The 144,179-nt window shown below is 44.8% G+C and overlaps 4 protein-coding genes across 10 annotated transcripts in view; 1 reads left to right on the plus strand and 3 right to left on the minus strand.

Annotated features, from left to right (window-relative positions):
- The window catches only part of TPH1 (tryptophan hydroxylase 1), a 16,994-nt gene extending 8,719 nt beyond the window's left edge, over positions 1-8,275 (minus strand). The window contains exons 1-5 of the mRNA XM_073658198.1: positions 8,076-8,275; positions 3,401-3,538; positions 2,924-3,107; positions 750-850; positions 299-366 (exon numbers count right to left, since the gene is read on the minus strand). Of these exons, the coding sequence (XP_073514299.1) occupies positions 299-366; positions 750-850; positions 2,924-3,107; positions 3,401-3,538; positions 8,076-8,165 (581 nt within the window). The 5' untranslated portion in view covers positions 8,166-8,275. The remainder of the gene's footprint in view (positions 1-298; positions 367-749; positions 851-2,923; positions 3,108-3,400; positions 3,539-8,075) is intronic.
- A 27,863-nt stretch (positions 8,276-36,138) lies between these two features.
- Positions 36,139-103,966, minus strand: SAAL1 (serum amyloid A like 1). 5 transcript variants are annotated; one of them, XM_073658200.1, is made up of 13 exons: positions 103,945-103,966; positions 56,286-56,443; positions 56,018-56,134; positions 54,367-54,450; positions 54,212-54,291; positions 54,039-54,098; positions 52,899-53,014; positions 44,980-45,160; positions 44,575-44,657; positions 44,125-44,313; positions 43,796-43,986; positions 42,919-43,011; positions 36,139-42,804 (listed from the first exon to the last, which is right to left on the minus strand). In XM_073658200.1, the coding sequence occupies exons 2-13, from the start codon at positions 56,403-56,405 to the stop codon at positions 42,721-42,723; spliced, it is 1,398 nt and encodes a 465-aa protein (XP_073514301.1). In that variant the 5' UTR covers positions 56,406-56,443; positions 103,945-103,966; the 3' UTR covers positions 36,139-42,720. The 5 variants fall into 5 exon arrangements, with proteins under 5 accessions (XP_073514301.1, XP_073514304.1, XP_073514300.1 ...); XM_073658203.1 differs by lacking the exon at positions 103,945-103,966 and adding an exon at positions 96,131-96,228; XM_073658199.1 differs by lacking the exon at positions 103,945-103,966 and adding an exon at positions 62,105-62,417.
- LOC141174523 (serum amyloid A-5 protein-like) lies at positions 87,366-90,092 on the plus strand. The gene is made up of 4 exons (XM_073659457.1): positions 87,366-87,524; positions 88,252-88,416; positions 89,305-89,443; positions 89,860-90,092. The coding sequence occupies exons 2-4, from the start codon at positions 88,278-88,280 to the stop codon at positions 89,996-89,998; spliced, it is 417 nt and encodes a 138-aa protein (XP_073515558.1). The 5' UTR covers positions 87,366-87,524; positions 88,252-88,277; the 3' UTR covers positions 89,999-90,092.
- A 37,337-nt stretch (positions 103,967-141,303) lies between the features above and the next one.
- The window catches only part of HPS5 (HPS5 biogenesis of lysosomal organelles complex 2 subunit 2), a 21,299-nt gene continuing 18,423 nt past the window's right edge, over positions 141,304-144,179 (minus strand). For all 3 annotated transcript variants that reach the window (XM_073658205.1, XM_073658207.1, XM_073658206.1), the window contains exon 23: positions 141,304-141,972. In XM_073658205.1, coding sequence (XP_073514306.1) covers positions 141,912-141,972 — 61 coding nt within the window. In that variant the 3' untranslated portion in view covers positions 141,304-141,911. The remainder of the gene's footprint in view (positions 141,973-144,179) is intronic.

Below are 144,179 nucleotides of genomic sequence, written 5' to 3' on the forward strand. Positions count from 1 at the left end.
GCCGTTTAACTACCCTACCTTCTAATGATAATGAGAAGAATCTGCTTATTCTGTCACAGTCTGTACAGCAAAGCTGTCAAGAGAAATGCAAAAAAACAGGAGATGTGAGTCTATAGCGCGTGCTCTAGTGGTCAATGCGGAAGCTGGATTATTTTAGGACTTTTTTTCTTTTCTTAAATGTTTAGTTATGTAATAAATAAACCCGTAGAGCAACATTCATTCATTTTTATGAGGAGGTAAATATGAATTTGTTTGAATAAAGTGGATATCCCCATCAATTACAAGACAGTACACTTACTATCTGTAGTTCATTGCCACATCAGCAAAGTACTTCCTTCTCTTGCGATACACGTTGTCCTTGAAACCCTATGGGGAAAAAATGTAAAAGATCAATGGTAGAAATAATAAAATCTAAGAATAACCTAAAACTGATGAGGGACCCTAGCAATGACCCTCGGATGAGGAGCTCTGGTCTGTACTTGGACCGAGAAACATGGATATGTTAATCCAGGGGTAAGAAGCAATGGCTGTAAGCTCTAAAAATATTTATTATACATTATATTTTGAGAACTCTACTGCATTATAATAATCTGCTGACTTTAGGGTTAGTGGCCCTATAGGAGTATACACAGGGCCAGAGTTGGGGGTGCAGACTGGGCACTTGCCCAGGGTCCCCTAGCCAGAGAGGGGCCCTCTGGTGTGAGCATGGCTGGCCACTGTATACACATTGGTGCAGCGCTTTTACTTACAGGGTGATCTGCGTCCAGGTCAGATCCGTACATCAGCACCCTGTTCGCACATTTATCCAGGTCAGAGATTTTTGTAGGAAACCAAGGAACACTTTCCATATCTGTAAAAAAAAAAAAAATGACACCAAAATTATATTTTCACATGATCTGCTGGCCTCTGGTTTTTATTAGTGTTTGTCTGATGTTTAGATCACATACATAAATATAATTGCAATCATATTATGAGTACCAATAGGTTATATTGACAGTTAGAATGAGTTAATGCAGCAAGTCAATATTTGCAGTGTTGCCCCTTCTTCTTCAAGACCTCTGTAATTCTCCCTGGCATGCTCTCAATCAACTTTTGGACCAAATCCTGACTGATAGCAGTCCATTCTTGCATAATCAATGCTTGCATTTTGCCAGAATTTGTTGGTTTTTGTTTGTCCACCCGTCTCTTGATGATTGACCACAAGTTCTCAATGGGATTAAGATCTGGGGAGTTTCCAGGCCATGGACCCAAAATCTCTATGTTTTGTTCCATGAGCCATTTAGTTATCACCTTTGCTTTATGGCAAGGTGCTCCATCATGCTGGAAAAGGCATTGTTGGGCGCCAAACTGCTCTTGGACGGTTGGGAGAAGTTGCTCTTGGAGGACATTCTGGTACCATTCTTTATTCATGGCTGTGTTTTTAGGCAAGACTGTGAGTGAGCCGATTCCCTTGGCTGAGAAGCAACCCCACACATGAATGGTTTCAGGATGCTTTACAGTTGGCATGAGACAAGACTGATGGTAGTGCTCACCTCTTCTTCTCCGAATAAGCTGTTTTCCAGATGTCCCAAACAATCAAAAAGGGGATTCATCAGAGAAAATGACTTTGCCCCAGTCCTCAGCAGTCCACTCCCTGTACCTTTTGCAGAATATCAGTCGGTCCCTGATGTTTTTTCTGGATAGAAGTGGCTTCTTTGCTGCCCTCCTTGAAACCAGCCCTTGCTCAAAGAGTCTCCGCCTCACAGTGCGTGCAGAAGCACTCACACCAGCCTGCTGCCATTCCTGAGCAAGCTCGGCACTGCTGGTAGTCCGATCCCGCAGCTGAAACAGTTTTAAGATACGGTCATGGCGCTTGCTGGTCTTTCTTGGGCGCCCTGGAGCCTTTTTGACAACAATGGAAGCTCTCTCCTTGAAGTTCTTGATGATGCGATAGATTGTTGACTGAGGTGCAATCTTTGTAGCTGCGATACTCTTCCCTGTTAGGCCATTTTTGTGCAGTGCAATGATGGCTGCACGTGTTTCTTTAGAGATAACCATGGTTAACTGAAGAGAAACAATGATACCAAGAACCAGCCTCCTTTTAAAGTGTCCAGTGATGTCATTCTTACTTAATCATGACTGATTGATCGCCAGCCCTGTCCTCATCAACACCCACACCTGTGTTAATGGATCAATCACTAAAACGATGTTAGCTGCTCCTTTTAAGGCAGGACTGCAATGATGTTGAAATGTGTTTTGGGGGTTAAAGTTCATTTTCTGGGCAAATATTGACTTTGCAAGTACAGTAATTGCTGTTAAGCTGATCACTCTTTGACATTCAGGAGTATATGCAAATTGCCATTACAAAAAATGAAGCAGTAAACTTTGGAAAAATTACTATTTGTCTCATTCTCAATACTTTTGGCCATGACTGTATGTGTGTGTGTGTGTGTGTGTGTATATATAATATATATATATATATATATATATATATTTGTATTGCATTAATCTTTTTTTTGTTAAATGAAAACATTCCGTTTCACCCAGGAAAGCTATAAAGAATATAAAACTTCCCATTTTGAATGCCATCTCCATGTCCCCGCTTATATCTATGGAGAAGTGCCATGGCTGAAGAATTTAAAGGGCATCACCAGTTAATCATGATATCATATGCTAGGGCTAGACATGAAGGGGAGGAGCATGACATTGATGCTCCTCCCATTTATTTCTAGCTCTAGCATATGCTATCATGATTAACTGGTGATGCCCTTTAAATCCTACAGGACTTTTACAGTTTTCCCTGGAGTGTTCCTTTAAAAAAAGAAATGAGGGATCATGGTATATGGAGGACATACACATTTCGGAAAGTTGTAAATCAAAGAGATTTAAACCCAGCTCTTTGTTTCAGAGTTAAGATTCCCATGTCTGACAACCTCGCTCTTACCGTCCTCCTCAACGCTGAAGCTTTCTGGGGGATTCATGGTGATCAGATTGACATGTGGCCTGAGAAGCTGGAAGATCTCATTCAGCTGCTCTCGGTTACTGTCACAGTCCAGGAAGATCTCAAACTCCGAATTTCTTCTTTTTGATTTTCGAGATTCAATGTGAATGAGATTAACATGTTTTTCCTAAAGAGACCAGAGATGGTTTACAATACAGATTACATCAAATAGGTGATCGTTTACCTGTCATCATTTTTTTTCTTCTTCTATGAAATCTATACAGTAATGGAAAGTCCTTTCTCTAAATACTTCTATAATGGAAATTAGAGCACTTAAAACTTTCCAGTGCAAATTACCTTTACATCAATCTTCCTGTTTCTATAATCTTATTATTTTCTGGAGTTTGTCAAGATTTATAAATAATAACAGAACAAAAAAATAAAACATAAAGGAGAGGTCAGAAACCAGTGCCGATCTACCTGAAAAAGTCTGAGCGCTTTCACGAGTCCTCCAACTTCATTTTTCAGGGAAAATATGACAGATGCTCGGCTCCTTTCAGCCACGCTCTCATTATTTTCTTTATTGTCTTCACTTTTCATATAATTTGATTTATTTAACTGGAAGATACATAAAAGATACGACATGGATATACAGTATATGTGCATACAGACAAATCAGTTTGCAGCAGCACACTATGTGCCAAGGTAGATGCAAACATTAAATATATGACATTTGGATGGCATTACTGCTATACAGAATATATGTATCAAATAAAGGTATTTTGCACACAATTTGGCCAATTCATGTAAGCCCACCAGCCACGACAATGAGACCCCTCTCCAATAGGACCTCATCCATTCCTATCAGACACACCTCTTCCAGGTCAAAAGCCTACAGATTTAAAGGTCGGGTAAGATCCAACGTACATACATACACATATATATATCTGTGCCTACATAGATACTTTAATGCAAAATCTGTGTTAGGACAGTTTCCTGAGGTCACGTGTTCACTGCTACATACAAATATAATGTGAATTATTATCCATTTTTATGAGATGGTAAGAAGCAGGATGCTGCACCTCTATCTGCCATGTTCCTGATAGTCATACCTCTGTGCTCTCCATTTCTGTTCCTACATAATATGGGGGCACTTGGACCCAGATACACCCTTGGCACCCCTTATAGTAGTGTTACAAAACTTATTGACTGATTAGGAACAAGTTTGTGCACGGAGTTGTTTGCTTTTTAGTAAGCAAGCAATAAAGATTAATTTTCACAATGCGGTCATTGTAAGATTTATGTAAAAATCATATATATTTAGCAAATTTGCAAAAATCCTTGCAATGACAACAGTCTGTCTTCAAACTGTGAATAATCCCTCAGAACTTCCTTGGATATTATAGAAAATAAGCTTATATCCTGGGATTAGTGCTGCCCTCCTTGTTTATAACTGCTGTACTGTCTGTTTCCTTTTTATTTTGTAACCCAGGGCAGAACTCTTCGGTGGTCATTTTGCACACGTGTGACTAGACTTGGAGCTTTACACCCCAGACACACATTCTCCTCCGGTGCCCTTCTTAAGAAGTCTGCAGATGAGATTTCACTTAATCCCTAGCTTTCTAAACCATCCACATTCACATAATGGAAAGGTTCAGACACTGCTTTATCCAATGTGGACAGTTTCTCCTTCAGCCATGGAGGCAGCGCTCCATTTACCACTACGCACTGGAGGACCAGTGCCTACGGTGGCACCTTGTTGGGGGCGGCAACTTGCTATTAAGAAAATCTGCAAATATATTTATTTTTCATCCATCTTACCTATTTTCCACCAGACTTGGTATTAAGACCGGACTCCATTTTGTATTTATTCATGTTTACTTTCAGATGTAGCAAACTTACACTACAATAATGTATGTGTGTGTGTGTGTGTGTGTGTGTGTGTGTGTGTGTGTGTGTGTGTGTGTGTGTGTGTGTGTGTGTGTGTGTGTGTGTGTGTGTGTGTATATATATATATATATATATATATATATATATATATATATATATATATTATATTATATTATATTTCAGCCGTTTTTAACTTTTCAGAACATAGTTACTACATTTGTAATATACTTTATAGGTTCCCTGTACACACTCAGTCCTGCTCCTTTATTAGCTATAATATTGTATCCAGTCTAGGCAATGATCTATGAGCTAAACAGCCTGGACTCCTGACTGATACATTGCAGTAAACCTATATACAGGGTGGTCCAAAAGTAGGTGGACAGAAAGTGTAATAAGGTTATGCTTAACGAAATTGAAGAAAATCCAGTCATTTTAGATAACGTTATGTGGAGTGATGAAGCTTCTTTCAAATTATCCGGCCATATTAACAGACATAATTGTATTTACTGGTATAATGAGAACATGCATTTAACATTACAGCAACAACTAAATGAGCCTGGTGTCAATGTTTGGGGTGGTGTTTCACGTTTTGGTGTTTTAGGACCAATATTTTTTGATGGAACAGTCACAGGAGATAAGTATCGCTAAATTCTAATGAATCAAGTTGTTCCCCAGTTACAGTAACAGCCTAATTCACATGACCTTTATTTCCAACAAGATGGGGCCCCTCCACATTATTCAGGAGTAGTCCGCGAGTATCTTGATGAAACATTTCCTAATAAATGGATTGGCCGAAGAGGCCCACTTGATTGGCCGACACGTTCACCAGACTTGACCCCAGTGGATTTTTTCTTTTGGGAAGTACTCAAGGACAAAGTTTATAGTCGAAAACCAAAAAGTGTCAGTGAATTGAAAAATTACATAAGAGATGCATTTCAAGAAATTAATACCCAAAGAGACTTGTGCATAAAAGTTTGTCGAAGCGTAAGACACAGACTTCAAAGCTGTGCAAATTGTAATGTAAAACAGTTTGAGCACCTGCGCTGATAAAATTTTAAGGGCTTTTGTATTATTGTTCAGAATAAAATGTAATTGTCAATGTTATGCTTGTTTTAGTAAATATAATTTGATATATAAATCAAAATAAATGTTATTATTTATTGGCCACCTACTTTTGAACCACCCTGTATATACAGTATATAGAATTGTATCTAGCCTAGACAATGCTCACTGAGCTAAGCACATCTGTTAGTTTGCTGCAATGTATCAGTCAGGAGTCCAGGCTGTTTAGCTCATCGATCATTGCCTAGTCTGGATACAATGTTGTAGCTAATAAAGGAGCAGGACCGAGTGTGTACAGGGAACTTATAACGTATATTACAAATGTAGTAACTATGTACTGAAAAGTTACAAAGTGCTGAAACTTATTTAGGAAAACCAAATCATTTCCTATATACCTCACAGTTACATTTCAGAAAATATATAAGAAAAACAATAATCTGTGCCCGTTTATGAAATGATTGATTACACAAATGTTGCAATATTTGTACAGTGTCTGACTTGTCTACATTTACAATGTAATTAGCTTCCTCGGATAACTGCTCGCAGTTTGCTTTGTCGCTGCTGATAATTTTTTCTACATTATTTAATGAGTTTCTGAGAAATAGAACAAAAAATCTATGAAGACAATAACAAATGAAGTCTACCAATCAGAATACCCAGTGCTATGACCGATCTGCTGGAAAATAATCCATTGTGCCAAGTGCCTGGACCTGAACATATATGTTAGAAATTTGTGCAAATGTAGCAGAGCAGAATGTGTCCCTTTAATCTTTGGGATGACCTGTTGATACTTTCTGAGAACTCTATAAATTAAAATGGGTTTAGTTGCAGTCCTATGCCAAGCTACAGATTATATGACTTGTGGCTCTCCGCTACATCTGACATATGGGATATGTAGAAAAAAGGATGATTGTGTTCATGGTGAGCAAATTTCCCAAATCTTTGTTTTACAAAGTTAAGAACTTTGCTACATATAACGGTGGCACAAAATGCAATCGTTTTGGATTTATTAAAGGGGTATCCCCAAAGATAGTAAGTTATTTATGATCCATATTCCCCCAGTGACCCTGAGAAAGGGGTAGTGAAACCTGAAAAAGGGGGTCCAATTTTTAATGGAGAAGAGGTGCGAATGTTTGGGCACTATTTCATTCATTGTTTATGGTACTGCTGAGTACAGCTCTACATTATATGCAGCAGTCCCATAGTCCTGGAGCAGAGGTCGACCATCCGCACCCCTGCTCCTGTTCACCCCTCTGCTTCCTCATTCAAGACTGAGCACCACAGAAAACTGTCTCCAGGCCTCAATCTTGCCATTGTGGGGGTCTGACCTGGAGCGATCAATAGTTATCCCTTATCCAATGAATAGGAGATAACTTACTATCTTGGAAATAACCCTTTAAAACATTTTGCCTTGTTCTTACCAAATTGCAATCTCAGCCCTGCTATTTTTTTTATATGATATTGAAAAGATCATTGTAAGAAATGAATAAAAAAAAAGTGAACGATCAAAAAATAACCCAAAATCCATGAATGAGCAGAATGGGGTCCCCACTGTTACAAACAATAAGGGGCCCCAAGACTGCACTACTCTCTATAGAAATTAATGATCGCATGAGAAACCTCTGGAAGTTGTCATTAGTTTCTCATAGGAATGGCTGTGCACTTGGGGGCGCCTTTTTTGTTAGCGTCGGAAATTTGGGGCCACTAAAGTCAAATGAGCATTATACCACTATGACCTATTATAAGGAAAAAGGAAGGGGTTCTCCCCTCGCCCCCTCCAATATATTTAGGTTACACAATCTGGCGTAAAATTGCAGATTTGCAAGTTTTCTATCCCATCCATACTGGGTTTACTGAGTTGTTATCCCATAATTCATCTTCTGCTATGCCTGAAATTGTATGTAAAATGTACAATAGCATTCTGATATCACCATGACAAACTCAGCTCTGCTACATCTGAGAAGCAAATTATTATTTTTCAATTTTACAGTCCTAATCAAAGTGTTTTTCACTTAATTTTAAAAAAAGCATTACTAATAAAAGAACGATATTTCTATAAGTTATTGTAAATTACATTAAATATATTTGCCAACAAGATGAAATATGAATTTATTTATTGTATAATGAGAATAAATTAGTTAGAATTTGAAGAAAAAAATAGAAATAAAATTTACAAGACATTTAGCTGCTATTCTGTTCTTACCTCATTATTTATCTGGTTATCATCAAAACTTATGTTCATGGAGTCAAAGGACTTTACTCTGCGGGGTCTGTCGGCTCGGCGGGTGTACATGCCTCTGTGGATGCAGCAGAGGGCACAGTGCTCTGGCTTGGTGCTGTGTAGTGCACGGTCTGGGTGACACTAGATCTTCTCATCACCCTGAGCCCGACACAAGCATTTATACTGAGGAGGGGGGCGATTGTCATAATCCCTGCCAGAAGCACATAGAAAAAAAAAATGGGAGAGATCAACGTCAAAGGTGACATAACCAGCAGCTCGTTAGTATTCAATAATGAAGGCAAATAAGATGACGTGTCCTGGTCCCAAAAGTAAGGAGGGACACGCATGATCTGAAACAAATGAGATCAGGAAGGACATGGGAAATGTCATATATAAAACTGGTGACACAATACGCCAACAATAAATGTGGACAAATGTAAGGTTCTATTTTCACACAATTTAAAGTATTTTTGTTGATCGAGAAACAGAAGTGAGATCGATTTCAGATAGAAGAAAGATATTGATAGAAATAATATATGAGATGATAAATAGAAATCGGATAGAGCGAGATCTATAAGATAGAGGTGATAGAAGAAATAATAGGATTTTGAAATTATAGATGGATATCCACACAAGGATTAAAGGGGATAGCCAGTATTTTTAGATTGATGGTCTATCCTTAGGATAGGTCATCGGTGTTAGATCAGTGGAGGTGCAACACAAGGCACTGCTGCCGATCAGCTGCTCCCAGTACTGTTGGGCCCGGATGTGCATAGCTGCAGAGCGGAACAGTCCTGCTCCGTCAACTGCATAGTGGCTGCAGCGGGGGGCACTGCAGATGTACCCCATTTCATTTGAATAGCAGCAGATGTGCAGTAACCAGTCGCCAACACTAGTTGACGGCGATGTGCTATGTAGTTTTGCAATTGATCACCTCTGGTCAGCAACAGGAACAGCTGATCGGTGAGGGTGCTGAGTGTCTAAGGATAAGCCATCAATATTAGGGCCATATTATTGCTCCGAGCGCCACAAAATAGGATCACACTCGGACCATTAATATGCTATGGGGGCAGTGCACATGTCCGAAAAATCGCCACATGGCCAAGTTTGATTCAATTTGCAGATCGCATTTGACCATGCAAGTCAGTGAGTCCATGGAAACCATCGGACTGCACTCGGATGACATCTGAGTGCAGTCCGATTTCCACAGACTGATACAATGAAGAATCTGTTGAAGTTTTTTTTTTCTCTCCACCTTCTCCTCATGTGAGAGAATCAGATCACACTCTGATGTGATTAGCATGATTGATCCGATTTTCTCGGATGACAAAAAAAAAAAATGCTTGTCTGCACCTAGTCTAAGTACTGGACAAGCCCTTTTAAAGCAGCACTGGCATAAAGCAATGTGGGTACAAGACAATTACGCAGTAGTCCAGATATTATATAACACTATGGGTGGCTAAACACAAGTCCAATTTTTTTTTTATTGAACATGGAATTCTGCTTTTTTTTTTCCCCTTGGAATAGACGTGAGATAGATGGATATAAAAGAGATAAGGAAGGATATGACCTAAATATAACAGCTTAGATACATATTAGACAGCCTGGGATGGATAGACTGACAGATATTAGTGCTTAGATTGCTGAGAGAGGTCGATTAATATGACCTGGATAGGATACACTCCTGATAATGTACAGGCACCATTAGTCCTACTGTCAGTGGAGAAGTGGATACAGTAGTATCCAATCTAGACAGGTCAGATATGACCTAAATACATATGAGAGCACTGATACTAGAGGAAAATAGAGCTACGTGAGGTGTAAGCAAAAGAGATAAAAGAGAAGTGGAATATTGCCAAAGTCCTGGCCATAAAATGTCTATTTTGCTTTAGATTTTTCTGGATCTCTGATCAAAAGTCATTTGCTTTTGTAGGTTTTGTAGATTTTAGATCATCAGGCTTCAGCCTTTTTAACGGGAACCTGTTGGTATAATTTTGCATATGGAATTAGTGGTAGGATATTCTTCCCCAATTGAAATGCTACTTGTTTTAAAAGGTCCAACGTGTCAGTCATGAGAAATCTCCTGTAGAGGTCATATGCAAATCAGGCAGGAAGTGCACTGGGGGCGTGTCAATGCATTTGGAAGAAGCTGTCACAGTGTACTGACACGCCTCCAGTGCACTTCCTGCCTAATTTACATATTTCTATGCTGGATTTCTCATGTCATGCACAATAAAAGGTAGAATTTTTTTAAAGGGGGCAATCCTGCACTGCCATACCATTTCTTCTATATATGAAAATGTACTGGAGGGTTCCTTTTTAAAAAGAATTAAAAAAATTATAAAAAAAGAAAAGGGCAAAACATTCCCAAATAGATATATCATACAGTTGTGCTCAAAAGTTTACATACCCTGACAGAATTTTTCCTTTCTTTTCCTTGTTTCAGAGAATATGAATGATAACAATAAAACTCTTTCTCCACTCATGGTTATTGGTTGGGTGAAGCCATTTATTGTCAAACTACTGTGTTTTCTCTTGAATCTTAATGACAACCAAAAACATCCAAATAACCCTGATCAAAAGTTCACATATCCCAGTTCTTAATACCGTGTATTGCCCCCTCTAACATCAATGACAGCTTGAAGTCTTTTGTGGTAGTTGTGGATGAGGATCTTTATTTTCTCAGATGGTAAAGCTGCCCAATCTTCTTGGCAAAAAGCCTCCAGCTCCTGTAAATTCCTGGGCTGTCTAGCATGAACTGCGCGCTTGAGATCTCCCCAGAGTGGCTCAATGATATTGAGATCAGGAGACTGAGATGGCCACTCAAGAACCTTCACTTTGTTCTGCTGTAGCCAATGACCGGTCGACTTTGCCTTGTGTTTTGGATCGTTGTCATGTTGGAACGTCCAAGTACGTCCCATGTTCAGCTTCCAGGCTGATGAGTGCAAATTTGCCTCCAGTATTTGCTGATAACATGCTGCATTCATCTTTCCTTCAACTTTTACCAAGTTTCCTGTGCCTTTGTAGCTCACGTATCCCCTAAATATCAGCGATCCACCTCCGTGCTTTACTGTAGGAATGGTGTTCCTTTCATCATAGGCCTTCTTGACCTCTCTCCAAATCCAACGTTTATGGTTGTGACCACAAAGTTCACTTTTGGTCTCATCACTCCAAATTACCTTGTTCCAGAAGTTTTGAGGCTTGTCTCTGTGCTGTTTGGCATATTGTAGGCGAGATAATTTGTGGCATTTGCGCAGTAATGGCTTTCTTCTGGCGAATCGACCATGCAGCCCATTTTTCTTAAAGTGCCTCCTTATTGTGCATCTTGAAACAGCCACACCGATAGTTTTCAGAGAGTCCTGAATTTCAGCTGATGTTTGTGGGTTTTTCTTTGCATCCCGAACAATTTTCCTGGCAGTTGTAGCCGAAATCTTTGTTGGTCTACCTGACCGTGGTTTGTTTTTAAAGAACCCCTGATTTTCCATTTGTTAATCACAGTTTAAACGCTGCTGGCTGGCAATATCAATTCCTTTGATTTTTTTTGTATTCCTTTCCTGTGTGATACAGTTCAACTGCCTTTTCCCGCTGACAATTTTTTTGCTTTCCCCATGACTCACAATCCAGAAACGTCAGTGGCTGGATGAAAGATGCAAGAGTCGGTCTGGATCCCAGAAACTTTACTCAACTTTTATGCACACACACTGATTACAAGCAAACAGGTCACAGGTGAGGATGTAATCTTTAGTAGCAGTTCAAACCCATTTGTGTCATTCTATGCATGTTGTCAGCTCAAAATCACCAGGGTATGTGAACTTTTGATCAGGGTCATTTGGATGTTTTTGGTTGTCATTAAGATTTAAAAAGAGAAAACACAGTAGTTTGACAATAAATGGCTTCACCCAACCAATAACCATGAGTGGAGAAAAAGGTTTTTTTTGTTATCATTCATATTCTCTGAAACAAGGCCAAGAAATGAAACATTCTGCCGGGGTATGTAAACTTTTGAGCACAACTGTATATATCATTATACTTAGGGTGCAGTATTTTGGGCATTTCTCAACAAGGAATGACTCTTAGAACATAACAGAAAGAAAAACATCTTTTTGAGATAAAGGGATTAATAATGTTTGCTGAGACCTGGTAATCAGTTGTGATTATTTTATTTCAGACTGAACCATTTCCTCACTTTCTACCCTTGAGCTATTAATCTTATGACAACATGTTGTAGAGAATCTGACTAGTCATTAATACTCTGTTTCCGTTCCTCTGCCTTTATACATTTCCACTACAGGGTGATCAGGAGTGTGTCCTCTCAGCACCTTGTCATTCAGCTTTTGTCAGCCATAGATGTGTGTTTCTGGAGTCTGCTGTAAGGACCTGAATGGCAGCAGCTGCCCAGATGATAGATACTAAGAATGCAGGGAGCTGTCCAGCCAGGGAGGTGCTGAAACTTCTCTAACCACCCACAGGACCGAGTCCGGGGAACACGATAGAATCTGGAAAATTCTTCCAAAAATATCTTGTATGTATCCAGAGGATAAACACTGAATATCTTTCACATAACAGGTTGATCAGATTTTTTTTAAAGGCCGTTTTGCACATGCAAACCGTGGGTGCACGAATCTTATGATATTGGACAATTCGGTGGCTCACTGTTCTCCGGTTTCCTCCCACACTCCAAAGACATACTGATAGGGAATCTAGATTGTGACCCCCAATGGGGACAGTGATGATAATGTCTGTAAAGCGCTGTGGATTATGTTGGTGCTATGTAAAAAAAAAAAAAAAAAAATAGTGCAGCCACCACTAGAGGGAGCTGAAGAGCTTACTGCATACCGTGTTATTATGCAGGTTTGGAGCTCTGTATCAGAAAACTAGAAGCCCTTTAAATTTAGGTCACTTATTTTCTGCTGTTTTAGTGTGATCATACAGGAGACATTCTTGTTAAGATGGAGCATTAAGTGTCTAATCATTACATCATGTCGTGTTGTATCAATGTACTGCACTTTGTGACTAGATCTGGTCAACCAGACGTCAGCGCTCATTGTCCCAACAAGGAAATGTTTTGGAGCAGGAAGAGGAAGTGTTTACACACTGAGATGAATGAACTGTCGCTTTCTAATGAGATGATGGCAGTGTACACACAGCTCATTTATAAAGGATGTTTTCTATAGTGAAGTTTATGTGATAGTGGAACAATCAGGATAGGAGGTGGCTGGTAATAGTGACGATAGTAATGATGGCATAAATAGGGGCTCACCTAGGAGGGGTATATATTATTGTGGATTTATTCTCATCAGCCTCAGTTCCTTAATGTGCATTTATAATGACTGAAAATTACATCAATGAAACATTTTTATTTAATCAGTTTGTTTCAATTCCTCTTCATTGTGAAGACCTTAGTTTACTGTCGGTGAACGGAAACACTCTTGTTACATTGAGGCCACAAATCTGTATATCCTTTATCCTAACTTAATTTAAGAAGTTGATACAATTGTATCTAGTGTGCACAATGTTCTATTATTTACATATATCCTCTTCATCTGTACAAAAACCTCTAATACTTGGCTACAATTTGTCAGTCTGGAGTCTGGGATGTTAAAGAAGCCCTCCCATGAATATATTTTTTTCTCTAAAGCGCCACTCCAGTGTTGTCTTTTTTAACTCTGTACTAGAGTGGTGCCACTAATGATGCCAGTATTATCCATAAAAATAGGATGGAATATGGATGATCCGTGCGGGATCTGATTTTCATCGCACAAAGGGCCTGATTCATCAAAGCTTTCACACCAGTAAAAAGTCTTGAAAAGCCGCACAACCTGAGGTTGTGTTAAATGGTGCGACTTTTGGCATTATCATGCTATTTTCGCCCTTTTTTTTGCAGCATTCACAAGAAAAATGCAGACACTCTGAACATATGGACAATGTGAACAGCCTTAATCAATAACATTGGTCTGCGTGCTATCCGATGTTAACACTGACTGCATTCGTACATATAATGTGCTCGTCTGAATGAACCCTTTAATTAGCCTCTTTGTATCCTTCCATCACATTTGACATTCCCACCCTCCATTCTGCCACAAATCTTCAGCTCTTCTTTCTAGGGAGAAGGGACCTTAAATAAGATTATAGACAGTAAGGATAATGAGAAACGCTCGTCTTATCCTCTGAAGGTTGTGAGCGGACTGAAGTGCAGCAGACGCTCTTAAAGAGCCTTTATTCTGTAATGTGAGAACTTTCCAGCCGCTTGTAGTGAATTTACAGTAAAATATGTGGGAGATTAAATCCTTCTACAGAAGGGATTAGTTGGGTCTAATACCAGATCTGCTGAGTACTTATTCGCACCCTGTCTCTCCTCACTCTCATGCTGGGATTCTCATGTATCTCTTAATCTTCTTTTGGACACAAGGGCAGTAGTGCAAAGAGTCGGTCACTGGCGTTCACCTGCGGTGATGATAAATCTGGGGGGTAAGGCTGGTAGATTGAAATTCTTGAAGACCATTATCCCAAGAAATATAATAATTCTCATATTGAGTAAGGGTTGTCCAAAAATGTTGTTAAGAAGGAGGCAATTGATTTATATGGAGAGCAGATATATGTTGGACTCCCTACATGGCACATACCGGCTACCTACTACCGTGGTGGCTCGGTGGCACTGCCAAGCGTGTAACTATAGTAGGTGCAGAGATTGCAGTCAAATGGGGCCCAAAAGGTTACATTGACACACAGACCAGTACTAATAAAAACCTGTGATATAATTGGGGGGCCCAGTTGGAGAGTTTGCATTGGGGCTGTGAGCTGCAAGTTACGCCAATGGGCACATCCTACCTCTCCGTCCATACTTTGGTCTCAATGGCACTGGTCAATAAAACATCATGTCTTCCCATCTTTCGACCACCTGAACTTATACAGTCATGTTGGCACCCTTGAAATTGTTGCAGAAATGAAATATTTCTCCCAGAAAATTATTGCAAATACACATGTTTTGTTATACACGTTTATTTCCTTTGTGTGTATTGGAACAACACAAAAAAAAAAACAGAGAAAAAAAGGCAAACTGGACATAATTTCACACAAAACCACAAAAATAGGCTGGATAAAATTGTTGGCATTCTCCACTTAATATTTGGTTGCACACCCTTTGGAATAAATAATTGTAATTAATCACTTAACCATCCACAAGCTTCTTACACCTCTCAGCTGGTATTTTGGACCACTCTTCTTTTGCAAACTGCTCCACGTCTCTCACATTTGAAAGCGCCTTCTCCCAACAGCAATTTTAAGGTCTCCCCACAGGTGCTCAATGGGATTTAGATCTGCCACTTCAGAACTCTCCAGAGCTTTGTTTCCATTCATTTCTGGGGGCTTCTTGAAGTATGTTTGGGGTCATTGTCCTGCTGGTAGACCCATGACCTAGGACGTAAACCCAGCTTTCTGACTCTGGGCACTACATTGCGACCCAAAATCTGTTATAATTGTAATAATAATAATTTTCTGGCAGAAATTCTTCATTTTCTGGAACAATTTCAAGGGTGTCAACACTGGGCACTACATTACCACCCCAAATCCTTTGGTAATCTTCAGATTTCATGATGCCTTGCATACAGTCAAGGCACCCAGTGCCAAAGGCAGCAAAACAACCCCAAAACAGCTTTGAACCTCCACCATATTTGACTGTAGGTACTGTGTTCTTTTCTTTGTAAGCCTCATTCCGTTTTTGGCAAACAGTAGAATGATGTGCTTTACCAAAAAGCTCTATCTTGGTCTCATCCATCCACAAAATGCTTTCCCAGAAGGATTTTCACTTATTCATGTAAATTTTATCAAACTGCAGTCTAGCTTTTATGTGTCTGTGTCAGGAGTGGGGTCCTCCTGGGTCTGCTGCCATAGCGATTTATTTAATTCCGATATGGGCGGAGAGTTCATGCTGACACTGATGCACCCTGAGCCTGCAGGACAGCTTGAATTTCTTAGGAATTTGATTGGGGCTGCTTAACCAACATCCAGACTATCCTGCGTTGCAATCCTTCATCAATTTTTCTCTGCCGTCCACGTCCAAATAGATTAGCTGCAGTGCCATGGGTTGTAAACTTCTTGATTATGTTGCGCACCGTGGACAAAGGAACATCAAGATCTCTGGAGATGGACTTGACCTTAAGATTTGTTGACATTTTTCAACAATTTTGGTTCTCAAGTCCTCACACAGTTCTCTTCTCCTCTTTCTGTTCTCCATGCTTAGTGTGGCACACACCAACACACAATGCGAAGATTGAGTCAACTTCTGCCCTTTTCATCTGGTTTCAGGTGTGATTTTCATATTGCCCACACCTGTTACTTGCCACAGGTGAGTTTAAACAAGCCTCACATGCTTGAAACAAAGTTGTTTACCCACAATTTTGGAAATGTGCCAACAATTTTGGAAATGTGCGAACAATTTTGTCTGTCCCATTTTGGTGTTTTGTGTGAAATGATATCCAATTTTCCTTTTATTTATTTTTTTTTTTTTGTGTTGTTCCCATAGACACAAAGGAAATAAATATGTGTATAACAAAACGTGTTATTACAATAATTTTCTGGGACAAATGCTTCATTTTTTTGGAACAAATTCAAGGGTGCCAACACTTTTGGCCATGACTGTATATGTAGCTGTGCTGAACTGGTCATACTGTACTTTCTGATATGCAGTAATGCAGTAGGAAGACACTCAGGATTAGCAGTGTCAGCTCTGCTACATCTGACCTACTAAACTCTGTTCAATAGGAAAGCATTGTATTCTCCCAACATTCACACCTTTTCTAGATCTATTCGTGTTTTGCTCCAACGGAAATGTTAGACTAAAGGAGGTCTGATTGTTAAGACCCCACTGGTTACTAGAATGGGGGCTTTTGCTCTTCCACCCCACGGCACAACTTCTGCAAGGAGCAGTGGTCAAACATGCACACTTGCCTCTTCATTCAGACTCTACAGGAGTGACGAAAATACCCCTTTAAGTAATTCAATATATCTTATGTTTTATTATCTTATCCCTTTAATTTTACATAATCAAACATTATAAGGAACCTATTACTTCCATTGTATTAGGGTCTTTGCCGCAATATTCAGGACTGTGTGGCTGCAGAGCAGAATATGCTGACCCATTGTGGAGACTGTAAAACATCCATCAAAGAGCGGGAGAGTGAGCGGGAGGGCTGCGCTGTGGTTTCCTAATTAACTGTGATACACAGCAGTTATTTATTCAAGACTCGTCACAAAAGATCATCAAAGACCGCAGCGCTCATTACTCTTTAATAAGTCACTAAGGACGCTCGCCCACGTAACTAAAGGGGTACGTGTGCTCCCGGTCTCACCGCAGCCCCAACATCAAATAAGCTGCTCAGAATATTCCCTCATATCCCCTCACAGCCGCCCGTCTTTTATTTTTTATCTTGTATTAATCTTGTCCCTTTTCTGCTTAAACCAATCCGCCAATCACATTATTTATTATTTGTTTTACCTTAATTATACAGTGTATATTGGACCTCAAAAGATACTTCTATGAGAAAACCCACACCAAGATAAAAGCAAAAAAGGTAAAAAATTCCCCCAAAAAAGAAACAAAACTATACACTACAAGAAAAGTCCCCTTCACACTTTTTTTTTTTATATGTTTCCCCAACATATTTGGTAAAAACTTTAAATGCAGGGTCTGCACTTCTTTTTATATATTCATATTATATTACAGCTAAAATTCAGTACTGTGCAAAAGTTTTAGGCAGGTGTGGAACAACTGCTGTAAATTAAGAATACTTAAAAAAAAAAAATAGAAAAGTTAATTGATAAAAAATAAAGAAAATGTAAAGTGAATCAAAAGAGAAATCTAAATCACATCATTATTTGATGTGATCACTGTTTGCCTACTTTTGCACAGTAACTTTTGCACAGTAACTTTTGCACAGTAACTTTTGCACAGTATGTATATGGGAAAGAGGAAGAAGAGGGAGATGGTTAGAACATAGATTCATAAAATGTAGCTGGGTAGATAACAAATTGCTGCAGTTTTGTTGCGTAAAAAAAACCCAACATGTATGAACATAGCCTAAGTTGGATAAAAGGTTGATGGGTATGAAGTAGCTGGTGTAAGGCGGCGGTGTTCACACCGTGCAGTAACTGAGGCAGTGACCCAAGCAAGTCCAACATAAACAGCTTTTATTCAGCAACTCACGGGTAAACAAAGTCCTCCGGTTCGCAGCCGGGTTAACATGAGTCCATAAACAACGGTTGCCGGGGGCAACGGCCGCGCCGGGCCGCTCAGAGCCTGACAGGTGCAGAGCCTTCCCAGGAGTGGGTTCAGCCACCCTCAATCCTGCTGAGCTTTCCTGCTGTGCTCCTAGCAGGTTCCAACATAGAACAACACTAATCCTTAGTGCAGGGATTTTAAAGGACCTGTGGCAAGAGCCACTGGAAAACCCGGGTTGGAGGGAGGAGGCCGCCCCACTGCCTCCTGTGACCTCCCCCAAGAAATGAAGGCCCTGCCGGGTTTTACTAATCTGCCTTAGCCAGATAGCCTGACCAGGTCAATGCTCACCTTCATTCCTGCACTGCTGCCGCAGCTGTGTCTGTGACTGCAATGCAGTCCAATGGGTTTAATAGGTCTCTGTACACATTCTGGGGGATATATAATGTCCCTCGTATACGATCCCGGTCACTGCCTCACACTGGATAATAGTAAGATGGATGTGCGATAGATGGATAAGCTGTAGATGGGTAAGTGGACATGAGTTAGATGGGTGTGATGTAGAATATATATGAGATAGATGGATGAGGTAGGTGGTACATGGTTATGAGGTAGGTGGGTATGAAGAGTGTATATATAATATGAAGTAGGTGGACATGAGGGAATTGTGTTTATGGTAGTTGAGTATTCGGTAGATGGGTTGGAAGTACAGTACGTGGTTACAGTATATGGACATAAGATGTTTAAGAGGTAGATGGCAATACATTGGATAGTTGGTTAGATGGCTAGAAGTAGGTGATACATGGGTATAAGGTAAATGGGTAGATTTCAGATGGATAGTATTTGCATGAGGTGGCTGATTCTGAAGGTTTACGGGTCTGAGGCAGATGGGTATATAAATGATGGATATGAAGTAGGTGATATGAGGTAGATGGTTTGGTGGGTGAGGTAAGTGGGACGTGGGTATCAGTTAGATTGGAATTAGATGGGTAGGAGTAGATATGAGGAAAATTGTTGGGTATATATGAGATGGGTGGGTAGATGGATAAGAAATGGGTGGTACATGGGTATGAGGTAGATGGGGATGGATTAGAGTTGAATGTCTGAGGTATATGGCTATATATGCGATAGGTAGAGGGATAAGAAGTTGGTGGGATATAGGTAGGAGTCAGATTGGTAGATATGAGATAGATGGATGAGGTAGGTGGGCAGCTAGATATGAGGGATAGCTGGATTATAAGGTAAGTGGATTAGGAGTAGGTGGTAGTTGAGTATGAGGTGGATTTGTGGTAAATGGATATGAATGCAACTTTTAATCACTATGCTTAATTTATGACCAAATATAAAATCCAAAATGGTATTATTAAACAACAATGTAATATAATAAAGCACTTAAAGAATAAAGAAATCCTTTGTTAAATGCCCAAGTGCTAATATGGTGGCACCGTTGGATAGATATGAGATGGGTGGATATATTTCGGATCTCTGAAGATAAATTGCAGATGTATGCAGAGTGTGAACACACACCCTCTAATAAGAGATGCTTCAGCTAGAATAAAACACATAATACTTTTATTTTCCTGGCGCTCAGATGCTTCCTATTCAGGATAAACCTCCAGGATCGCACTCCGCACTGTAGGATAAGATTCATCCAATATTTGCATTTTATTTGTTTAATGAGATGCATAAATAATGTGGAGGAGAGGAGGACATGAATATATGTTTATTACATGATTCCTGGTACAATGGAGGACAAGCTGCAGGCTCTTTGTATGGCGTAATGATATGATTGAGTAATGCCGCCTAATAGTGCCATTGTTCTAGACCTCTTCACTCAGCCCCCAGCTCGGTTTGTCATATTCATTGGTCTTTCTTGTCAGATGGATATCAAAGTGGTGGCTGTACAGATGGCTGCTCTCCAAACAAACCAAATATCACATGAAGCCTTAAAGGCGGTGTCCTCACCTCCCAATGCAAAAAGCTAGAGGCGCAGAAGTGCTACTGAGCCACCATCTGTTTGGACACTAACTAGCACTTGTGCACACCCGGCACTTGTTTTATAAAAGTGGATCTGTCACTTGTTGGCACCACGCACTGCTCCGCTTCCTCCCGCTATCTGCTTGCTGCGCTCCTGATTAGCAGTTTGGATGGCGCAATGGTCACACCATTCCCCTGAACTGTGCACGTTAACATGGTGCAACCACAGACAACTCTGCAGCTCTTACAAGCTCTATAGTTATAAGTAATGGGCTCTTTGTCTAGAAGTCCGGTCGCTTCTGATAGACTGGCAAAGGTGCCCGGTAACCTAGGCAATAAGCTGTAAACTATTAACTTACAATAAAAAAGTTTTTATAGAGGTAAATTTCAAAGTTTTTACAAGAACTTTGCAATTGGGCGGCACGGTGGCTCAGTGGTTAGCACTGCAGTCTAGCAGCGCTGGGGTGCTGGGTTCAAATCCCACCAAGGACAACATCTGCAAGGAGTCTGTATGTTCTCCCCGTGTTTGCGTGGGTTTCCTCCAGGTTCTCCGGTTTCCTCTCACACTCCAAAGACATACTGATAGGGAATCTAGATTGTGAGCCCCAACGGGGACAGCGATGATTATGTATGTAAAGCGCTACAGAATATGTTAGCGCTATATAAAAATAAAGATTATTATTAATTATAGAAGATTAGGCAACCCCTTTAATATCAGGATTATACAGCCACTCTTACAGATTTTCAAACTAAATTCACTAGCCTCATCAGGTCCACAAGATCTATTTTACTAATGTCATGGCCAAAAGAATTGAGAATGAGACAAATAGTAATTTTTCCAAAGTTTACTGCTTCATTTTTTGTAATGGCAATTTGCATATACTCCTGAATGTCAAAGAGTGATCAGCTTAACAGCAATTACTGTACTTGCAAAGTCAATATTTGCCCAGAAAATGAACTTTAACCCCCAAAACACATTTCAACATCATTGCAGTCCTGCCTTAAAAGGAGCAGCTAACATCGTTTTAGTGATTGATCCATTAACACAGGTGTGGATGTTGATGAGGACAGGGCTGGCGATCAATCAGTCATGATTAAGTAAGAATGACATCACTGGACACTTTAAAATGAGGCTGGTTCTTGGTATCATTGTTTCTCTTCAGTTAACCATGGTTATCTCTAAAGAAACACGTGCAGCCATCATTGCACTGCACAAAAATGGCCTAACAGGGAAGAGTATCGCAGCTACAAAGATTGCACCTCAGTCAACAATCTATCGCATCATCAAGAACTTCAAGGAGAGAGCTTCCATTGTTGTCAAAAAGGCTCCAGGGCGCCCAAGAAAGACCAGCAAGCGCCATGACCGTATCTTAAAACTGTTTCAGCTGCGGGATCGGACTACCAGCAGTGCCGAGCTTGCTCAGGAATGGCAGCAGGCTGGTGTGAGTGCTTCTGCACGCACTGTGAGGCAGAGACTCTTTGAGCAAGGGCTGGTTTCAAGGAGGGCAGCAAAGAAGCCACTTCTCTCCAGAAAAAACATCAGGGACCGACTGATATTCTGCAAAAGGTACAGGGAGTGGACTGCTGAGGACTGGGGCAAAGTTATTTTCTCTGATGAATCCCCTTTTCGATTGTTTGGGACATCTGGAAAACAGCTTATTCGGAGAAGAATAGGTGAGCGCTACCACCAGTCTTGTCTCATGCCAACTGTAAAGCATCCTGAAACCATTCATGTGTGGGGTTGCTTCTCAGCCAAGGGAATCGGCCCACTCACAGTCTTGCCTAAAAACACAGCCATAAATAAAGAATGGTACCAGAATGTCCTCCAAGAGCAACTTCTCCCAACCATCCAAGAGCAGTTTGGCGCCCAACAATGCCTTTTCCAGCATGATGCAGCACCTTGCCATAAAGCAAAGGTGATAACTAAATGGCTCATGGAACAAAACATAGAGATTTTGGGTCCATGGCCTGGAAACTCCCCAGATCTTAATCCCATTGAGAACTTGTGGTCAATCATCAAGAGACGGGTGGACAAACAAAAACCAACAAATTCTGGCAAAATGCAAGCATTGATTATGCAAGAATGGACTGCTATCAGTCAGGATTTGGTCCAAAAGTTGATTGAGAGCATGCCAGGGAGAATTACAGAGGTCTTGAAGAAGAAGGGGCAACACTGCAGATATTGACTTGCTGCATTAACTCATTCTAACTGTCAATATAACCTATTGGTACTCATAATATGATTGCAATTATATTTCTGTATGCGATATAAACATCAGACAAACACTAATAAAAACCAGAGGCCAGCAGATCATGGGAAAATATAATTTTGGTGTCATTCTCAAAACTTTTGGCCATGACTGTATTCAGCTTATATTGTGTAATCTGGTGAACAATCCACTTTAACTACAATAGTATGTGGGCACAACACGATGTCGGCGGCCCCCTCGCCTCCTGATGTCAAAGTGAGTGGTGCTGGAAAACCCTTTTAAACTTGGATCAGAACAGAGTACAGCAAGCACATTAATAGTCTATGGTCACTGCCAGTAGGGGGCACCAGTGCAAACATTTTTTAAATGATTATGTTTTGTTTGATCTAACAAAGAAATATATTATTTAAAGGGGTATTCCGTTCTAAGCAAGTCATAGTGGATAACTGTTCGATCATGGAAGGTCCCACTCAGACCTCCACTGATTGCCAGAGCCGGGCACTTATATCCCCCATTTTCTTTTGGACGCAAGGTGACAGCTAGGAGATGAAAGGAGCGCAGGTTGTGCATAGGACATTGAGGATAGTTGAGTGCCATAGGCTTGAAAACGGCAGGCGGACACATGCACAACCTGACACTGAATTATCTCCTCCCGGGAGCATCCAGGAGATAGAGGGGGACACGTGGACCCCGCTCAGCAATCAGTGGAGGTCCCAGCAGGACTTGCACTAATCTAACAGTGGATAGTTGATAATTTACTTTGATCGTAATAAACCCTTTTAATTGTGAGACTTCCCCTTTAGTTTTAGTTGGATCACTCATCTACAATTTGTGTTTTTTGCGCTGTTGAAAATCTACAACTCCCAGTATCTCATGAAAGCCACATTGGGCCGGGAGTTGTAGTTTTGTAACAGATGGAGAACTATTGTATTACTTGATAATGTAAAGACCAGCGGCGGCGAGAGACACGTACAAAGCACCAGATTTCTCCTGATAAACCGAATCTTTATCTTAATATGGAAATGTCAGCAATTTAATCATTAGTTGTAATTTATGTCTTGTACCCGGCAGGCAAATTGTCAGTCCGCTGTGCAGTAACTCAGAGATGGCGCCGCGCCAGCCGGGGGATCATTGCACATGGCACGTAGGCAGCGGTAATTAGTCAGGGCGCAGGACTGACATCAGGACGCCTTATAAGATCTGTTTCACTGTGCGAAGCCCAAGGCCAAGTGTAATGTGGGAAGAAGGGGCTTAGTTGCCACTATCAATAATGACACCTCGCATCGCCCTCTACTGGGGGTTGTAGATTACAGCAGCCAGAGCCGATACTTTCTTTTTACTTTTTGTATCTTATGATGAACTTCCTCTACTTCAAGACAAAATCTGGTCAAAATATCTTCAGATGGGTACAGATGAGAAGATGTTTCTAAGCAAAGGCCATTGCAATTAATGGTCATATAATATAAATCTCTGAGCAGTCGTATTAATATATCGGCCAACTTTTATATGTCTATGGATTAAAGAGTCTGCCTAGGCTAAGAAAAACATGGCTGCCTTCTTCCAAAAACAGAACCACGTGTCCATGGATTGTTTCTGGTATTAGGTGGATAGAGCTGAGCCGCAGTACCACAACCTGTAAATAAGTGTACAAAGCCAACGCTATGGGGGACAACGTGGCAATAGCACCGGGCCCCCCTCGCTACAGGGGCCATGTTATTGCCAGCTCTCCACCATTGCTACATCAGCCCTTCAACAGCCGACTGCACATTTCTCCTTGATGTATGCAGCTTCATCATGAAACTCTTCCCCTCTGCTACAATCTGTAGTACCTCACTATTGCACTGTGCATTTATGCACCTCTAGGTTATGCAGGGGCCTGTAGTACCTCACTATTGCACTGTGCATTTATGCACCTCTAGGTTATGCAGGGGCCTGTAGTACCTCACTATTGCACTGTGCATTTATGCACCTCTAGGTTATGCAGGGGCCTGTAGTACCTCACTATTGCACTGTGCATTTATTCACCTCTAGGTTATACTGGGGCCTGTAGTACCTCACTATTGCACTGTGCATTTATGCACCTCTAGGTTATGCTGGGACCTGTAGTACCTCACTATTGCACTGTGCATTTATGCACCTCTAGATTATGCTGGGGCCTGTAGTACCTCACTATTGCACTGTGCATTTATGCACCTCTAGGATATGCTGGGGCCTGTAGTACCTCACTATTGCACTGTGCATTTATTCACCTCTAGGTTATGCAGGGGCCTGTAGTACCTCACTATTGCACTGTGCATTTATGCACCTCTAGGTTATGCAGGGGCCTGTAGTACCTCACTATTGCACTGTGCATTTATTCACCTCTAGGTTATGCAGGGGCCTGTAGTACCTCACTATTGCACTGTGCATTTATTCACCTCTAGGTTATGCTGGGGCCTGTAGTACCTCACTATTGCACTGTGCATTTATGCACCTCTAGGTTATGCTGGGGCCTGTAGTACCTCACTATTGCACTGGGCATTTATGCACCTCTAGGTTATGCAGGGGCCTGTAGTACCTCACTATTGCACTGTGCATTTATGCACCTCTAGGTTATGCTGGGGCCTGTAGTACCTCACTATTGCACTGTGCATTTATTTTATACTATGTTAGGATTTATAATACCTCATTTTCCTTACAGAACACTAGAACCATGCAGGTGGGCAGTTTTAATTTTTCCCAGCGCCACAGTGTATAACTGGCCTTGCAGGTTTGGACACCATCCATTTACTGGATGATTTGGCATCCTTGTTGCACCTGGTGCATTAGACAGCTCTCCAAGCCCCATCAGGACTGGGAAAATACCCGCGTCACTTTCCCAGGGGGACCTGCGGGGGCGCTATAGCTGAAAACATTGCAGGTCCATGGCGTCACCATCGCATTGTTAACATGTTTGTAGGAGGAGATGTGATGACAGCCGATGTTCTGTCCCAAAGGATCATGAAACAATCTCCATCAAAGCTTCCTTTTGTCCTGCACCTGGAGAGAGTAATTCTGTCCCCATCTCTCAGCGGCAGGATAACAAACTAATGTTCTCTATTTGTCATCCATGGGACATAAAAGAGAAAGGCCACATGGAGAGTCAGTGAGAGATCATCCGGCCCGTGCATCTATGGGTGCAGTCTGTAGATACCACTGATAGGATCCCTATAGCAGATCTCTGTGAAACTGATCAACCCCACCCTGAGCTGGGATCTGGCATGTCCAGGTGATCTAGCAAGGAAGCAGCAAGTGTGCGGTATGAGCACTCCGCCTGCAGGGCCTGTGATCCTGATGGCTTCAGAGCCCCTCACTGTCTTCTTCCATAACTCCCCATGTGTGAATATATATCACATTAGCATTTACATCTATCAAAAGTTGAAACATGTACCTCTAACTTTTGTGTTTTTATTAATAAATCCTGCATTTACTAATTCTATTATATATAATTTAGGGGGTCTCTGAGGATTTTGATCTCCGAGATGGAAAAATAGCTATGTCCTTTTCAGGGAGCCATAGAATGACATGATACAATTCACTCTGCCTGCAGCCACCACTAGGGGGAGCTTGCTGCTTACAGAAATATACAGTTCTCCTTATTAAATCTGTGTTGTGCTCCCCCTATTGGTGGCTTCTGGTAGTCACAGAGTTCTATCAAGTCACTGGTTTGGGAAGAAAAAATGATTTGTAGATATTTTTTTTTCACCATGAATTTTTTTTTTAGCATCCCCCCCCCCCCCAGCCTGAAAATTGCATTCCCTATACAATATCCATGGCTTTTCATGAGTACAGATCTACAAACAAGTCAGGAGTTGGGCAATGACTTACTTAGGATCCTACATATGTAAAGCACAGCGTAGAGGAGTCTGACACGTACACGCTATAGACACTACATCCTTACACTGTATACACCAGCATGTTACCCTCTCAGGACTAATCATAGATTTCCTCAGAACAGGATCCACAGAAACCTTCAACCTCTGCCAAATCCCGTGATGTCAAATTAAACAAGATCTTTATAATAAAGCGAAGCTTCTGCCGTCACGTCTCCACGCGTTTCATTAAGCCCCCGGGACACGGCGCCCAGGCCTCATTGTTGAGCTGGATAAGGCTGTGTGCCCTGGATCCTGGAGATTAATATCCGCCTATTGACAGTAGATAGCGGGATAGTGTCAGGAAATGATAGGGGAGGTTTTATTGCAGTAATTGACCCGTCGCTTCCTCTCGGGCAGATGGGTTCTTGCAGTTATGGCTTCCTATCTAAACACAAGTGTCGTCTACAATGCTCTGCGCGGCAACAGACATAATATTGATACAAGGCATTGGCTCCGGCCGCCATAGACTGCGCACACTGGACCGTTGTAACCCCGGGTGTTTAGACAAGCGGGTGAGGGGCCCATAAATCCTGGTACCATATGTGATCACCTTGTCCTACACATCGAACATACATGTGAAACACTCATTCTATTACAGTGTCCATCCAGCACTCTTAAAGGGGTTGTCCAGTACTAACCTACTGATGACGTATCCTATCAATACGAGATCTATGAGGGTCTGACATTCAGCACCCCCGACATATCTGATATCCGCTCCAGAAGTGTCTGTCATCTGAGCGACGTACGGAGCCAAGTACTGCAGTGTGTATATCCCAGATATTAGCTAATTCTTCTTCCTATATTCAAATGTATTCATGTCTTTCAGACACGAATACACTTGAACACTGCGGCATCGGGCCACTAGCAGAGCAGCGCATGTCAGTCCTGGCCCCGACGTGCAGCAGCATGATGAGGTGGTTCTGGAGCTGCATTCATGAACTAATGGTGGTTTTGGTGCTGCACTCATGTGCTGACAGTGGTTCTGACCTTGTACACGTGTAGCAATCCATAACATTCTTCATGGCTGTTAAAACTTAAAAATGTTCAAAATTTAGAGATTTGGGAAGTTTCTGCTCCAAAATCTAGTGTGTTCACACTCATTTGGTTTCTAGTAGAAACTCTCCAAATCCTTCTCAAATACTTAAAACTTGGTTCTGGGGATGAATTAATGTACTAACGGTGGTTCTGGTGATGTATTTATGTAATTACCCCTTTAAAAAAATTTTGTGGTGCATCCCTGGTCTAAGTCATCAATATTTTAGTCCTGGACAATTAAAGGGTTAATCCCATTTAACTACAGAAATTGATAGTACAGCAAAAAAAATTTATTAAAAAAAAAAACAGTAGCAGATCAGTTCCAGCAGAGGGGGAGTTTAGCCGTACTTCTCATGAAATCCCTGTAAGCGTCTTTCCGTGTAGAGTGGGGTCTCTAGTTTCTCTGTGACTTTAGTCGGCCGCTCACATGACTTTATCATGCGTATCAGACACCGCGCGTTCAATTGACACAAGGAGTTAAGACGTTCTTATCCAGACTGTGAATAGTACAGCAGATATAATCGTATTACGGGCTGGAGAGCTCCACGTGCCGTCTACCTGGCCGACTCTTCACTTCTCCGTATACTACAGTCACACTAATGATGACTGTACAGAGAGACTGGAGCAGAAAATAGAAACATTGAATCATAACATGGGGTGTCTAGGATAACAAAACATGGCCACTCTCCTTCATAATCTGTGCCACACCTGTCCATGGGTTGTGTCTGGTGTTGCAGTTCAGATGCCTTAAACTGAGTGGAGCTGTAATACCACAAACCACCTGTAAACATGAGTGGTGCTGTTCTTGGACATAAAGCAGCCATGTCTTCTAATTCTAGACAACTTCTTTAAGAACACATACATACAAGATGCGTCGGCACACGATGAATACATGATCTCCAATATTGCTGCAAATGGTAAAAACGTAAAGGTACTTGGCATTTTTTTCTTATCAAAGAGCACAAAAGCCATCCAACCAAGTCAAGGTGACCTTATTGGGGACGGTCCTAACCTTTAGTATTAAAACCTTACCATGTGTCAAATGACTTAAATGTTTTAATACTAGAGGTTAAGACTGTCCCAAATAGGGTCACCTTGTCGTGGTGGGATGGCTTTTACATTTAAAATGTTAATACCCTATGTTATTTTCATGCACTATTGCTATTTATTTATTGCAGGGTATTTGCTCACTTTGTTTTTACCTTAGGTTTTGCTACATTAGGTTTTAATTGTGAGCAATGATGGGTTTCCTTTTCACTCCCCATTCACATGAGGCTGTTTTGGCACAGAGAGGTAAGATATTTAGTGGCTAGGGACCACCCGTATTAAAAGGTCACGTTGACATGGTTGGATGGCTTTTGCATTCTCTGATCAAAAAAAACTATAACGAAAGTACCTTTTACGTTTACGCTTGCCACAATACTGGAGTTCATGTATTCAGTAGTCACAGTGTGCTGATGCAGCGAGTATGTACAGGGTAGTATATTGGCCATATAGCGTATTTGTGCACCTATTAAAGTTGTGCTGGCCCTATTGCTTCTTTTTTGTGTAACTTCTATAAGAACTGACCCAAGGGAGAAAATAAAGGTTGCAGCAGATTTTGCAAACCCTTATTATAGACCTCCACCTACAAATACAGTGACCACACAGAGTAGTTATTATGTGTCAGTCTGGAAGTGCAAGATTTAGGCCAGTAGGACACCGTTGGATTAGGGATCTACTTAACCGTGCCACTCAGCCATGGTGATGTATTATTTAGCTCAATGGGAATAAGCTGCAATACCAAACAACACATGGACCAGTGGGGTGCGGTGCTTTTTCTATAAAAACTGCAGACTTTTTTCTTTTTCCCTAATTTTGGACAAATTAATTTAAGGGGTTATGATGTGAATGTAGATTATCAGCAAACCACAGAATAGGCGATAACTTGCTGATCATTAGCGGTTCCACGGCAGAGATCCCTAACAATCCGGAAATGTGTACAGCTACATTTTAATGGAGTAATGGTTCTGCATGCCCACCACCCCTGCAATCTTCTCCTTAGGACTGCTGGACATAGCCAAGCACAACCCTAGACAACGAATGGAGCAGTAATGCACTTGCAGGATCATCGCTCCATTCAAACAGTGCACTCCAGAGCCCCTTTCTCTGGATCAGTCGGGACCCCAATAGTGGAATCGCTAGTAATCAGTAAGGTATTACCTATCCTAGTGGTGGTAATTTGCATTGTAGGTATAACCTCTTATTGCTCGCAACGTAGATTACTATTACAAACACAACAGTGCCAGCTTGTGGGGGGCTTCCCCATGGCTAAGACTGCCATCATGGGAGGACATTACAACTCAGCACTAGTGATGATCGATTATGTTTCATTAACTCTTTCCGGCGTGCTCGGGATTTTTTTTATTGTCGCCGCAGCTTCAAGTGTCATGGCTGTTAGACAGCTGTGACACATGCAGAGATTGACTGTCCGTCAGTCGATCTGCATGTGTCACAGCTGTCTAACAGCCATGACACTTGAAGCTGCAGCGACAATAAAAAAAAATCCCGAGCACGCCGAAATACTCGGCGAGCACCTGAGAATGCTCGGCGGAAAGGGCTAATGAAACATACTCAATCATCACTACCCCGCACCATTTCTATAATGCTTTAGTACCTATGGGGGTAACCAGGTAAAAAACAACGCCGCAGACCACCACGGCTCCCTACATGAGCGACCATAGTGGTCCTAATGGTTAGTCTGTGGCAATCAGCAAGTGAGGACATAAGTCATTGCTAAATAATATGGCTCTAATCGTCCCCTTGGGTTTGGTGGCACGGTCAGCCCCATCAGGAGACCTCAGCATTGTGTACAGGAATAGACTAGATATGTAGGACACAACGGTACAAGTCAGCATGGGGTACAAAGAGGATTTATCTACAATAATTAGAACTCGCCGAGCAAACAAACAACTTGTAAAAAAAAAAACCTTAATCCGACCTGAGACAGAACAGAGGAGGATTACTCTCCAAAAAGTACCAGATGAGACTAATTAAAAAGTCACCTGACACTGGGATTAGTCCAGTGGGCGTCCGGCCAAACACTGCAAAATCTGTCCCAGTTTCAGTAGAGGTCCTGTATAAGTAAGTGAACCCTTAAATAGTATAATCTACAGCTCTGCTTGAAGAAGCAATCACCTGCACCAAACATTGTCTGGAGCAGCACATAAGATTTGTGTATTGTCAAGCAGAAACTTTGGACCATTTCTCTCTGTTAGGGTTCGCTCACACTGGCGTGTAACATGGCCGAGTGCCCTCCAATGTTTTATAACATAGCACTCGGCCCAATCTTATATTATGGAGCAGTGCAGATGTGCAATTATTTTATCAGGCCGATTTAGCATGAGAAAACAATTGCAGCACTCAGATATTCAGATCACGCACACCCATACAAGTCTATGGGTGTGTTTGACATATCGGACTGCACTCGGATGTTATCTGAGTGCAGACAGATGTACGGTCACAGATACCATGGAGAAATTAAGTTTTCCATCTTATCCGCACCTGTGCACCTTCATTCTTTTGCCGAGTTAGTTCTGTACTTTGTGGGATGCAACAAGTCAGTGATCCAATGTGTGGCCAGCCTCAGGCCATGGAAATTACTCTTACATTCTCCAGTAAAAGGTTTCCATACACTTTTAATTGTCCCTTAAATGATTGCGAAATGTTGATGCCCAAAAGTAGCAGCAGAGCAGCGGCAAACCATGGTGCTTCCTCCACAGTGTCCACAGTGGGGATGAGGTTTTGTTGTGCAGTGTTTTTTTTTTTTTTTCTTCTTCCGAACATAACATTGCACATTTGTGCTAAAAAGTTCACTCTTCTTTTCTGTCCATAAAACATTTTCCCAGAAGCATTGTCATGAGAGAATCAGGCCGATTCTGGTCATGCTAGTGACTCTTGACTCAAATTGACAGTTTCGTCCGAGTGTCATCTGAGTTTGACCCAATTCTCTTGGAAGAGAGAACCGTATCACAGGTGTGAATAAAACGCTCCATTGACACTGTGCGAGTACATCGGACTGCACTCGGATGTCAGAGTGCAGTCTGATTTTTCATATGCACCCATAGACTTGTATGGGTGCATGTGAGCCTCGCCTCGAGGCATGCTGCAACTGGTTTCTCATGCCGAATCGGCATGACAAAATAATTGCAGATCAGCACTGCCCCATAGTATAACATAGGGCCTAGTGCTATGCGGTAAAACCTCACCTAGCACTTGTGAACGAGCCCTTAGAAAAACAATGAACACTGCTTGTTCATGGAAACGTTCTATATCAAAAGCTGCTACAATCAGTCGACACAGGAGCACAAGAAGTGTGGTTAATGTGACCCGTGCACGAGCCATCTTTATGAGAACAGATTTGTCGGTAACCTACAATCCTAACCCTGTCTCATCACTGTCTTCGCTTTTTTTTTTCTGAAGCAAAAATAGTTCTAATAATGACTTATTTTTTCACTTTATTCATTATTTAGTTTGCAACTTTTATTTAAAGGGAAAGTGTCACCACTTTGGAGTGATCAGACCCCTACTATCGGCATACAGGGTATAGAAAAGTAAATCTATACATACCTGTATGGCCCATAGTAGAGGTTTGACTGCAGAGAAAAGAGCTATAATCAATTTTATCTTGTACAGGCTCGGACACCAAGCAATCCTCGACTATGTGCTGCTTATTCCCCCCAAATCCCCGCCTATATGCTTAATTATCATATCCCCCCTCCCCTGCACATCACAGGGCCCTGTTATTTGCACTGTGCTCCCTGACTTCCCGGGCATGCGCAAAGTGCCGCTCACATACAGCGCGCTCTGCTTCATCCCGGCCCCGTCTACCTGTGCTCTGCGCTGCAGAGCTCTACTGCGCAGGAGCCGGGAAGTGACAATGACACCCCCCCCCCCCCCCACGCGCAATTGAAACCTACAGGGGAGGGGGGAATATGATAATTAACCCCTTTACAACCCAAGTGGTTTCCACGTTAATGACCAGGCCAATTCTTACAATTCTGACCACTGTCACTTTATGAGGTAATTACTCTGGAAAACTTCACAAGATCCCCCTGATTCTGAGACTGTTTTTTCGTGACATATTGTACGTCATGATTGTGGTAAAATTTCTTTGATATCATTTGCGTTTATTTGTGGAAAAAACAGAAATTTGGCAAAAATTTAGAAAATTTTTCAATTTTCAAAATTTTAATTTTTATGCCCTTAAATCAGAGAGATATGTCACACAAAATAGTTAATAAATAACATTTCCCACATGTCTACTTTAGATCAGCACAACTTTGGAACCAAATTTTTTTTTCATTAGGAAGCTATAAGGGTTAAAAGTTGACCAGCGATTTCTCATTTTTCCAACAAAATTTACAAAATCATTTTTTAGGGACCACATCACATTTGAAGCCACTTTGAGGGGCCTTTATGACAGAAAATACCCAAAAGTGACACCATTCTAAAAACTGCACCCCTTACGGTGCTCAAAACCACATTCAAGAACTTTATTAACCCTTCAGGTGCTTCACAGGAATTTTTGGAATGTGGAAGAAAAAAATGAACAATTAACTTTTTTCACAAAAATGTTATTTTAAACCCAATTTTTTTATTTTCGCAGGGGTAAAAGGAAAAAATGGACCCCAAAATTTGTTGGGCAATTTCCTCTGAGCACGCAGATACCCCATATGTGGGAAAAAAACACTGTTTGGGCGCACGGCAGGGTTCGGAAGGGAAGGAGCGCCATTTGACTTTTGATTGTAAAATTTGCTTGAATAATTAGCGGACCCCATGTTGCGTTTGGAGAGCCCCTCATGTGCCTAAACAGTAGAGACCCCCCACAAGTGACACCATTTTGGAAACTAGACCCCTCAGGGAACTTATCTAGATGTGTGGTGAGCACCCTGAACCCCCAAGTCCTTTACAGAAGTTTATAACATGGAGCCATGAAAATAAAAAAAAAAAATCAAACTATTTCCACAAAAATGATGTTTTAGCACCAATTTTTTTATTTTCACAAAGGTAAGAGGAGAAAATGGACCCCAAAAACTTCTGTGCAATGTCTCCTGAGTACGCCAATACCCCATATGTGGGGAAAATACAGTGTTTGGGCACACGGCAAGGTTCAGAAGCACTGTGCGACTTCTTGAGCGCAAAATTGGCTAGAATTGAGAGCGGACGCCATGTCGCGTTTGGAGAGCCCCTGTGTGCCTAAATATTGGAAACCCCCCACAAGTGACCCCATTTTGCAAACTACACCCCTCAAAGATTTTATCAAGGGGTATAGTGAACATTTTGAACCCAGAGGTACGACACAGAATTTGATAACATTAGGTCATCATATTGAATAAGTTGTCATTAGTCTTGAGCACAAGTGCTTGCTACTTGAGTTTGCATCGGTTACTCAGGTATGAACCATGTATCACGGGTGCTCGAGTCTCCGCTCGCATGTTTCATGGTTATTAGACACCCAAAAACAACATGTGGGGATCGCTCGTGCATGGCAGGCAATCCCCGCGAGGATTTTTTTGGCCGCGAAGCATATTGGGGGGGCGGGGGGGGGACTCAAGCACCCACGATACTCAGTGCATACCCGAGCACCCGATGCAAACTCAAGTAGCCAGCACTTGCGCTCAAGACTAATCGCCATATCGTCATCATATTTTTTTTTTTTTACTTTTGAAAAAAATCCCAACCCCAACCCTAACCCTAGCGCAACCCTAAACCGAGAGTTTATTTTTTACACCGTTCCTCGTGTGGTATAAGTGATTAGACGACTTTATTCTTCGGGTCGGTGTGATTACAGCGATATTAGAATCATATGGGGTTTTTATGACTGACAGCTGTCACACACTAAAAGACGCATTTTTTGTAAAATCTAGTTTTTGCATCGCCATATTTTGAGAGCTATAATTTTTCCATATTGTGGCAGACAGTCATGTGACTGCTTGTTTTTTGCGGGATGAGTTGACGTTTTTATTGGTGCCATTTTCAGGCATGTGACATTTTTTGATCGCTTTCTATTCCGATTTTTGGGAGGCAGAATAAACAAAACCAACAATTCAGGAATTGTTTTTTTTTTTTTTTTTTTATTCTGTTCCGCGTGTGGTAAAATTGATAAGGCAACTTTATTCTTCGGGTCAGTACGTTTACAGCGGTACCACATTTATATCTTTTTTTCTATGTTTTGGCTCTTTTACACAATAAAAGCTATTTTATAGAAAAAAAAATATTTTTTTGCATCGCTTTATTCTGAGAGCTGGAACGTTTTTATTTTTGGCTGATGGAGCTGTATGGCGGCTTGTTTTTTGCGGGACAACATGACGTTTTCAGCGGTACCATTTTTATTTATATTCGTCTTTTTGATCGAGTGTTATTCCACTTTTTGTTTGGCGGCATGGTGATAAAAAACGAAGCAAAAAACAATGCATTTTTTTTTTTTTTTTTACAGTGTTCACTGAAGGGGTTAACTAGTGGGACAGTTTTATAGGTCAGTTCGTTTCGGACGCGGCGATACCAAATATGTGTACTTTTATTGTTTTCTTTTGTTTTTTTTTCATAATATTTATTGATGGGTACATTATATATTTTTTTTTTGCTTTTTTTTTACTTTTATTCTTTGTCCCACTATGGGACTTTCACTTTTTTTATTCTGATCGCTTGCCTAGCACAGGAATGGAGCACCATCCCTGTGCTATGCAGGCAGTCAGCGCTGCACAGTGTTAAGATTGTTTGGTCATGCACTGCGCACGACCAAACTATCTTCCTGCTGTCTGGTGACCCGGATGTTGTCATGACTACATCGAGTCGTCATGGCAACATCCGGGAAGCCACGGTAGACAGCACTGGAGGCCGGAAGAGGAGGTGAGTGTTGTGATCACCTCCCCTTGCCACCGTAATGCTGCGATCGACTTCGATCGCAGCATTGCGGGGGTTAATGTGTCTGGAGCGGTGCGGGACTGTTTCCTGCACATAGTACCGGGTGTCAGCTGTGACAATCTGCTGCCACCTGGCGGCGATCGCGATGACGTGCTAATACGGGTCAGGCTCTTAAAGCCCAGGGCGCAGGTATGGAATAGTACGTCATGGGCTTTTAAAGGGGTTAAGCATATAGGCGAGGATTTGAGGGAATAATAAGCACATAGGCGGGGATTTCTTCCTGTCCCCTGGACGCCAAGTCTGTACAAAACAGAATTGATTAAAGCGCTTTTCTCTGCAATCAGACCTCTACTATTGGCCATACAGGTAAGTATAGATTCACTTTTCTATACCCTTTATGGCCATAGTAGGGGTCTGATAACTCACAGGGGGGTGACAGATTCCCTTTAAATCAAAGGGAAGGTGTCATCAGAAAATAGGTGTCCTATTGTTGAAATCAGACTTGTGTTACATATATCAGAAGAGGGCAATTTTGTTTTTCATATTAAATTTTTTATTAATAAATATCACAATGTTGTGATAATTTTTTGCAATGCATTTTTTAGGGAAAGTGAGAGGAATGCTTTAATGCAAAAAAGTTGAAACTCTATGAAAATAGTTTTTCATTTATCATATGTAAGGTTGAGCGAGTATGTTCTGTCCGAGTATGCTCGGGCCGAGCTCCGAGTATTTACAGCTGCTCGGTGACATGGTTGAATCGCTCCCGTGTGCATGATTTGCGACCGTTTGACAGTTTTATTACATGTGAGGAATGTGTAAGAAATAGACATTCCTCCCATGTAATAAAACTGTCAAACAGTCGCAAATCATGCACACGGAAGCGACGCGTCTTCTTGTGCAAAGTGGCTTCGGAGAGAAGTGGCAGTTATTTCAGAGGCAGTTAGTCAGGACAGGAGTCAGGTAACCCACACTTTGACCACTTAGTCTCTTTTAACTATGTTTCTGTTAGCTCTCACTTTTTCCTCTATAGTCCTCCACTTTCTAATAACCCCTCAAATCCCTACACCAAGTAAGAAACTCTTCATCTCTCCCTCTATTCTCCCCATTCATCTGACCTCCTCCTCCAAATTATTCCTCAGCATTCAATCCTGGATCTCCAAACACAGACAGCCACCTCATGCTCTCTCTTGCTCCCACCTGCTAACACTTTCTCTGCTCCTCCTCACTGCTGGAGATATCTCTCCAAATCCTGGTCCTCCTCGCCATATCCCCACAGTCACTTCTACCTCCTATCCACGACCTTCCTCAAACTGTCACAACCCTTCTAACCTCATACCCATCCAACTAATACCCACCTCCTCAGCTATACTAACAGGAGCTCTATGGAACGCTCGCTCTGTCTGCAACAAACTTTCCTTCATCCACGATCTTTTCATTACAAACAAACTCTCCTTCCTCGCCATCACTGAAACCTGGCTCACCCCCTCTGACACAGCCTCCCCAGCTGCCCTTTCATATGGCGGATTCCACCTTTCCCACACCCCCCGCCCCAATGGCAAACATGGTGGAGGCGTAGGTTTCCTCCTATCGGAACTCTGCGCTTTCACCAAAATCCCACTGCCACCCTCCGTTACACTCCCCTCTTTTGAGGTGCACTGTGTGCGCATCTATTCCCCCTCCAACCTCCAACTGGCCGTCGTTTACCGACCCCCAGGGCAAGCCACCACCTTCTTAGACCATTTCACTACCTGGCTGCTTCACTTCCTTTCCACTGACATCCCCACTATCATAATGGGTGACTTCAACATCCCCATTGACACTCCCCACTCGTCTGTCTCTAAGCTCCTATCCCTCACCTCCTCCTTTGGACTCACTCAATGGTCTTCCACACCCACCCACAAAGACGGCCACACTCTGGACCTCATCTTCACCCGCCTCTGTTCCCTATCTAACCTCTCTAACTCACCACTCCCTCTCTCTGACCATAACCTCCTCACATTCTCTACCCTCTCCTCTCCGGGTGCACAATCCCCACTCCACAAACTCACACACCCTCGCAGAAATCTCAAACACCTTGACCTACACTCTCTCTCTGAATCCCTCCTTCCTCTCACAGACATAAATTCCTTGCACGATGCAGACGTTGCTGCTGCTTCATATAACACCACAATAGCTGCAGCTCTAGACTCAATCGCCCCTCTCACACACACCACACCTCGCACATTCAACAGGCAACCCTGGCACACTAAACTTACCAAAGAACTGCGCCGGGCCTCCAGGGTTGCGGAGCGGAGATGGAAAAGGTCTCACTCCATCGAGCACTTCATCGCATTCAAGCAATCCCTCACTAATTTCAAGTCCGCACTCACTACAGCAAAACAAACCTACTTCTCATCTCTCATATCCTCCCTATCTCACAACCCTAAACAGCTATTTAACACTTTCAACTCTCTCCTTCGTCCCCCAGCACCTCCTCCCTCTTCTCTCATCTCAGCCGACGACTTTGCCTCATTCTTCAAACAGAAGATTGACACCATCAGACAAAACTTTGGCCTAAAGTCCACACAACCCCTCCTCATATCTACTCAACCATCCTCCTCCAAACCCCACTTCTCCACCATTACAGAAGGTCAAGTCTCCTCTTTACTCTCCAAATCACACCTCACCACCTGCGAACTTGACCCAATCCCATCCCACCTCATCACTAACCTCACCTCAGTCTTCATCCCAACCCTAACCCACCTCTTCAATCTATCACTAACAACCGGAGTCTTCCCCTCATGTTTCAAACACGCCGCAATCACACCCATCCTCAAAAAGCCCTCCCTTGACCCTTCCTCTCTGACCAGCTACCGCCCCATATCACTTCTCCCCTTTGCCTCAAAACTTCTAGAACAACATGTCCACCTTGAACTGTCCTCCCACCTCTCCTCCTGCTCCCTCTTCGACCGTCTACAATCTGGCTTCCGACCGCATCACTCGACTGAAACTGCCCTGACCAAAGTCACCAACGACCTACTAAATGCCAAATCCAAGCGACACTACTCCATCCTCCTCCTTCTGGACCTGTCATCTGCCTTTGACACAGTGGACCATTCCCTCTTACTCCAGATTCTCTCATCTCTTGGCATCACGGACTTGGCTCTATCTTGGATCTCCTCATACTTAACAGACAGGACATTCAGCGTCTCCCACTCACGCACCACCTCCTCATCTCGCCCCCTATCTGTCGGTGTCCCCCAAGGTTCAGTTCTAGGACCCCTGCTCTTCTCCATCTACACCTTCGGCCTGGGACAGCTCATAGAGTCTCACGGCTTTCAGTATCACCTCTATGCTGACGACACACAGATCTACCTCTCTGGACCCGATATCTCCTCCCTACTAACCAGAATCCCACAATGTCTGTCCGCCATCTCATCCTTCTTCTCCGACAGGTTTCTAAAACTCAACATGGATAAAACAGAGTTCATCATCTTTCCACCCTCTCATTCACATCCCCCATCCGACCTATCCATCAACGTCAATGGCTGTTCACTCTCTCCAGTCCCACAAGCTCGCTGCCTTGGGGTAACCCTGGACTCTGATCTCTCCTTCAAGCCACATATTCAAGCCCTTTCCACCTCCTGCCGACTCCAACTCAAAAACATCTCCCGGATCCGTGCATTCCTCAGCAAAGACTCTGCAAAAACACTAGTGCATGCCCTCATCATATCCCGCCTCGACTACTGCAACCTCCTGCTCCGTGGCATCCCTTCCAACACTCTTGCACCTCTCCAATCTATCCTAAACTCTGCTGCTCGACTAATCCACCTGTCCCCCCGCTATTCCCCGGCCTCTCCTCTCTGTCAATCCCTTCACTGGCTCCCTATTGCCCAGAGAATTCAGTTCAAAACTCTAACCATGGCATACAAAGCCATCCACAACCTGTCTCCCCCATACATCTGTGACCTAGTCTCCCGGTACTTACCTGCACGCAACCTCCGATCCTCACAAGATCTCCTGCTCTACTCCCCTCTTATCTCCTCCTCCCACACTCGTATACAAGATTTCTCCCGTGCTTCCCCCCTACTCTGGAACTCTCTACCCCAACATATTAGACTCTCGCCGACCGTGGAAACCTTCAAAAGGAACCTGAAGACCCACCTCTTCCGACAAGCCTACAACCTGCAGTAAACACCACTGCACGACCAGCTCTACCCTCACCTACTGTATCCTCACCCATCCCTCGTAGACTGTGAGCCCTCGCGGGCAGGGTCCTCGCTCCTCCTGTACCAGTCGCTGACTCGTTTTGTTAAGATTATGTAAATGCTTTTGTTATGTATATCCCTATCACATGTAAAGCGCCATGGAATAAATGGCGCTATAATAATAAATAATAATAATAATAATTCAAACGCATCACCGAGCAGCTGAAAATACTCGGAGCTCGGCCCGAGCATACTCGGACACAACATACTCGCTCAACACTAATCATATGGGTTATATTTTATATTTTGAGTGCAAACATGTTATCTAATACAAAATGTTAGTTATAAATATAGACATTAAAAAATAAATTAAATGCTGGGTGATTAATGTATTATTTTTAACCTTCCTGCCACCCCTTTTTTAATTTTCCATCCCCCCTCCCTTAGAAAACTTTGAAAGATTGTATTGCAGTAGACTGTGTGCAGAATTATTAGGCAAATGAGTATTTTGATCACATGATACTTTTTATCCATGTCGTCCTACTCCAAGCTGCATAGGCTTGAGAGCCAACTCCCAATTAAGTAAATCTGGTGATGTGCATCTCTGTAATGAGGAGGGGTGTTGACTAATGACATTAACACCCTATATAAGGTGCGCTTACGGTAATTATTAGGCAACTTCCTTTCCTTTGGCAAAATGGGTCAGAAGAGAGGTTTGACGGGCTCTGAAAAGTCCAAAATTGTGAGATATCTTGCAGAGGGATGCAGCAGTCTTGAAAATTCCAAACTTTGAAGAGTGATCACCGAACAATCAAGCGTTTCATGGCAAATAGCCAACAGGGTCGCAAGAAGAGTGTTGGCCAAAAAAGGCCCAAAATAACTGCCCATGAATTGAGGAAAATCAAGCGTGAAGCTGCCAAGATGCCATTCGCCACCAGTTTTGCCATATTTCAGAGCTGCAACGTTACTGGAGTATCAAAAAGCACAAGGTGTGTGATACTCAGGGACATGGCCAAGGTAAAGAAGGCTGAAAAACGACCACCTTTGAACAAGAAACATAAGATAAAACGTCAAGAATGGGCCAAGAAATATCGTAAGACTGATTTTTCAAAGGTTTTATGGACTGATGAAATGAGAGTGACTCTTGATGGGCGAGAGGCTGGATCAGTAAAAGGCAGAGAGCTCCACTCCGACTCAGACGCCAGCAATGTGGTGGTGGGGTACTGGTATGGGCTGGTATCATCAAAGATGAACTTGTGGGACCTTTTCGGGTTGAGGATGGAGTGAAGCTCAACTCCCAGACCTACTGCTAGTTTCTGGAAGACAACATCTTCAAGCAGTGGTACAGGAAGAAGTCGGTATCGTTCAAGAAAAACATGATTTTCATGCAGGACAATGCTCCATCACATGCATCCAACTACTCCACAGCGGGGCTGGCCAGTAAAGGTCTAAAAGAAGAAAAAATAATGACATGGCCCCCTTGTTCACCTGATCTGAACCCCGTAGAGAACCTGTGGTCCATCATAAAATGTGAGATCTACAGGGAGGGAAAACAGTACACCTCTGGGAACAGTGTCTGGGAGGCTGTGGTGAGATCTACAGGGAGGGAAAACAGTACACCTCTGGGAACAGTGTCTGGGAGGCTGTGGTGGCTGCTGCACGCAATGTTGATCGAAAACAGATCAAGCAACTGACAGAATCTATGGATGGAAGGCTGCTGAGTGTCATCATGAAGAAAGATGGCTATATTCATCACTAATTTTTTTGTTTTTGCATGTCAGAAATGTTTTTTTCTAAATTTTGTGCACGGATATTGGTTTACCTGGTGAAAATAAACCAGTGAGATGGGATTATATTTGTTTTTTATTAAGTTGCCTAATAATTCTGCACAGTAATAGTTACCTGCACAAACAGATATCCTCCTAAGATAGCCAAATCTAAAAAAACCCCACTCCAACTTCCAAAAATATTAAGCTTGGATATTTATGAGTCTTTTGGGTTGATTGAGAACATAGTTGTTGATCAATAATAAAAATAATCCTCTAAAATACAACTTGCCTAATAATTCTGCACACAGTGTATATAGATAAAATGATGGTCTCCCATGAAGGTGGCCCCGCACTTTGGGAAGGGGTTTAATCAGCAGTGCCGGAAAAGGCTTGCAAAGTTGTGGCGTAAACGTTTTGAAAAGTCACAAAATTTAGGCAACTCTTCAGACGCTCCTGATTCATGAAGAGGTGTGCACATTGAATCAGGAGCGTCTGACTCCAGCACGTCCGAACATCAAGACTAGTGTGAACAACGCCGGTCTTAATGAATTGGGTTCTTAGTGTAGCTGTAGCCTAATTTTGAGGAAGAGGAAAAGCAAGTTGTTCATCTAGAATAATGTGCATTTATGTCTAGGTCCTTTCCATGGAAACAGTTGTAGAAGATCCAGGTCGATTTTCATCATAAAAAAATAAAATTTAACAAAACACTGCAATCAAATTACAAAGAACACAATACCGGGGTTTTATTATGTTATTATATGATCCATTAAACTACTGGCCTCTACCAGGGAAATGAATTATAAGCATCTGTCTGATAAACTATGATCAGTTACTACCTGCACATTCTTAGAACCTGAAAATAATCCCCCGAGATTATAAATCGTGTTTGTGGCAGCCTGTGTTCTGTGAATGAGTTCCTCATAGGGGACATGTAGGATACCGACTGCCATAAATGGCCAATCTGAGATGTAAGCACAATTCGGCAGTGGAATATCGAATCTATAATTATCTTATAGCCGAGTATTGGGAGTTTCAGGTAGAATTAATGCCTGGGGCGCTAAGGAAAATAATGTAACACTCAGGTTTATAATCCATAGAAAAATATCTCTCAGTATCGAATTTTCCCACAATCTCTACAGAGAAAAGACATCAGTTCTCATCGTTAGCAGGAAACAGTCAGTATCACATCTTATAGTGAACAGAATCACTAGAACATCTTTGCAGTAACAGAGGAATATTGACAGTATCCGGTTGCTGATATTTTGTTTTCACAAAAGTTCTCCAGAATTTTTTTTTTTTTTAATGAAAAAGCAACAAGCTACAGCGCCACCTGCTGGCTCACATTTTATCAGTCCAAACTGTAGGACATAAGAGGTGCTCTCATCCCAGGAGACATCACTGCAGACAGGAGCTCAGTGACCGGCGAGAAGGTGGAGGCTCATGAATCCTCGTTCGTGTCTTTCTTTAGAGTTTCCGCCAGTGTCGGGTCGGCTTCACCCAAGACAACAATAAAGCTATTCACCTACAAACACCAGGAAGACGTTAGATCATTACAGCAGGTGGTAGGAATGGCGACAAACGTATCTTTATACCTGTAGATAATAGGGGCACGTCAGTCTGAAAATAAAATACTCACAGACGTGGCATAGAGCGGGAGCAGAGTCCGCAGCGCACACAAGCTCGTCTCCTCTGTGATGTGTCCTGCCTTGAGGGCCTCTACTATGTTCTCCTGGAGAGAATACAACATCAAGGCATTAAGGAGTCCGGATAAGAAATAGGCAGGTGAATGCAGTAGAGCTGTAATACCAATTGCAGCCTATACACAAGGGTGGTGCTGTTCCAAGACAAAAAAAAAACTTTTTCATTTCCCAACAAAACTTTTCCGATTCCTTTTTGTGTACAAATCAGTCTAATATTTCCTATAACTGTCCAGATTCTCATGCTCAGAGGGCAATTCCCTATTTATCAGCATTCTGCCAGCACTATAAGAGCTGGAAATTGTTTTCTTTCACTTTCCAGAATGCATTGCTCCTACTACTGTCCAGGAGCTTGCCTGCCCTGCTTGGAAAACCTTGATGCAATTTTAGACAGCAGACAAGGACCTGTCCCTACTTGCAGCAACCTGCTCTGTTGTTTGAGTTGAGGTGGGTCACGCAAGTTACCCAGAAGGGAGGCACCTATGAGAGTAGTTGGCACAGTGGAATGATTTTTTGGGGGATAATGCAACATAAAATTATGCATCTAAGGAGATCAATTAGTGTGAATGTGCAGGGATCATTTATTACCATCTGCCCCCAATCATACAAGGCTGCACTATGCAGAGAGGTCTCGCTATAAGCATTGCTTGGGTGCTGAGTACCTCACTAATATGACATCCAATGGAGCACACTATATGGAAAGGTTATATTTCGCTGAGACATGGCTGTGTGCATTAGTCTGATGGTATATAGTGACTTTTAGTGTAAAAAAAACAAAAAACTGTCATTTCAAAATCTAATTTTTTTTTATTTTACCTTTGTTAATTGAGACAAGATGTTAGATAGAAATTCGCAGCAGACGTCCTTTAAGATTTTTAAATGGAAATCTTCCTCTGTTACATTCTCCTCCGTCTCAGCCTGATCAGGAATCCGCTTACCCTGGTTCTTCCTTTGACACGTCTCCTGATTCTCCAAGATCCGGGTCAGACTCCCAATGAGAGCGAGATCTGGAAACAGAAAGCCATGATGCTGGACATCTATATAATCCACCACTCTCATTAATCTGAGGTCTAGCGCCCTCCACTGGTGATGCAGTAATTATACACTATAATCCAGGTTGCTGCAGACAACATAGAACTGATTACTTTTCCTGATCTCTGTGTACTCCTGATCTGTTTGTGATGCGAACATGACAAACATAACGGTCAGGACGGAGGATAAGATGATTTTCTGCTCTTGTATGATGAGAGGAGGGTCGCCCGGCTGGCACAAGTCCCGGCACGTGAGATCGAACAAGAACTCCCATGTCTGCTTTGCATCTTCTTGAAATTGTACTGGGGAAAACAGATCACAAAGGAAATTACTGGATAGTTAAGAAAAAAAAATTGATATCCACTTTATAGTGATGTCTACTACAAAGGACACGGCTACGGGGTTCAGCATTTACTCCACAGTTCACACTACGGCATCCACTAGGCTTAACCCAGCTATAGGGGCGGCAGATGTAGCGCTCTGGTCCTTGTACCAGAGGGGCCACAATACACTCCAGAGTAGATGAAGCTTCTGTCCCACTTCTGGCTGTTCGGAGGACCTACCTATGGACTGAATACCCTCATCCACCGTCGTCACCAGCTGTAGTGTGTGCATATAGACCTCAAGTCCCTCAGGACTGTCATTCCTGGCAAAGAGAATCAATGAAGCGTTAGTCACGTTCACATGTAATATCTTAGTAATACAGAAAGAAGATAAAACAGGAATAGACCTTGTGAGCACAGGAGGGCAGGGGTTAGGACATGGATGGAGCATTGGGGTTAGGACATGGATGGAGCATTGGGGTTAGGACATGGATGGAGCATTGGGGTTAGGACATGGATGGAGCACTGGAATTCCAACAGCGTGATCCTGCTCTGTACTGATGGGAACAGGCTATTTTATGCAATGCATATGGTGTTATAAGGGATGAAGGAGGAAAATGCGAACAGCAGGTAGTAAGGACTCACTTCAGCTGTTTTGCGGCCTCCAGCAGGGAGGGCACCAGTCCGAGCACAGTCGGTGTCTCTTCATTGTCATTTCCTGATGTTCCCGTCTCTTGGCATCCAGCATTTATCCAGTCAATCATCAATTCTTCATCTACATCAAACAGTTTGTCCACCAGCTCCCCGACTTTAACCAGCAGATCCCCTGGAAAGAAAAATACAGAAAGCAACATAAAAGCAAATTCTTCTGTCAATCATGTGAATTAAATAATAATTGTGTGTGCAGAGATCTCCTAGATTACTTTAAAAGGGGTTGTCTCATGTTCCTAAATGGTTAACCCCTTAATGACCGGAGCATTTTCTGGTTTTTTGCTCCCCTTCTTCCCAGAGCCAAAACTTTTTCTTTATTTTTCAATCAATATGGCCGTGTGAGGACCTATTTTTTGCGGGACGAGTTGTACTTTTGAACGACATCACTGGTTTAACCATATTGTGTACTGGAAAACGGGGAAAAAATTCCAAGTGCGGTGAAAGTGCAAAAAAAAAAAAAAAAGTGTTTTTTTTTTTGTTTTTTTTTTACCAAGTTCACCGAATGCTAAAACTGACCTGCCATTGTTATTCTCCAGGTCATTACGAGTTTGTAGATACCAAACATGTATAGGTCCTTTTTTTATTTACGTGGCGAAAAAAAATTCAAAAATTTGCTAGAAAAAAAAAAAAATGGCGCCATTTTCTGAGAGCCGTAGCGCCTCCATTTTTCGTGATCTGGGGCTGAGTGATTATTTATTTTTTGCGCTTCGAGCTGACACTTTTACTGATACTATTTTGGGGTAGATGCTATGTTTTGATCGCCCGTTATTGCATTTTATTGCAATGTTGCAACGACCAAAAAACGTAATTCTGGCGTTTAGAATTTTTTTCTTGTTACGCTGTTTACCGATCGGATTAATTATTTTTTATACTGATTGGGCGATTCTGAAAGTGGCAATAGCAAATATGTGTATTTGTTGTTTGTTTGTTTTTTTTAATTTTGAATGGGGCGATTTCAAATTTTAGATTTTTCGTATTTTTTTAATATTTCTAAACTTTTTTTTTTACACTTTTAGCTTGCTTGCTTCTATAGGAGACTAGAAGCAGCAGTTATCTGATCTCCTCTGCTGCATACAGGCAACGAGCAGAGTATGCAGCAGAAACGCTAACTTGCTATGAGCGCCGACCACTGGGCGGCCTTTATAGCAATCAAGACATGACAACCACAGGGGTCTGCAGCAGACCCCGGGTTGTCATGCCAACCCATTGGTGACCCGCGATCATGTGACGGGGTCACCGATGGGCGGGGCTAATGCCGTGCTTCCGGCACATCGATATTAAATGCTGCTGTCAGAAATTGACAGTGACATTTAACAGCCACGGGTGGATCACGTGATCACGATTCCACCCGTGGCTGTTGCGGCCACCTGTCAGCTGTATAAATCAGCTGGCATGTGACCGATTCAGTGCGGACTTGGTGCCGGAGCCCGCACTGAAACGGGGGTGATGACCTGGGGCGTACTAGTATGCTCCAGGTTAGAAAGGGGTTAAAGGGATTGTTGCATGTCACTAAATGGTTAAAGGGGTACTTAGGTAAGATAAAAAAATGTTTTACTGTTCTTGCCCTCATACACTATGAAGATGAGAAGTGCAGTGCAGATTTATGATCTGTATAACCCTTGTAATTCCGTTTGACAGGATCTGCTCCTCCCTGCTCCCACCTCCTGTCTGGGTCATTACATCATACCCCAAGTGCGGCTCCCCCCTGTTAGTAACAACCACTTGAGAAGAGGGGGCTAGCCTGCTCCCTGCAGAGATACAGCTATTATCAGAAGACTGGCTGATAATTGCGGGAGCGGCATTGCTGTAATGTCCCAGATGGAGGGTGAGCAGTGCAGTGAAGAGCAGCTGCTGTCACACCAGCCCCCTGATAATGTCTCCCTGTCTGCAGTCTGATGAGAGGATGAGGCCTGCTTGCAGCTTCTAGTAGCAGCCCCATGATAATGTCTCCTTCACAGGACTACTAGCAGGGAGGAGGCCATGCACCCCTCACATTGGACTGCAGACATGGAGACATTATCCTTGGACTGGTGTGACAGCAGCTGCTTTTCACTGCACTGCTCACCCTTCCTTTGGGACATTACAGCAGTGTGCAACTCCCCGCTGTTATCAGTCAAGTCTCCTGATAATAGCTGTATCTCTGCAGAGAATGCGAGTGGCCACACACCCATCTCGGAGGCCTGTTACTCACAGGGGGGAGCAGCACTTGGTGTATGATGTAATGACCAAGACAGGAGGGGGAGCAGTGAGGAGCAGATTCTGTCACACGGAATAACAAGGGTTATACAGATCATAACACTGCACTGGGCAACTCATCTTTATAGTGTATGAGGGCAGGGACAGTACAAAACATTTTTATCTCCCCGGAATACCCATTTAACAATGAAAAGTGCTTGTAAAAAACAAACAACTTTGTAATTTACCTCTTATTAAAAATCCTCGTTTTCAAGAATCGGGGTTTGAGAGTAGTTTCATGGTTTACAGTTTATAGCTATCTCTATAGCAATTGGTGCTGCTGGACTAAACGGTCAATCTTCAGGAGGAAAACGCCCCCAGTAACCAGGATGCAGAGAGATGCCGCGCGCTCCTGAAGAACACACAGGAGCCACCCCCATTAGCAAATCTGTGAAGCATAACATTAAAGGGGTGTTCCAGGCTTATCATATTAAACTGGTGGGGGTTTGATCCACCAGCACTCCCACTGATTGGCTGGATGTAAAAACTGGTTTTCTGTAAATAAATCTTAATCACTGTATAATTAAGTTCTACAGCTTCCTAATATATAATGGGGAAATTTCATCAGGACAGTCCTAAACCTTCTGCTGGAGACCAAATGAGACAAATTCAGAAGTCCACGCTTTCTGCACTGCCGTGCACTACAAAAGGAACATCGGGGGGCGTATTGTGACTGCGATGTGAAGCAGATGTGGCGCCCCTGCGGGTTCCGTCGCCACAGAGGTACTGCATCTCACACAGAGGTGTGGTGTCTCACTCTCAGGTAAGGATGGAGTACTGCCCGGGACCCCAACACCGGCATTCATTACACCACACTTCAGACGGCAGGGCGAGATTGCTCCTACGGGAGAGCACAGTCCCTGGTCCCTAACTGGAGTGGGGGGGGGGGGCTATGTAGTGGGTGTGGATGGAGAACGTAGATCAGGGGAGCACATGAAAGGAATCTGTATAAAAAGGGAAGCCATCTTAGAAAGACAAGCCAGTCAGAGGAGGAAAGTGTGTGGAGCAGAGGCTCTGCAGGAGCTCTGCTCAGGAGGAGGGCCTAGTGAGGGGCCCAGGACTGAGAGAGGAGAGGGACAGGAGAAAGGCTCCAGGAACAGAAGGGATCCCAGGGGTACGGGAAGTGCTGGAGGCCACCCGTATGCTCGAATCTGCCAGGCGGTGGAGGGATCGAGCCGCAGAGGGGACCGGCCCCTTAACTAGTGGAGAACTACAAGGCTCAGCTAGGAACCGGAGGCTGCTGTACTTGCAAGGTGCAGTGGCCACATCCGCAATTATATCACCGAGAAGGTGGCCACAGAGGGTCCAGGGGACTGCAGGTCGCCTGACAAGACCCGAGGTTACTGGATTGGGACATTGATTGTGAGGCGCAGGGCAGGAGGGTGAGAGCCAGCGCAGGAAGACGACTGAGAAAGGCACACAGAAAGGGGTCCCGCTAAGTGCACCTGAATTATGTGGGGGATTGCTGAGCCCCTGCTTGGTGAACGCAGTGCGACGTGGGAGGCTGTACCTGTGCAGTGAAGCCAGAAGAACTTAAGAACTGTAAGTAAACTTGGAAGACTGCACCCCACTGTCTCTGTGATTATTGCCTGCGCCATCACCCCCCCTGCACTACAACGCCCAGCATAACCTATAACATCAACACTGCCCTGGAGCTAGCTCTTCCTGTGGAGAGCCACACCATCCCTGCTGCAGTAACATCAGCTCCAGAGGACCTGCTCTGCAGTGGTGGCTCCCCTAGCTGCATACCACAGGTGGCGTCACGAACTTTGTATATAAACTATAATCCCCTGTAAATATTCCCTCTTGAATGACCGCCCTGGGTCATTGACCGGGTCACCACCACTGTGACATCCCCCAGCATCTACCGGCCCGGCACAGAGTACCCCACGACCCAGGGGGCGCGTCACAGAACTTTGTTCTACACCCAGGATATAAGCTGCCAATCACCTTACCCTTCACACTGGATCCTAGGGGAAAGTCCCTGGAACTCACAGGGCAGAGCAGAAGTGCAGCAGAAGAGCGGACATGACACACTGCACGAACCAGAGGGAACAAGGCCAGGACGGCGTCTCCTCCAACATGGCGCCTCCCTCCTCCATGCTAGTCAGAGAAAGAGTGGCGGAAACCGCAAAAGTAAAGATGTGATGATTCGTCAGACTGGCGGTGGAACTGATAGAGGCTGAAGATGACTCCGCACCTGAGCAGGTACTCTCAAAGGGGGAGGCTAATGGAGCGAGAATGCAGCAAGATCGGGCAGGCAAGACAGCGACAAGCGCGCGAGATCCAGGCTGCTGCTGACCTTCTAGAGGCGTCCTCCATGTCTAGAGACTCTACTGGATCCAACATTGCAAGACATGATGTCTGCAGTAAAATCCTGCAGCTAAACTTCAGAAATTCTGAATAACCTGATGGGTGGGCTTAGAGAAGATATTGCCCTTAGCAAACAGGACATGCAGAAAACTAACAGCAAAGCTACTGAGCTGGAAGAGAGTGCTCTACAGAAGACCAGATGCCCTCTATGCAAAAGGACCTCGAGAGGTATACAGAATATTAACGCCCTCTTGAACAAGGCTGATGACCTTGAGAACAAGCTTCGGCAAAATAATATACGCATAGTAGGAGTTCAACCAGGAACCCCATATCCTCTCGAATTTATGCATTGAGTTATGTTAGACACCCTTTCTAGCCAAATTATATTAATTTATCTTATGTCTTTATTCCCCAGTACAAGGGGGCTGTGCATCTGACCAGTGGAGTGCCACAAGTTTTTATGTCTTAAATAAAATACTACCTGAGGATCAGGGGCAGTCAGGACCTGTTCGGTCTTCCAGTAACTCAAGAACACACATATAGGGATCTGCTGAAAGCTGCATCCTATATACCTTTTCCACCAGGGAGAGAAACACCCCTCCAAAAGGAACCCTTACATTGCCACAGCATTGGCATCACTTCTTCATTCCCACATCTAGGACATCCAGCATCTGTGCAAAATCCAATTGTATGTAGTAGACTAGGGGTGTTATAGACTATGAATTAAATATATCTGAACAAGTCTTTGTGCCACACATGATGACTATCTGGGAACAGTTTCTAAAATCTCTCCCCACTACTCCCATCTAGAATGAGCCACCATTATTGGTCGTTTATCCAGCTGGGATGCCAATATGTCTCTCTCTCTCTATCCGGGGATGCGGGTCTCTGTCTGAAGCCTTTATAGACTGCGCTTGTGCGACGCGCAGTCTGCACGCATGGAGCGTTACAGGTAAAAGGAGTGTATGGCGCCGGAGATCACGGTATGTGTAGACACTGAACGCATACTGCGATCTCCGGCGCCATACTTACCTGACCGGGAGGAGCATTGTCACGGCGCCACTCTTCGCCGGAGACCGGGGCAGGAGTGAGGCGTCGGATCGGCGCATGTGCATGGCGCTGTCCAGTGCCATTTTACTGAAGACACATTTGCAGTGTGTCTTCAGCAAAATGGCACCGGACAGCGCAGTGCTCCAGCACAGAGAAGAAAGGGGAGTATAACTTTTTATTTTTTTGTATGTGTGTACAGCGTGAGAGGGGCGCCACGCATGCCGGGATTGGGGAATGCGGGGCGCCACACATGCCGGGCTGAGGGGCGCCACGCATACCAGGATAGGATGGTGGGGACAGGATGGGGCCAGCACAAATACCAGGAGGGGGGCAGCACATACCAGCATGGGAGACCATATACCAATAAAAATGCTCGCCACCCGGGCATAGAACGGGTTCAATAGCTACTATATACAGTGATCTGCAGAGGCAATAGCATTTATTATAGGATGATGTTGTATGCAAAGGTCTATGCTCTATTAAGCAGAAAGTGCATGTCTAATCTGCAAACATTGATAAAAGATTATATGGCAAACTAAATTCTTCTTGAAGCTGCTGAAAGTTTTTAAGGGTAGAATATTTATAACTGATCCAGAATGCAAATCCTTCTTTGATCCAAACAGTTCACTGAGAATAGTATTACACCATATCGGTGTGAATTAAGTACACCCTGAGATGCCCATATAACTCTTTCCTCTATCCCACATTTTATACATTAATGCCAGTGTAGGGGTACGAGAACCCTGCCCAGGTGAGACCCTCGACTCCAAAATGCATTAAGGCAAAGTCCATCTTGAACTTTGCACCAGAATAGCTCCCAATTTCCCCAAGCTTTCTCGTCTTCCCCAGCCATGAAAGTGATGTAGCTGAGATGTGATTAAATATTTAAATGCATCAACAATCTGTATTTGGGGCTGCATTAATGTTGGCGAGGAGGGCAATGGGTCCATTGGTATTAAAACAGGCTTATTCCAAATGATCACCAAGCCTGACCCTTGACCAAATTTCACTATCATTCATTATTGCACCTATTGAGGTCAGTTAAAAAATCAGCATGCAGGCTCATCCATTCCACTATTTCCCCACATAAGTCACACAAAACCCCTTGATTCTCTCGATTTACATGCCAATGCAAAAAAAGAGGGGCAATAGTGGGCAACCCTGCCTAATGCCTCTCTCGTTTAAATGGCCATTTACTCCTAGCCGAGCAGATGGCTAACTCTCCACTTCATCTAATCCTTACTGCAGGAGAGCCTATTCTGCAGATATATGGGGAACCCATAGATGACCACACAGTGGACCATTAGTACTTGCCTCACTGACAATACATGTGAACAGCCACCAGGCAAATATGTCTGTAACCAGTCGCTAGAGGGGCTGCAAAGAGCAAAAGTGTGACTGCATGTGGCCCCCAGGATGTGCATCCCCCTAGTGTGGACTGTATACAGATATATCCACTGCAAGCAGGACTTACTATATACCAGCGTTCTTGTTCAGTGACAGCAGGCAGAGATCTCCAAAACAATGAACATTGGAAAGTTGTGGAACTTCACACGTATACAGTTTCTAATCATTAATTACGTAAAACCCCTTTAAGACTTGGGGCTAACAGAACATAACCGAATACAGAGATGTGTATATATAGTAATAATAATGAGAACGATTTTTATTAGGAAGGGTTTGTCCTGATGGGATCAGATCCTGTTCTCTTCACCAAATACACAGCCCCCATCCGGAGCCATATAACGACGCCAGCCCGATACAAAGCAATGGTTATATACAGAATAGGTGAAAACTCCGGTAATAAATGACATCTCTGCTCCTACCGGACTTTTCAGGCTATGTTCACACCGTGATTGTGCCCCATTGTAAAGCCAACATCCAAAGAAAGATAAAACTAATAAAAAATACCTGTATACTAGCGCTATGTAGCATAGGGATTTATTTTCTTAGAACACTTTGCAAATCTTAGTTTTTTTTATTTCCAACTGAGGAGAGAAAAAAAATGGCTTTTTGGTTTCTGGCTGCCCAGAATATCACAAAAAGGGATGTAGGATAGTGTAGTGGACTATGCTATTACATACAGCAGGAAAAAAACCTCAAACTGATGACATTTTTTTGACAGGCAAGTCTATTGGTGATTGTTACACGGAGGCTCTGATGTGGTGTCTAACATACAAGTCACGAGCTTTTCCCAGTGTATAGGGTAAACTGAGGCAATAAATGTGGTGTGGACACAGCCTTACACACTTTACCATTGGTAGAGCTGCTCATGATGAAGCAGAGGTTGTCTCGGACAGTTGGGCGTTTCTTGATCCTTTCCAACCAAGTGCTCATCACATCGACCTGAGATAGACATGTCAGCAGCAGCCTGGAACAGAGGAAAGGACGGCCATAAATAGGGTAAAGATAACTGCGCTGATGGTATAAGTCTTGTGGGATTTACTCCTCTACATTTCGATATATTTTATGACATGATCAAGAGCTAAACACAATGGACCTCCAGCGATCAGCTGTAATGTGTGGGATAGCCTGGGAGTGAGAGTTCATTCCTCCTGCAAGGAATCTGAAGCATGACACTGTTCACATTAATAGGTTGTCTCTGTGATATAGGACAAGCCGGGTCCTCCAGAGAGTAGGATGCTGCGGATAACCTCTACACTCTGGCTAAAAGATGAGGATCCTGAAAAGGAGACCCTCCCCACTAATTCAGAATTCTCTAGTAGGGGGTATGAAATGCACTTCTTAGCTTAGCAACATCCTCCACACCTTCCCTGGGCATTACTAGAGGGCAACTCTGAAAACCAGAATAAGCACCTCACCAGGCACATGGAGAGGCAAAGACTTCATTCCCTCCACCGTAAATAGGACGAGAGCAGCCCCCACAATCACTGTTTTTTGCTTGAAGTCGCTTGTGATTTAAAGAGCGGCTGGGTGGTCAGAAGTTTCGATTGTTTTAATGATCAGTGGGGGGGGTTCATCACCCAATCCCCGACCAACGAGAAGGAATCACTAAGCTGAGCACAGCTCTCCTGAGACGGAGGAACGGACTCTCACTAGAACGCTGGTGGAGTCCATCTTCCTCCTTGGAGGAGATAAGTGCTCAGCTGAGGATTTCTTCCGGCTGTCTCTCCATGTACCCACCATCCCTCAAAACTCCTGATAGGTCAAAATTACACTTTATTTCAGCATTTACTGACATTTCACAGGTTAACTCTGCATACAAGTTGTGCAACACAAAAATTGCAGATTTTGACTTGTTTTAGGTTTTCTCTGTTTACAGACATATGCAGATTGTGGAAAAAGCTGAGTAGATCCAACAGGACACTGCCCCTTCTCAGACTCGGATGTAGATACCATATTCCAGTCATGTCTGGGCTGACACATGCACCTACCTGGTAGTTTCTAGCAAGGTTGGAGGGTCTGTGTCACACATCAGCAGCAGCAGAACCGCTCTACAAAATGACCAGAAGGACACGAGTCATGATCAAAGCCGCAAAAAGTCAATCGCTCATTGCTTTCTGACCAAACACTGACAACAATGAAGTACTGAGCTCCATGTACTTACCCTAAGTCCTCGTTCTTACTGATGGCTACACATGTGTCCTGGAAGCACGCCATGTTACCCAGGATCCCCACACAGATCTCCTGGATGGAAGAGACGATTTACAGGATGCTGTATTCTGTATACCAGTGTGATAATCTGGCATCTGCATTACTTACTGTTAGACGGTTGCATTTTGACTTTGTGATGATGCCTAAAAATATTTCTGGAGCATTGAACTCCTTAAGGAAGAGCGCCACCTCCTGGAATAGAATAAAATAACAATTACATGCAATCTTACATGCTACTAACAGCTCTGGCAAAAATTAAGAGACCACTGCAAAATGTTCAGTTTCTCTGATTTTTCTCTTTATAGGTATATTTTTGAGTAAATATAGTGAAAGTAAACATGTGACCAGCAGTGCCAGGGGAGGCCCCAACATGTGTTTCCCTACTTCCCCTGAGGAAGTCACCTCTGGCTGGTCACCTGTTTACTTTCACCAAGTATGTCTTACTTAACCCTTTCCATGTGATGCTTGTACTTTTTATGTGTTGCTGAAAAAACCTCTGATGGTTGTTTATACTGTGACTTGTTATAGGTCACTTGAGCTATGTTATTTAACTTTTTCTGCACACATTGTCTGTGACTTATGGATTGTATGGGTTGGACTATGTGACCTATTACAGGTCCAATGTGAATTTGATACCAGCTGTGTCTCTATCTACCCCCTGATGCCTCACATGCCCATGTTATGTCTTTTCACACATGTTATTTATACCTATGTGTTATTTCTTAAATGCTTTATTTATGTATTTTTTATCTCTTTTAGTCAACATATGGTGTTTTAATTATGTTATTTTGGGGTTTTGAAAATACCTATGGTCTCTCTGGTTTACACACCAACTTTATGTAAGGGAACAGTCAGACGGCCGCATAAATCAGACAGAGAATGGATGGCAGTGCACAAATGTGACAGCTGCACAGAAATATATGAAACGAATGCTCGGGTTGGGAGATCAGCCGGCCAGTCCGTGCACTGCGTTCTGATCTTGGTCCGGTTTATACAGTCATCTGACTGCCCCCTAACCCGATTCTCTGTACGGACCCCTAATATGGACTTTATAGCATGAATTTGAGGTGTGCGGATCCTTATCACAAACAGTGTCTAATCTGATCATGAAAGGTTAATCCTAATCTGACATTTACAATTGTTTGTTTGTAGATTGGCAACAGAAAATAGGAAAATCTCAGACGGTGAAATAAACGATAATAGTCTGACCTTTACTGATGAAAGCTTAAAATGCACCCTTAATATACTTAAATGCTATCAGACAAGGGGGTCAGCCATGTCGTCATCATCATCAGTCTGTGCTGCTGGAAGTGTTACGTGTTCCAATATGCAACTCATTTTATGACTTCCCAACATCTGCACACTCTTTTCCTGAAATTCTCTGTGCTGCTGGGCTCCTACATCTTCCTTGTGATCTCCCACGAGATTAGCACACTTCCCTGGTCATATACATGGATTCTGTGGGAGGTTACAGACTGAAAGTTAACGTAAAGGTTGAGGTAGGAGGCCAGCAGCACAGAGTATTTCAGGGTAGGCACGTGCCGATAATGTGGCAGGTCAGACTAAAAGTTACCATAATGTAAACAGCAGGTTTCCCAGCAGAACAGAGGATTTGAGGAGCAAAGTGTGCTGTTCTGCTGGGATCCTACTGTCTGCAATAGGTTTCTGTCTGACCTCCCACAAAATTAGCATGCCCCTCTCCAGAAATACTCTGTGCTGCTGCAGAACCTTTCCACTATATTCCATCCTGTCTCCATACCTCATTCATCGACATGTCCCAAACTTTACAGATGTCGTTTTCCATGTCTTCATCCAGCTCCACCGAGATCTCATCATCACCACCAGCCGGCTGGGATTTGTCCTTTTCAGTGACGAACTAAAGGAAGAGAATCCCAGTCATTGACCAATACATATCTAATGTTCACAGCTCAGTGCGGCAGTGATAACGGGGTATGCTGGACCCCACATAATAATTATCATAGCCATTTAAAGACAAAGTACCGACTCCCAGGATGTGTTGTCATCACCTGGATGAGCCTGGTCAGGGTGCTGAAGAACCAGTGCTTGCTGTACACCGTGCTCCCTATGGAGTCTTCCTTCTCTCCTTCTTCATCATCGCTTGTCGGTGGGGACGGGTTGCGATCCATATCTGGGCGATTCGGGCTGGACTCGACCTCGTCCTTCTCTGGAGGGGGCAAAAAAAAAAAATCCACCTTTTATCAACACAACTACATACATCATACCCAAAGAAATGTATCCCAATAAGCTATTACACCCCATGCTAATGGATATACCAGCTCTCCTGTTCCCTTAGGCACAAACCTACAGATCGTGAACAATTAGCAAAATAAATTGCATTACATAATTGCAGAAAGTCATGTAAAACTTCAATTTATTAAACCTCAGAGCTGCATTCATAATTCTGTAAGCTTCAGTTTAGAAGCTGCTAGTTAATGTGCCTAATGATAAACTTGACTGTTTTCAGTAACAAATCAGCAGAATTGGGAATACAGGTCTGGAGTATAATACAGGATGCAACTCAGGATCAGTAATGTATGTACACCGACTGTACCAGCAGAATAATGAGCGCAGCTCTGGAGTATAATACAGGATGTAACCCAGGATGAGTACAGGATCAGTAATGTAATGTATGTACACAGTGACTGCACCAGCAGAATAGTGAGTGCAGCTCTGGAGTATAATGCAGGATGTAACTCAGGATCAGTAACGTAATGTATGTACACAGTGACTGCACCAGCAGAATAGTGAGTGCAGCTCTGGAGTATAATACAGGATATAACTCAGGATCAGTACAGGATAAGTAATGTAATGTATGTACACAGTGACTGCACCAGCAGAATAGTGAGTGCAGCTCTGGAGTATAATACAGGATGTAACTCAGGATCAGTACAGGATCAGTAATGTAATGTATGTACACAGTGACTGCACCAGCAGAATAGTGAGTGCAGCTTTGGAGTATAATACAGGATGTAACTCAGGATCAGTACAGGATCAGTAATGTAATGTATGTACACAGTGACTGCACCAGCAGAATAGTGAGTGCAGCTCTGGAGTATAATACAGGATGTAACTCAGGATCAGTAATGTAATGTATGTACACAGTGACTGCACCAGCAGAATAGTGAGTGCAGCTCTGGAGTATGATACAGTATGGAACTCAGGATCAGTACAGGATCAGTAATGTTTGTACACAGTGACTGCACCAGCAGAATAGTGAGTGCAGCTCTGGAGTATAATACAGGATGTAACTCCGGATCAGTACTGTATGTACACAGTGACTGCACCAGCAGAATAGTGAGTGCAGCTCTGGAGTATGATACAGTATGGAACTCAGGATCAGTAATGTTTGTACACAGTGACTGCACCAGCAGAATAGTGAGTGCAGCTCTGGAGTATAATACAGGATGTAACTCAGGATCAGTACAGGATCAGTGATGTAATGTATGTACACAGTGACTGCACCAGCAGAATAGTGAGTGCAGCTCTGGGGTATAATACAGGATGTAACTCAGGATCAGTATAGGATCAGTAATGTAATGTATGTACGCAGTGACTGCACCAGCAGAATAGTGAGTGCAGCTCTGGAGTATAATACAGGATGTAACTCCGGATCAGTACTGTAATGTTTGTACACAGTGACTGCACCAGCAGAATAGTGAGTGCAGCTCTGGGGTATAATACAGGATGTAACTCCGGATCAGTACTGTATGTACACAGTGACTGCACCAGCAGAATAGTGAGTGCAGCTCTGGAGTATAATACAGAATGTAACTCCGGATCAGTACTGTAATGTTTGTACACAGTGACTGCACCAGCAGAATAGTGAGTGCAGCTCTGGGGTATAATACAGGATGTAACTCAGGATCAGTATAGGATATGTAATGTAATGTATGTACACAGTGACTGCACCAGCAGAATAGTGAGTGCAGCTTTGGAGTATAATACAGGATGTAACTCAGGATCAGTACAGGATCAGTAATGTAATGTATGTACACAGTGACTGCACCAGCAGAATAGTGAGTGCAGCTCTGGAGTATAATACAGGATGTAACTCAGGATCAGTAATGTAATGTATGTACACAGTGACTGCACCAGCAGAATAGTGAGTGCAGCTCTGGAGTATGATACAGTATGGAACTCAGGATCAGTAATGTTTGTACACAGTGACTGCACCAGCAGAATAGTGAGTGCAGCTCTGGAGTATAATACAGGATGTAACTCAGGATCAGTACTGTAATGTTTGTACACAGTGACTGCACCAGCAGAATAGTGAGTGCAGCTCTGGAGTATAATACAGGATGTAACTCAGGATCAGTACAGGATCAGTGATGTAATGTATGTACACAGTGACTGCACCAGCAGAATAGTGAGTGCAGCTCTGGGGTATAATACAGGATGTAACTCAGGATCAGTATAGGATCAGTAATGTAATGTATGTACACAGTGACTGCACCAGCAGAATAGTGAGTGCAGCTCTGGAGTATAATACAGGATGTAACTCAGGATCAGTACTGTAATGTTTGTACACAGTGACTGCACCAGCAGAATAGTGAGTGCAGCTCTGGAGTATAATACAGGATGTAACTCAGGATCAGTACAGGATCAGTGATGTAATGTATGTACACAGTGACTGCACCAGCAGAATAGTGAGTGCAGCTCTGGAGTATAATACAGGATGTAACTCAGGATCAGTACTGTAATGTTTGTACACAGTGACTGCACCAGCAGAATAGTGAGTGCAGCTCTGGAGTATAATACAGGATGTAACTCAGGATCAGTACTGTAATGTTTGTACACAGTGATTAAACTTTTACCAAACCTCTGTCGGCAAAAACAAATAATCTGGACGTTTACACCCAGAAACTAATTATTGGAACTGTAAACCCTCTACCACTCTTTTCTTCTATACATTTCGTGTACCATCCAGTGCATGATTTTGCTCTCCGGTATCTGCTATTTCAGGCAGAACGTTGCATTCTTTAGTAATATGAATAAAAGGAAGTTTAGATCATTTCTTGTCCCTACAATCACTACTTTCCATCCAGTATCTCCAGAACCTGCATACATCCGCTATATAGATGGATGAGTGTATCAGTTGCTGCTTTTATAAGCTGATATTCTAGGTTTACTTCTCCTTTAATGTATCTCTATAAAAATATAAACCTGATAATTCCTGGGTCAGCTCAGCATATACTTAATACCTTGTTCTAATCCCCTGACCTTTCAGTTTGGCCGAAGGATAATGAAAATTAAGAAAATCCCTAAAATTACAAAAAGAAAACAGTCGTTCACCATAGAACATATAATGCTGACCTCAGAGACGTGTGTTATAAATGCGCTCAAGAAGAGGCGTCCTGTGATCCCTCCGGTCACTCTCCAGCCACAGTAAGTGATATCATACATGTAATAGACAAATACTAACTTGCTTAAACGTTTTTCAGGAGGTTTGTTCTTTCTCTAAAGGGGTTGAATGGTACAGAGACATTGATGACCTCCCCTTGGTCATCAATATCAGATCAGTGAGGGTCTGTCACCCAGAGCCCCCACAATCAGCAGGTACCTGGGGCAGAGGCTGCTGGAATACCACAGCGCCATAGACTGCATAGTGGCCATTCTGGGATACTGCAGCTCAGCTCCTAAATATTCAGGGCAGAATTACCTGAGAACGGGCACTAAATAGTATGGAACGCTGCGGTTCCAGTTCTGTACAGTTTATGTCTAGCTGATTGGTGGAGGAGCAGCATGTCAGACCTCCGTCAATTAATCTTAATTGTGAATTGAGATATGGCCGTACTAGGACAGGAGTCTAAGGGTATGTTTCTGCTACAACTGGAGAGGTGGTGGAAGTGACGGCTTAGCGATCTGGAGTGACGGCTTAGCGATCTGGAGTGAGTCTCATGGCGGTGTAAAATGTCCATGTAGTGAGTCCAGGTGTTAGATTGAGTCCTTTTGTCAAACACCTGAACTTCCTTAACTTAAAGTCCAAGATTTTTCTCTTTCTGTCTTCTTAAAATAATCTTTCAGTATTAAGACTTAAATCTTTCATACTGTGTCCTGGGTCCAAAGAAACATGTCCTCATAGGAGTCGATGTAAGTTCATCCTCACTTGCAGTTTTGGCTTAGTTTCTCCAATGTCGGCTCCTTCAGGGGCTCCTTGTACATTGTACATCCTCCAGTGTGGTGCACATGAGACATATGAAGACATCCAGGATTTTACAGTGCTGATTTGTGTTGGGTATGCAGACTGTATTTGTTGGTAAAATGTGGGTACAGGCCCTGCACGTTTTACTATAACAGGGGAAATTAAGGAATCTCTTCGTCAGATGTGTCCTCTCATCAACATTAGAGCCGGGCACATTCCTCTGTTTTTGTAGATTATATACCTTGTATATAGACAATATATACTGGTGTTCAGATTGTTCAATGTTGAGCATTAAATAGTTGTATCACCCCACACAGATCCACTTTGCAATGAAGCATATACTCTGCGTGGCGCTGCTCGCCATGATCCTATATCCTGCAGAGTGCAGAGCCTTTGGTCAGGAACACGGCTATGGAGATCAAGGTGAGTAAAGAATGCGGTTGTCTGTTTAGTAGCCAAGCGAGCCCCCTTCTCTGCTGGATTAGCTATTGAAATAAGACAATTTTTGGAGTAAATTATAGTAAATTTGATTGGCTGTTGTCCCACCCTCCTTTTAAAAAATTGTCAGGAGTGGTGAAAATTTGATAAAAGTTGAACATTTTTGTGCAAATGAAGCAAGGAGTGAAATCTGCAGTGGGTTGTTCCCAATAAGTGGTGTGTGAGGAGCCACCATAGGCGTTAGAGCTTGGAGGGTCTTTATTAAGTAGCAAATGAAATTATTGTTACGGCGGTGTTTCATATAACAATGTCATGTGACTCCTCAGGAGAATATGGTGGTCCGCCTGCAGGAAGACATGGCTACGGAAACCAAAAAGCATCTCAGGGTGGAATTCTAGACATGCTGAGTGGATTGGCCCAGAATTTAGGTTTATCAAAGCAATCACCACAAGGTGGTCATCAAGATATGCTCGCAGGCCTTGCTCGGCTGCTTGGTTCTGGTTCAGAAGGTGGTAACGGTAACTCTCCACTGTCTGGACTCCTCCAGAAGGTTCTGGGCTCGGGTGATGGTTTGAACGGTTTACTACAAGGTCTTGGAGAGAAGTTTTCTGGGAAAGCACGGAGGTCGGGCTCACCAGGAGGACGACGTGGAGGAGGGCAACGCAAGAAATCCGGCTCTTGTGGTCAAGGAGCTGAATCGGGCAGAAATGGCTACGGATCAGATGATGGTGATGGACAAGAGGAATTTGGCAGAGGTGGAGGAAAAGGAGGAAGGCGAGGCAGAAAGTCTGGATATAAGAGGTAAAAGAAACGTTCCCAGCAGTCTCCTCCTAAAGAGCCCAAATCCCAAACACAGTTTCCCCCAGTTACCTGTATTACTAAAAGCCAAGAAGCTGATAACTCAACTCTTACATCTAATCAGGACGAGTGGCCATTTCCCATTAGGCCATAAGCTTCTGGCGAGCTTTCTGTGCCGGGCTGTCAAAGATGTTAAATTGGCTCCCGTCTCCTATTGCAATCAAAACTGAAGGGACGACAGGGGCCATTTAAATGACAATCGCTTGGCTATGGACAAGCCAATCGGCGCTTAACTGGCTGCTCCGGCAGGCCAACCACACTTCCCTGTGCACTGAACGAACATTCTTATGAGCACTGAATATCATCGTCTCTGCAGCACATCTCCTGTTTACACAGGATGATGTGCTGCCGAGAACGATTATTTTGAAAATTAAAACTTCACTTTACGAATGAGAATTTTGCTTGTTCGTCGGGCGATTAGCAGCCTATTCCCGGAGGTGACTCTTAGGCAGCAGCTCATCAATATTCGGTTAGGGTGGACGTCCACTCATGAGACAGTGAAGGCAGCAGTTGATGAATGGTCGGCCATTGGCTGCAGGTGACACGGCAGGAGGGGAGTATACCGGTACATTGATTTTATTTTAATTCGGGTCCAGCGTTGACCAATATGGGGTACGTTCACACAGAGGCATTCAAAAATGTTGGTGATTTGAAGCAGATGCTGCTACTGGAAATGCATCTTTTTTGGGGGGAGTTTTAGGAGGAATTTTTCTTTTCCTTATGCGGTTTTGAAGAGTATTACAGAAGTCTTTTTTGTTAAAGTTTTTTTTTGCAGCCTTTTGATTGGACAGTGCTTAATTTGGAGAGGATTGAATCAGGATCCGCATCAAAGAAACGACAAGCACTTTTTTTTTTTTCGCCAAGCAGGTGTTTTTCAAAACCTCTTCAGGAAAAAGAAAAATCATGATAAAACTTCTCATGTGAACAAAGTGGATTTACTGTAGATTGGAATGGGAATAGTTTTCCAAGCAGCTTTTGAGAAGTATTTTGGAGAGGATCTGCAAAAAAAAGAAAACCTCAAGAAAATTCTGTGTGAACATAACCTAAATATTATAGACCCTAGAAAATACAGTAATTGTTTTGGATGGAAGACCCCTTTTACTCATAGCCTAATATCTTAAAAAATCTGCACACGGTATCATGACACTAATCCATATATTTATCATTACAGGCAAAATCCAGAATACGATGATTATTCTTAGATTTCTCCTCCAGAGATCTGATGGCTAAAGTCAAGAATCAACCAAAAGGATCTTCTCTCATCTCCTGCCTCAATAAAATAATTATTGCACAACAAACAGCATCGCATTCCTACAAAACAGATAACCTTTCAATAAACCGTTATAATGACGGGAAAAAACAGATGTCGAGTGTTTATTGTGACGAAATCTCATCTCTGTGATACAATGTTTCTCAATATTTAGCCAGTCCGACCTCTCACGAGGGCTCATTACACACAATGTCTGAGCCCTGAAACAAACAGAAGGCATTCATTCAAAGCATGGCTGCCTTCTTCAAAAAACAGTGCCGCCCCTGTCTACAGGAGGTGTGCGCTACTGCAGCTCAGGCCAACTGAAGTGAATGGTGCAGAACTGCAATACCACACACAACCTGCAGACAGAGGTGGTGCTATTCTTAGAAGGCAGCCATGCTTTTCAAATCCTCTACATCCCTTTTATACGATTATACAGAACTTATAAAGTAATGGCAAAGCATTAGAAAACGCCATCCCTATATGATCGGTGGTGGTCCGACGGCTGGGACGACCTCCTGATTCTGGGAAGGATTTGGATGTAGCTCTGAAAATAAAAAGTCAGTGGCCACTTCACTTTTGGGATTGGTGGGGGTCCCAGCGGTAGAACCACACCGCTCAAAATTCTGGCAAGTTTTAATAATTTCCAAGATGCAGCTTAAGCGGGTCTTTAGGTCATAGTAAGTAATGTCATGTAGACAGAATGATTGTTGTCTTTTCCAGTAGGGCATCACATGACTGCTGCATCCAACCACCAGCTGTAATGATAGCAGATCACCTGACTGCTGCATCCAACCACCAGCTGTAATGATAGCAGATCACCTGACTGCTGCATCCAATCACCAGCTGTGAGGATAGCAGATCACCTGACTGCTGCATCCAATCACCAGCTGTGATGATAGCAGATCACCTGACTGCTGCATCCAACCACCAGCTGTAATGATAGCAGATCACCTGACTGCTGCATCCAATCACCAGCTGTAATGATAGCAGATCACCTGACTGCTGCATCCAATCACCAGCTGTGAGGATAGCAGATCACCTGACTGCTGCATCCAATCACCAGCTGTGAGGATACTGCATCCAATCACCAGCTGTAATGATAGCAGATCGCCTGACTGCTGCATCCAATCACCAGCTGTGATGATAGCAGATCGCCTGACTGCTGCATCCAATCACCAGCTGTGATGATAGCAGATCACCTGACTGCTGCATCCAATCACCAGCTGTGATGATAGCAGATCGCCTGACTGCTGCATCCAATCACCAGCTGTGATGATAGCAGATCACCTGACTGCTGCATCCAACCACCAGCTGTGATGATAGCAGATCACCTGACTGCTGCATCCAACCACCAGCTGTGATGATAGCAGATCACCTGACTGCTGCATCCAACCACCAGCTGTGATGATAGCAGATCACCTGACTGCTGCATCCAACCACCAGCTGTGATGATAGCAGATCACCTGACTGCTGTATCCAATCACCAGCTGTGATGATAGCACACTACATGACTGATTCATCCACAGCTATTGTAGTCATACGACTGGAAGTGCCATAAAATACATCAGATTTGGTAAGCAATTTTTTTTTAACTATTCTATGCCGTCAAATTGTGGAAAACAACTCTGTGTCCTGCAATAAACTGGGAGAATGAACATGCTGGCACTTGTAGTTCCTAAGTATCTGGAGAGGCACAATCTGCAGAACACTGACCTACAAGATTGATTCTGTACACTATTATCCATTAATCGGAAACCAGGAGTGTAAATTCCCATTGAATAATTACACTCTGCACCCAAAGACCATCAAATCTCACCCCGTATACAGAGTAAAATGTATCCTGCTGTGACCCCTACACTGCAGAGCAAAACATTTTCCCATTGACAAATATCTGGTTTTCCTGAGTCCTGGCAGAAGGTGAGTGGAGACTTCCCAGGAGAGATCACTACACACAAGAAAAAAAATAACACTACTGGATATAATGACTTCACCAAAAAATGTCAATTTCCAGGATTCCTAGCGGTGAGTAAATAGGAACAATGACTGAGAAAGTCACTGCAGAACCCGCAGCAAAGAGCCGACTCCACAACACTCAGTATTCTGCAGGTTAAGGACTGAAACCTTCCAGTGTTTGTTCTGAGGATTCAGAAAAATCACTCATGTATTTTGGAGTTTAATATAATCACAGTAGCAGAATAGTGAGTGCAGCTCTGGAGTATAATACGGCATGTAACTCAGGATCAGTACAGGATCAGTAATGTAATGTATGTACACAGTGACTGCACCAGCAGAATAGTGAGTGCAGCTCTGGAGTATAATACGGCATGTAACTCAGGATCAGTACAGGATCAGTAATGTAATGTATGTACGCGGTGACTGCACCAGCAGAATAGTGAGTGCAGCTCTGGAGTATAATACAGGATGTAACTCAGGATCAGTACAGGATCAGTAATGTAATGTATGTAGACGGTGACTGCACCAGCAGAATAGTGAGTGCAGCTCTGGAGTATAATACAGGATGTAACTCAGGATCAGTACAGGATCAGTAATGTAATGTATGTAGACGGTGACTGCACGAGCAGAATAGTGAGTGCAGCTCTGGAGTACAATACAGGATGTAACTCAGGATCAGTACAGGATCAGTAGTGTAATATATGTACACAGTGACTGCACCAGCAGAATAGTGAGTGCAGCTCTGGAGTATAATACAGGATGTAACTCAGTATCAGTAATGTAATGTATGTAGACGGTGACTGCACGAGCAGAATAGTGAGTGCAGCTCTGGAGTATAATACAGGATGTAACTCAGGATCAGTACAGGATAAGTAATGTAATGTATGTACGCGGTGACTGCAGCTCTGGAGTATAATACAGGATGTAACTCAGGATCAGTACAGGATCAGTAATGTAATGTATGTACACAATGACTGTACCAGCAGAATAGTGAGTGCAGCTCTGGAGTATAATACAGGATGTAACTCAGGATCAGTACAGGATCAGTAATGTAATGTATGTAGACGGTGACTGCACGAGCAGAATAGTGAGTGCAGCTCTGGAGTATAATACAGGATGTAACTCAGGATCAGTACAGGATCAGTAATGTAATGTATGTAGACGGTGACTGCACGAGCAGAATAGTGAGTGCAGCTCTGGAGTATAATACAGGATGTAACTCAGGATCAGTAATGTAATGTATGTACATAGTGACTGCACCAGCAGAATAGTGAGTGCAGCTCTGGAGTATAATATAGGATGTAACTCAGTATCAGTACAGGATCAGTAATGTAATGTATGTACACAGTGCCTGAACAAGCAGAATAGTGAGTGCAGCTCTGGAGTATAATACAGGATGTAACTCAGGATCAGTAATGCAATGTATGTACACAGTGACTGCACCAGCAGAATAGTGAGTGCAGCTCTGGAGTATAATACAGGATGTAACTCAGGATCACTAATGTATGTACACAGTGACTGCACCAGCAGAATAGTGAGTGCAATTCTGGAGTATAATACAGGATATAACTCAGGATCAGTACAGGATCAGTAATGTATGTACACAGTGATTCCACTAGCAGAATAGTGAGTGCAGCTCTGGAGGATAATACATGATGTGACCGTATTTTTCTAGTCCTGTACTCCCCATAAACATTCTTTCTCATGGCCACTAAACACAGAACACATACACTGTAAGGGAAAATATAACATCAGTAAAACAACATTTGATTACATCTATCATTCACATGATTGACATTACACAAAGGGCCATAAAAACTGTGTACTCTTATTACAGGAACTCAGAACCAAGGGGGGGATCAGTGGAACTACAGAGGGTCATTTCTGACACCTCGGCCTGGTGAAACTTGGCTTCAAAGCTTGGGCAGACGGTCATTTGTGGTTGGGCTGGACGGAGGGTGAAGAAAGCCTTAGTTACTTACCGCTAACGGGATTTTTCGGAGCCCATGACAGCACCACGTGAAAGAGAGAGGATCCGCCCATCAAGGACAGGAAACCTACAGGTTAAAAAGAGCGGCCCTCTCTTCCCGCCTCAGTTTAGTTAACAGAGCATGAGAGTACCGCCAAGGTTAGTTATAACAAAACATAATCACATTAAGTACATTACTTTTCATCAATTTCCCGCAAGGGTGCACAAAAAGAAATCAACTCTACGGGAGTGCACAACACCAGTGAAGGGAGGGAATAAACGGGTGCTGTCATGGGCTCCGAAAAATCTCTTTACCGGTAAGTAACTAAGGCTTTATTCAGTCTCCCATGACAGCACCACGTGAGAGAATTACAGAGACGAAGGAAATTAGGGAGGGACCACAGCTTGAAGCACCCTTCTCCCGAAAGTGAGATCTGCAGAGCCACCCAGATCCAATCTATAGTGCCTATAGAAAGTAGAGGGAGAAGACCAAGTGGCAGCCTTACAAATTTCCTCAATGGAAAGCCCTGTCTTCTCCGCCCAGGAGGTTGATACCGCTCTGGTAGAATGCGCCCTCAATCCCTCCGGTATCTCTTTATCCCCTGAGGAGTATGCGAGGGAAATGGCCTCCTTGATCCATCTAGCGATTGTAGGCTTTGAGGCCTTACAACCCTTCCTAGCCCCCTGATAGCAAATAAATAGGGACTTATCCTTTCTAGATCCACGTGATACTTCTAAGTACTTTAGTACGCACCTCCTAACGTCTAAAGTGTGAAGCCTCTCCTCTTTTTGATTTTTGGGAGGGAAGCAAAAAGTCGGGAGAACTATCTCCTGGGTTCTATGGAATCGAGTGGCCACTTTAGGAAGAAAGGCCGGATCAGGTTTTAATATAATCCTATCATCCAGAATTTGCGTAAATGGAGGGCATATTGAAAGGGCCTGTAGGTCACTGACTCTCCTGGCTGAAGTTAGGGCTACTAACAGGACCGTCTTTAGGAAAATAATTTTGGGGGAGACTAAATCTAGTGGCTCAAAAGGAGGACTGGTCAAGGCTTCTAATACAAAATTCAAATCCCAGGGAGACATCTTTACTTTGGTAATGGGTCTACACCTAAATGAAGCTTTTATAAAACGGGCTATCCAATAGTTATCTGCAATATTGGAAGAAAATAAAGCCCCCAACGCCGACACCTGTACTTTCAAGGTACTAGTAGAGAGACCCAATTCTAAGCCCCGCTGCAGAAATTCCAGAATTTTCCCAATAGGGGGCCCCTCCTCCACCTTAACTTCTGCAAAGGACAGAAACTTCCTCCAGGTCCTGGCATAAATAAGGGTGGTAACAGGTTTTCTGCTAGCTAGGAGAGTATTTACTACATTTGCAGGGAATCCTTTGTTGGTCAATAACACCCTCTCAAATTCCACGCCGTCAAATGTAGACTCGGGGTTGGAGGATGGGAAAGTGGCCCCTGAGTGAGGAGGTCCGGAATCTCCGGAAGAACCCAGGGATCTGATATGGACATCTTCCGGAGACAAGGGAACCACGGTCTTTTGGGCCAAAAGGGGCATATGAGTATCACTCTGGCCCGGTCTGCCCTGATCTTTCTTATCACCGCTGGAAGCAGGAACATGGGAGGGAAGGCATATGCCAGAGAAAATCTCCAGGTAACCATGAAGGCGTCCACTGCCAGGGGTTCTTCTCTGGGGTCTAAGGAACAAAAATTTTCCACTTTCCGATTGGCTCTTGTTGCGAATAAGTCCACAGTCGGAAGGCCCCACATTTCTACGATTCTGGAGAATATTCGCGTATTTAGGGACCACTCTCCCTCTTTTACGGAAGTACGGCTGAGGAAATCCGCTGTGATGTTTTCCTTCCCTTTAAGATGAGTAGCCGAAAGAGAGGGACAATGATCTTCGGCTTTCAGCAGAAGTGCGTTCGCTACCCTCATCAAGTTTCTTGAGCGGGTTCCCCCTTGGTGGTTTATGTAAGCTACCGTGACTTGATTGTCCGAGAGTATACGGACATGCTGGCCCTGTAAATATATAAGGAACTCGTTGAACGCATGCTGCACCCCCAGAAGCTCCTTAACATTTGATGACAACTGTCGCTCACTGCCTGACCAGGTTCCCTGCACTAATCTCCCTTCAAAGTGAGCTCCCCAACCTGTAGCACTTGCATCAGTGGACAAGATTGCAGTTGGACTACATTCCCAGGGAACCCCTTTAGCAAGGTTGTCTTGTCGCAACCACCAACAAAGGGACCTTATGGCACGAGGACCTAGCGTAAACTCACGGTCTAGATGCCCCTCTAAAGCTGTGTTATTGTACAACACATCCCACTGAAAAGCTCTTGAATGTAATTGTGACCAACGAACCACAGGAAAAGTGGAGGTGAAGGTTCCCAATAGTGACATGGCCTTACGGAGTGACATAGAAGGTTTACGTATACATTGTGCTACCAACCCCCGGATTCTATCAATTTTTTCTTCTGGAAGACAACATAGCTGTTTCCTGGAATCTAATATGACCCCCAGATATTGTTGTACCTTGAGTGGAGATAGTCTAGACTTTTCTAAATTTATAAATTTAGAAACCACCCCAAGCTCTTTAAGACCGACATGGTCTCCCGCAGGTGGGTCTCGCACTGAACCAACGAGTTCCCCACTATCAGGAGATCATCCAGGTAAGGGATAATTAGAATGTCCCTTTCTCTTACATGTGCCATAACTTCCGCCATTACTTTAGTAAAAACTCGCGGGGCTATAGCTAAACCGAAGGGGAGTGCAGTGTATTGAAAGTGTTTAACCACCCCGTCAATTTCAATGGCCAGCCTCAAGTATTTCTGATAGTCACTATGAATTGGGATATGGTAATACGCATCTTTGAGATCGAGCACTACTATATAGCAGTGGGGGAAAAGTAACTTTATTACGGATTTTAAAGACTCCATTTTAAAGGTGTGTATTTTAAGGAAATTATTCAGGGATTTCAGATTTATGATTGTCCTGAAACTTCCATCCGGTTTCGGAACCAAGAAGAGCGGGGAGTAGAAACCAAGACCCTTTTCAGCCTCCAGAACCTCAATCAGGACGTGCTTTCTTATTAGGGTTTGTACTTCCGAAACGAGGGCAGCCTGGCGTTCTGGGGAAGAACTGGAGGGAACAACCATGAATCTTTTGTGAGGCAATGCTTTAAATTGAAATTTAAGACCATACTTAATCAGGCTTAAAATCCAATTAATATGAGAAATCTGTTCCCAAGCTGGGACAAAAAATGACAAATCTCCCTCCCACCTGGGCTGATTGTGTATCCCCTGGCTTCTGCTCAATTTTTGGAGACGGACCAAAGAGTAGACCTCTACCTTTTAAACCCCTTTCGTCAGACTTGTCTTGCTCCCTGAAATATCTCTTCCGGAAAAATTTCCTCTTCCGGAACGATCTCTTAAAGGAGGGTAGAGGCACTGATGGAAACCCCCTCTTAGGGTCCCCAGCTTTCTCCAATAAGTCATCCATGGTCTGACCAAAGAGGTATTCTCCTTCGCATGGGATTGTGCACAGTCTGGATATCCCCTGGCCAGCATTTAATCCACAAGGCTCGCCGAGCCGCATTTGACAGTGCTGCTGATTTTGCTGCCAACCTTACTGAGTCCACAGATGCATACGCAAGAAAAGCTGCCGCCCCCTGAACCAGTGGAAGGGAAGAAATAATGTCTTTCCTAGAAGTCCCATCCTTCAACTGACTGTCTAGCTGTTCAAGCCACATCATCAGGGCTCTGGACGTGCAGGTAGCTGCTACTGTTGGTCTCAGTGCTCCCGCAGCTGTCTCCCATGCCCCTTTCAAGAAAGTATCAGCCCGTCTGTCTAGGGGGTCTCTCAATGCACCCATATCATCGAACGGGAGGGAAGTTCTTTTCGCTGCTTTGGTAACAGCAACATCCAGCTTGGGTGCTTTTAACCAGGAGGAACATTTCCTTTTAAAGGATGGAGGAACACTACCCTTCTTGTCAGGTTTCCTCCACTCCTTATCAATGAGGTCTTTCACCTTTGAATTTACCAGAAAGACCCTTCTTTTTTTTAGCCCCAGACCACCAAACATAACATCCTCAGCTGATTTCTCTGCCCTCGTGTCCACTATCCCCATTGTAGATCGGAAGGCTTTTACTAGGGCATCGACCTCCTTCAGGGAAAAGCACTGTCTATCTGGCTCACTGTCAGAGGAAGAGAAGGCGGAGGAGGAGGCGACCGACAGTTCAGAGTCTGAACCCGGCTGGGTTTCTTGAGGAATATGCCCAGACTCTGAACCCTGCAATGCTTTGCCTATTTCTTCCCTTATTAAAGTTCTTAGGCCTAGGGAAAAATCTGGGGTTTCCTCCGACATCATTTTGCTAATACAAAGCTGGCATAACCTCTTGCTATATGAATCAGGGAGTGGACAGCTGCATAAGGCACATTCTCTGTGCTTGGATTTCGAGGAACATTTCTTGCTCTAAAAGAAAGTTATAGATAGAAAGAAGGAGGAAACATTAGTAGAACTTTCACGAAGATTCCACTCACCCCACAGAGCCTTCGGTACCGTAGAAGCAGAGGAATACAACATGCATGGCGAGGAATCACGCCGCACCGGACCGTCCTTCCTGCTCTTCGTGACAGCTCTTCTAGCTGAACGACCAGACCCTAGCCGGGAATGGCGCTGCGCCACTAGTTGTGAGGGCTCCCCAGAGGGCTACTCCTGCAGCAGATGTTGTTGCCTAGGTGACAGCTCTTGTGAATCTTCCATAGCTTACAGTGTAAGAATGGGCTGGGAAGCACCTCTGTATGTTACCAGACCCTTTATATACTGGCCATACCGGTACCATGTGTGGGTGTGTGCTGTTTTTTTTTTTTTTGTTTTTATACCCAGGAGGGAGTTACCTGCTCCTTGGTCTTCCTCCCCAGGTGGCCAGGTGGGCTCCTCGCCGCCAGGTCCTTTATCCCCCGGCGTTCAGCTGCTCGCGCGCAAAATTCAAACGAGCTCCGCCCCTTCCGGTGACGTCATAGGGACTTCCTGCCCGGCGCACCGGAAGTCACGTCAGTAGGTCGCGCCTGTCACGTGCCCCGCCGGCGCGACCTGGATCTCCTGCAAATTGTAGCGGGGGGGAGGAAGCCCGCTAGCGGCCCCACACCTGGCGGACATCTACCTCACCGTGAGGCGATGTCGCGCCCGCCGCAACGCTCACGGAGGCGCCCCACTGAGCCCTACCGTGGCGTCTCCAGAGGACCGGGACGGACCGGCTCCAACTACCTGCTGTGGCCCTCTCTGGGACAGGAGTCCATCTTCTGCAGGTAAGCCTGCGAGGTCTCCCATCATGGACAGGAAACCTAAACTGAGGCGGGAAGAGAGGGCCGCCCTTTTTAACCTGTAGGTTTCCTGTCCTTGATGGGCGGATCCTCTCTCTCACGTGGTGCTGTCATGGGAGACCGAATAAACAAAGTATTTATTATGCAATGTGCTCACCTACAGTACTTTATCAGCCCACAGTCCAGTTAGAGACATGCGATTTCAATATTACAATCCAGGCCGCCCTAGAACTTCTAGAGAGTTCTGTCATTAATCATGCTCGTTACCACTGGTCTCTAATCTGCTGCTCTCTAGCTGCGGCAACACTACAGATTTTGGGCTACACAGCGATATGTTGAACAGATGCAATTCTCATTCAAGTTGAGTGACCAAAAACAATTGTGCAACTGGTCTTCGACTACTTTAGAGCCGTATGGCTGGGGCTCCGCAGCAACTTTGGTAGTGACACAAGTTGTGTGGCCAAAGATCGTCCTATGCTCCAGCTTCATTGCAGCACAGTGCAGGTGTATGGGGTTGATTTGCAACCTTAACATGCAAAAAAAAAACAAAAAACACTTTTTGCAATTCGCAGGTTACCACGTGACCCCGTTTGCCTGCATCATGCTGTGATGTCCCAGCACAGTGTGATATTTGGTCATTCAATGTGTGTCAAAGTTACCGTTTAGCTCCAGCCTTAAAGGAAAAAAATTAACTAAAAAAGCAACATTGTAGACAAGTCACAGTTGCATGCGATTTGCATTGATGTTTATGGCAAGAGAGTCATGTTTGATGACAGATGATAGAACACATTTTGAAACGGTCACCAATCACAATACAACACCATGGGAAATCATTAGGTGCAATGCAACACCTCGGTTTCAAGGCGCCATGTAGATGTAGCCACAGCATGACGCTAAGGGCACGGCCCCACTATCAGTATTCGGTCAGTATTTTCCTCAGTAGTGGGAGCCAAAACCAGGAGTGGGTGATAAATGCAGAACTGGTGACTTGTTTCTATTATAAGTTTTCTCGGATTGTTCTTCACCTGGTTTTGGCTCCCACTCCTGAGAAAAAATACTGACCGAATACTGATAGTGGGGCCGTGGCCTTAAGAGATGTAGTTGGAGAGCTGGAGAGCCACAGGTTGCAGATTACAGCTTAAAAAGGACTGTCAGCACTGGACAACTGTTCAAACTAAGTCCTGCGGCTCGGTGCTCCCAATCATTTAAGTGCTCCTTCCCACCTGCCTGTTTTGCCTCCATCTCCACCCCCCTCTTTGATTGACAGCTCTGGCTTTATAGGGTCAGAGAAGGGAGGAGATAATAGATGGAAACCAAGCAGGAGGGAAGGTGCACTTAAATGTCTGGCCCCGCCGTGAAGCACCGAGCGCCTGTACTTCGCTTGAACGGTAATTCTGTGCCGACGGAGTCAGACATCGACAGACATCGCTACAGATCAGGAGGCGAAGATGTAATGACCCCAATCACTACAGGCCCTCGGGCCTCCCTAGCCAATACTAGACCTGGCCCCTGGATACTGCAGGGATTCTGCATAACTATGGAATAAGAAAACCCTGCTGAAATGCTAGGGAGCGATATTAGTGTAATTCATGTGAATCTCCTCGTTTTGCTCCAATTGTAAGGATTTCAGGAATGAACTAATAAAGGTGTAATCTCAGCACGGTCTCCAGAGTATCTGTCCCATACACACTGCACAAGAGCCTGACAATATAGTATGCCACACCATTACTAATGCAAAATACAGGGTACAAACAAGGAAAGACCAACATCACTTTATAGGACCCCGGGGGAAACACACGCCCCACCGTACACAAGGCTCCAACTTCTGGGCCCCCACCCACATATAATAGCAGCCCCCATACAAATCCCATTTACCCTGTAGTAAAAAAAAAAAACGCGACCCACTTTACCAAGATGTCGTCACCTGCTGGTAACATTCATTAGGTCCATTATAAAGCTTCATTTACATTTTGTAACTTTTGCCACCTATTATGCAAAATTAATATATACATAAGTGCTGGACTCCTCACCTTTGTTAGCTGCAGTTTAAAAAAAATGCACTTTTATAGCCACCATGTGCAAATTTTCACTTCAGCCAACTGGGCGTGTGCTACAGAATTTCTCTATGGACGTTTTCTTTTTTTTTTCCCCCTCTGATGCCGGCCAATCTAAAGTCGGCCACTTCCACAGAGAAGTTGTGTTGTACACTCTAAGCTGGCTGAAGGGAAAAGTTGCACCATTACCATTGGTAACTTTGGAATGGAGGGGCACAGAATAAAAAAGAAAAACTGTTCCAGAATCAGTGGGGGAGCGCGGATTGAAAACTGAAGGAGGTACTCAGATTAAATTGAAAACTACAGTGAAAGATATTTATTGTTTTAGGCGGCTTTCACACATTGCGTATTTCCCTGCGTTTTTTTACGCTGCGTATTTTGAAGCAGGTAAAAAAGCACCTCCATTCACACACTGCATAAAAAAGCGCAGCAAAAAACGCAGTGTGAAAATGAAGGGTGACATGTGTAATGTCTGTGTGTCGTGTGTGTACTGTCTATGTCTATGTGTCCTGTGTGTCTATGTGTCGTGTGTGTACTGTCTGTGTCTATGTGTCCTGTGTGTGTCCCTAGCAGTGCATGTACAGACTATGGATACTCACCTACCCGATGGATGAGAGACACGTCTGCTCCGTCCCACGCTTGCAGCATCTGCCGTGAAGCGATCAGCTGACTGTCACGTGACCGGCTTGTAATAAGCTGACCGGAAACCGGATACAAACCGGTTAGCTAACTGCCGATCGGCTCAACGGCAGATGCTGGAAGCGCGGGATTGGAGCGGACCGGACCGGACGCCTCTCCCCTGACATCAGGTAGGTGAGTAGGCCTGCTTTATAAAAATGTAGGTCCTGATTCATCAAGACAGGCGATGTTCAAGCCGGTCTTGATAATGGGGAGTTGTAGAGTTTGACACAAGCCTCTTAATGAACCAAAAGCGGCTGACCAGTGCAGTGCGTCTCTGTGACTAGAGTAAGATTTTTGGCGTACGGACACCACAGCTCTGTGTCGCCACACACCCATCCCACCCCAGCTGGGCCCACTTTGGCAAAACTGTTGTGAAACTGCCAAAAGTGGAAATATTTTGTGACTTAACATGTGTTACGTCTGATTTCTGGCAAAAACACTGATAAATCAGAGCCTTGGTCTGTCTCTTGATCTTATTTTGTGCGTTTGATATTTGCAAGATAGAATTTTGCAATAGTCACTTCATTTCCTGCAGTCGGGTTGTGCAACCCCTGTATGTATAGTAAATTCTGCAATTTGGGACCATCCAGAGCTCTCCACGTGCACAGGGTTGCACAATGCATGATGCAGTGTGACTCCAGGAGGTCTGGCAGCTTGAGTTTTTAGTAGGTTCAATTGATTTTCCTTGAGTGTGAATAAAATACATACATACATATACTATATGTAAACTTATAACACACACACACACACACCTCAACATTGAAATTGTAAAACAGAGAAGAAAAAGTCATGGAATTGTGGAAATCTCAGGATTGAGACGTTATTGATCTGCTCTCCCATCGGGGATGTCATTTGTCGGTGATTACACAGGAGCTACTAGCAGCGGATATTGATGATTTGCCCAAGTGCATTAGCAGCAGAACCTTCCTCAGGCGACCATTAACAACCTCAGTGATCGCAGCCGAGGCTGGAAGTGCCGGGATTTCTACATGTGGCTCAGACTCCAGACTGAAAAAATCCAGATGTTTTGAAAATGCTGTTTCCCTTTTTTTCATCATTTATGAAAGAGGGACTCAAAGTCACAAAGCCCATTTTTACAGGGCCAGAAGTCGGCCCTCACTATTGTTAAAGGGCCATTAGCCAGCTATGCTTTGCATAGCCGGTTAAAGGGCCATTAGCCAGCTATGCTTTGCATAGCCGTATATTGCTAGTGCAATATAACAAATCCATTTGAGGTGGTCAAATTTTCTTTTTTGTATATATTCTGTAAAGTTTGAAATTTGGATGCTCAGCAGGCAGTCCTCATAATTTATAGAGTGCCATCAGGTGGCCTCCACTTTTTTTTTTTTTTTTTTTTTTTTTTTTTTTAGAGGGCCAGAAGACGTTTTGGGGACAGATGAGACCAAGATAGAGGTTTTTGGTAACACGCATCATTCAACTGTTTACTGTAAATGGAATGTGGCTTACAAATAAAATAACAGTACTTCTAGTCAAATATGGTGGAGGTGCAAAGATATTTAGGGGTTGATTTGCTGACTCTGGCACAGGGCAAGATGCAAGGCATCATGAAATGTGAAGATCCCCAAAGGATTCTGGTTCACAATGTAGTGCCCAGTGTCATAAAGCCGGCATTGCATCCTAAGTCATGGGTATTCCAGCAGGACAATGACCCCAAACATAATTCAATAAGCACACAGACATGGATGGAAACAAAGCACTGGAGAGTTCTGAAGTGGTAATTACAGCTGCAGTAGAGTTAAGTCTCCCACCACTACCTCTTACATTCAGAAGCTACTGAGAAACTGCGAATGGACACATTAAATGAGGAAAAAAATTTAACTTTGATTAATTTCTGTCAAATTTGGAAAATTTCTGCCAACTTCGAAGAATTTCTGTCAACTATGATAAATTTCTGTCGACCTTGATTAATTTCGAAGTACAGAGCACCGTAAAAAGTTATGTATGTGACCAGAATATGAACACTCATTTCCAGCTGATGGTACCATCTAGCACCTGTCCCTATTCCAAAAGCAGCTAACAGCGTTATCAATAGGGAATAGAATTTTTTTTTTTCAGCATCAAGTATAATACAATAATCCCTGACTGGATGCCTGTAAGACAATATCCCAACTGCTATAGGTCACCCGTACACGAATCTCAGATAAGAGAGGTAATATAGTACAATAAAAAATAGAATTTAACCGGCTCCGAAGATGGTGTTCTGGTACATTGCACCAAACTGTGAAGGAACGCAAGCAATCCTGCCTACTTTCATCAATTTCTAATTACAGATCACCGTTAAAAAAATATAAAATCGATCAACAAGTGCATGGAGACAATCAAGTTATGCACTGTGGAAGATATGTATGTGACCAGAATATGAACACTCATTTCCAGCTGATGATACCTAGCACCTGTCCCTATTCCAAAAGCAGCTAACAGCGGTATCAATAGGGAATACATTTTTTTTTTTGCTTGCAGCAGCAAGAGTGTAAGGCAATACTTCTTGTCTGGATGCGTGTAACATGCTATCCATAGTGCGATAGCTCACCTGTACACAAATTTAAGATAAGAGTTAATATTGTAGAATATAAAATCGATTAGAATTGGCCTTCCCATTTTTCAGGAGTGGGTCTCCTATATTGTTATTGCGTATGAAGCAAGTTCAAGGCCTGCCAAAAATTAGGACGCACTCCAATACCAATGTGAAGAGATGTAGTGGAGGGTCTCAGTAAAAAAAAATTCCATTATTAAGGAGTGGGTCTCCTAGACTGGTAATGCCCATGCACTAAGTGCATGGGCTGAAAAACATTTACCCCTGGGAGGGTATACATATTATATAGAATGTTAGAGGTAGGCCTCTAAAAATAGTTCCTACGGGCATCATAAACACCCTTAAAAAGAAAATTATGTGGGGATTGCATGATGGTCAACCTTGTAATAGGGTGGTGGGGGATGAGAAGGATAAGGACGAGGACGACATAAAATAAACAAAATCCTGAAGCATATACCCGTGTGTGTGTGTGTGAAGGGGTGCATGGGAATAGACCCTCCAAAAAAAAAAAAAAAAAACACTGGATTTGACTTTATGTTCTGCTGCAATCATCCGGTGGTGTTGAGAAGTCTGGCCCAATCCAGGCCTTGTTCATTTTGATAAGTCAGCCTGTCAGCATTTTCAGTTGACAGGGGGATGCGCCTATCAGTTATAATACCCCCGGCGGCACTAAAAACCCACTCTGACAAAACGCTAGCGGCAGGGCAGGCCAGGACCTCCAAGGCGTAGAGAGCCAGTTCATGTCATGTGTCCTGCTTGAATACCCAATAGTTGTAAGGCAGAGGAATCATGGAGGACGCTGGTACGGTCAGCAAGGTGCTCCTTCAGCATCTTCCAAAACTTTTCCTCCTTGTCAGAGTACCCCGCACATCAGGGCCTCTGAGTGTCTAAGAAAACGGTCCCAGACCTTTGACAGTGTTCCCCTACTGCACTTGGTTTATGTCTCCCTTGCCTGTACTCCTTGGTTATCCAAGGAACTGTGACCTCTGCCGCCAGTGTTATTGAAGAATTATTAAAGAAAATTCCCAACTGACAAGGGCCTTCTGGTACTGCAACATTTTATTAGACCGTTCCGCCACGGGAAGGAGAGATAGAAAGTTCTTCTTGTAGCGCAGGTCTAGAAGTGTCACCAACCAGTAATTACTGTTGCCCAAAATGCGTACAACGCGAGGGTGACAGGAAAGGCAGAGTAACAAACTCAGCCATGTGAGCCAGACTGCCAACAGCCAAGACTTCCCTGTCCCCACCAAGAGGACAACTGTCCATGTTCTCCTCCTCATCCTCCCCCTCTTCAGGCCATCCACGTTGAACAGACGGTATGAATGTGGTGTGGGTAGTATCGACTGTATAGCAGGAAACCAGCTCCTGTTCCTCCTCCTCCTCATTATCACCAAATCCGGATTGAGATGAGATGAAGCTGGGCTGTGTAGCATCACCCTGTATGGTTCGCTGCTCCATCTCATCGTGCCCTGCCTGCAATGCATCCTCTTTAATTGTGGGCAGCGAACATTTCAGTAGACAGAAGCAGAATGGTGATGCTAATTATGGCGTCATCGCCGCTCACCATCTTGGTCAAGTTCTCAAAGTTTTAGAGGGCGGCACAGATGTCAGACATCCATGCCCACTCATCAGCTCTTATGTGCGGAGGCTGACCTGAATAACGACAGGCGTGTTGAAGCTGATACTCAACAACTGCCCTCTGCTGCTCACAAATCCTTCCTAACAAATGCAACGTTGAGTTCCAAAACGTGGTGACATCGTACACCAGTCAGTGAGCTGGAGGCTGCAAACGCTGCTGAAGCACTGTCAGGGCGGCGGAAGCTGTAGCTGATTTTTGGAAATGGGCACTGTTATGATCTGCTACAAGCACTAAGGAAAGACAGGAGATCTGTCCCTACAATAGAACTAAGCTGGATCCCTACGATGTAACGGGGAACGTGATCCTGCGATCAGACCCGCTAAAGTCCTCGGCTAGTCTGAACGAAGACCTATAGATGTGAGGAAGGGATCCCTACAAGAACTAGGGACTGGGAGAAAGATGGACACCTCCTAGCAGAAATAAGACAAACAAACAACATAGAACATAGAGGTCCGAAGACCTAGCAAAACTGACTGAGAAAGGTAACAGAGCACCAAGCTAGCTCAAGAGTAGAAATTACAATGAAGTCCAGCAAGGCCAGGAGGGCGGAGCCGGATTAAATAGGCAAAAAAGGTCATGTGACCAGCAAACTAGAAAAAACCTAACAGGAGAGTTCTAACAGTACCCCCTCTTCTAAGAGGATCCTCCGGATCCCCTAGGCCCGGGCTTATCAGGAAACCTCCTGTGAAAAGCTCTGACAAGTCTGGAAGCAGAAACATCATCCGCCCTCACCCATGAGTTATCCTCGGGTCCGAAACCCTTCCAAGCGACTAGATACTGCAAACTCCCTCTATACCGTCTAGAATTTAGGATGCGGGAAATTTCATATTCCCCGTCCTCCACCACCGGAGGAACAGTGGCAGAGGCGTCACCATCCGACACATCAGCTCCTTTCAACAGAGAAACATGAAACACAGGATTAATCTTCCAGGAGGTAGGAACCTCCAACCTAACAGCAGATCAGTTAACTATCTGAAGCACCTTAAAGGGCCCTACAAACTTGGGACCCAATTTTTTAGAAGGAATCCTCAATCGCAGATTCTTAGAGGACAACCAAACCATGTCACCAATAGCAAACGAAACCTCTTGCCGTTTCCTATCAAAGTGCCTCTTAGATTTTTTGTTAGCCTCCTGAAGATTACCACGCACATCCGTCCAAACTCTCTCCAAATCACCGGAAAAACTCTCCTCCTCAGGCACAGCCGATACCAATTTGGAGAATGACCCAAAAGATGGATGTCTCCCAGAACAACAAAAAAAAGGCGAACACCCAGCAGAAGAGGATGTATGGTTGTTAAGAGCAAATTCAGCAAGTGGCAGAAACTCAGACCACCCCTCTTGATTGTCTGCCACAAAGCAACGCAAGAACTGCTCAACATCCTGGTTCTTTCTTTCTGTCTGGCCATTAGACTCAGGATGATATCCGGATGAAAACGACAAATGAACTCCCAACCTGTCACAAAAGGCACGCCAAAAACGAGCCACGAACTGAGGTCCCCTATCAGAAACAATGTCAGTAGGAACGCCATGTAGTCTGACAATTTCCTTGACAAAGGCCTTAGCGAGTGTCTTAGCGCAGGGCAGTTTGATGAAGGGAACCAAGTGACACATCTTGCTAAAACGGTCCACGACCACCCAGATGACCGTGAAACCATCAGAAGGAGGAAGGTCAGTAATAAAGTCCATAGCCAGATGTGTCCAAGGTGCACTAGGAACCTCCAGAGGGCAAAGCAACCCCGCAGCAGGAGCAAGCGAAGACTTAGATCTAGCACACACAGTACATTGACGCACACACTTAATGACTTCCTTCTGCCATCCAGGCCACCAAAAACTGCGACCCACAAGTCTCTTGGTCTCAGAAACTCCTGGATGACCTGCCAACCGAGAATCATGACACTCAACAAACAAATCTCTCCTAAAGGTCCTAGGCACAAACAACCTTCCATGGGGAGTGTTAGATGGGGCATTCTCCTGAGCTTTAAGAATCTCATCCTCCAAAACGGAGTTCAAAGCAGCAATCACAACACCTTCTTGTAAAATGCTCTCCTCCTCCTCCTCAGCACCGACCATGGGAGAAAAGCTGCGAGACAAAGCATCAGCTTTAATATTCTTGGTACCCGGGATGTAAGTAACGGAAAAATTAAACCGCGAGAAAAAAAGTACCCACCTAGCCTGACGGGCATTCAAGCGCTTGGCAGCATCAAGATAGATCAGATTTTTATGATCAGTGAAAACCTGAATGGGAAATTCAGCACCTTCCAAGAGATGACGCCAGTGTTCAAATGCGAGTTTAATAGCCAGCAATTCCCGATTACCAATATCGTAATTAAGTTCAGTCTCAGAAAATTTTTTTGAAAAAAAGGCACAGGGATGTACTCCATCCTTGTTTTCCTGAGACAACACCGCACCGACCCCCACAGAAGAAGCATCAACCTCAACCAAAAACGGCTTAGTCACATCAGGCTGCATAAGGATGGGAGCAGAGGTGAACCTCTCCTTTAGAAACACAAAAGCTTCAATGGCCTCAGAAGTCCACTGAACCGCATTAGCACCTTTCCTGGTGAGATCGGTCAGTGGTTTGACAATAATAGAATTTTTTTTTATAAATTTTCTGTAATAATTGGCGAAACCCAAAAACCTCTGTATCGATTTCAAACCAATAGGCCTAGGCCATTCCTGCACAGCTTGAACTTTAACCGGGTCCATCTCAAAACCTTCACTGGAGATAATGTAGCCCAAAAAACTAATCCTCTGTACAGCGAAATCACATTTCTCCAGCTTAGCAAAAAGCGAATTGTCCATTAATAACTGTAATACCTCACGTACGCTCCGCCAATGAGACTCCAGATCAGGCGAATAAATCAGAATGTCATCCAAATACACAACCACATTTTTGCCGATTAAAGGTCTAAGGATGTCATTAATAAGATTCAGAAAAAATGCTGGAGCATTGGTAAGACCAAAAGGCATAACCAGATTCTCAAAATGACCCACAGGAGTGTTAAAAGCAGTCTTCCATTCATCACCCTCCTTCATGCGCAACAAATTGTATGCCCCCCGGAGATCAATTTTAGAGAACCACTTGGCCCCCACTAACTGGTTAAATAAATCAGGAATCAATGGCAGTGGGTAAGGATTGCGTACAGTAATTTTATTAATCTCACGAAAGTCCAGACAAGGACGTAAACCGCCGTCCTTTTTTTTAACAAAAAAAAATCCAACAGCCACAGGAGACTTGGAAGGCCTAATGCAGGGTTCCCCAACTCCAGTCCTCAAGGCCCACCAACAGGTCATGTTTTCAGGATTTCCTTAGTATTGCACAGGTGATGTAACTATTGCCTGTGCTGATGATGGAATTATCACCTGTGCAATACTAAGGAAATCCTGAAAACATGACCTGTTGGTGGGCCTTGAGGACTGGAGTTGGGGAACCCTGGCCTAATGTGACCGGCGGCCAAGCTTGTCTGTATGTATTCCTCCAAAGCCTTTCTCTCAGGAATAGTAAGATTAAATAAATGACTTTTAGGAAGAGTCGCTCCAGGGACAAATTCAATGGTGCAATCATAGTCTCTATGGGGAGGCAAAATTTGCGATTCCTTCTCAGAAAAAACTTTCCAAAAATCCTGAATAGGTACAGGTAACTCCTTTATCCACAGCTGCAATACGCCCGTTACAACACTTGTCATAACACTTAGGGCTCCAGGACTTAATTTCATTGGTAGACCAATCCAGTACAGGATTGTGCAATTTTAACCAGGGTAACCCCAACACTACTGGAGAAGGCAAATTATTTAATACTACCAAATCCAAATTCTCTTGGTGAATACCATTAATAGTGAGGGGAAATTCACAGACCTTGTGAGTAACACTCTTTAAGGGAGAGCCATCGACAGAAACCACGGCAATAGGGGATGACAAAGGTTTGGGTTTTAATTTAAGTTTTTCCAAGAATCCCCCATCAATCACATTCAGAGTAGAACCACAATCTACAAATACCCGAAATTCAATTAATTCTTACTGAGCAGTGGTAGTAGCAGAAAGAAGTACACCCTTCGTATTTAAACAGGCTATACGGGCGTAACTGACCCTGATGTGGTCATTTCGAGGATGGAGGCTGAAGAGGAGGAGGACGAGGTGCAGGAGCAACCCTGATTCACCCAGGGCCCGCAATCCTCGGTGTCGGGAGGACATATTCTGTCCCAGGGTCCGACTGGGTGCCGGCTTCCACAATATTCACCGTGTGCAGTCAGTGAGATGTACCGTCCCTGGCCACAAGAACTTGTCCACATGTCCGTGGTTAGGTGGCCCTTCCCAGCAATTGCATTGGTGAGGGCACAGGTAATGTTCTGGGACACGAGCTTGTGTAAGGCAGGGACAACACACCGGGAGAAATAGTTGCGGCTGGGGACCGAAGGACAGCCGCCGCCATGAGGTTTCGGAAAGCTTCCGTCTCCACGAACCTAAAAGGCAACATTTCCAGTGCAAGCAATTAAGAAATGTAGCAGTTTAGTATTCTGGCCTCTGAGTGGGTGGCTGCGTATTTTCACTTGCTTTCCAAGGACTGGGGCAGAGACAACTGAATGCTGCGCTGACAAAAATGTGGACGTGGTTGCTGACTGTGATGGTTTCAAGTGTGCAATGACAGGTGCAGGGTGGGAGGCATCTTCACATGCGCCATGGACAAGGGATTGGAGTGCACAGCAGCGAAACAGGCAGTGGTGTCACAAGCAGACACAGTCTCTGGACCCTGGCATTCGGCGCAACTAGTACGTGCTTTGCTGCCATGTGCCTGATCATGCTGGTGGTGGTCAGGCTGATAGTTTTGCTGCCCCTGCTGATGCTGGCATGGCAGATGTTTCAAATGGCCTTTTTTGGGTTAACTGGACAGTCTTTAAAAAAAGAGCCAGGCTCAGAAAGACCTAACAGTTGCACTGGCAACTTCCCTGGTATTGGCGTTTTGGCAGCAGTTGCCCGCCTTGCATCTGTGGCCACCCCACTGCTTCTTCCTGCCTGTTGTGGTGCTATGCCTCCTTCCCCCTCTGCGCTGCTGTCCTCGCTATGCAAGTCACCTTGCCAGGTTGGGTCAGGGACTTCATGGTCCACCACACTTCGTCTTCTACATACGCACCCTGGGTCTCCTGATTTGGTGGCAATTATGTCTCATCATCATCCACCTCTTGAGACAGTAATTGCACTTTCCCACCATCACCTTCGTGTGACCGTGGCTGCTCAAATATATTAGTATCGCTACATGCGATCTCCTCATGCCCCACTTGAAGCAGACTGAATGAGAGACTATAATCTATAAATGGAAATGTGAACAGCTCTTCGGAGTGTACAAGTGTGTGATCACTTGTCTCCGGGCACTCAGCATGTTGGGAGTAAGGAGGATCAGGGTGGGGAACATGTGGTTCAGACTCACGGCTATTGAGACTGGACCATGTGGAAGACAGGGTGGTGGTGGTGCCAAACTGACTGGAAGCATTATCTACTATCCAAACAACAAACTTTTCACACTGCTCTGGCTTCAAGAGTGGTGTTCCACAAACCCCTAGAAAGTGGGACAGGAAAGTAGGGTGACCTGATGTGGGTGCTTGTTGTGCTCCCTCAGCAGGCACAGTTTCATCTTGCCCACGGCCTTTACGTGCGCCATCACCATCACGTACACGTCCCTTACCACGCGCCTTGCCCATTTTAAATGGAGTTTAACATTTTGCAGCTTGCAAAAAAATGTCACGGTTATTACCGCAGTAATATTTGATCACGTCTGATGACCAATTTTTTTGGGCAGCGATAATATATTAGTGATATATTATATATAATATATTATATATAATATATTAGTGATAATATATTAATATAATATATTAATAATATATATAATAGATATAGTGATAATATTGGTCAGCGAACAAGTGTGGATATAATTTTGGACACACAAGTAGCAGACTAACTGGAGTATAATATTTTGCAGCTTGCAAAAAAAGGTCAGGATTAATACTGCACTAATATTTTACCACCTGAGATGATGGACAAGTTTCTCTGCTTGCACAATACAGCAGTGCTATTCAAATCAACCAAATCTGTCTGTATGCTGCTAACAAGCAATAAAAAGGGTAAAAAGCAGTAAAAAGGGTGTTGTTAAACGCACGCTGATAGGGAGAGACTGATTTCATGAATTCTTTGGAATCCTGGGGAACCGTTTGTCAGGGCGACCATAGGCTGCAGCTTCTCTTACATACACGATAGATTCAATTGCTGACCAGACACATCTGACAAGAGTCTTTCAACAGTTTAACAGTGGAATTTAATCTGAAGCATGGCCAGTGCAATTGCATGATATTACAGCTACAATCTTCAACTGGCATGGATTTATATTGTGTGACCATAAAATAGTTAAAAAAAAAAAAGGAATTACAAAGTAAAAAATATTCATACTAACCTTCCGCCGGCCCCCGGTGTCCTCCCGGCGACGATGCGCTCTCTTTGGCTCCCAGAGGTGATCTGCAAGGACCTTCGGTGATGTCATTTAATCAGCTGATGGTCACGCAACCGCTGACGTCAGAGGTCAGGTGATGGTCGCATGGCCATCAGCTGACTAAATGACGTCACCGAAGGTCCTTGCAGATTACCGCTGGGAGCCGAGGAGAGCGCATCGCCGCCAGGAGGATATCGGGTGCGCCGGAGAGGTGACTATGATTATTTTTTTTTATTTTTAACTTTATAATTCTATTTTAACTTGGAGGTACGATGGTACCTGGGTCGGATGAGAGTCTCCTCTTCTCCAGACCCGGGTACCATCTGCGCATTAAATCGCATAAGATCTGCATGACTACATGTAGTCATGCGGATCTTATGCGGTGCAATGCAAGTCAATGGCGGAGATTTCGCAATGGAATCGCACTAGAATTGGTCTTGCTGCGGTTTTTACCGTAATGCGAATCCGCAGCGGAGATTTCCGCATGATGTGCACAGCATCTGCGGAGTTGCATTGCAGTACATGGCAGACCTATTACAAACGATTTTAATGCGTTTTCACAGCGAAAATACGCCGCAAATACTTATTAAATCCGCATCGTGTGCACATAGCATAATGGTTTCTGGATGCTTTTGAAGCAACAGCACTACTTCTGCATGTCACAGTGTATGATATTGCTTTTCACCAAAATTAGCAGGATTAAGAGCAAAAAGATTATTAGCCCTGATATTCCAGCAGCAGAAAGATCGTGTAATGGACCCTATTCTGTACTATACTAGCTGTCCACAAACACTGCCTAACTAGTGCTGTCAGCAGGATTAATATTCATCAGAATGAGCCCTTACAAGGACTGTTAGTGTAGATTAATAATACTGGTGTGGAATCCCTGTTTAAAATAAGCGCCAATTCTCTCCCTCCTCTGCCTCTTTGACCAGAAGACTGTGACGAACATAGGGTCCCGGGTCTTATATAGAACTGATGACGCTATGCGGCCTGCCAATCACTGTAATGCCACAACCAACATGGCTGCACCATTTCAGTGATGGTCACGCAATCCCTGCATGTTCATTGGCGCTCTCAAGAGCGCCAAACATGCAGGGCGGGGACCCGAGCATCCGTCTGAGCATTCAAAAAATACTCGCCGAGTAACGAGCACCGAGATGCTCAGGCGAGTAACGAATAGTGGCTAGCATGCTCGCTCATCACTACTAATTATAGTGACCTGCTGATGGGATCTCTCAAAATTAGCAGTGATCTGTGGTGTATAACTACTCTGCAGCGCCACCACAGGGCAAATTATGCCCATTCAAATCAACAGGTTGAGTAATGTAATGGACCTGCTGGACCCCCAGAATGAGAGACTATCTCAACTCTGGGGGTCTGAACAGGGGACCTTCCCGTATAAACTGAGAATTCACAAATTGAATATTGAACTTTGTAAACCAAAGATTACTTTCAACAGCCACTTTCCTTCTCTCACCCCCTCTACATAAACACTGCAGTGCATTAATCCAAGTTTATTTCTTGCAACATTTCAAACTCCACCATGGAAAATGACATCGTTTCCTCCTTGTTTGCAAAATTCATGTGGAAGTTCCAAGTAGAGTGCCCCCCACCCAGCCTGACACTGGACAGCGCTGCCAGCCACGTGCACAGGGCAGGGTGCCAAAAGAGGTTCTCGTAAACCTGGAGCACGCCTAAAAATAAGGAAATTCTGAGATTGAGAAATGTCCAGAACAGAGAGACCGCTCTGCTGTCACCAAATTAGTGATTGCACCAAAGACACCGATTGGTGCAACGACTAGAGAGCAACTGGGATAAATCGCAGCACTGCCCAACATCTCCACTGCAGACCCCAGAGCGAGGCGCAGACCAAGGACCCCGGATACAGGTGAGAGGATACTACTGACTGTTCTTACTGCAGACATAGAGGAGATTCTGCAAAAATTGGGAGCCAAAATGACTGAGTAGCCCACAAATAAGCAATTAAAATCCTTTCAGTTTTGGATTTATCACAGCAATGAATCTGAAATAAAATGTGCAGCGAAATATCTTTAATCCGAACTAATAATCTAGAACATCTGGATTTTAGGGATTTTATTCTGAACCATATTCTGTATTATATTATTCTCAGCTTCCACCCTAGAGGCTTGTTAAATTACAACCGTCTGATAATGCAGAACATCTCATATTTGGGCACCTCTGTGGCTCCAATGATGCCGAAGTAAATAGATTTTAAGTCACAGAATTGAGAACGGTAATCTTTTTTCGTGGATTTAAAGGAGTACCCTCGTTTTATTACTTCCGGAATTTATAGAAGGACGCTTTGATGATCTACTTTAAAGTGATAGTATCTATTTTCATTATATATTAAGGAAATTGCATAAATATTCACTCCCTAATAATTCACACTGGAATTGGTGGGAGTGTGGGATTTAGAGTCAGGGCAGCAAATCCAATCTGTGGCTCTACAGCTGTTGCAATACTACAACTCCCAGGATGCCCTGAGGGAATAATAGTAGTATTGCCATAGGTGGGAATATCAGCAGTTTCTAGACAGGGTGTGTGACTATCCATGCTGCTACAGTCACCTAAACTGTTTGTCTTATCCCGTGCAGACAAGAGAGCCCCCTGCTGATTCCCAATGAGGCTGTCAGTGCTAGTCCTGCTGCTGCTGTCCGTGGCTGTGGCGCAGGCACAGCTGCAATGGTTGAAGGACAAAGGCAGACAAATCAAGAACAACGTCCGAGACGCTGGCAGGTTTACAAAGCAGGCTGTGCAAGGTAGGTGCCGAATGACCAGACGTGACGAAGTAACGGACTTCTGCCTTGAAAATAAGCCTCATACATACATGGGTCTCTTCAATAAAAGATGGAATTTGATGGGAAAATAGACATTCTGTCTCCACTAGGGGGGCTATAACTTGTCAAATTATTACATGTCAATTCTGTGCATATTTTTAATAAGGGACGACTAAAACTTATTTTTATTGTTCAAGTGCATTTTTGTAATTAAATAAATAAATCACACCTTACTGGTTTGCGCTTGCAGCTCCTGTGCAGACCTATGTGTCTCCATATCACCCTCAACTAATATCTGTTCTACTGAATATAGCTGAATACACAAAGCAAGAACAATTTTTAAAGGGGTTGTCCACTACTGGACAACACTGTATTAATAGCTCCAGTGTGCCGCATGAAAAAAACAAAAACACTGTATACTTACCCTTTGGACCAGAGCTTTTCTTCCGATCTCCGCACATCTCCCATGGCAGTCACTTGACATAATGTCACATGACCACTGCAGCCATTGATCGGCTGTAGCCTTCATTATGCTGTCAGAGACCCATCCGGGAGGTAAGGATAGATATTTTATGCCATACAGTGAAGCTATTAATAGCAGGTTGTCAGGTAATGGACAACCCATTTAAATTAGCCCATTGTTGCCTTTTAGTTCTTTTACAAGGTCTTTAAAACAAGTCAAGGAAAATGTTCTCGCCATCCTACAATTACCAGATCTCTCCATCGGGGGTGCAATAACAATAATAAAACATATATTGGGGACTTGTTATAAAAGGAATTCTCTGCAACATTTCTATATGACGGCTCTAATGGTTCAGCTAAATGTTTTCCGTCCAAATATAACAAAGAGGGGGCACTTATGTGTTGCAGGATCATGGGACATGGCTCGAGCCTATAAAGATATGAGAGACGCCAACTACAAGGGTGCTGACAAGTATTTCCATGCCCGGGGGAATTACGATGCTGCAAAGAGAGGAAAGGGAGGTGTTTGGGCATCCAGGATTATAAGGTAAGTGGCCCAATAGGCCTGGGCTATAATAATTTATATATCCTAAACTAATACTCTAGTCACACCCAAAGCTGCATTCATCACAATGGTGGCTGCTACTTGATTGCAGCTGGTAATCCCCTACCACAATGCGCCATATTCTGTGTGATGGGAGCTATTGGGGTGGGACCCCAATAAAAAAACAATTAACTGGCCATATAGGTAGCCAGTGATACTTAGCAATGGGGGACGACACCCCACCACGATTGGTTTATTATTGTCCTTTATTAAAAAAAGTATTCAAGTTTGAAAGTTTCCCCCTTTTCATCATTGCAATTCCAACTGCTAGAGCGCCCATCGATACGGAGAACCAGGGTGCTGAAGTGCCCCATGTGCCACAATATACTAAGCCTTTATCCATTTCTATCTTATTTCAGTAATGGAAGAGAACGTGTCCAGACCATCGGTGGCAGAGGACTTGCTGACAGCGCAGCAGATCAGAGGGCAAACAACTGGGGGCGCAGTGGCCGTGACCCCAATCACTTCAGGCCTAAAGGACTCCCCAAGAAATACTAGTCTTGTTGCTTAAAAAAAAATTGCCCTGCTGCAGCTATAACGAGTGGGGGGGCTCCTGGATGTGATTAGGGGGGAGTCCTATGTACATAAGCAATATTCATGGAGACTTCAGCAATAAAATGTTTTTGCTACATTTATAGATTTGTGTAATTCCTAAGATATTTACAGTACTGTGATACAATGCATCAGTGCTGCCAAGTATAAGACGAGACAGTAACAAACCCTCCACTGAACAGCAAAATGAGCAGGCGAATGATTAAATGCTGGGTCACAGATATGTAAGCGGCAGTGGGAAAAAGAAAAAAAAAAGGGTTAACATGAAAAAAAAAACAAAGAAAACCCATAGGGTTAAGGTGTCTAGATTACAAAGTCAGTGCATAGTGTGAACACAGACATAACTATAGCAGAGCGTATAGTAGGATCACTGCAGCCGATGGCCCGATCCTTCCATTATAGTTGCAGAGCTCTGCAGAGGACGCTGCACAGATATGAGTCAATAGTCAGTGTTACACTGACATCAGCTCAGTAATCGGGGGAAACAGAGCTGAGGACAGTGAAGAAAAATTATTTTTGATTGTGGATAAGAATAATGTCACAATTACAACACGTTTTGGACCTAATGTTTCTATAAGGGACAATTGGACTAGAACATAGGTGTTAAACAGGACACTTCAGCACTGCTCTGACCAGATTTCCGTACGGGGAAAGTGGAGAGCCGGTTGGAGCAGTGTTGAAGTGTGCGCCGGAGCTCGAAATCTAAGATTGCAGCTGCCCCCTCCTCTAAGTACTGGCTGTGTTCTACCTTGACACAGCCATTGCTTAGCAGAGAGGTGGAGCTGATGAAATCATTGTCACAGTGAAGCCAGTCATCCAGCACTATAAGAGAACACAAAGAAAGCAGTCAGCCAGCACAATAAGCGAACACAAAAAACGCAGTCAGCCAGCACAATAAGCGAACACAAAAAACGCAGTCAGCCAGCACAATAAGCGAACACAAAAAACGCAGTCAGCCAGCACAATAAGCGAACACAAAAAACGCAGTCAGCCAGCACAATAAGCGAACGCAAAAAACGCAGTCAGCCAGCACAATAAGCGAACGCAAAAAACGCAGTCAGCCAGCACAATAAGCGAACGCACAGAACGCAGTCAGCCAGCACAATAAGCGAACGCACAGAAAGCAGTCAGCCAGCACAATAAGCAAACGCAAAGAACGCAGTCAGCCAGCACAATAAGTAAATGCAAAGAACGCAGTCAGCCAGCACAATAAGCAAACGCAAAGAACGCAGTCAGCCAGCACAATAAGCAAACACAAAGAACGCAGTCAGCCAGCACAATAAGCGAACGCAAAGAACGCAGTCAGCCAGCACTTGTGTGGCTCCACTTTTTAATCAGAGGAGATTTATGCGGGGGCATTTATGCATATAGCATTTATGCATACTTTATCGAAGTGCCATAATTTATCAAAGTGCCCTGGCAGTTAGAAAATGGCAGTTGGACAGGGCAGGAGACAGGTAAGACATGCAAGACAAACAAACAAACTTGCTTCCAGGTCATGTTTTTGGCAAACATTATTCACCATTTGTATTTGTGCCATTTATACTCTGGTTGCTACAATCATCCACATTCATCGTTCTCCCACAAATGCGGCACACTTCATCCATATTAATCCCTCACTCCTCTCTTCTCCTATGTACAGTTGTCATGCTCTCTTCACAATGTTATACCACGCAGATCCATTCATTCCCACAATACAACGCAGGAAACGCTCTCACAAATCACTCAATCATCTGCTCACTCTCTGTATCTTCCTTCTATTAGTCGCAGGTGACATTTCTCCCAACCCAGGACCCTCCAGTAATAATAACACTAACTCTTTCCCTGTTACATTCAGAAACCCTGCTAATCTCATTAATATTCCCTGCATATCTTCTGTCTCATTCAACTGTGCCCTTTGGAATGCACGCTCAGCATGTAATAAACTCTCTTACATCCATGACTTTTTCCTCTCTAATTCCCTCAACCTTCAGGCTCTCACTGAAACCTGGATCCAGCAGTCGGACACCACCGCCGCTGCAGCTCTCTCCTATGGTGGCCTACACTTCTCTCATACTCCGAGACCTGACAACAGATCAGGTGGAGGTGTTGGTCTGCTTCTTTCAACAAAATGTACTTTTCAGGTTATCCCCCTGTACCCTCCCTTATCTTCCCTTCTTTTGAGGCCCACACAGTCAGACTCTACCGGCCCTTCTCCCTGCGAGTGGCGGTTGTCTATCGCCCTCCAGGTCCCCCCCGTCAATTCCTGGATCACTTTGCTGCCTGGCTTCCAAATTTTCTATCCTGCGACATCCCCACGATAATCATGGGAGACTTTAACATCCCAATTGGTGATCCTCTGTCCCCATCTGCCACGCATCTTTTATCACTAACCTCCTCCTTCGGCCTTTCACAGCTTGCTAATTCTCCTACACGTGAAGACGGGAACACATTGGACCTGATCTTCTCCCGGCTTTGCTCAGTACATGACTTTACTAACTCTCCCCTTCCACCGTCTGACCATAATCTTCTTTCATTCTCTGTCAAGAACTGTGACTCTACTCAAGACACTCCCACCGTCCACACTTATAGAAATTTATGCGCCATTAACACCCAGAAATTTATAAAAAGGTTGCAATCATCATTGGCCCCAATCTCCTCCCTCTCATGTCCCGACTCTGCATTGAAGCATTATAACAAAATAATGCTATGCGCCCTGGATGAAGCCGCACCTCCTACACAAAGAAAAATTCAGCATAGACGGCGACAACCCTGACACACGCCTCAAACACGTCTTCTCCAGAGGTACTCCAGGTGCGCTGAACGGCTGTGGAGAAAATCAAATCTGCCCGAAGATTTCCTCCACTATAAATTTATGCTGAAAACATAACTCTGCGCTTCACCTCTCCAAACAAACCTACTTTAACAACCTCATAATCTCACTTTCCAATAATCCTAAACGACTCTTTGACACGTTTCATTCTCTCCTCAATCAAACAACACAGGCCCCGACCACCGACCTCAGCGCTGACGATCTGGCAAATTATCTCAAAGAAAAAATTGACCATATCCGACAGGAAATTTTCTCCCAATCCCCAAATGTTATGCATGCTCTCCCCCGCCACATTGTATCTTGCTCACTTTCTGACTTCGAACCAGTCACGGAAGATGAAGTGATCAGGCTCCTTGCATCTTCTCGCCCTACAACCTGCACCAGTGACCCTATTCCCTCACATCTCCTTCAGTCCCTTGCTCCAGCTGTCACCACTCACCTAACTAAAATTTTCAACCTTTCCCTCTCATCTGGTATCTTTCCCTCTTCTTTTAAACACGCCAGCATACAACCATTACTTAAAAAACCATCCCTCGACCAGAACTGCACGCCCAACTACAGACCTGTTTCCAATCTTCCCTTTATCTCTAAACTCCTGGAACGCCTGGTCCATTCCCGTCTAATCCGCTATCTCTCAGAAAACTCTCTTCTTGACCCTTTACAATCTGGTTTCCGCTCTTTACATTCTACTGAAACTGCCCTCACTAAAATCTCTAATGATTTACTAAAAGCTAAATCTAATGGTCACTACTCCCTGCTGATTCTCCTGGATCTCTCTGCAGCATTCGACACTGTGGATCACCAGCTCCTCCTCACTATGCGCCGCACTATTGGCATCAAGGACACTGTTCTCTCCTGGTTCTCCTCCTATCTCTCTGACCGCTCCTTCTCTGTGTCTTTCGCCGGCTCCTCCTCCTCTCTCCTTCCCCTTACTGTCGGGTTTCCTCAAGGATCAGTCCTAGGCCCCCTTCTTTTCTCCTTATACACCGCTCCTATTGGACAATCAGCAGATTCGGTTTCCAGTACTATCTCTATGCTGATGACACCCAACTATACACCTCTGCTCCGGACATCACCCCTGCATTACTACAAAAGACCAGTGATTGTCTTTCTGCTGTGTCTAACATCATGTCCTCCCTCTGCCTAAAACTGAATCTGTCAAAAACTGAACTACTCGTCTTTCCTCCCTCCACGAACCTACCTGTGCCCGATATTGCCATTTCCGTTTGTGGCTCAACCATTACTCCCCAGCAACAAGCCCGCTGTCTTGGGGTCATTTTTGATTCAGATCTTTCCTTCACTCCTCACATCAAATCACTCGCTCGTTCATGTCATTTACACCTCAAAAACATCTCAAGAATCAGGACTTTTCTCACCTTTGACTCAGCAAAAACTCTTACTGTAGCTCTTATTCATTCTCGTCTTGACTATTGCAACGCTCTACTAATCGGTCTCCCTCTTACTAAACTCTTCTCTCTCCAATCCGTCCTTAACGCAGCAGCCAGGATCATATTCCTCGCAAACCGCTACACCGATGCCTCTTCCCTGTGTCAGTCATTGCATTGGTTACCCATCCAATATAGAATTCAATTTAAACTTATCACGCTTACCCACAAAGCGCTCCATGCTTCAGTACCCCCCTACATCTCCTCCCTTGTCTCAGTCTACCACCCTAGCCGTGCCCTCCGTTCTGCAAATGACTTAAAACTAAAATCCTCCATAATCCGAACTTCCCACTCCCGTCTCCAAGATTTCTCGCGTGTTGCGCCAATTCTTTGGAATGTACTACCCAGGACAGTTCGATTAATTCCCAATACCCACAGTTTCAAGCGAACCCTAAAAACACATTTCTTTAGACTGGCGTATCGCCTAAACACACTCTGTCCGTCCCAGTTTTCCCCCATATTAAAATCTTCTTCAACTTCGGGTTCATACCAACCATGCACATAATAGCCTCTGTCAGGACTGCACACATACTGGCTGGCGACCAGTCCATGTATTATTATTTATCCTATTCAGTATATCAAGGCTGCATTATACAATATATGTACATTCTACCTTTTGTGTCTCCCCCATTTCTTCATAGACTGTAAGCTCGCGAGCAGGGCCCTCACTCCTTTCGACATGAGATATGCTTATTCTGTATTGTCTGTATATGTCCCCCCTAAAATTTGTAAAGTGCTGCGGAATATGTTGGCGCTATAAAAATAAAAACTATTATTATTATTATTATATGCGGCCAGTACCTAGCATAGGGAGCAGTCCACGTTGGACACTGAGGTATGGCACAGCTCTCATCCACATTGAAGGCGGCGCTTTATTCAATGACGTACTGTGCACCGCGTCAACCTTATTTCCCCGTCCCACTGCGCCCACACGTCACTGGTCGTGTAAGAATAACTACTATTATCTGTCAGCATCAATATGTGAAAGAGGCAACTATAATAATAACAATCACGTCTATAACACCAGCCCCCTCTATGGGGAATGACAAGATTATAATCATTTCTATATCTTCGGCCTTCTGCACTGAGATGTGGCGGCATTGCATCCTCCAGGCCGAATCGTATCCAGCCATCTGTTCAAGACGTTGTACACGGAAAAAGTTTCTACCCAGTGGGGCCATTTATTGAGAATTGTATTACACGCTGGAGTAAGAGGAATCTGATTAATCAGGAGACGCAGGGCAGGAATACAATCCTCCGCCGGCCCAGGACGTCGCACATCAGCACTGCGCACTACACCACTCAAGGGTGGAAACTACAGTGAATGTCGCTCCTGCCGCAATTTTCATGCATTTGGAAGATGAGCTTTGGTGTAATCTATAACCTTTTCCGCTTCTGTTGCTGTGGCTCTACAGGGGGAGAGAATAAGCCTCGCCCACAGCTCCTCCCACTACAGAATCACAGGTCTATGGAAAATTCCTTTAATTAAAGGGGAAGTTCTATCACTACCAGTACTGGTATCCAGAGAGGTCTGGGACTCAGGATGTCACTAATAGCAACACTGAGGGGCACAGAAGACACAGCGCCCCCCACAGTCAGGAGCGCCCACACAGCGTCAAGCTCTGACACTAGTGGTGGGGGCACATACTATTCACCACAGGAGCGTTATTAGTAACGGTCCTCTGACAACACGGACACTAATACGGAGCGTCAGAGAAGGCCAGGCGGGCGGCGCACACCGGGACTCCCCTGCTGTGGCCGCCGGCAGTTTCAATTTCCCTCCTCGCTGAGAACCATCCGCGGCTCCGAGCAGCCACTCACCACTCACCCATCCTGCTCCCCGTCGCCGACGTCACGAGAAGCCCCGCCCAGTCTCGTGACGCAACCCTTGAAAGCCTCTACTGGTCACCTGACCAACTACAGAAGCCTGCGAGGGATAAAATACCTTACACTTTACACGTTTGACTTCTCGCTAACTTTAGTCTGATCTCTTATTTTGGGGAGTTGATGTGATGTGAACATTACAAAACCTCACCTCCAATTGATAAATCTGTAAGAAGTCACATATCCCACACTATGGATTCAGGACTTCAGACAGAATCTCATTTACACCAAAGATAAAATAGATCGAAGGGTGGGATAATGGAGAATTTATTTTTTTTTTATATACAAGTTCTTGTTATGTTTAAAACACAACGGGCCGCATTTATCTAAGTTGTCTGAAATAAAACTGTCATTGTTGCCCACAGCAACACCAATCAGAAATCAGCTTTCATGTTTTATGCATAGATGGTAAAATCAAAGCCAAGCTCTGATTGGTTGCTGTGGTAAACTGAAAACACATCTCTGATTGGTATCTGTGGTAAAATGAAAGCTAAGCTCTGATTGGTTTCTGTGATCAATCGAAAGCGGAGTTTTGATTGGTTGCTATGGTAAAATGAAAGCTAAGCTATGATTGGTTGCGATGGTAAAATGAAAGCTAAGCTATGATTGGTTGCGATGGTAAAATGAAAGCTAAGCTATGATTGGTTGTTATGGGCAAAAAAAAAAAGTTTTAGGCCATGTTCACACGTTCAGTATTTGGTCAGTATTTTACATCAGTATTTGTAAGCAAAAACCAGGAGTGGAACAATCAGGGGAAAAGTATAATAGAAACACGTCACCACTTTTGTATTTTTCACCCACTCCTAGTTTTGGCTTATAAATACTGATGTAAAATACTGACCAAATACTCAACGTGTGAACGTGGCCTTAATTTCAGACCGTTTTGCCGAATCTGCCCCAAATGCATTTTCCTATAAAATTAGGATCTCGGTCAATAATAAGAGCACAGTCTCTTCACTTTTCAATTTTTTGATCATCGTAACTGTACGAGGGCTTGTTGTGTATTTGTGGGAAGTGTTGGCGTTGTGAATGACACCATTCATTTTACCGTATAATCTGCTGAAAGAGGGGGGGGGAATATCCAAGTGCAGTGAAATGGTGAAAAAAAATCAATTCTGCATGTGTTTTTAGGGGTGGCAAGAATTACCTGATAAAGTGACTGACTATGAATATGTCAAGACTGAACTGAAATTCAGAACTTTGTAAATACGAAAAAGAAAACGGTTTTGTTGCCATTTTCTGAGATGTGTACATTTTTTCGGCAATGGAGTTGATTAGGGGTTGCTTTTTGAGCACCAAAATGTAGTTGTTATTGATACCAATTTTTTCATACCTTTTTATTACATTTTATCCGGTGGTGAGAGGGCGATCGACAACAAAAAAATGCAATTCCTTTTTGTCAGTATTTTCATTCTTTTCAATACTTAAACGTAAACTTCTAGTTTGATATTCGGACTTTTACGGATGCGGCGATCACTTGAAGTCGCAGGCCGTTTTCTGGTTATAATGAAGTGTTTGGTTCCAGTAGCAATGTGGAGGCATCCCGTAGGCACCCTGTACCTTTTGGCACCTGGACTTTATAATCACATATGTAACGGTAACATGTGACAGAAATGGGGATTTTTAAGGCATTTTCTGGTTTCAGAAACGCTCTGTCTCCAGGCGAGACAAAAAAAAACAACTGAGCTTAACTTACCCTCCCCAGGTCCAGCACTTACAGTAGTGTTCAAAATAATAGCAGTCCAATATGACTAACCAGATTAATCACTGTTATTGGTATAAATTATATTACCACATGGCAAACAATTTACCAGTTGGAGCAGTAGATTCTAAGGGTATGTGCACACGGTGCAGATTTGCTGTGGTTTTGACGCTGTGTTTTTATGCTGCGTCAAAACCGCAGCAGTCAGATGTTACAGCATAGTGGATGGGATTTCAAGAAATCCCATGCCCACTATGCGTTTTTGTGCACCTGCGGAAACTGACCTGAGGTGCGTTTTTCAGATCCGCAGCATGTCAATTTGTCTTGCAGAAACGCATGTTGATTTTCTCCACAGACTTGCATTAGATGAGGAAAATCCGCATGCGTAAAACTGCATGTGTGTTTGTGTGAGTTTCCGCAGCAGAAACGCACACAAAACCGCTACATGATGATCAATAAAGTTTGTTTAAAAAAAAACTATTCTCTAATTTCAACATGAAGGGATGAAAACCGCATCAAAAACCACATGCGACAAAACTGCATGTAAAAACCGCAAGTAACCTAATTTACATATTAGGTGCGGAAATGGTGCAGAAATTCTGCAGAGTCAAAACCGCAGTAAATCCGCACCGTGTGCACATACCCGAAGAAAACCACCAGACTCGGCATTCATGATCTGCAGGTTTTTGAGTCTGTGTATTTGAATAATTAATTGGTTGGGGGTGTGTACAAAATAATAGCAGTGTGGAGGTCCATTAGCGAGGTCAATCATTCTGAGAAGAAACAGGTGTGAATCAGGTGGCCCTTACTTAAGGGTGAAGCCAGCACATGTTGTACATGCATTTCTCCTTGAAAGCCTAAGAAATATGGGTCAGTCGAAACATTGTTCAGAAGAACAGTATACTTTGATTAAAAAGTTGATTGGAGAGGGTAAAACTTATAAAGAAGTGCAGACAATGATCGGCTGGTCAGCTAAAATGATCTCCAGTGCTTTAAAATGGAAAGCAAAACCAGAGAGATGTGGAAGAAAACTCAAGACTACCATTCGAATGGATGTAACCAGAATGGCAAAGGGTCAGCCAATGATCAGCTCCAGGATGATCACAGACAGTCTCCAGTTACCTGTGAGTACTGTGACAGTTAGAAGACGCCTGTGTGAAGCTAATCTGTTAGCAAGAAGTCCCCACAAAGTCCCACTGTTAAAAAACAAACAAAACATGTACTGAAGCGGATACAATTTGCCAAACACATCAACTGGCCGAAAGAGAAATGGAGAAACATTTTGTGGACTGATGAAAGTAAAATTGTTCTTTTTGGGTCCAAGGGCCGCAGACAGTTCATCAGGCGACCTCCAAACTCTGCATTCAAGCCACAGTACACTCTGAAGACAGTGAAGCATGGTGGTGCAAGCATCATGATATGGTCATGTTTCTCTTACTATGGTGCCAGACTTATTTACCGCATACCCAGGGATCATGGACCAGTTTGCATATATTAAAATACTTGATGAGGTCATGTTGCCTTACGCTGAAGAGACTATGCCCTTGAAATGGGTGTTTCAACCAGACAACGACCCTAAACACACCAGTAAACAAACCAAATCTTGGTTCTAGTCCAACAAAATCGAGGTTATGGAGTGGCCAGCCCAATCCCAGGACCTTAATCCGATAGAACACTTGTGGGGTGACATCAAAAATGCTGTTTCTGAGGCAAAGCCAACAAATGGCAAACAATTATGGTATGTAGTGAAAGCATCCTGGGCAGGAATAACAGCTGACAGGGGACAGAAGTTGGTTAACTCTATGCAACATAGATGTGAAGCAGTTCTAAAAAACTGTGGGTCTACAACTAAATATTAGGTTAGTGATTCACAGAAATGCTAAATCCTCAAAAAAAGGACATTGTGAGTGTAACATACCTGGCGACGTCCTTGCATGGTGGTCCATCTCCCACTGTGCAAGAGCGCGCACTTGATCTCCAGTCCAGAATGTCTCTCTGGCTTCCCTCCATGCTGTCTGTTTGTGTCTGTTTCTGCTGCTTAAGGGCGGCGCCCGATCACTTCCTGCTTTTTGTACCTGCTGTGGGTCACACCCCTTGTGCGTCCTCAGCCTATTGCTGTCTGTCACCTGGTATATAGCTCAGCTGCTCCCATCTATTCCTGCCTGAGCATAGTGTTTCATTCAGTGTGTGCTTGCACTCTGAAGGTGCCAGGTCCCGTTCTGTGTTCTCTTGTCTGCCTATCCTGGAGGCTGTATTTCCAGGCCTGTCTGAACACGCTCCTAGCCTGTTCCTCCTGCCTTCTAGGGGCCGATTACCTAGACCCGTTCCTGTATCTTGTCTGACCTGTCTGAACACGCTCCTAGCCTGTTCCTCCCGCCTTCTAGGGGCCGATTACCTAGACCCGCTCCTGTATCTTGTCTGTCCTGTCTGAACTCGCTCCTTGCCTGTTCGTCCTGCCTCTCTGGGGGCCGTATTCCCAGACCCGCTCCTGTATTCCGCTGCAGTGTCTGTCTCCTCCGTACACTCAGTTCCAGTCTGAACTCTCTCCTATCTTTTACCTGTTTTGCCTCTATGTCCGTTCCCTTCCTTTTTCTGCAGAGTCTGAACTCGTACCTAACTCCTGCTTGTTGTCTCTGTACTCCCGTTTGTGAGTTTGTGGTCCACTCGCTACTTCTCTGCTAGTACCCTGTGGGTGTCTGGCTCTGCCTTTCCCTTCCTGTCTGTTCCGTGTGAACAGAGCCCTGTCCCCCCTACTCAGCCTAGCCTGCTCTGACTCCTTTGCTCACCGCTCCGGCGGTTCTAGCCTGCTCTGACTCCTTTGCTCACCGCTCCGGCGGTTCTAGGCTGCTCTGACTCCTTTGCTCACCGCTCCGGCGGTTCTAGTCTGCTCTGACTCCTTTGCTTACCGCTCCGGCGGTTCTAGCCTGCTCTGACTCCTTGCTCACTGCTCCGCAGCCTTGCTCCGCTCTGACCCTTTTGCTCACTGCTCCGGCAGCCTTGCTCCGCTCTGACCCTTTTGCTCACTGCTCCGGCAGTCCTGTCCTGCCCTGCTTCTGCCCGCTGCTCCGGCAGTCCTGTCCTGCCCTGCTTCTGCCCGCTGCTCCGGCAGTCCTGTCCTGCCCTGCTTCTGCCCGCTGCTCCGGCAGTCCTGTCCTGCTCTGCTTCTGCCCGCTGCTCCGGCAGTCCTGTCCTGCCCTGCTTCTGCCCGCTGCTCCAGCAGTCCTGTCCTGCCCTGCTTCTGCCCGCTGCTCCGGCAGTCCTGTCCTGCCCTGCTTGTGCTCGCTGCTCCTGCAGCCCCGTCCTGCTCTGTTCTTGCCCACCGCTTCGGGCGTTCCCTCTCTGCTGTGGTTGTCTACCGCATCTGCGGTTCTGTGACCCAGTCTGTACTGGGTCTTAACCTTTCTGTGCTCCAGCCCGTCCTTTCGGCCAGTACCTCCCTGCCTGCATACTCGCCTGTATCCACCCATCTGCATACCTGCCGTGTTTGCTTACATCCACCAGTCTGTGCCAGCCTAACCTGCCTGTTCCTGAGTCCCAGTGTGTACTGGGTCCTATCCCGCCTGTGTTCCTACCTGCTAGTGCCTCCCTGTCTGCACTCTAGCTGTGCTTGCCTGTACCCCTCTGCCTGTATTGTTCCTGAGTCCCAGTGTGTACTGGGTCCTATCCCGCCTGTGTTCCTACCTGCTAGTGCCTCCCTGTCTGCACTCTAGCTGCGCTTGCCTTTACCCGCCTGCCTGCATACCAGTCGTGCCTGCCTATACCCTCCAGTCTGTGCGCCAGCCTAACCAGCCTGTTCCAGTAATCCCTGTGTGGGTCAACCCCCGTGTCCGGAGTTTGACCTGGAGTAGCACCTGGTCCCTCTGCCCGGTTTCTCCCTGGTGCACTGGCGTCGTATGCCGTCGTGCCATCTTGGTCGGATCGGCCAGATACTTAGTCACGCCCCTCCAGGCACTCTCCGGTTCATGGTCCAGTGGAACCACAACACCCGCACACGCCAGTCAGTCCGGGCGTGTGCATAACAGCATGCTCAGGCCATGGTTCCCGTTGAGCCCCACGGCCTTCGCTCTCTGAGAAGTTTTCCAGCGAATACATGCATTAAAAATAAATAAATAAAATTTTTATTTTTTTTTTTCTCAGCTGAGTTCCAGGCGAATTACGCACCCGTCCAGATGGATCTATCTGCTCTCGTTCTTGCGGATCCGCCACGTTACTATGGGGATCCAAGACAAAGTCGTGCATTTGTGGAGCAATGCATGCTACACTTCAAGTTCTACCCTCTATGTTTTCCCACCGATCGGGTTAAGGTGGCATTCATTATGTCTTACCTGGCGGGTGATGCCTTGGAATGGATCAACCCCCTATATGAAACACAGGATCCGATCCTCCTGGACCTAATGGCCTTCCTGGTGGCCTTTCTAATGGTCTTCGATGATCCTAACCCGGAGGCTCCTGCTGAAGCTTCACCTCCCAATATCCCGGAGCAGCCCCGATGGGTAATGTGTGTGGGTAGCGCAATAGTCCTCCAGCCCAATGAGACTACTGTCCACCCAGAATCTTCACAGGGTGACTACGCTTTCCAGAATACATCTCCCAACCTCAAGAGGCAGTCCAGACGTGCTAGACGTAGAGGCAAGCCGTCACGCCAGGGTCTGTCCTCCCTGAGACCTCCTGACCCCAACCTTGAAGTCCCTACTGAAGCTTCATCTCCCTGTATCCCGGAGAAGCCCCAACGGGTAATGTGCGTGGGTAGTGCTCCGGTTCTCCTGCCCGAAGAGACTTCTGCCCATCCAGACTCCACACAGGAGAACTTCCTGCACCCGGCATCAGATGCTTCACCCACTTTAACCGGTGTGCATGTCCAAGGATGCTCCAAAGCTGTGGTTACCTCTGAGTCTGTGCACCTCTACTACCTGGCGGAGGACCCCCTGTTGCCTCCTGAATCCTCCGGGATACCACTCGATGACAAATGGAGAGAGACTTCTCTACACTCGGTACTCGATACTTTGTCCGCTTCGTCCTGTGAGCCTGACAATCGGTACCCCAAAGTGGTAGTTACCCCCGAGTCTCTACACCCCTCCGACCAGGCGGAGGACCTCCAGTTGTCTCCAGAACCCTTCGGGGTGCTACCTGGTAGCGAAAGGACAGAGACTCTCCTATACTCTATACCTGATACCTCGCTCGCTTCGTCCAGTGAGTCCAACCTAGTGTACTCCGAAGCAGAGGTTACTCCCGAGTCTCTACACCCCTCCGACCAGGCGGAGGACCTCCAGTTGTCTCCAGAACTCTTCGGGGTGCTACCTGGTAGCGAAAGGACAGAGACTCTCCTTTACTCTGTACCTGATACCTCGCTCGCTTCATCCAGTGAGTCCAACCTAGTGTACTCTGAAGCAGAGGTTACCCGTGAGTCTCTACACCCTTCTGACCAGGCGGAGGACCGCCAGTTGTCTCCAGAACCCTTCGGGGTGCCACCTGGTGGTGAATGGACAGAGACTTTCCTATACTCGGTACCCGATACCTCGCCTGCTTCGTCCAGTGAGTCCGACCTAGTGTACTCTGAAGCAGATCTTTTCTCTGAGCCTCTGCACTCTTCTGACCCGGCGGAGGACCTCCAGTTGTTTCCTGAATCCTCCGGGGTACCACCAGATAACAAAGAGACAGTGACTTTTCCTCATTATGTACCTGATAACCCGTCTATTTCTTCCTGTGAGCTTGACAAGATGTACCTCGAAGCAGAGATTACCCCCAAGTCTCTGTCCCCCTCCAACCCGGTGAAGGACTTCCAGTTGTCTCCTGTACCCTCTGGGGTGCCACCTGAAAATATGTGGAGAGAGACTTCCTTGTGTGCTGTTCCTGGTACTCCACCCGTTTTGTCTGTTGCTGAGGATGGCTGGATAGGAGGTAGCATCCTAGCTAACCAGATGAGATCAGTTTTTCCTGTGGACAGTGGAAGTGATCTCCTTGAAGTGAACGACTGGTCCTCGAATTCCCTGCGGAAGATTCTGGCAGGCCTGAAGAAGAGGGGGCGTAAGGGGGGGGTACTGTAACATACCTGGCGGCGTCCTTGCATGGTGGTCCATCTCCCACTGTGCAAGAGCGCGCACTTGATCTCCTGTCCAGAATGTCTCTCTGGCTTCCCTCCATGCTGTCTGTTTGTGTCTGTTTCTGCTGCTTAAGGGCGGCGCCCGATCACTTCCTGCTTTTTGTACCTGCTGTGGGTCACACCCCTTGTGCGTCCTCAGCCTATTGCTGTCTGTCACCTGGTATATAGCTCAGCTGCTCCCATCTATTCCTGCCTGAGCATAGTGTTTCATTCAGTGTGTGCTTGCACTCTGAAGGTGCCAGGTCCCGTTCTGTGTTCTCTTGTCTGCCTATCCTGGAGGCTGTATTTCCAGGCCTGTCTGAACACGCTCCTAGCCTGTTCCTCCTGCCTTCTAGGGGCCGATTACCTAGACCCGTTCCTGTATCTTGTCTGACCTGTCTGAACACGCTCCTAGCCTGTTCCTCCCGCCTTCTAGGGGCCGATTACCTAGACCCGCTCCTGTATCTTGTCTGTCCTGTCTGAACTCGCTCCTTGCCTGTTCGTCCTGCCTCTCTGGGGGCCGTATTCCCAGACCCGCTCCTGTATTCCGCTGCAGTGTCGGTCTCCTCCGTACACTCAGTTCCAGTCTGAACTCTCTCCTATCCTTTACCTGTTTTGCCTCTATGTCCGTTCCCTTCCTTTTTCTGCAGAGTCTGAACTCGTACCTAACTCCTGCTTGTTGTCTCTGTACTCCCGTTTGTGAGTTTGTGGTCCACTCGCTACTTCTCTGCTAGTACCCTGTGGGTGTCTGGCTCTGCCTTTCCCTTCCTGTCTGTTCCGTGTGAACAGAGCCCTGTCCCCCCTACTCAGCCTAGCCTGCTCTGACTCCTTTGCTCACCGCTCCGGCGGTTCTAGCCTGCTCTGACTCCTTTGCTCACCGCTCCGGCGGTTCTAGCCTGCTCTGACTCCTTTGCTTACCGCTCCGGCGGTTCTAGTCTGCTCTGACTCCTTTGCTTACCGCTCCGGCGGTTCTAGCCTGCTCTGACTCCTTGCTCACTGCTCCGCAGCCTTGCTCCGCTCTGACCCTTTTGCTCACTGCTCCGGCAGCCTTGCTCCGCTCTGACCCTTTTGCTCACTGCTACGGCAGTCCTGTCCTGCCCTGCTTCTGCCCGCTGCTCCGGCAGTCCTGTCCTGCCCTGCTTCTGCCCGCTGCTCCGGCAGTCCTGTCCTGCCCTGCTTCTGCCCGCTGCTCCGGCAGTCCTGTCCTGCCCTGCTTCTGCCCGCTGCTCCGGCAGTCCTGTCCTGCCCTGCTTCTGCCCGCTGCTCCGGCAGTCCTGTCCTGCCCTGCTTGTGCTCGCTGCTCCTGCAGCCCCGTCCTGCTCTGTTCTTGCCCACCGCTTCGGGCGTTCCCTCTCTGCTGTGGTTGTCTACCGCATCTGCGGTTCTGTGACCCAGTCTGTACTGGGTCTTAACCTTTCTGTGCTCCAGCCAGTCCTTTCGGCCAGTACCTCCCTGCCTGCATACTCGCCTGTATCCACCCATCTGCATACCTGCCGTGTTTGCTTACATCCACCAGTCTGTGCCAGCCTAACCTGCCTGTTCCTGAGTCCCAGTGTGTACTGGGTCCTATCCCGCCTGTGTTCCTACCTGCTAGTGCCTCCCTGTCTGCACTCTAGCTGTGCTTGCCTGTACCCCTCTGCCTGTATTGTTCCTGAGTCCCAGTGTGTACTGGGTCCTATCCCGCCTGTGTTCCTACCTGCTAGTGCCTCCCTGTCTGCACTCTAGCTGCGCTTGCCTTTACCCGCCTGCCTGCATACCAGTCGTGCCTGCCTATACCCTCCAGTCTGTGCGCCAGCCTAACCAGCCTGTTCCAGTAATCCCTGTGTGGGTCAACCCCCGTGTCCGGAGTTTGACCTGGGGTAGCACCTGGTCCCTCTGCCCGGTTTCTCCCTGGTGCACTGGCGTCGTATGCCGTCGTGCCATCTTGGTCGGATCGGCCAGATACTTAGTCACGCCCCTTCAGGCACTCTCCGGTTCATGGTCCAGTGGAACCACAACACCCGCACACGCCAGTCAGTCCGGGCGTGTGCATAACAGTGAGTTTGTAAAGACAAATGCAGACACTGCTATTTTTTTGAACAGTCTAATGTTTTGTTATTTTCTGTAAAGTAGTTAAAAATGATATACATTGTCTTCATGTTTTGAATTAGAAAACGGTGTGCAATGTTCCCAATGCTGGAAATAAAAACTAGTATAAAGATTTTGTGCTTAACTCATCTTTTTGAACACACTGCTATTATTTTGAACACTACTGTATTCTTAGCCGCTGCTACTGGTGTCTGATTTTTTTCTACAGTGCTGATGTCATTTAGTGAGCTCTGCGCTCTGTCCGAGTTGATGGAACAAGTCGCTCAGAGCCGCGGAGGTCACTGTTTGTCTGCAGAGCTGTCGAGGTGACGTTAGCACTGCAAACACTAATACACACTGGGGAGCAGCGGCAGAGACTCAGCACTGGACCTGGGAAGGGTGAGTAAAAACCACCCTTCCCAGGGTGGGAGAAGGGGGAGAAGGGTTTTCAAAAACTCTAAAACCACTTTAGCCTTGTCTGACATGGAGCGCACAGGAAATATCAGCTGCCATTTATTGATTTACTGCAGTTCATGCACCAGGACGTTGTTTTCGGAGCTGGTGTCGTTATACTTGCTGGGACCAGAGAAATCTTTCACATCTTTCCAGCATAGACTGGATCAGAGCTCTGCAAAGACAAATCATCTCTTCAGTGCATGTTATAGTATACATATCTACATACTGCACAGAGCATGTGCTACACCTGCTCACCACTAGATGTCATTGCCGCCCATCTTCTTGTGGCCCTAGTGTTTTGGCTGACTGCGCTCAGGAGTTTGCGTCCCATGCACATTTGAAGGGAACCCGTCACCAGTTTTTCATGTCTGAACTAAGACTAGCACCTTAATCAGCGCCTGTGCTCCATTCCATCCAATCACCCGACTCCCCCTGTATACTCCACAAAAACCTTTTGAAATTCTCCCACACTCTATGTAAATCCTGCTGGTCCAGTCTGATAGGCATCCTTGCTGAGGTGTCTATCTCTCGTCCCAGCTTCTGATCGCCGTCCTCCTCCTCTGATTGACGTGGATGACACCTCCATGGTCACCCTCATAGTGTAGCGCTGGCGTCCCTGCCCTCTGCTAGGCAGGGACGCTGCTCCTCTCACCGCTCTGTTCCGTGCCCGGCGTCCTCTCCCCGCTCTGCTGTCAGCGCGCGCTCCTTCCCGGCGTCCTCCTCCCGCTCTGCTCTCAGCGCGCGCTCCTTCCCGGCCCCTGTGCTTAGGGCGCGCGCGCGCGCGCTCCCCTCCTCTTAAAGGGGCCGCGCGCGCCGTCCTAAGGAGTCCCCGGCCAATGGCCGGAGGACTTCATCATATATAAGGCACCTCCTCCAAAATGGAGGTGCCCGAGCAATGTTGTTTGCACCTGTGTCTCACCTGTGCTTCAGCCCTCAGGTCCCGTTGCCAGTTACCTGCCAGTTTCCTGCTAGTTACCTGCCTGATTCCTGCCTGAATACTCGTTACCTGCCTGCCTGCCTGAGGTCCGACGGTCTGCCTTACAACTCCGGTCAGTCTGTCTAAGGACCAACTTGTCCGCTCACCTGGGAGCGCACATCAGCTACCTGCCTGCTTGCCTGAGGTCCGACGGTCTGCCTTACAACTCCGGTCAGTCTGTCTATGGACCAGCTTGCCCGCTCACCTGGGAGCGCTTCTCCGCTACCTGCCTGCTTGCCAGCCTGGAGGCTCCGTTGTCACGTGCTGTGACCACCAGCTATCTCAGAGACTCTTGCCCGCTCACCTGGGAGCGCTTCTCCGTTACCTACCTGCCTGCCAGCCCGGAGGTTCCGCCGTCACGTGCCGTGACCACCTGCTATTCCAGAGACTCTCGCTTGCTCACCTGGGAGCACACGTCTACCATCTGCCTGCTAGCCTACCCGGAGGTTCTGCCATCACAGGTCGTACCTACCCCTTACCCAGAGACTGCCCTGATCACTTGCCGTAACTCCCTGTCCGTTCACCCGGAGACTGCCACCCGCTCCCGTACAAGGGCCGCCCCCTTGTATAGTAGCTCAGAGGTTCCGCCTCCCGGACCCGTTACAGTTTGCTCGGGCCATGGAACCCGGTGGCACCCAAGCTCCCTCGCTCTCGGACCTCTGTCTTGAACTGTCCCGTCAGAGGTCCCAACAGGAGGCCATCCTGGGTCACCTGCGGAATGTTAATACTCGCCTGAACACTCTGTCTGATCCACCAACAACCTCCGCCAGTGCCATATCTTGCAAACCGGCAGCTCCGCTGCCCACTAATACTATGGTATCCTACCCCGGACCCCGGCTCTCTGCACCTCCTCGCTTCGGAGGCGACCCCGTCCAGGCTCGGGGCTTCATAAATCAGTGCACCCTGCACTTTGAACTTTTGTCCCATCAGTTTAATTCCGACCGGGCCAAAATTGCCTTTATCATGTCCCATCTCACCGGGGAGGCCCTGGCCTGGCTAAATCCTCTATGGGAGAGAGGAGACCCCCTGGTGTCCAACTTGCCTGCTTTTCTCTCGGCTTTCCGGAAAGTCTTCGACGAACCCGGACGGAAGACCTCATCCGCATCCTCTCTGCTACGCCTCCGTCAGGAGGGTCTTACCGTGGGCCAATATGCCATACGGTTCCGCACCCTTGCCTCGGAGCTGGCCTGGGATAACGACGCTCTGGTATCCGTCTTCTGGGAGGGTCTGTCCGGTCGTATTAAAGATGAACTTGCTGGTCGGGACATTCCTACCGCTCTCGATGATCTAATAACCCTTGCCACCCGGATTGACCTACGGTTCCAGGAGCGTGCCAAAGAGGTCACCCGTGAGAGAAGGATTCCACGTTTAGCTCCTACTCTCCAGAAACCCGTCATTCCCTCCATCTCTCCCCAGGTACACTCTCCTGAGCCTATGCAGGTCGACCAGACCAAGATGGTCAAAACCCGTCAGGACTCACGCCGTGCCGAGGGGAGCTGCTTCTACTGTGGCAGTAAGGAGCACCGGATCCGTGCCTGCCCGGAGAGGTCGGGAAACGCCTGTGTCTAGGTTCGCTCAGAGAGGTCCACCTAGACAAGAATAAATCCTCTCCATCCCTGCTGTTGTCAGTTTCGATCATCTACGGGGAGAACCGTTATTTCGAACTAGCCCAACTTGACTCTGGAGCAGCCGGGAACCTTATTTCACAGTCCCTGGTTGAGAAATACCGCATCCCCACCAAACCTCTGGCTGTACCCTTGTCTGTCGCTGCCGTGGGTGGGGGCCTCTTACCTCGCCCCATTCAACTCATCACCGAATCCATTACCCTGCAGGTGGGAATGCTGCATTCTGAAAGTATCTCCTTTCATGTTCTGCCTGGACTCTCTCACGCCCTCTTGCTAGGTCTGCCCTGGCTCCAGAGACATGCACCCGTGCTAGACTGGCAAACCGGAGAGGTCCTTCGCTGGGGACAAGACTGTCATAAAACCTGCCTGGTTCCCGTCCATCCCGTCCGTCCCTCTCCTACCCCAGCTAATCTACCCGGACTTCCGATTCCTTATTGGTCTTATGCAGATGTCTTTAATAAAAAGGAGGCAGAGACATTACCACCACATAGACCATACGACTGTCCCATCGATCTGCTACCCGGTACTACTCCTCCCCGTGGGCGTATCTATCCTTTATCCGCTGCTGAGACCCGGTCAATGTCCGAATATATTGAGGAGAATCTGGCCAGAGGATTCATCCGGAAATCTACCTCCCCGGCGGGAGCAGGCTTCTTTTTCGTTAAAAAGAAGGACGGCTCTCTCCGTCCCTGTATAGACTATAGAGGCCTAAACCTGATCACGGTGAAGAATAAGTACCCCCTTCCGCTCATTCCAGAATTATTTGATCGCCTGAGGGGGGCTAGGATCTTCACCAAACTGGACCTTCGTGGGGCGTACAACCTGGTTCGTATTCGTCAGGGGGATGAATGGAAGACGGCATTCAACACCCGGGACGGCCACTATGAATACCTGGTAATGCCCTTTGGTCTCTGTAACGCTCCTGCCGTCTTTCAAGAGTTGGTCAATGACATCTTCCGGGACCTTCTCTACTCCTGCGTAGTAGTGTACCTGGACGACATCTTGGTCTTCTCTCCGGATCTCCAGACTCACCGGAGGGACGTTCGTCAGGTCCTGCTCAGGCTAAGGCAGAACCATCTCTACGCTAAATTTGAGAAGTGCCTCTTTGAGCAGACCTCGCTTCCGTTTCTGGGCTACATTATCTCTCAGACCGGCCTACAAATGGATCCTGAGAAACTGTCTGCCATCGAGAAATGGCCCCGACCGGAGGGGTTGAAGGCCATTCAGCGATTCCTGGGCTTCGCCAACTACTACCGCCTCTTCATACCACACTTCTCTTCCCGGACGGCTCCAATTTCTGCGCTCACCCGTAAAGGTACTAATCCCAAAGAGTGGCCACCCGAAGCAGAGGAGGCCTTTCTTTCCCTTAAACAGGCCTTCTCTTCCGCCTCGGTGCTGCATCGCCCAGATGGCAACAAACAGTTCTTCCTGGAGGTTGACGCCTCCTCCTCTGGAGCCGGAGCGGTACTTACTCAAAAATCATCTTCCGGGAGGATGGTAACTTGTGGCTTCTTCTCTAAACTCTTCTCCTCCTCTGAGCGCAACTATTCCATAGGAGACCGAGAGTTATTGGCCATCAAACTGGCATTGGAGGAGTGGCGTTACCTGCTCGAGGGGGCTCTTCACCCGGTAATAATTTACACTGACCACAAGAACTTGGCTTACCTCCAGCATGCCCAGAGACTTAACCCGCGCCAAGCCCGGTGGTCCTTGTTTTTTGCTCGTTTTGATTTTGTTCTTCATTTTCGCCCGGCTGACAAAAACGTCAAGGCGGACGCCTTGTCTCGGTCCTTTCTGGTGTCTGATCTCGAGGAGGATCCGAAACATATCATCGATCCCGCCAGAGTAATGCAGGTGGCTCCCGTGAGTCTAAATCGTCTTCCTCCTGGTAAGACGTTCGTACCTGTACCTGATCGGGAGAAGATCCTACACTGGGGTCATTCGTCTAAACTAGCTGGCCACGCCGGTCAGAAAAAGACCCTCCAGCTTATTACCCGGCACTACTGGTGGCCTAACCTGCACAAGGATGTAATAGACTTTGTTTCTGCCTGTGTGTCCTGCGCCCGCAACAAAGTTCCGAGACACCTGCCGGCCGGCCGCCTCCTACCTCTGCCAGTACCTGCTGCCCCCTGGCAGCATATAGCGATGGACTTCATTACTGATCTACCCGTCTCTGCCGGTTGTACGGTCATTTGGGTGGTCGCTGACCGCTTCTCCAAGATGGCTCACTTCATTCCACTGCCAGGTCTTCCGTCTGCACCCGAGCTGGCTAACGACTTTATCCGCCACATCTTCCGTCTTCATGGCCTGCCCCGTCACATCGTGTCGGATCGTGGGGTACAGTTCACTTCCCGTTTCTGGAGAGCCACTTGTAAATTGCTGGACGTCACCCTGGACTTCTCCTCCGCTTACCACCCACTGTTATGTTCTGCTACCAGAGCTAAGGAAAGAGAGGAGATCTGTCCCTACGATAGAACTCAGCTGAATCCCTACGATGTAACAGGGAACCTGATCCTGCGATCAGACCTGCTAAAGTCCTAAGCTAGTCTGTACGAAGACCTATAGATGTGGGGGAGGAATCCCTACAAGTACTAAGGACTGGGAGGAATATGGGACACCTCCTAACAGAAATAGTAGCAGACAGACGAACAAACAAAATATAAAGAACATAGAGGTCAGTAAACCAAGCAAACTAACAGAGCAAGACACAGAGCACAGGCTAGCTAGAAAGTAGATATACAATGAAGTCCAGCAAAGCCAGAAGGGCGGAGCAGGACTAAATAGGCCAACAAGGTCATGTGACCAGCAAAGGAAAAAAAACCTAACAGCAAGGTTCTAACAGTACCCCCCCTTCTAAGAGGATCCTCCGGATCCCCTAGGACCAGGCTTATCAGGAAATCTCCTGTGAAACGCTCTGATAAGTCTGGACGCGGAAACATCATCTGACCTCACCCAAGAGTTATCCTCGGGTCCGAAACCTTTCCAGGCCACAAGATACTGCAAACTACCTCTATACCGTCTAGAGTCAAGGATGCGAGAAATTTCATATTCCCCGTCCTCCACCACCGGAGGAACAGAGGCAGAGGCGTCACCATCCGACACAACAGCTTTTTTTAACAGAGAGACATGAAAGACCGGATTAATTCTCCAGGAGGTAGGAACCTCCAACCTAACAGCAGATTGGTTGACAACCTGAAGCACCTTAAAGGGCCCTACAAACTTGGGACCCAATTTCTTAGAAGGAATCCTCAACCGCAGATTCCTAGAGGACAACCAAACCATGTCACCAACAGCGAACAAAACCTCCTGTCGTTTCCTATCAAAGTAGTCTTTAGATTTTCTGTTGGCCTCCTGAAGATTACCACGCACATCCGTCCAAACTCTTTCCAAATCACCGGAAAAATTCTCCTCCTCAGGCACGGCAGATCCCAACTTGGAGAACGACCCAAACGACGGATGTCTCCCAGAACAACAAAAAAAAGGCGAACAACCAGCAGAAGAAGATGTATGATTGTTCAGAGCAAATTCGGCAAGTGGCAGAAACTCAGACCACCCCTCTTGATTGTCTGCCACAAAACAACGCAAGAACTGCTCAACATCCTGGTTTTTCCTTTCTGTCTGGCCATTAGATTCAGGATGATATCCGGACGAAAACGACAAATGAATTCCCAACCTGTCACAAAAGGCACGCCAAAAACGAGCCACGAACTGAGGACCCCTATCAGAAACAATGTCAGTAGGAACGCCATGAAGTCTGACAATTTCCTTGACAAAGGCCTTAGCGAGAGTTTTAGCGCAGGGCAGTTTGATGAAGGGAACCAAGTGACACATCTTACTAAAACGGTCCACGACCACCCAGATGACAGTAAAACCCTCAGAGGGGGGAAGGTCAGTTATAAAGTCCATAGCCAAATGTGTCCAAGGAGCACTGGGGACCTCCAAAGGACAAAGCAACCCCGCAGCAGGAGTATGTGAGGACTTAGATCTAGCACATACAGTACATTGGCGTACCCACTTAATGACTTCCTTCTGCCATCCAGGCCACCAAAAACTGCGACCCACCAGTCTCTTGGTCTCAGAGATTCCGAGATGACCTGCCAACCGAGATTCGTGACACTCAACAAACAAATCTCTCCTAAAGGTCCCAGGCACAAACAACCTCCCATGAGGAGTGTTAGATGGGGCATTCTCCTGAGCTTTAAGAATCTCATCTTCCAAAACGGAGTCTAAAGCAGCTATCACAACACCTTCTTGTAAAATGTTTTCCTCTTTCTCAGTACCGACTATGGGAGAAAAACTGCGAGACAAGGCATCCGCCTTAACATTCTTAGTACCAGGGATGTAAGTAACGGAGAAATTAAACCGCGAGAAAAACAGTGCCCACCTAGCCTGACGGGCATTCAGGCGCTTGGCAGCGTCAAGATATATCAGATTTTTATGATCCGTAAGAACCTGAACGGGAAATTCCGCACCTTCCAAGAAGTGGCGCCAGTGTTCAAATGCGAGTTTAATAGCCAATAATTCCCGATTACCAATATCGTAATTCAATTCAGTCTCCGAAAATTTTTTTGAAAAAAAGGCACAGGGATGTAATCCATCCCCGTTATCCTGAGACAATACTGCGCCAACCCCCACAGAGGAAGCATCAACCTCAACCAAAAACGGCCTAGTAACATCAGGCTGCATAAGGATGGGAGCAGAGGTGAACCTCTCCTTGAGATACACAAAAGCTTCAATGGCCTCAGAAGACCACTGAACCGCATCAGCACCTTTCCTGGTGAGATCAGTCAGAGGTTTGACAATACTAGAAAAATTTTTTATGAATTTTCTATAGTAATTGGCGAAACCCAAAAACCTCTGTATCGATTTCAAACCAATAGGCCTAGGCCATTCCTGCACAGCCTGAACCTTAACCGGATCCATCTCAAAACCTTTGCTGGAGATAATGTAGCCCAAAAAACTAATTCTCTGTACAGCGAACTCAGATTTCTCCAGCTTAGCAAAAAGCGAATTGTCCATTAATAACTGTAATACCTCACGCACGCTCCGCCAATGAGACTCCAGATCTGGCGAATAAATCAAAATGTCATCCAAATACACAACCACATTTTTACCGATCAAAGGTCTAAGGATGTCATTAATCAGATTCTGAAAAAATGCAGGAGCATTAGTAAGACCAAAAGGCATAACCAGATTCTCAAAATGACCCACAGGAGTGTTAAAAGCAGTCTTCCATTCATCACCCTCCTTCATGCGCAACAGATTGTATGCCCCCTTAAGGTCAATTTTAGAGAACCACTTGGCCCCCAATAACTGGTTAAACAGATCAGGAATCAATGGCAGTGGGTAAGGATTGCGTACAGTAATTTTGTTAATCTCACGAAAATCCAGACAAGGACGTAAACCGCCGTCCTTTTTTTTTACAAAAAAAAATCCAACCGCCACAGGAGACTTAGAGGGCCTAATGTGACCGGCGGCCAAACTTGTCTGTATGTATTCCTCCAAAGCCTTCCTCTCAGGAATAGTAAGGTTAAATAAACGACTTTTAGGTAGAGTCGCTCCAGGGACAAATTCAATAGAACAATCATAGTCTCTATGGGGAGGCAAAACCTGCGATTCCTTCTCAGAAAAAACTCTCCAAAAATCCTGAATAGGAACAGGCAATTCTCCCCTATCCAAAGCTGCAATACGCCCGTTACAACACTTGTCATAACATTTATGGCTCCAGGATTTAATTTCACTGGTAGACCAATCCAGTACAGGATTGTGACATTTTAACCAGGGCAATCCCAATATTACTGGAGAAGGCAAGTTATTCAACACTACCAAATCCAATTTCTCATGGTGAACACCATTAATAGTGAGAGGAAATTCACAGACCTTGAGAGTAATATTCTTCAAAGGGGAGCCATCCACAGAAACCACAGCAATGGGGGATGATAAAGGTTCAGGTTTTAAATTGAGTTTTTCCACGAATCCCCCATCAATTACATTCAGTGTAGACCCGCAATCAACAAACACCCGAAATTCCATTAATTTTTCCTGAGCAATCGTGGAAGCAGCTAAAAATATACCCTTGGAATTTAAACAGGCAATACGGGCATGACTGACCATTTTTTTTTCTTTCTTCATACGAAGCTCACAGCCTTTAATCAAATGACCAGATTTTCCGCAATAGAAACACAAGCCTTTCGAAAAACGACGGTCTTTTTCTTGAGAGCGAGGTGCCACCGATCCAATCTCCATCGGTTCACCACTGTTAGTACACACATTATCATAACCAGAAACTGACATAGCAGAGGATTTGCTCTCATTAACCCTAGCACGCAGTCTTCTATCCACCCGTATAGCTAATTGCATAGCCTGTTGCAAATCCTCAGGTGTAGGATAAGCAATTAGCAGGTCTTTAACCCTTTCACTGAGCCCAGCAAGAAATAGACTTTTCAGAGCAGAATCGTTCCACCCTGTTTGAGTGGACCAACGACGAAAATGTGTACAATATTTTTCGACATTACCTGATCCTTGTTTTAAACGTCTCAACTCAGTCTCAGCTGATGCGACACGGTCAGGATCATCATATAATAGTCCTAAAGCAGAAAAAAAACTATCCACTGATCTGAAGCATGTATCACTAGGTTGCAAAGAAAAGGCCCACTCCTGAGGCTCTTTGCGCAAAAGTGACATTATGAACCCTACGCGCTGGGATTCATCCCCAGAGGACTTGGGTCTCAAACGAAAATACAATAAGCAAGCATTTTTAAATGAAAAAAATTCTCGATGTTCACCAAAAAATAAATCCGGCAAACATACCTTAGGCTCCAAGAAATGTGCTCCAGAACAGTTACTCACGTGCTGACGGAGCTCGGCCACTTCCAGAGAGAGTCCCTGCAGGCGATGAGCCAAATCCTGAACCGACACCATGATGGAACAGAAAAATCTTTCCTTAGAGAATTTGCTGGCTGGACTTACTGTTATGTTCTGCTACCAGAGCTAAGGAAAGAGAGGAGATCTGTCCCTACGATAGAACTCAGCTGAATCCCTACGATGTAACAGGGAACCTGATCCTGCGATCAGACCTGCTAAAGTCCTAAGCTAGTCTGTACGAAGACCTATAGATGTGGGGGAGGAATCCCTACAAGTACTAAGGACTGGGAGGAATATGGGACACCTCCTAACAGAAATAGTAGCAGACAGACGAACAAACAAAATATAAAGAACATAGAGGTCAGTAAACCAAGCAAACTAACAGAGCAAGACACAGAGCACAGGCTAGCTAGAAAGTAGATATACAATGAAGTCCAGCAAAGCCAGAAGGGCGGAGCAGGACTAAATAGGCCAACAAGGTCATGTGACCAGCAAAGGAAAAAAAACCTAACAGCAAGGTTCTAACACCCACAGTCTAATGGTCAAGTGGAGCGGATCAATCAGAACCTGACCAGTTACCTTCGGCACTTCGTTAATGCCCACCATTCTGACTGGGTGGATCTCCTGCCATGGGCCGAATTCTCGTACAACAATCACGAGAGCGAGTCTTCCTCCAAATCCCCGTTTTTTGTAGTCTACGGTCAGCATCCTCGGATCCCGTTTCCCGTCTCCACCTCGGCGGACAATCCGGCTGCGGAATCTCTTGTTAACAAATTTTCCTCCATATGGGAGAGTACCCGGTCCGCACTCCTTCTGTCTTCCGAGCGTATGAAAAGACACGCTGACAAAAAACGTCTGGACCCTCCTCAATTCCGCCCTGGGGATAAAGTCTGGCTCTCGTCCAAATATGTCCGGCTCAAGATCCCTTCCTATAAGTTAGGGCCTCGGTTCATCGGCCCACTGGAGGTCATCAGTCAGATCAACCCGGTGGCCTATAAATTGAAACTCCCGGCCAACTTACGGATCCCTAACTCCTTCCATGTGTCTCTCCTCAAACCTGTGGTGCTTAACTCTTTTTCCAAGTCTACAGGTACGCCTCCTGCTCCGGTTTCTGCTGAGGACGAGTTTGAGGTAGAGAACATTCTTGCCACCAAAAGGGTAAGAGGAAAGACCTTTTTTCTAGTAGATTGGAAGGGGTTTGGTCCTGAGGAGAGAACGTGGGAGCCCCGGGAGAACATCCATGCCCCTCTCATCTTAGCTAAATTTCGGTCTGGCCTAAAAAAGGGGGGGCCTAAAGGGGGGGGTACTGTAGCGCTGGCGTCCCTGCCCTCTGCTAGGCAGGGACGCTGCTCCTCTCACCGCTCTGTTCCGTGCCCGGCGTCCTCTCCCCGCTCTGCTGTCAGCGCGCGCTCCTTCCCGGCGTCCTCCTCCCGCTCTGCTCTCAGCGCGCGCTCCTTCCCGGCCCCTGTGCTTAGGGCGCGCGCGCTCCCCTCCTCTTAAAGGGGCCGCGCGCGCCGTCCTAAGGAGTCCCCGGCCAATGGCCGGAGGACTTCATCATATATAAGGCACCTCCTCCAAAATGGAGGTGCCCGAGCAATGTTGTTTGCACCTGTGTCTCACCTGTGCTTCAGCCCTCAGGTCCCGTTGCCAGTTACCTGCCAGTTACCTGCCAGTTACCTGCCAGTTTCCTGCTAGTTACCTGCCTGATTCCTGCCTGAATACTCGTTACCTGCCTGCCTGCCTGAGGTCCGACGGTCTGCCTTACAACTCCGGTCAGTCTGTCTAAGGACCAACTTGTCCGCTCACCTGGGAGCGCACATCAGCTACCTGCCTGCTTGCCTGAGGTCCGACGGTCTGCCTTACAACTCCGGTCAGTCTGTCTATGGACCAGCTTGCCCGCTCACCTGGGAGCGCTTCTCCGCTACCTGCCTGCTTGCCAGCCTGGAGGCTCCGTTGTCACGTGCTGTGACCACCAGCTATCTCAGAGACTCTTGCCCGCTCACCTGGGAGCGCTTCTCCGTTACCTACCTGCCTGCCAGCCCGGAGGTTCCGCCGTCACGTGCCGTGACCACCTGCTATTCCAGAGACTCTCGCTTGCTCACCTGGGAGCACACGTCTACCATCTGCCTGCTAGCCTACCCGGAGGTTCTGCCATCACAGGTCGTACCTACCCCTTACCCAGAGACTGCCCTGATCACTTGCCGTAACTCCCTGTCCGTTCACCCGGAGACTGCCACCCGCTCCCGTACAAGGGCCGCCCCCTTGTATAGTAGCTCAGAGGTTCCGCCTCCCGGACCCGTTACACATAGCCAGGCGAAATCTCACGTCTTTGCAGAGACATCACCAGCTCGCGCCTGCACACTTTGCTTTCCTCTCCTGCTGCCAAAGCCTAAAATATAAGGATGCATGCGCATTTACGTTTTAGGCTCTGTTGATTGATTGTTTTATTTATTGTACATTTTTGTTCGCATTTTTATAATCATACGTCAACCACAATGTATTTTATAGAACGTTTGAATACAATTTATCTCTTGTAACATGTTGTATTCTGGTCACAGGACATCTGAGGTCCGTTTCTTTATTTTTATTCCATGTCTATTTATACCTGCGCTTGTTGGCTGTATTCATCACTTTGTCCTGATGAAAAAATGAGACACTTCGAAACGCGGAGATTAATAAACTACATTCCTGGATTTCACCGGCAGATATAACCCATTTTACTCCATTATTTTTATGTGTTTTTTTTTTCACTCCTGCAAGTTGTGCAACTTCTCTTTAAGCTTTTTAAGAAAGTACAATTGGTGGAGAAAGGCTGAACATCAAGTTCTTTTTTCAACCTATGTAACTAAGTATAAATAAGAAAAAAACAAAAAACAACAATTCCATGGAAAAATAAACCTCCATAATTCTATTTCGCAAGTATCAAACATTGGCAAGAAATGAGGCCAAACGGTACTGACCACAAGACGTTGCACGAAACTGAAGACCGTACAGCTTTTTGCAGCTCTGGATTAAACGAAATCCCGTAGATAAAAGTAGAAAAAATACATTTTTACTAGTAAAAAAATGTACCCTGCACTTTCTCTCTCAGGCCGTTTATATTTTCTGATTGTGTCCTAATTTATTTTAAATGCATGAATATGTACAACTGCAGACATACAGCAAGCACTGAGACATAAGAAAACTTATCACAGTATGTAGTGGCATGAAAAATGTAAAAAATACATCCAGCGATACACAACTTTCCATCACCCCCCCTCCCATCGCACCTGACTGTACTAGATTCTACACAGTTTAGTCACTTGTTTCCTTCTGATCAGACACAGTGTTGTAAAAATTTTACATTTCATCCAACCTTTTTCTCCTCTATGCTATACCATCTATTCCATGAAGTCTCAGCACAACATCACATCACTGACAGCTAGAGCCATTTCTCCTTGTTGAGATAATAGGGTGATAACTTAACAGACCAGAAATATATAGGTGCGTCTCACTAAATTAGAATATCATCAAAAAGTTAATTTATTTCAGTTCTTCAATACAAAAAGTGAAACTCCTATATTATATACAGTGCTGGCCAAAAGTATTGGCACCCCTGCAATTCTGTCAGATAATACTCAGTTTCTTCCTGAAAATGATTGCAATCACAAATTCTTTGGTATTATTATCTTCATTTAAGTTGTCTTCAATGAAAAAACACAAAACGAATTGTCCTAAAGCCAAATTGGATATAATTCCACACCAAACCTAAAAAAGGGGGTGGACAAAAGTATTGGCACCCTTTGAAAAATCATGTGATGCTTCTCTAATTCCTGTAACTAACAGCACCTGTAACTTACCTGTGGCACCTAACAGGTGTTGGCAATAACTAAATCACACTTACAGCCAGTTAACATGGATTAAAGTTGACTCAACCTCTGTCCTGTGTCCTTGTGTGTATCACATTGAGCATGGAGAAAAGAAAGAAGACCAAAGAACAGTCTGAGGACTTGAGAAACCAAATTGTGAGGAAGCATGAGCAATCTCAAGGCTACAAGTCCATCTCCAAAGTCCTGAATGTTCCTGTGTCTTCCGTGCGCAGTGTCATCAAGAAGTTTAAAGCACATGGCACTGTGGCTAACCTCCCTAGATGTGGACGGAAAAGAAAAATTGACGAGAGATTTCAACGCAAGATTGTGCGGATGGTGGATAAAGAACCTCGACTAACATCCAAACAAGTTCAAACTGCCCTGCAGTCCGAGGGTACAACAGTGTCAACCCGTACTATCCGTCGGCGTCTGAATGAAAAGGGACTGTATGGTAGGATACCCAGGAAGACCCCACTTCTTACCCCGAGACATAAAAAAGCCAGGCTGGAGTTTGCCAAAACTTACCTGAGAAAGCCTAAAACGTTTTGGAAGAATGTTCTCTGGTCAGATGAGACAAAAGTAGAGCTTTTTGGGAAAAAGCATCAACATAGAGTGTACAGGAAAAAAAAAAGAGGCATTCAAAGAAAAGAACACGGTCCCTACAGTCAAACATGGCGGAGGTTCCCTGATGTTTTGGGGTTGCTTTGCTGCCTCTGGCACTGGACTGCTTGACCGTGTGCATGGCATTATGAAGTCTGAAGACTACCAACAAATTTTGCAGCATAATGTAGGGCCCAGTGTGAGAAAGCTGGGTCTTCCTCAGAGGTCATGGGTCTTTCAGCAGGACAATGACCCAAAACACACTTCCAAAAGCACTATAAAATGGTTTGAGAGAAAGCACTGGAGACTTCTAAGGTGGCCAGCAATGAGTCCAGACCTGAATCCCATAGAACACCTGTGGAGAGATCTCAAAATGGCAGTTTGTAGAAGGCACCCTTCAAATATCAGGGACCTGGAGCAGTTTGCCAAAGAAGAATGGTCTACAATTCCAGCAGAGCATTGTAAGAAACTCATTGATGGTTACCAGACGCGGTTATTCGCAGTTATTTTGGCTAAAGGTTGTGCAACCAAGTATTAGGCTGAGGGTGCCAATACTTTTGTCCGGCCCATTTTTGGAGTTTTGTGTGAAATGATCAATGATTTGATTTTTGCTTCATTCTCTTTTGTTTTTTCCTTGCAAGCAAATTAAATGAAGATAATAATACCAAAGAATTTGTGATTGCAATCATTTTCAGGAAGAAACTGAGTATTATCTGACAGAATTGCAGGGGTTCCAATAGTTTTGGCCAGCACTGTAGAGTCATTACAAACAGAGTGATCTATTTCAAGTGTTTATTTCTGTTAATGTTGATGATTATGGCTTACAACCAATGAAAACACAAAAATCATTATCTCAGTAAATTAGAATACTTTATAACAACTGGCCTACTGAAATGTATGGTCAGTAAATGCCCTCAGTACTTGGTCGGGGCTCCTTTTGCATCAATTACTGCATCAATGCGGCAATGTGGCATGGAGGCGATCAGCCTGTGGCACTGCTGAGGTGTTATGGAAGCCCAGGTTGCTTTGATAGCAGCCTTCAGCTCGTCTGCATTGTTGGGTCTGGTGTCTCATCTTCCTCTTGACAATACCCTATAGATTCTCTATAATAGATTCTCTATGGAGTTAAGGTAAGGCGAGTTTTCTGCCATTCAAGCACAGTGATACTGTTGTTTTTAAACCAGGTATTGGTACTTTTGGCAGTGTGGACAGGTGCCAAGTCCTGCTGGAGAATGACATTTCCATCTCCAAAAAGCTTGTCGGCAGAGGGAAGCATGAAGTGCTCTAAAATGTCCTGGTAGACGGCAGCGCTGACTTTGGTCTTGATAAAACACAGTGGACCTACACCAGCAGATGACATGGCCCCCAAACCATCACTGATTGTGGAGACTTCACACTAGACCTCAAGCAGCTTGGATTGTGGCCTCTCCACTCTTCCTCCAGACTCTGGGACCCTGTGGAGTGTCAATGACTGCCTTCTGGACATCTGTCAAGTCAGCAGTCTTCCCCATGATTGTGGAGCCTACTGAAACAGACTAAGCAACCTTTTAAACGCTTAGGAAGTCTTTGCAGGTGTTTTTTGTTAATTATTTTAATTTGCTGAGATAATGACTTTTGTGTTCTCATTGGCAGTAAGCCATAATCATCAACAGTAACAGAAATAAACACTTGAAATAGATCACTCTGTTTGTAATGACTCTATATATTATATGAGTTTCACTTTTTGTATTGAAGAACTGAAATAAATTACCTTTTTGATGATATTCTAATTTAGTGAGAAGCACCTGTAGAGCCAGGAAGACTGACATGTCATTTCCTTCAATGTAACTGTCAGGAGCTGTATAATCATCATCAGTAACTGTCATACGAGTTTCTGTTGACCCAACTAAAATAAAATCCTTAAGCAGCTTTATATAGACCAATAATGAATATTGCTTAATAATACTGAATTTCAAAAGATGGCCAATACATGCTAAAATACACTGCTCAAAAAAACAAAGGGAGCACTCAAATAACACATCCTAGATCTGAATGAATGAAATATTCTCATTGAATACTTTGTTCTGTACAAAGTTGAATGTGCTGACAACAAAATCACACAAAAATCAATCAATGGAAATCAAATTTATTAACCAATGGAGGCCTGGATTTTGAGTCACCCCCAAAATTAAAGTGGAAAAACACACTACAGGCTGATCCAACTTTGATGTAATGTCCTTAAAACAAGTCAAAATGAGTCTCAGTATTGTGTGTGGCCTCCACGTGCCTGTATGACCTCCCTACAACGCCTGGACATGCTTCTGATGAGGTTGCGGATGGTCTCCTGTGGGATCTCCTCCCAGACCTGGACTAAAGCATCCGCCAACTTCTGGACAGTCTGTGGTGCAACGTGACGTTGGTGGATGGAGCGAGACATGATGCCCCAGATGTGCTCAATCGGATTCAGGTCTGGGAAACGGGCGGGCCAGTCCATAGCTTCAATGCCTTCATCTTGCAGGAACTGCTGACACACTCCAGCCACATGAGGTCTGGCATTGTCCTGCATTAGGAGGAACCCAGGGCCAACCGCACCAGCATATGGTCTCACAAGGGGTCTGAGGATCTCATCTCGGTACCTAATGGCAGTCAGGCTACCTCTGGCGGGCGCATGGAGGGCTGTGCGGCCCTTCAAAGAAATGCCACCCCACACCATTACTGACCCACTGCCAAACCGGTCATGCTGAAGGATGTTGCAGGCAGCAGATTGCTCTCCACGGCGTCTCCAGACTCTGTCACATGTGCTCAGTGTGAACCTGCTTTCATCTGTGAAGAGCACAGGGCGCCAGTGGCGACTTTGCCAATCCTGGTGTTCTGTGGCAAATGCCAAGCGTCCTGCACGATGTTGGGCTGTGAGCACAACCCCCATCTGTGGAAGTCGGACCCTCATACCACCCTCAGAGTCAGTTTCTAACCGTTTGTACAGACACATGCACATTTGTGGCCTGCTGGTGGTCATTTTGCAGGACTCTGGCAGTGCTCTTCCTGTTCCTCCTTGCACAAAGGCGGAGGTAGCGGTCCTGCTGCTGGGTTGTTGCCCTCCTACGGCCCCCTCCACGTCTAATGGTGTACTGGCCTGTCTTCTGATAGCGCCTCCAGCCTCTGGACACTATGCTGATAGACACAGCAAACCTTCTTGCCACAGCTCGCATTGATGTGCCATCCTGGATGAGCTGCACTACCTGAGCAACTTCTGTGGGTTGTAGAGTCCGTCTCATGCTACTACGAGTGTGAAAGCACAACCAACATTCAAAAGTGACCAAAACATCAGCCAGAAAGCATTGGTACTCAGATGTGGTCTGTGGTCGCCACCTGCAGAACCACTCCTTTATTGAGGGTGTCTTGATAATTGGCAATAATTTCCATCTATTGTCTATTCCATTTGCACAACAGCATGTGAAATTGATTGTCAATCAGTGTTGCTTCCTAAGTGGACAGTTTGATTTCACAGAAGTTTGATTTACTTGGAGTTATATTCTGTTGTTTAAGTGTTCCCTTTTTTTTTTTTTGAGCAGTGTACATGAATCTCAAAAAATAAAGAAATGATAATCATAACATAGGAAATTTGGGGGTCTGAATGGGCGATTGTTGAGCCTAGAATATTGAGCTGTCAGAATTAAACCCTGCCCTAAATTATCTTCAAAATCCATGTTGAACACCCTAAAAACTCTTAACCTAAACCTAATGATACCACACAGAACTCCTTTAAAAAGTCCAAAAACAAGCAAGGGTCCAACCCTTTTCTAAACACTTCTTTTCCTCTCCCCTTAACCGAAACAAGACTGCTGGATAATGGTCTAAATTTAGTGCTATACTCTCTATAGCAACCCCCTCATGGTCCTGTGATTACACTTGCCTGGTCCCCCAATAATAGTTGTATCCTGGCCACAGAAATGATGCCTTGTGTCGACGCCCGACCACTGCAGCCAATCACAGACTGCAGCAGACACTTTGATGCAAATGCAGAGACCAGCGCGAGTCTAGACGATAAGGTCACTATCCTGATTTTCATTTTTATTTTCTTTGCACACTACTGTTTTGAAAGGTAATTTTTATGCTGATTTTTTTTTTTTAAGCAAACTTTTGTTTTAGAAACAGAATGTGGTACCAATTTACCACTGTAACTTGGCGTGCAGATTTTTTTTTTTTTTTAAGATTTGCTAAAGCGAATCCCACTCCTGCAGATCTCAATGTTAAAAGTTGAATGTTGCCACGTTTCTGTTCTAAAATAAATAAATATAAGTTTTGCAAACAAATATTTGTAAAACTTCAGTTAAAGCAGTAAATGAATTGAACCCATCTATATGTGTCATCTGTGTGGTGCCGGCAAGCACGCAGATCTACACAGGAAAGCGTTTCCCGTTGTGTTGGTTGGCACCGCTTTGGTTACCCGCAGTGAGCAGCTGCAGTAAGTTTAACTTCATTTTCTCCCTGCAGCTAAACCTGGAGACACAGATTCTTGCAAAAATATTTACTTTCAGATTATCCCTATGGCTTTAAGTAAATTCAGGTTCCCCTTTAAGCAATATAAACTTCTCTTGACAACAGTCCTTAATAAAAAGAAAAAATTACAGATCATCCTGTAAAAAAAAAACAAGACTTCACACGTCCACATTGAGGACTCCAAGTAGAAATGCCAGGTGAATAAAGTGCCACCCTACCCTACCCCCATCCTAGCATCAGGTGGAGATTCTCATTGACTCAGAACACAACTAGAAAAAGGAAGTTGTCAGATTGAGAAATCTCCAAGATACAGATGTCTTTACTGTGACGACACTAGTGACTCACAGATTAAAAAAGCAAAAACACGAAGATTGGTGCAACAACCAGTGACCATCTGGGATAAATAGCGGCACTGACCCATGGACTCCATTGAGGAGTAAGGAACAGACTGCAGCCCCCAGAGAGAGGCCCAGACTGCAGCCCCCAGAGAGAGGCCCAGACTGCAGCCCCCAGAGAGAGGCCCAAACTGCAGCCCCCAGAGAGAGGCCCAAACTGCAGCCCCAAGAGCGGCACAGACTGCAGCCCCCAGAGAGAGGCACAGACTGCAGACCCCGGATACAGGTGAAAGCATACTGCCAACTGTCCTTACTACTGCAGAGATGGGCAAGATTACGGAGAAAATTTGGAATGAGTTTTTTAAATTCCTGGATCCCTAAATTAGAGGTTTATGGAGTTTTCAGTAGACTGTGCAGTGAAATTCCTTTAATCTGAGATAATAGAAAATCTGATGATCCAGCACCGGTTTCTAGTACTGAACGGGACAACATTTAGGATTTCACAAGACCAGAAGCCACAGTACCATTATTTTTTTCCTATATTCTGAGCCTCCCATCTAGAAGGTTTTCTAACCTTACAAGTAAATTACAATAAAGCAAAATATGCAAGATAGATGGGCAGCACGGTGGCTCAGTGGTTAGCCCTGCAGCCTTGCAGCGCTGGGGTCCTGGGTTCAAATCCCACCAAGGACAACATCTGCAAGGAGTTTGTATGTTCTCCCCGTGTTTGCGTGGGTTTCCTCCGGGTTCTCCGGCTTCCTCCCACACTCCAAAGACATAATGGTAGGGAATCTTGATTGTGAGCTCCGATGGGGACAGTGCCGATAATGTCTGTAAAGTGCTGTGTAAATAATGGCTCTATATAAGTAAGTAAAATAAATATACCATCTCTTTATGATCGTATGGGGTCCCACCCCCAATTCTGAAAATAAAGGAGGCACAGCATTAATTGAAGTTGTAGTATTTTAACAGAGTAAGGCTATGTTCACACAGTATTTGGTCAGTATTTTACATCAGTATTTGTAAGCCAAAACCAGGAGTCGATGATAAATGCAGAATAGTGCACGTGTTTCTATTATACTTCTGATTGTTCCACTCCTGGTTTTGGCTTACAAATATTGATGTAAAAAACCTGACCAAATACTGAACATGTGAACATGGCCTAAGGATGCATCTACAATTCTACAATGTAGATGCATCCTTAGGCCATGTTCACACTGCCAAAAATCTGCTGTGTATCTGATCCATGTAGATTTCTACATGGATCAGATACACAGCAGTTTTGGCAGGATTTCTACATTACAGTGGCAGCTTTGTGTTACTTCTTTTTATACACAGTTTTGGGGAAAAAATAGGCAGCAGACACATCTGTAGTTTGTCATTAATGCTACAGAGTTTTAACCCAGATTTGCATTTTAAGTCACTTTTCTTTTTCGTTGCCTTTTATAGCACAGATTTCTTCAAAATAGCACATATGGGTTCATGAATATTGAGCAAAATAAAAAAAAAAATGCTCTTTTAGGTTTTGTTTTTTTTAGCTATTTTTATAACAAAAAGTGACATGATTTGTTAAAATGTGGCACAAAACTGTGCACAAATATTTTTGGTGTACAAAATAAATATAATCACTCCAGGAGGTTGACTGGAGCACACACTCACCCAAATTTATGACTTTTTAAAAAGTCATTAGTAATAAAATCGGCCACAAAAATCTGGTTTATAAAAAAAAACAACACATGGAACAATGGTGAAAAAAGAGAAAAAAAACAGATGAATAAGTAGAAAACAAACTTCAAAATAGGCTCAAAACACCAAGGTTACTTACCAGTAGCCGTTTTTTCCTGAACCCATGACAGCACACCTTGAGAGAGGGATCCGCCCCATCAAGGACAGGAAACCGTCTGAAATAAAAGGGCGTTACCTCTCCCTCGCTTCAGTTGATTACAGAGCATTGAGAGGAGCTCCCGAAAAGGGAAAACAGGGGGGAAAACTACGGGTGCTGTCATGGGTTCAGGAAAAAGCGGCTACCGGTAAGTAACCTTGATGTTTTCCCCTCACCCATGACAGCACGCCTTGAGAGAATTTTGGAGAATTATGAGCACCCTAGGGAGGGACCACCGCCTGAAGTACCAGTCTCTCAAAAGGTAAGGTCAGAGGAGGACAGATCCAACTGATAGTGCTTATAGAAGGTGGATGGTGTAGACCAAGTAGCAGCTCTACATATCTGATCGATTGAGACGTCTGCCCTCTTCACCCAGGAGGCTGCTACGGCTCTGGTGGAATAAGCCTTGATATCGTCCGGGGCCGGAACTCCTGTGGATGTATAGGCTAGACAAATGGCCTCCCTAAGCCACCTGGAAATGGTACCCTTGGACACCCCGTGACCTTTCCTACTCCCCTGAAAGGCCAGGAACAAGGAATGGTCCTTCCTCCATTCACTGGTCATGTTAATGTACTGTAGCAGGAATCTAACGTCTAGGTTATGAAATCTAACTTTCCCGGGGTTTTTTGGATTGCTGCAAAACGAGGGTAATAAAATAAAAAATAAAATCTCCTGGTTACAGTGGAATCTAGACACCACTTTGGGAAGATATGCTGGATCTGGACGCAAGGTGACCCTCTATCATCATGAATTTGCTTGTACGGAGTATCGACCAAAAGGGCCTGCAGGTCACACACCCTACGGGCTGAAGTTAAGGCCATTAAGAGGATGGTTTTAAGGGTGAGGATATTTGGAGAGACGTCCTGTAGGGGCTCGAACGGGTCACTGGTAAGTGCATTCAAGACCAGATTCAGGTCCCAGGAAGGAACTTTAAGGGACCGAACCGGTCTGGCTCTGGCACAGGACTTAATAAAGCTAGAGACCCACCTGTTCCCTGCCAAGTTACAATTATAGTGCGCCCCCAAGGCAGACACCTGACCTTTAAGAGTCCCCGTGGCTAGACCCAGGTCACGCCCCTTTTGCAGAAACTTCAGGATTCCCTTGATTGGAGGCTTGTCTGATAACGGGGCATCTATAAAATCTAGGAACTTCCCCCAGACTCGGCTATACACTTTAGTTGTTATTGGTTTCCTACTACCTAGTAGGGTAGAGACTAAACCTGGCGAAAACCCCTTGTTACTTAGTAGTGAACTCTCAAATTCCACACCGCAAGATGGAATCCTCTGGCTTGGGCGTGGAATGCCGGTCCCTGAATGAGAAGGTCCGGCCTTTCTTGTAGAACCCAGGGATCTGAAACTAGGCGAAGCAAGGAGAACCAGGGTCTCTTGGGCCAAAAAGGGGCTATAAGAATTATCCTCACCCCATCCTCCCGAATCTTCCTCACCACTGCCGGAACCATTACTAACAGGGGAAAGGCATAGGCCTTCCTGAACTTCCAAGGAATTTGGAGGGTATCTACAGCATGGGGATTTTCTGCTGGGTTCAAGGAACAGAATCTGTCTACCTTCTTGTTTGCTCTTGTGGCTAACAGATCTATGTCTGGTTGCCCCCATAACTGGACAATCTGTCGGAAGACCAACGTGTTTAGGCTCCACTCCCCCTGTCTTAGGGTGTGGCGGCTGAAAAAATCTGCCCTTGTGTTTTCCACCCCCCTTATGTGTAGGGCACTGAGAGATGGGAGAGGTTGCTCTGACAGATGTAGGATTCTGTCTGCCACAGTCATCAGGGAGCGCGACCTTGTTCCCCCCTGATGATTTACATAGGCTACTGTTGTCCGGTTGTCGGACCTGACCTGGACATGGTGACCCTGAATGTGAGGAAGGAAGCCTATCAGGGATTTCTCCACTGCCCAAAGTTCTTTTAAGTTTGAGGATGCCACCATCTTGTGGTATGCCCAGTGACCCTGTACTGAGAGCTCTGCTAGGTGACCCCCCCATCCGGAGCCGCTCACATCGGTTGTAATCACCTGATCTACTGGTCTGGACCACTATATGACTGAGGTCAGATTTTCCCTGTTTGTCCACCATGAAAGGGAATCTACAGCTTCCAGGGAGAGAGAAAACTTCCTTTCTAAATGCCTGTTTAAGGATCTCTGCGGTGACAGGACCTCCCACTGAAGAAGTCTCATATGCCCTTGAGCCCATCTGACTGCTGGGAGACAGGCCGTCATAGAGCCCAGGAGGGACATTGCTTCTCACTGGAGACTGTATGGCTTTCGAGACTAAACTGATTACTTTGCGGACCTTGTCTTCTGGGAGGAAGCAGGCTTGGAGACGAGAATCCAGGATTAGACCCAGGAAGATTTGAGTCCATGAGGGGGTTAATTTTGATTTTGGGGTATTTATCAACCATCCTAGCTGTTGCAACACCGCTGTGACTTCTAGAAGTTGACTGGAGCAGTGGACTTCTGATTTCCCTATTACCAAAAATTTGTCTAAGTAGGGAACGATCACTACATTTTTGATTCATAGAAAGGCTGTTACTTCTGCTATTAATTTCGTGAATACTTTCCGGGCTATGGAGAGGCCGAAGGGTAGGGCAGTAAACTGAAAATGCCTCCGTTCCTCCTGAATGAACAGGGCTACTATCAGATATTTCTGGTAGTCTGGATGAATTGGGACATGATAATTATCATGCATCCTTCAAGTCTATTAATGCCATAAAGCAATTGTGGTGCAAGAGTTTCACTGCCGAGCCCACTGACTTCATCTTGAAAGTCTGGTTCTCTATCAACTGGTTTAGACTCTTGAGGTTGATGATGGTCCTTAATGACGCATTTGTTTTTTTTTATCATGAACAGGGGGGAATAGAATCCCTTCTCCCTTTGTGGTATCGGAACTTTGAGAAGGACCCGTTTCTCTACTAGCTTGAATATTTCTGACTCCAGAGCTATCTGTTCTTCCTGGACCTTCCTCTCGGCGTAATCATAAAGGTCCGGCGAGGAATCTGACTGAACCGCATCTTCAGGCCACCACTCACAATATTCAGAATCCAGGGGTTTGATGTAACGGCTTCCCAAGCTGGAATAAAGTGGGAAAGTCTTCCCCCTATCTCCGGCCTGGCGTCATTGGGAAGATTTTTTAGTATTGGAGGATGGTCCTCCAAACATATAGCCCGACTCCTTCTTTGATTTGGACTCCCATCATCTCCTGTCTCCTGGAGGGCGACCCCAATTAAATTTCCTTCTCCGAAAACTAAATCTTTTTGAGTCCCCTGAAAATCCTGGGAAACCTTTGTTCCTATCTCCAGCATTTTCTAAAAGGTCATCCAGCTTCTGGCCAAACAGGTGTCTGCCGTCACAAGGGAGGGAACATAACTTATGTTTGGATTGTAGGTCACCCGGGAAACCCTTGAGCCACAGGGCCCCGTCTGGAAGCATTAGATAAATTTGCTGATCTAGCCGAGAGTCTGAGTCCACTGAAGAGTCTGCCAGGAAGGCTGACTGCCTGCATTAGGGGCAGATTAGAAAGGATTCTAGCCCTAGGGATCTTTTTAACCCTAAGCTGGTGTTCTAATTGTTGGAGCCACACCATGAGAGATCTTGCAACACAGGTGCCTGCTACTGCAGCGCTCCCAGGATAACCCCCCCCCCCCTTTAAAATAGGGTCATCCAGAACCTCCTCCGGTTCAAGGGCCCTCTCCCCCTCCCCCGTCCCAGGCCGAGGTTCCAAAAAAAAAAAAAAAAACGGCCCAGGAGCGCTTTACAGGGCGCCGCCATCTTGGATCGGGCGCCGCCCCCTAACGTCACTCAGCACGCCTCTCCCAGCGTGCCCCGACGTCAGGCGCGTCACACCCGGAAGTTGCCGCTCCGGAATGCAGTCAACTTTGGCGGCAGGGGGAGGGCGGCGCAGCGGTCTGCGGGAAGCCGGGCCTTGCCTCACCGCATGCGTCTGCTTGGACTCAGGCCCCAAGGGAGCTGCGAACGGCGCTTCTGGAGGCTGGAACACGGTTCACAGGCCAGCACCCGTTCTTCCACACTGGAAAAGACCCAGATAAGCTTTGCATCTTCTTTCCAGACAGGTTCCCATCAAGGACAGGAAACCAACTGAAGCGAGGGAGAGGTAACGCCCTTTTAGGCTGAGTTCACACGATGGGTTTTTCATGCGTTTCCGCTGCGGTTTTGCAGTTGCGTAAACGCATTAAAAACGCATGGTAGAAGGGCAGCAATGTTCCCCAATTGAAATCCGCATGTGCTGTGCCCATGATGCGGATTTTTCCGCAGCGTAAACGCTGCGGTCAAAAATCCGCAGCATGTCAATTAATTTTGCGGAAACGCTGCTCTTTTGCCGCCATTGACTTGCATTAGACCGCATGGAATCCGCATCACTGTATATGTTGATGCGCTTTTCGGCTATGTGCCCACGATGCAGAAATGAAGCAGAAAATTTCTGCAGCATTTCTGCATCTCCCTGGCAGAAAAAACGCATGCAGATTGTGCATGCGTTTTTCCTGCAGAATACATGCGGATCCACATGCGTTTCCGCATGGAGATTGACAAGCGCTTTCCAGGCGATAGCATCACTTGGAAAGTGCTTGACAACTAGGTCACACTATATAAATCCATGCAAACAGCATGGATTTATACAGTGTGAACCGTAAAAATTAAAACAAATAAAGCTATACTCACCCCCGAGGCCCCGGCGTGGCTGCAGCGCTCGTTCCTGTCTGGTTCCCGGCTGCCGGCATATCGCGAGACAGAGCGGTGAAGAGCCTGCGGTCACATGACTGTGATGTCACCGCAGGTCCTCAAGCGATGCTGGCATTCAGAGAGAAGACGCCGGACAGGTGAATATAACTTTATTTGTTATTTTATTCTTTTTTTACAGGTACAATGGTACCCACGTCTGGATGAGAGTCTCCTCTCCTCCAGAACTGGGTACCATCCGCACATAGAGACGCATAGAAGCCGCTTGTAGAAATGTACAGTCGCGGTTTCTATGCGTTTCAATGCAAGTCAATGGCGGGAGTTCCGCTGCGCTTCCGCAAAATTAAATGACATGCTGCGGATTTTTGTACGCAGCATAAACGCTGCGGAAAAATCCGCAGCATGTGCATAGAACATGCGGAATCCCATTGGGGACCATGGGGTGCGGATTACCTAGCGTTTCACAAGCGTTTACGCTGCGGAAATTCCGCAGCATAAACGCTTGAAAAACGCTACGTGGGCACGCAGCCTGAATGCGGTCTAATGTGCGGATGGTACCCGGGTGTGGAGGAGAGGACTCTCCTCCAGACCCAGGTACCATTAAAAAAAAAAAAAGAATAAAATAAAAAATACATATATTCTCACCTTCTGACGGCCCGCCAGCGCTCCTGCTTGGTTCCCGGCACTTCGGGGTTGAATGAAGAAGGACCTTCGCTGACGTCAGAGTCATGTGACGGGTCACGTGACGCTGACGTCGGAAGGTCCTAAAGTCTTCACTGCCGGCAGCCGGGACCGAGCGAAGCAGGACACCGGGGGCCATCAGAGGGTAAAGTATATATTTATTTTTTGACATTCACACACTATATGCCGGTTGCATGGTTATATAGTGTAAAGTTGACAAGCACTTTCCAAGTGATGCTAAAATCGCTTGGGAAGCGCTTGTCAACCCGCATGCGGAAATGAAAGTTAAGACCGCTTCATTTCCGCATGTCCCTGGCAGGAAACCGCATGTACAATCCACATGTACAATCCGCATGCGTTTTTTCCTGCCAGAGAGATGCAGAAACGCTCAGGAAAAAATCCTGAGCATTTCTGCATCGTGTGCACATACCCTTATTTCAGACGGTTTCCTGTCCTTGATGGGACGGATCCCTCTCTCAAGGTGTGCGGTCATGGGTGAGGGGAAGAAAGTGTAATTATCACTTTATAAAACTTTCTATAAATTATAGGCACTGAATAGCAACATTATGCAGAGTCTATAATATATAAAAAGCTTTATAACGCGACTTTGAAAGAATAACTTGTCGTAAAAGAAAAAGCAATAATGAATCAGACCCTTTGTCTTTTATCCCCTGCAGACAAGAGCGCCCCCTGCTGATTCACAATGAGACTTTCAGTGCTAGTCCTCTTGATGCTGCTGTCTGTGGTTCTGGGTAAAGGGAAAGGGGGAAGATTTAAAATATCTAAGCCTGGAAGTGTTGCCAAAACTAAAGGAAATTCCAATAAAGGTTTGTGCCAGTTTTTTTTTTGCAACTAGTATTGATCCTGTGACTCAGTAGTTAGCACTTTCAACAAACTTTTAACCTTAACTTTTTTCACGTTTATTGAAAGGAAACACACCCCTTTAAATCACACAGCTTGCAGTTACCAGATCACTCCAGCAGGGGGAACAATCCCAATAATGCAATACAGAGAAGTGGAGTCCTTGTGTTAGGGCGACACACTGACTTATGATGTCCTGCAGGATTCCAGAAAATCCCTAGACCCTCTGAAGAGATAAACCGATACAACCACATGAACGGTCGCAATGTAATCCCTCTCCAGAGAAATGAGGGGGCTACCAAGATACGACTTAATGGTGACTTTTTTGCCAAGCTTAGAAGGTACGTGACCCTACAGACCTGACCTCATGACCATCAGTGATCCACTAACCTCGAAATGCTGCTCCTCCCCCACCTTGGTGTAGTTTACTGCTACATATTATCCACAGAATGATAACAGCTCGAAAATATTTTTCCAGAACTTATACTCTAGTCCCAACCAAAGCTGCTGCGGTTGCTGCAGTTGCTCCCAGCTAAACAGACTGCCTCCACAATGCACTGTACTCTGCTGCATTATTAGATAAAGTGCCTTATTCCCATTTTCCGCAGTGATGTGGAGAAAAGTATAATGAACGGGCGAGTTGGAGACAGCTCTGCATATCTAATCAGCAGGACAGCGGCCGTGACCCAAATCACTTCAGCGCTAAATTATCACCTATAGAAAACCTACAGACCTTAGGATATTCTAACAGAAGGAATGGAACTGGCCTGCCGAGCTACAGAGGTACGTGCCAACCTGCAAAACACAATGTCTGAGAAATTCTGTGCCCACCAGGGGGCGCTGTTACAGGAAAATGAATTCACATTACTAGCTGTGGATATCAAAGCCGAGGACCATATTTAAAGTGTATGACCCCATTTGCCACGTTTATTGCTCCAGAGCCCGTCAATAATCTTGACTGGTTTGTGTCTGCAGATTCATGTGTCTCCATGGTTACAGATAATTACAAAAATAAAGCCGGTGCAGTCTTATACTGCAGTTTTAATTACTCCCCTCCCCCTCCTCCACTAACACACAGCGTAGTTTACTTTCTGTAAGCATGAAAATATATAGCTCTGCATAAAAGCTGTATACATAAAACGGAAGATTATTCTACAGGTTTCTGAGCTGACTTATTACTAGACCTTGGCCAAACCAAGGATATTTTAAATTCTACAGCCTGCAGTTACCAGATCTCCCCAGCAGGGGGGCAATTCCAATAATAAAACTATTCTCTGGGATTTGCTATATAGGCATTTTTCTGATATCTTCTTTTATAGTAGTGCAGCTGAATAATATAAAGAAGGGGTAACATACTGTCATGATGTGTTGTAGAATTTTGGGAAACTATGAAATTCCTTGAAGGGACAAACAAAGACACGAACACGACTGTCCACAAAGTAATCCCTGCCCGGACACCTGAGGATGTTGCAAGGATTCCTACGGATGGTGACTGGGCGGCCAAGCTTAGAAGGTATGTGACCCTATAGACCTGATCATATTTCTCAATACCAGCAAGGTGTGATCCACTACCCCAGACTTTGGCAAAGTGCAGCCCGAAGACCAGAACAGCTGAGGCGCTGGAAACATTCTCAGTGTCACGGCGGTAACTCGCACGCGTTCCCAGCACCATGCTACTCACTGCGCTCGCCGCTCTGCTTATCCTCATGTCAGGCCGTCGCACTGAGTCCTCATGCAGCACTTCCAACTCTGCTGCATATCCCTGATGTCTCAACATGGCTATAAGGAGGCGTGGCCAGATCCGGCAGGAATTTAATCCTGCTGTGTCCTGCATGGTTTGAATCTCCCAGCCAATCACCAACCAGCAGATGCTATATCAGGCAGTGCCACCCTCCACACCTTGCCTGAGATTGAGGTCTAGTATATTTAGGCCCTAGCAGCCTGCTAAGGTGTACCTCTGTTATCTACTGGCTCCTGTCCTGACCCCGGCTTTGTTTGTGAACTTGTGCTGCTTGCTCGGACCATCTGACTATGCTTCCATCTCGCCCTCATATACCTGCTCTGACCTATGGGTCAGCTGCTGCAGGTCCAGACAGTACCCTGGAGTGGCACTTGGTGACTATCCTGTGGCACAAGCCTATCCTCACCATCAGAGGCACTAGTGAAGACCAGGTAGTCGCTTAGCCATGCCCATCTAGGGTAAGCCCGGCCACTGGCGCAGTGGGTCCACACCCACCAGCGTAACACTCGGGATGCAGATACCAGTGAATACATTGTTGAAACTGAGCAGTCAGCTCCCTCTTCAACCACTGAGCTTGCGCAATCCGTCTACTCCTGATGAAGGTGTCAACCCGACCTCGAAACGCGTTGTATAAATGAATACGGGTCCAGAGAACATACGCCCTTGTTTTCAGTCTGTGACAGCACCCCGCTCTTTTCCTGTTTGAGTAGAATTATAAAGGCAGCTCTGGATGTGATATTTTACAACAGCCACAATATACGGAGCCGGTGTCCATTTTTATCTTCCACAGTTATATGGAGAAACTCGACATGAACAGCAGACGTGGAGACAACGATACGTATCTGAGGCCAGTCAGGCAGGAGGACGGCGGCTATGACCCAAATAGCTTCAGGGCTAAACTACAGTCGTCCTTAGGATATCCTAACAACAGCCAAGGAATTAGCCTGCCGAGCCTCAGAGGTAGGTGCCAACCGATAAAACATGGTGAAACTATAGAATTCAGTATAAAAGCTGACTGCTTTGTGCCTGCAGCTTCTGTGCAGATTTATGCATCTCCATAGTTACAGACTAAAAAAAATATAAGGAAAACATGTGCAGTCTTTTATCGCTCCATTCCCTCTTCTGTTTTTTTTTTTCTTTACAGACAGATGGTAGTTTACATTCTCTAAAAATGGAAACACAGATTAGCATAGAAGTTGCATACACAAAACAAGGTTTTTTTCAGTTACAAAATTGAGCTGCAGGGAAACTAACATTAGTGTGGGGTCACTGTGCTGATCACACTAAATCTTGTGTTAAATCAAGGGAATTTGCAATTCTATAGCACGCAGTTACCAGATATCTCCAGCAGGGGGGCAATTCCAATAATAAACTTATTCTCTGGGAGTTCCTATATAGGCAGTTTTCTGATATCTTCTTTTATAGTAGTGCAGCTGAATAATATATAGAAGGGGTAACATACTGTCATGATGTGTTGTAGAATTTAGGGAAATTATAAAATCAATTGAAGGGACAAACAAAGACACGAACACGACGGTTCACAAAGTAATCCCTGCCCGGACACCTGAGGATGTAGCAAGGATTCCTGTGGATGGTGACTGGGCGGCCAAGCTTAAAGGTATGTGACCCTATAGACCTGATCATATCTCTCAATACCAGCAAGGTGTGATCCACTACCCCAGACCTTGGCAAAGTGCAGCCTGAGGACCAGAACAGCTGAGGCGCTGGAAACATTCTCAGTGTCACGGCGGTAACTCGCATGCGTTCCCAGCGCCATGCTACTCACTGCGCTCGTCGCTCTGCTTATCCTCATGCAGCAACTCCGCTTCATATCTCTGATGTCTCAACATGGCTATAGGGAGGCACCGCAGGATCCTGCAGGAATTTAACCCTGCTGTGTCCTGTAGGGTTTGGATTCCCCAGCCAATCACCAACCAGCAGATGCTATATCAGGCAGCACCACCCTCCCTGAACTTAGGGTCAAGTATCTTTAGGTTCTAGCAGCATGCTAAGGTATATTGCCGTTTAGTCCCGTTATCTACTTGCTTCGTTTGTGAACTTGTACTGCCTGCTTGGACCATCTGACTATGCTTCTATCTCGCCCTCGTATAGGTACTCTGACCTGTGGGTCAGCTGCTGCAAGTCCGGACACTGCCCTGGAGTGGCACCTGGTGGCTATCCTACGGCTCAAGCCTATCTTCACCATCAGAGGTGCTAGTGAAGACCAGGTAGTCACTTAGGTAAGCCCAAGCACTGGTGTAGTAGGTTCACACCCACCAGTGTTACACTCGGGATGCAGATACCGGTGATTACATGGATAAAACGGAGCCGTCAGCTCCCTCTTCAACCAGTGAGCTGGCGCAACAGGAGCAACGTCGTCACTGGGTTACAAGGTATGTGACCCTATAAACCTGATCATACCTCACATGACCATCAGCGATCCACTAACCTATAAATACTGCTCATCAATCTTAGTGCAGGATACAGCTACAAATGATAAATTACTTAAATTTTATTTATCCTGACCTTATACTCCAATCCCAACCAAAGCTGCATTCTGAATTGTGCTCACAAATCACTGCTCTCCCAACTAAAATAGACTGCCTCCTATAATGCACTATATACAGGATCCCAAAAATCCTAAATAGGTCCCATTTACAAGACAGATTGTAACTTCCTAACTGACTTTTTGTGGGGTCAGACACCCGGAACTCCCACCGATCAACTGTTACCAGCTCGATTCGTAGCCGGATGTAAACTGTGTACGGAGCCAGCACCACTCATTTTAGTGGCCGCTCCTTGACACTGAAGCTCTTCTCTTATTTAAATGAATAGAGGCCGAGCTGCAGTACCGAAGAACAGCCACTACATGGTGCATGGAGCTGTGCTGTTCCAGCTCTTACACTGTTTACTTCCTGCAGCTGATCAGTGGAGCGCCAGGTTTCTGACCTCCACCGGTTTGATATTGTTGACTTTCATATGATAGGATATCAATATTTTAGTCCTAGACAATCCCTTTAACTGAAAGCCGTATTTTGAAGCAGCTCTGGATGTGACTCTTTACATCAACTACAATTCTACTGAGTCTGTGTCTATTTCTATCTTTCCCCAGTGATATGGAGAAAATAATCAAGGCTAACTGGCGGTGGATGTGAAGACGAGCAGGGGGACCCAAATAACGGCAGGCCAATAAACATGGCTGAAAAAAAAAAAAAAAAACTAAAACCCTTCCTCTTGTCTATAGGGGGCATCATCTGTGTATATACTATATTCATGAAAGCTTCAGCAAAAATAAATTTAAAAAGTTTGCTCAATTTGCAGATCTGTGTAATTACTAAGAAAATTGTACATAGCTGTAATGTAATAGAATGACCCTGCTGCCAAGTACCGATAATGTCTGTGACACTGATGAAACAGTAACAAATCCTCTACTCTACAAGGTAACAGAATCCACAGCTGCAGAGACACAGGATAATCTATTAATTAATTTGTGAGGGCAGGTGGAAAGCAACAGACCCTGCGCTGAGCTAGACATGGACCTAGTGTAGTTGGTGTAAACTTGCTTGCAAATCACAGGCGGGATGGCACCAAAGACATGGAAGGGTCCAGTGCTTCTCTCCTTCAGCAAGTAAAGCCTATGACATGCAGGGATTGCACGTACAGGACATGGGCAAAATACTTCAGATCCTCGGCAGTAGGAAGAAACGTCCAACGTGAGTCTTTCAACTTTTCATCAAACCTTTTTGCAAGGCGAATGCCCCCCCATACTACATAATATCGATTATAATCAGTATTAGGATTGTTACATAGGTTTAAAAAAAAAAGACAACGTCCAAGTGCAATCGAGAAAGGATAAAAGAAAGGAGTATACGTACATCCATAATGCAGCATCCTGTCTGCTATAAAAGAGCACATTTTACCTCTTGATCAGTGACAATAGGCTATCAACATTCAGAACAAGAATTTTAAGCATGTACATTTATTTTCTTCTAAAAAAAATCTAAGCCTTTACAGAAACGATCGCCGGACCCTGCTGGGACCGGCTCCTGAGGTCGACTATTCCACAGGGTAAAGGGAAGGTCAGGGGATTCTTTAGTAGGATACTAATGGTATCATGAAATACGGCTTGGGAAGCCCTTTCAGAACATGTAATGTTTATTGCTGGACCTGGTCCCGTTTTCTTATTGCAAGTAGAGGAGCGTATGTAAATGAAAAGTAAAATATTCACCCCTAATCCTCCCCGATCACAGACATCCTCCTTTATTAGTTCTCAGGGTAAAGCCTTGTCTCCTCTGGAGATTGGACCTATCGTTCTCCATATGGAGGGAGTGACTTCTTGTCTTTTGCAGAGTTTTAACCATACTTTCTGTATGGGCCATTTATGTACTTAAACATCTCTTTTCAAAACTAAATTATTTTTTTAATATTTCCCCATAACCAAGATCCTCCATGCCCCATATCAGTTTTGTACCTTTTTTTAACTCCTGGGCGTCCTCCTTTCTATGAACTGGTGCTCAGAACGGAACTACATACTCCAGATGAAGCCACGTTAACACTTTGTATACACACGGGGTCAAAACTGTTGTTGCCCCTCGTTTAATGAAAGAAAAACCCACAATGGTCACAGAAATAACTTGAATCTGACAAAAGTAATAAATTAAAGATCTCTGAAAATGAACGTCAGACATTGCTTTTCCACCACGTGTGCATACAAAGTGTTAACGTGTGTAGTTATATTATATCCCTGTCCCTCAAGTCCATGCCTCATAATACATTATCCTGACGATTTTAGAAGCCTCTGATTGACATTGCAGGTTGTTATTTAGTCTGATCTACAAGTATATCCAGATCCTTCTCTACAAGTGACTCTCCTAGTTTTACTTGCTCTAGGACATATGGTGCCCACAAGCTACAATTTGCCAAATGCACAACTTTACATGTCTTCACATTGCACCTGATCTGTCATATGGATGCCCAAACGCTCAGCTTGTCCAAGTCCACCTATAAATTCTAAACATCCTCCATAGACTGCATCGGACTTGACACCTTTTAAATCTATAGGACAGAGGATGTTACGTTTGTCTTTAGTTGTAGAACTACACTTACCAGTTTGACTTGCCTGAAATAAAATGGGGCAAGTTGTCACTTGCAGTTCCACAGCAGATTTTTAGCTAGCTGTGATGTCCTTCAGTCTATCAGATGCGATCACCACTTTGGCTATGAAGTGATGGAGGCCAATGGTTGTAATGAACGCATGAGAGCGAGTATATAGTCTGGTCTGGGGTTTTGTATAGAAGCCACATCATTCAAAAAAGGCCATTCCTGTTTCCTCCTTTCCCCATGACCTGCTGCTCCCATGTCACCATATGGTCCTGACCCTTCTCCATTCACTCAAAGCAAGCAGAACCCCCCCCCCCTAAAAAAAAGAAAACAACAAAAAAACATTGACCACCACTATTTCTCCGCATGGAGTCATGACTCAGACATTGGACTCATGTTTTATAATAAATTATATCCACATTGGACACTTCAGCTTATTACACAAGAGACAAAAGGCCGGGATATCCTACAGAGAACTTATTTTTTCCATTGAAGTGAATTTAGCTGAGCTGTAATACCGCATACAACCTGTGGACCAGTGTGGCGCCGTTGTGTTATTTTTTTGTAAAACAGCTGTTTTTTTCTAATCCTTAACAAACCCTCTTTTAAAGAAAGTGACAGTGTTGCCCTTGTGCCAGCACCTCCCCGATCTGTCCATTTTCGGTCCCATCACCGAGACAGTGTGAACTAGACCAGTGATTTGTTTTCTTCATTCTATATAACTCGATGAGCAAACCTCACGATATGATCCCATGTAACAGACTTCGTAACTAATGTTAAGGATTGTTCTCGTGTAGCCATAGATGAAAATAAAATATTGGCTTGTGCGTTTTACACAAATGTCACAAAATTGTGATAAATCTGTGCTTACTTTAAAAAAAAAATGGCAATGAGTCAAAATCGGTGTTTAGGTGACTTCTGAGTTGTAAAATCTCAGCCTGTCTACAGTCAACACTAGGGGGAGCTCACTACATACAATGTATACACTAATCTCTATAAGTCTTCAGTGAGCTCCCCCTAGTGGTGACTGCAGGTGGACTGAAGTTTAGCATCAGACTGAGGAGTAGCAGGGGATTTGGAGCTCTGTATTAAAAAAAAACAAGCACTGACATCTTTTACCATTTTATATTAAACAAAGCACTAATGATTGGTGTAAAAATATTGGTGTCTAATGGGGATCACTGACAAAACAAATAGGTTTTATCATTCTGCTAAGATTTCTGATTATAATTTCTACAAAACTACAGAAAGTTAGATAAATCTGTAACAGCACGTTCCAATATTCGTTTTGCACTTTTGACAGTGGCGAGGCAGATTAGAGCATCACCTCAACGTCATAAATACTTGAATTACTAAAAAAGTACTATTGTGGGGTAAGCTGGTCCTGGCTTTCTGGAAATGTTAGTCCCATAAACGAATATAACAGAAGACAGTTTTCCAGCAGAGCGGATCTGTGCGTCTAGTATGATCACTCGATCTCCTTAATGTCGCATCTTCCATTGTGGCCATTACGGAGTCTTTGGTTCCAGTAGCAATGTGGCTGCATCCCATAGGCACTGTAATAGGGCATCTCTTGGCACCCGGATATTATAATCACATATATATATAACACTAACATGTAACAGACGTATAAACGTTAACCTTGCCATCCCCAGAGGTTCCGAGGCGCACAGGAAATATAAGCTGCCATTTATTGATCTTTTCGGAGCTGGTGTCGTTATACTTGCTGGGACCATAGAAATCTTTCACATCTTTCCAGCATAGACTGGATCAGAGCTCTGCAAAGACAAATCATCCCATCAGTGTAAGGAAAGTGCACAGGTAGCTAGCTACATACAGCACAGAGTATGTGCTGCACCTGATCACCACTAGATGTCACTGCTGCCCACCATTGTCTCTACAGCCCAAAAATCACACAGCGGCACAATAAGTGATCCTAAGGCAGTGGAACCCATCAGCAGGTAGGATCCTACCCAAGCAGAATGTTCTCCTATACAGAGTCTACACAGACTGAAAATAACACTGAAAACAGATCTAATCCTAGCGTAAAACTGCAAAAAGAATTATTGTAGTTCTATTCTTGTACACATGGGGGGGGGGGGCAGTATTATAGTAGTTCTATTCTTGTATATAGGGGCAGTATTATAGTAGTTATATTCTTGTACATAGGAGCAGTATTATAGTAGTTATATTCTTGTACATAGGAGCAGTATTATAGTAGTTATATTCTTGTACATAGGGGCAGTAATATAGTAGTTCTATTCTTGTACATAGGGGGCAGTATTATAGTAGTTCTATTCTTGTACATAGGGGGCAGTATTATAGTAGTTCTATTCTTGTACATAGGGGGCAGTATTATAGTAGTTCTATTCTTGTACATAGGGGGCAGTATTATAGTAGTTCTATTCTTGTACATAGGGGGCAGTATTATAGTAGTTCTATTCTTGTACATAGGGGGCAGTATTATAGTAGTTCTATTCTTGTACATAGGGGGCAGTATTATAGTAGTTCTATTCTTGTACATAGGGGGCAGTATTATAGTAGTTCTATTCTTGTACATAGGAGCAGTAGGAGCAGTATTATAGTAGTTATATTCTTGTACATAGGGGCAGTATTATAGTAGTTCTATTCTTGTACATAGGGGGCAGTATTATAGTAGTTATATTCTTGTACATAGGGGGCAGTATTATAGTAGTTCTATTCTTGTACATAGGGGGCAGTATTATAGTAGTTCTATTCTTGTACATAGGGGGCAGTATTATAGTAGTTCTATTCTTGTACATAGGAGCAGTAGGAGCAGTATTATAGTAGTTCTATTCTTGTACATAGGGGCAGTATTATAGTAGTTCTATTCTTGTACATAGGGGCAGTATTATAGTAGTTATATTCTTGTACATAGGGGCAGTATTATAGTAGTTATATTCTTGTACATAGGGGCAGTATTATAGTAGTTATATTCTTGTACATAGAGGCAGTATTATAGTAGTTATATTCTTGTACATAGGGGGCAGTATTATAGTAGTTCTATTCTTGTACATAGGGGCAGTATTATAGTAGCTATATTTTGGAAAAAGGAGCAGTATTATAGTAGTTATATTCTTGTGCATAGGAGCAGTATTATAGTAGCTATATTCTTGTGCATAGGAGCAGTATTATAGTAGTTATATTCTTGTGCATAGGAGCAGTATTATAGTAGTTATATTCTTGTGCATAGGAGCAGTATTATAGTAGTTATATTCTTGTGCATAGGAGCAGTATTATAGTAGTTATATTCTTGTACATAGGAGGCAGTATTATAGTAGTTATATTCTTGTACATAGGGGGCAGTATTATAGTAGTTCTATTCTTGTACATAGGGGCAGTATTATAGTAGTTATATTCTTGTACATAGGAGCAGTATTATAGTAGCTATATTCTTGTACATAGGGGCAGTATTATAGTAGCTATATTCTTGTACATAGGGGGCAGTATTATAGTAGTTCTATTCTTGTACATAGGGGCAGTATTATAGTAGTTATATTCTTGTACATAGGAGCAGTATTATAGTAGCTATATTCTTGTACATAGGGGCAGTATTATAGTAGTTATATTCTTGTACATAGGGGGCAGTATTATAGTAGTTCTATTCTTGTACATAGGGGCAGTATTATAGTAGTTCTATTCTTGTACATAGGAGCAGTATTATAGTAGCTATATTCTTGTACATAGGAGCAGTATTATAGTAGCTATATTCTTGTACATAGGAGCAGTATTATAGTAGCTATATTCTTGTACATAGGGGCAGTATTATAGTAGTTATATTCTTGTACATAGAGGCAGTATTATAGTAGTTATATTCTTGTACATAGGGGGCAGTATTATAGTAGTTCTATTCTTGTACATAGGAGGCAGTATTATAGTAGTTATATTCTTGTACATAGGGGCAGTATTATAGTAGTTATATTCTTGTACATAGGGGGCAGTATTATAGTAGTTCTATTCTTGT

Source organism: Phyllobates terribilis, unplaced genomic scaffold (genome assembly GCF_046119375.1).
Source record: "Phyllobates terribilis strain yellow unplaced genomic scaffold, ASM4611937v1 Scaffold_13__5_contigs__length_258822181, whole genome shotgun sequence".
Lineage (NCBI taxonomy): Eukaryota > Metazoa > Chordata > Amphibia > Anura > Dendrobatidae > Phyllobates > Phyllobates terribilis.

Excerpts from the sequence above, each read along its gene's own strand:
- SAAL1 (XM_073658199.1), bottom strand. The coding sequence starts at position 62,177 with ATGAGCTGCTGCCTAAGAGTCACCTCCGGGAATAGGCTGCTAATCGCC. Across the intron at positions 56,444-62,104 it reads AACAAGCAAAATTCTCATTC|AGAAGGACGAGGTCGAGTCC; the intron begins GTAAAGTGAAGT and ends TGCCCCCTCCAG. Across the intron at positions 53,015-54,038 it reads ACCTTGCTAGAAACTACCAG|GCTGCTGCTGACATGTCTAT; the intron begins GTAGGTGCATGT and ends CCTCTGTTCCAG.
- LOC141174523 (XM_073659457.1), top strand. The coding sequence starts at position 88,278 with ATGAGGCTGTCAGTGCTAGTCCTGCTGCTGCTGTCCGTGGCTGTGGCG. Across the intron at positions 88,417-89,304 it reads TACAAAGCAGGCTGTGCAAG|GATCATGGGACATGGCTCGA; the intron begins GTAGGTGCCGAA and ends TATGTGTTGCAG. Across the intron at positions 89,444-89,859 it reads TGGGCATCCAGGATTATAAG|TAATGGAAGAGAACGTGTCC; the intron begins GTAAGTGGCCCA and ends ATCTTATTTCAG.